General features: G+C 42.9%; 1 protein-coding gene and 2 long non-coding RNA genes across 4 annotated transcripts in view; 1 reads left to right on the top strand and 2 right to left on the bottom strand.

The window, feature by feature from the left end:
• Positions 1–9,756, bottom strand: part of CXCL14 (C-X-C motif chemokine ligand 14) — an 11,515-nt gene extending 1,759 nt beyond the window's left edge. The window contains exons 1-3 of the mRNA XM_074960421.1: positions 9,418–9,756; positions 8,390–8,495; positions 1,907–2,017 (exon numbers count right to left, since the gene is read on the bottom strand). Coding sequence (XP_074816522.1) covers positions 1,907–2,017; positions 8,390–8,495; positions 9,418–9,481 — 281 coding nt within the window. The 5' untranslated portion in view covers positions 9,482–9,756. The remainder of the gene's footprint in view (positions 1–1,906; positions 2,018–8,389; positions 8,496–9,417) is intronic.
• A 28,846-nt stretch (positions 9,757–38,602) lies between these two features.
• On the bottom strand, positions 38,603–104,647 carry LOC141991960 (uncharacterized). 2 transcript variants are annotated; one of them, XR_012640501.1, is made up of 5 exons: positions 104,413–104,647; positions 75,129–75,216; positions 62,083–62,159; positions 58,477–58,534; positions 56,906–57,115 (listed from the first exon to the last, which is right to left on the bottom strand). It is a non-coding gene; the product is annotated as an uncharacterized LOC141991960 (long non-coding RNA). The 2 variants fall into 2 exon arrangements; XR_012640500.1 differs by lacking the exons at positions 56,906–57,115; positions 58,477–58,534 and adding an exon at positions 38,603–39,105.
• Positions 48,205–65,187, top strand: LOC141991961 (uncharacterized). The gene is made up of 3 exons (XR_012640502.1): positions 48,205–48,612; positions 62,103–62,259; positions 65,172–65,187. It is a non-coding gene; the product is annotated as an uncharacterized LOC141991961 (long non-coding RNA).
• Positions 104,648–144,179: the final 39,532 nt, after the last annotated feature.

The following is a 144,179-nucleotide window of genomic DNA, read 5'->3' as shown; positions in this document are numbered from 1 at the left end:
GGGCAGATTGGAAGAGGCCCTGGAGGTTTTTTGCCTTCCTCTGTAGCATGGGACACGGGTCACTTGCTGGAGGATTCTCTGCTCCTTGAAGTCTTTAAACCATGATTTGAGGACTTCAATAGCTCAGACATAGGTGAGAGGTTTTTTGTAGGAGTGGGTGGGTGAGATTCTGTGGCCTGCATTGTGCAGGAGGTCGGACTAGATGATCATAATGGTCCCTTCTGACCTTAATATCTATGAATCTATGAATCCTGCTGCCGCTGGTAGTGGCAGCTTACATTTACCTCATCCTCAGATTATCCCCAGGCAAGCTTTGTAGACCACTAGGGCTGGTGGAAAATTTTACCATCAAAGCTGTTTTTGGATGGAAACGTATGTTTTCATCGCAATGAAATTTTTTTTTTGTAAAAGGTATCTGCTTGCTGTGGAAAATTTCATTTTTTGTCATAATATTTCAGCTAAAATCCATGTTTTCAGCCAAATCTTTTGGTTTTTGGCCAAAATCTTTTGGGTTTTGACTTCTTTGGCTGAAAATGTGGAAAATGTTGGCAAAAAGAAAAATTTTTTCATTTTCTTCAAAAATTTCCTTGGTGGAGGGAGGGCAGGAGGAAGAACCCAGAGCCGCTCTAAACACCGCTACTCTCTGGAGATTCTCCTGGAGTTGATTCTCTAAGTTGTGTTGAGTTTCATTCAGTGCACTCTGTGTCCAACCTAGCAATGCTCCCCTCCATAGGCCAGTGCTGCCCACTTCCAGGGCTGTGCAACCAACAACCATCCACTTGGAGGGCAGAGGAGTGGCAGGAACCTTTAGCCATCACAGCATCCTTCCTGATGGATCTGCAGCCACGGGGCACATGTGCCCTGACAGTGTATTCCAGGGCTAAATCTAGCCCCTTCTTCCCTGCTTCTGACATCATCATGATTTCAACTAATTCTTAATTATTTACACAGACAACATAATCCATTTTAAATCTGGTGTTCATTTATGTCTGTGTTTCTTTTCTGTTTATCACTGATGGCTCAGCTTGTGTAAAGGCCAGGTTGGCAGGGGAAAGGTAGCATTGCATCCTGCAATCAAGCCATAGAGAGTTATATCATGAAATTACAGCTTGGTGAAAATGTGCTAAAATCTGGGTAATCAAATATAGGGTGGTAGTGTTTCCTAGTGCTTAGAGCATGGGACCTGAACTCAGGAGACCTGGTTTCTGTTCCCATCTCTGCCACCGACTTTGTGTTTGACCCTAGGCAAGTAACTTAGCCTTTATTTGCTTTGGCTTCCTCATCTCTGATTTGGAGGCGATAAGGTCTAACAAACGTTGAAAACATCAGATAAAAAGTATGGTTCAAGTGCAAAGTATTACTGTTTATTCTCAGAGCAGCCTATCCCTAGGAATACACTGCATTCACAGGAATAAACTAGGAATAAACTGCAGTCCGAGCTGGTTATATTATTTTTCTATTTACAGATGTAATTTGTAGGTTTTATCAAATAAATCGATTGCATTGAATTGATTGTTTAGGGTATGAGAATTTTACTGTAGGCATTTAGACAGTAATCTCAAGATCTTAATAGTATCTAACCTTGCACCGCATTTCTCACCTTCAAGCTGTGATGTGTAAAAAAAAAAATAGATCCAGAAGCAGCTAAACTAATGGGCTATCTGTAGCATTTTATTGAGGAGAGTCGTAGCCATTTCAGTCTAATTAGTATTTGTGCCATATTCCAGAGAGGGAGAGAGCCATTTGGACTATTACACCTAATTGTTCTGTGCTGCCATGTCTCAAGCACTCAAGCAAGAAAGGTACGTTATTTCCCAAAAGGAACAAATTTGGTTACCTATAAGGACATCACTTTTTATCCCAGAGAAAACAGGAGCATCTTTTGCTGAGTGAAATTAATACTCACCTGCGTTTCTCCTTCCATATTGTGTACCACTTAACTAATCTCTTTGTGCTTTGGAGTTTGGGATGTAAGCAGTGCTGCTGTCCTCCTCTGAACCGTGACTGCATAGTTACACTGAAATGGAAGAGGAATGATCACTACAGAAAGACCTTGAATAACTCACAATGGTCACTGTGAACATTTCATAAAAACCCAACTGGCTCTCTCTTGCGCTAGGTATTTCATTCACGTTAATGAGAGTTGCACATGTGCACTGAGAGGATAACAAGCCACTATGTTCCATGGTAAAATTTGAATTTGCAATAATAAAATTGCTGGTGTAGCTCCATGGTCCCCAATGGAGTTAGGCCAATTTACACCAGCTGAGCTGCCCATAATTTTTAATCAACAGTTGTACTCTACCCTCTATCGAACATTTATATTGGGGTTTAATAACTCATTTAAATAACATGGTCAATTAGGGCCCAGTCCTGCAAACCTTTACTCAGACAAGTAATTCTAGCACGTGCAAATGCTACTTGGAAGAATAAGGATTAGACCTGGATCACTGACTTTGTATGCAGTAATGCTTTCATTAGCAGTACTTGTGTGCTTTGCAAGCTTCTGGAGACCCAAAAGGGTCTAGCCTGGGGCGCAAGGAAGACAGAAGTAACCTGGGACCATCTCTAGCTTTATCAGCGTGCTGTCCGATCCACTCAAACTTGCCCATAGCTGCACTGGAGAGGAACCACACAAGGACTGGAAAAAAGACACTGAAAGGCACCTCATCCTGGAAATAATACTGGGCAAGGAGGCAACACATGGCCGATTTACTTCCTTGCCCTTCTGGTTTCCTCCTACTCTGTCCTTTGTTTGAGTGTCAACCATTTAATGCTGGTTAATTAATGGTCTATCATGATCCAGGTGATGTCATGCTTTCACTGACAAACCAGCGGAACTGGTCTAGAAATGGGAAAATAACTTCATAAAAACATTTTAAATTTCAAAGTTGCTTTTAGTTCTAAGGATTCAAAATGGTTCCATTTTCCACTTCTGGCAACTTTTTCTGTTATGTTTTTACCACATTTTTTATCCAAAATGTTCATTTTCTAGAAACCTGGTTTTTAGTATGGAACCACAGTTTTGGTTAAACTAAAACATTTCAAAAAACAATTTAGAATATTAAGTTGGTAAAAATTTCTGTTAAAAAAATTCCAGGAAAATAGAAAATTCTGAGATTGTTGAGAACTTTTCACAAAAATTTCATTTTTGAAAAAGGGGCCCATTTTTGGATGAAAATACCTTTTTGTACCTTTTTTTTTTACCCAGTCTACAAATCAGCAAGGGATACCACAATGCAAAATTCAGACAAAGGACAGAGAGAGCGGGTTGAAACGTGGCCTTTTCTTCAGCTCTGGCTACTGGACTGAATTCTTGGTTGGAGCTCCACAGGGCTGGCCCAGGGTCTGAGTATGTCTTTCACTGACTAGTCAAAGAATGGGGGCTGAATTCTGGCTTTGCTTAGTTCTGCTCTCAGTAAAAGGCAAACTAATGCTGCAAAAGCACAAGACATCAAATCACTTGTATCAGAAGCATGAACAATAGGGGCGGGAAAAGGTGTTAAGGGTCTGTGTGCATGCTGGGGGAGGGGAATCAATGCTACAACATACAGACACTCTCCTCATACAGTAACTCCTCGCTTAACGTTGTAGTTATGTTCCTGAAAAATGCAACTTTAAGCAAAACGATGTTAAGCAAATCCAATTTCCCCATAAGAGTTAATGTAAATAGTGGGGGTTAGGTTCCAGGGAAATTTTTTTCACCAGACAAAAGACTATATTATATATACGTATACAGAGTACACGTTTTAAAAAAACAATTTAATACTGGAAAAAGCAATGATGATTGTGAAGCTTGGTTGAGGGGTGGAGTCAGAGGGTGGGATATTTCCCAGGGAATGCCTTACTGCTAAATGATGAACTAGAACTCGGCTGAGCCCTCGAGGGTTAACACATTGTTGTTAATGTAGCCTCACACTTTACAAGGCAGCAGGAATGGAGGGAGGGGAGACAGCATGGCAGACAGAGACAGAGACACACCCCCTGTGTGTGCGTGTGTGTGTGTGAGAGAGAGAGAGAGATGTGCATTGCCTCTTTAAGTACGCTGAACCACTCTGAGTAGATTGCCTTTTTAAGTAGGCCAGGAAGTTGAGACAGCTGCTGAGAGCTTGGTTAATCTCAGCTGGCGGTCATTCTGCATATTTTATAGCATCCGCTTCAAAGACAGTTTTGCAACAAGTCTGATGCTGAGTGGCTTCCTGCATATTTGTGTCACTCTGGGATTAGGGGTGTACCCCAAGGGACCAAAGGTAGCTGTATAGTATCTTTGCCGGCCCCTAGGATTATGAGGTTGGATGGGGATTGGTCCACTTCCCTAATTTATGATCATCTGATTATGGCTTCAAGGGGCCATTTGACAGCTAAAAATAGTTAAAGCTACATTCCTTTGCCCTGTCCATTCTCTCTATGTTGGGGAAAGTAACCAAATGGCATAGTGCTGTTATGATGGCTCAACTCCTTAGTCAAGGGGAAATCTCAGCTGGCTGGATCTATCAGGTTCCTGGCTGCTTTGCCCAACTACAAATTGGGGACAAGAGAAGAAGGTCCAAGCCACCACATAGCCATGTGGCTGAGCTGGGTAACACATTTTAGAATCAGGGCTAGCATGTCCAGCTTTGCATAAAATCATCTGCATATTGTACCAAGCAGCTTTGGTATATCTCTTCTCCTATATACAGCCATAAAGCTTCTTGTACACAAAGATAAGATGTGTTCTATGAAGTTGCACTGTTTCCATCTGCTTTTTAAATAGAATAAAGAAACTCTTATCTTTGTTGGCAGTTTCCATTATCACCAATAAGAGTTCTTAAGTCTTTGAGCAATATATAGCATATAGTGTGTGTGTGTGTGTGTGTTTGTGTGTGTATATGTGTATCCAAATGTTTGTGAGTGATAGGAACTGGATGGAATATAAATCAGCGCAGAATTTTGTTCATTATGTTTTTAATAATAGGGTGATCTGGCTGCCATGAAATTAAAGGAGAGTTTTGCCATTCTGTCAATGAATTAAACATTCTTCTCACAAATATTTAGCTGAATTCACTTTCAGGCTGTCTACACTTCCACTACTGCAACTCAGCTGGTGGTAGCAATGGTAAAAGCGGCAGTGTAGACCAGCTGCTTGGGTACTGGCCACCATGCTGGCTAACCCTGCTCAGAGCAGGTCTAGATAACACAAAGGGGTCAGGGATTTGCTGTCTTTCACAAACTTTTCCAGTTGTACTTACATATTTTATGTCATTAGGTGAATCTCTTCCAAACAGTATATTCCAGTATTCTCCCGTCTGCCAGTCACCCTACAGTTTACACACTTCTTCCATGTAAATAGACCGGAGAATGGTCAGGTTTATAGGGAGGGTTGGAGGAGAATCATTAACTGATTTTATTTCCTCAACAACAGCCACAAAAATCCATTACAGGAATCGGACTTTTCTGTGTCTTGTACTGAAACTACAGTATCAATCGCTTCTGGTCACAGCTCCCTCCAATTGTTCCAATGTCCCCCACTTCTCTCTAGTACTGATTTCAAGTTACACTGAAGTAGATAAGAGTCACTCCCTACAAAAGCACTAATGACAGCATCTCTGCCTTCTCCTCCTCTTATACTGGTGTAAATCAGGAGTAATTCCACTGAAGTCTTAAATTCTCTCTCCACAGAATAGGAATGGCCAGCTTGTTACAGTATTTGGGTGCAAAACCAGAGTAAGGCAAGGTAATAGAAAAAATAAGGAGTCCTTGTGGCACCTTGTAGACTTAGAAATTTATTTAGGCATAAGCTTTCGTGGGTTAGAACCCTCTTCATCAGATGCATGGAGTGAAAATATTGGAGCAGGTATAAATACATGAAAGGATGGGGGTTGCTTTACCAAGTGTTAGGTCAGTCTAACGAGATAAATCAATTAACAGCAGGATACCAAGGGAGGAAAAATAACTTTTGAAGTGGTAAGAGAGTGGCCTATTACAGACAGTTGACAAGAAGGTGTGAGTAACAGTAGGGAGAAATTAGTATTGGGGAAATTAAGTTTAGGTTTTGTAATGACCCAACCACTCCCAGTCTCTATTCAGGCCTAATCTGATGGTATCCAGTTTGCAAATTAATTCCAGTTCTGCAGCTTCACGTTGGAGTCTGTTTTTGAAGTTTTTTTGTTGAAGAATTGCCACTTTTAGGTCTGTTATTGAGACCAGAGAGACTGAAGTGTTCTCCTACTGGTTTAAGGTAATAGAGGTTCTCCAAATTTGCACAGCTATACTCAAGATCAGAGCTTAGGTTGAAAGCTAATTCTTTTGCCAAGGCATTTTAGCAAAACCTAAAGTATTTTATGTGTTTTCCTGACATTCTTATTGAAAATGAGAAGTTGCACTAATGAGGTTCTTTTCATGCTCAGAATTTCCCCTTCTCCCCTTGGCTGCCAAGTCTGGCCCTACTTCCAGTGCTCAGGAGCAGTTGTCTCTCACAGACTTATCCCGGCAAAGCTTGTTATTGTTTTCTTGACAGCACTTCACCATCCGGCTTCTGCTGGCATCTTGCTTGGGGAGAGCAGATTGCTGCTTGCCTTTCCAGCAGCCAATCATACTCCAAGGCACAGACTGAAGTCTCTCACTGCACAGAGTGGTGTAGCAAATTCTCCAACTCCTTCTATGCTGCTGCATGTTTCAGCTCCTTTTGTTAGCCCCAGGTGATTGACATAAAATAGAAATGACTGTTTGTACCCGCTGGCTGGGAAAGAGGGCCCCGCTCCTGACTGGAGGACATCTGGATTCTAAATATTATTACCCCTTTGCCAAAGATGCCTTTCTCTCTGACAATTCAAAGTGTTGTTTATTTAAGCCCCTGTGAGAGTTCAAAGGGTCGTTGATTCAAAACGTTTGCTCGTCACGTTTATTTCAAATGACTAGTTTGGAACCTGAGAATTGACTTTGCCTTGGGCAGCATGCCTCTCTTTTACAATTTAAATATTTTTAAAAAATTACTCAAGCATTGATCATCTAAATATAAATATGTTCTGGGCTGCGTTAGCGAAATCCTGCAACTTCCAAATCCTGCTTTCGGTTACACTGCTTGTAAATCTGGGGTAGCTGCTTTGAAGTCAGTGGGTTCAATTCTGCCCTTATTGAATGGGGAGTTTGGCCATTCACTTCAAAGCAGGCAAGATGGGGCCCAATCAGAGTAACTAAAAAAAGGATTTGACCCAGAGTTTCCATTGGTGTAACTGAGAGCAGTCTGTGTTTTGAAACGATACACATCTATTGCACTGTGATATATTACGTCATCTTTCTAAGTGTAAATAAATTTGGTAACATTAACTGGTAAGGAACAAATGCTACAAGATATTCAATGCCTAGCCTTTTTGGTGACGATCTGACAAGCAGCTAATAAGAACAGATTTAAAAATATTATTAAAGCTAATGTTAAAAAAATGATATAATACATAGGTTGAGAAACGAGTGTCTGTACATCTTCTGTCCTTGCAGAGCAACGAAGTCAGTAGCAAAATAAGTCTTTTCAGCTATTCTGACCCTATGGTTCTTTTGCAGGCGCACAGCCTGGTTTGTGTTTTGGGCAAAGCCTTTCAAACACTTTTACAATATACAAGACAAGATACATTAACACCCTTCCCCCCAATGCCAGCGTTTTAATTGTTGCATCCGATGAAGTGAGCTGTAGCTCACGAAAGCTCATGCTCAGATAAATTGGTTAGTCTCTAAGGTGCCACAAGTACTCCTTTTCTTTTTGCGAATACAGACTAACACGGCTGCTGCTCTGAAACCCATTGTTTTAAACTGTAATACACCCCACTGATCTAATCTTCAGAGCTCCCTTTGACTTTAGCTTATCAATTGTTTCCGTTGAGGTTTCATTGCAGGATCAATCAATGCATGGCTATTTGCTTACACAGAGAGTAGAATTTTGCAAGAAAAATGTCACTTTCAGTTATAACCCACGCAACCCCACGGAAATCAAGGGAATTGTATGAGTATAACTGAGGCAAAAATTTGCCCCAATGAATTTGGATGATTCTTCGTTACTCGCAACTTTTGTGGACCAAATTCTGTTCTCCTTTGTTACTCCCCATGTAAATCCACAGTAGCCTGAGTTTAGCATTCTGGATTTACATCTGGGCAGCTGAAAGTAGAATTTGACCATCATCGTTTGTTAAACTAATAATTACTATCATAAGCAATATTCTGTAGATATTTATAGTATTAAGCAGATTCTCCTTTACTGACATACTACAGATAGGATTTGTTCATGTAGCTACATATTTTCTTATGGCTAACATGTTGGAAATTTGTATATCAGGAAATTCTAAAAAACAAAGAAGGAGGTTGCAATACAGGGAGATGCAATTCACTTGGTACACAGTAGAAAGCATACATGAACACTTACATGATCATTTTTTCCTTACAATGTGGATACTTTGGTTTGATTTCCAGCTTCTGAACAGCAGAGAATCTTATCTTAGGACCCTTTCTTGAGCATTTGCACTTTGATCCTACAAGAGAAAGTATTTATCATTTGTGTACAGAGTGACAGTGTACCAATTGCAGTTGAATTTCCCCCTTCCTCATTAGCTTATGTAAATATACAGATTAGTCATGTTTTAAAAACCTATAAAAATTTACACTTTGGGGGGTTGTTGAGCTGAAAAGGGCAATATTTTCCTCCTGATTTACCACAGAAAGGTTTAGTAACTCCCTGAGAAATATATATTAAAGTACTGGAAATGTTGTGGTAAATATACACAGTACAGCAATGTGGTTAGTGTTGATTTTTTAAAGTGCACCTGCTGTGATTAAACTAAGCTTTAACAAATGCAAAAGGAAAGAGCTAAAGTCTGTCGTAAAGTTGAATAAGCTTATACAGCTCTCGGTTTTTGTCTTCACCCTACTTTCGCAATTAGAACTTGGGGGGACTCTAAATTGTGCTTCTGAATTTCTTACTTGCACAAATTCTGAAGGTCTATCCCAAGCCTGACCAAATCCGAGTTTTGTAAGCGTCATTTTCATGGAAAACAAGAAAACATCTCTGTCAGAATTTCACCCTCAGTTCGATCCATTATGCTGCATCAAGCTAAATTCTGCACACTTTCAACCGCACAAATCTGGGGTAACGCCATTGATTTCAGAGCATTTACCCCAGATACACCGTATACCAGAATAAATGGGCTGTAGAACTGTAACTGGGGGCACAATGTTGTCCCTTGTGTTTTACCACTATTTACACCTTAAAAAACAACAGCCTTGGAACTTCCTTCCGCTACTATCAGATTCATCATATCAATTCTTCCCCATGCAGACTGAGGACAACAATAAATCTCATTATAGTATTTCGAGGAGCAAACACAGAATACTGAGGGGGAAAAAAATCACTGGAAAGAAGTTTAAATGGGGGATAGGTACAAGAAACTAACTTACCTTCTGCAGTGGCTAAGCACATTACAATGAACAGCAGAAGTAAAGCTGCTGTCAGGGGCTTCATGGTAAGACCTCAGGTATCGAAATAGCTCACTTATATAATCGGATTTCGCTTCTGGGCTTTGAGCAGATGCACTGATTCACCGGCTTGATGTTGCCAGGGCAGGAACTTTGAGAACGTCTGGATTCCTTTCTCTTGCTGCTGCTGCTGCTGCCTTGTCTGAGCTGCCTCTGCCTCTTTCCTCCTCTTGTCCTCCTTTAAAACAGCTCCTGCTGCCCTTCCTGCGAACTCATTAATATGCAGAGTGACTTAACTCCCTGCAATTTCTCCATACAAGGGAGGGTGGGGATGGAAATGATCCTAGCCAGGAGATCGGATGGGTTTATTCCTGGGAAGAGAAAAGGAAAGGGGGACAAAACATTCATTAAATCAACGGGCAGGGGGAGGAAGATGTGGAAATCAGGTTCTTTATACATTTGCCAGGTATTTTTGAGTCGTTGTGCAGGTGGCGTGAGCCAACTTGTGCGGGGTTCGCAAAGAGTTGTGATGTTGGCTCCATTCTGTCTGTGAAAAGAAAAGGAGGACTTGTGGCACCTTAGAGACTAACCAATTTATTTGAGCATGAGTTTTCCTGAGCGACAGCTCACTTCATCGGATGCATGCAGTGGAAAGTGAATTCAGTGAATTCTGTCTGTGGTGGGTGCATTTGTCCGACGGGAATTGCGTTGGTCTGAGCTACATTTTGAGATTGTTTATAAGCAATGAAGGAGCTAGAGAAATGACAGCTTTCCTGGGAAACTCCCATTGGCAATGAAAATAAAGTGCAGAAAGGGAAATTTCACCTGGTGAGAACTCTTGCTGGGTTTTTTTTATTTAACGTTCTTCAACTTTACAGGCTTCCAAATTTAAGAGAGCTTCTGTGAATTAAATGGACAAAATTGTCCCTGTGAGGGTTAGCACAGAGAGTGTTTCTGGGAGCAAGGTTTATTTGAGGAGCAATTTATTGCTTTTAAGGTGTATTTGAGCAATTTGCTCTCTCTCTCTTTCTCCATATTTCTGTTCCAGGATCAGTTTCTGATCTCAGTTCCACCTCTCTATATATGGGATAACTCTTTTAAAATGAACAGGATAACTCCAGATTTATGCCCATGTAAATGAGATGCAGTAAGATCAGAGTCAGGCCCACAGTTTCTTTGTTAGTACTATATTTTAAATAACTAGTACTAGGAGTTGTAATGAATGCTTCTCCTATTCCTCTGTTAATCTTGGTCTTTCACACCAGACTTCCTTTGACTACACACAAACCACACACACACCTTTCCCTCCTTGTTTTATATATGTTTATTTACTTGTTTATAGGACACCTATCATCAGGTTACTGAGTGCTGTACAACAAAAGCCAAAACATTAATATTAATTATAGCCTTTAACCATAACCATTATTACTAACACCAACCCAAACCAGCTGAAATCCCTATCCACCCAGTCACTTGTGAATAACAACCCCGATTTCAAACCCACATATTCCTAAATCTGATGTGTTCCCATTCCATGTTAAGTTTTCTACAGCATTGTTATTCTTGTGTCCCTTTTTCTGAGCCTCCATCCTGCCCTATGTTTCATGCTCGGGCATTGGCAGGTTGAGGAGTACGTGCATAACACACATACACAGCACGCTGAGCACAAGCTCATGATGCAGTTGTTTTGTTCTGCATGTTGCCTTTCATGTGAGATGTGCTGACATGCCTGGAACATTCTGAGTCTCCTGCAGGCTCGCTAATGCAAATATGTGTTAATATTTCCTTTCTGAGAGACGTGCTGCTCGTGTACAATGGACAACGGGGGTGTGTGTATGTGTGTGTTAGAGAGAGAGAGAGCACAGGCTGAGGAGCGTGGCAATGAACTTGCCAGATGAAGCACAAAGCTTTGGTGGGCTTGTTTGCTACAGCTCAAACAACTAGTAAATGCTTTGCTGCAGCTTTAATAAACAGGGCTTTGAAAAGCCCCAAACAAGGAAGCTTCTGCAGGACAATGATAAAATTTGAGGGAAATTCTTGAGCTCCCCCAAATTAGGGGATCTCCTGATCTTGTATGACTTCCGGTGGGGTTGTTGTCGAGACAGCTGTCAGTTCCCATCAAGGTGAGCACCTCCCTGCTCTGGTCCTGCTTCCTGGGGAGAAATTGGGCTTCTTATTGTTGAGGGGATTGCCACAAGCCAAGCAGTGCCTTATCAATGTGCGTAAGGCCAGCTTTGCTAATATCTGTCTATCTGAGGTAGTTCTAAGGAGCCTTTTGCCTTGTGTAACAGAGTGTGCTGGCCTTTTTCAGCTGGTGAGGGAAGGCATGAGACCAGAACCTCTCTGTTCTGGAAGTTCATGATAAAGGCAGCCACTGAGGAGGAAGATGTCTTGACAAGGAAGTTTGGGAAGCAAACCCTGAACTGTTGCCTTTCTTCAGAGCCTAAAATCAGAACTTCAAAGTACAAGGTGGACTAAAGATCCCCTTTCTTCTCAATGCTGAAGAGGAAATGCTTGTCATCTGGGAAGTGTAGGCCACCACAGCTTCCTCTTCTTATAACAGGAAGACATTGGGAGGAAAAGAGTTTCTCCAGGGGAAATGGAGAACTGGGATTCCTCAGAGACTTGTCACAGATCTCTGGGGAGAATGAATGATCGCAGAGACCCTTGGGAATTAGCACCCTGAGAATGGGAGAACCTTTTTATTCCTCTTTTATTGGACTTCGACAGTGATCATATGGGGGAAGTCTGTGACCTCAGAGAGCCTGAGGACAAGTACTGTGGGAAGGGCAACTCATTCTTTATTGAGCTTTGCCAAAGGGGGGGAAAAAGGAATAAATCACCCCTTAGGGTTTATTTTTGAAAAGACTCAATGTGTGTGGTGTTGTGTGGATGGTAACCTGCCATTCTCTGCATCCTAATAAAGTGGGGTAGAGAGCTCCAGAAATATTCCTTTAGATTTGGTTGCTTTGTGCAAGCAAATACCAAACTGATTATGAAAACGTGTTGATCGAGTTTTAATATATCTGCAGTGTGCGTCTCTGAAAGAGCTGGTGAGACTCAGTGAATATACACATTTTAATGCACAGATGGTGACAAACACTTTGTTATATAGGCTTTTATGGTGCCTTTTAGAGAACCAGGGAAGAAGTCTACCACCACTCCATACGGAAAGGGTTCTATCCTGTGGGAGCCAGAATCAGTCACTTGTTGATACAGTGGTTCCTCAACCATTTAACAAGATATGTTTTCTAGAATTTTTTGGTAGCCCCCATATGGAGAAGCAGGGAAAGTGGCTGTCCACCCAAGTGAAGTCGGAGTTCAGAGCACAAACAGCTAGTGTGCTTCCCATCACTAAAAACCGCAGAGAATTCTCCTGCCATCTTGAGTACCTTCTTCCCTGATTTCTGCTCCCCTGAAGCATTCCTTTCAACACCCCAGACCATCGCAAAACAGCTGATCAAGTATAAGTGTTGTTTTGGCACCCTAAGCGGAGAATATCACATCATAATTAGAAGGGCTATCCAGTGCCCTCAATTCCACGCATGTGGCTTCCATTAACATCTGTGCAACATGTTTAGACAGCAGTTCATGTCCCCAAGAGAGCATAGCAATATCTTTACTGGTAGCATATTACAGTCTCCGACTTGCTAATTAGAGGGACATTGTCACTGATGACAGGTCCGACATTTAATCTAATTAAATATTCTTTTCAATTATTCTTTCCAGTGCCCTAGCCCAGCATAAAGCTCCCTGGCAAACTGCAGAGAGGGCCTGACTTAGTGCCTGCTGGTGAAAATAGAGCCACTGAACAGGCCAACCACAGCTTGCCAGCAGAGGCTTGGTGAATTGCATCAGGGGGCTCACAGCAGCAATTGCCCAGTCGGCTGGATCCTCAGACTGGCGGGCGGGCTGCTTTGCCCACACTCCCGAAGCAGGCCCTGACGAGGAATGCACAGAAGCTGCTTTGGAAGCGGCTAGCAGGCTAATGGGGTTTTCAGAGAAGAGAGCACCCAACAATTAACTATTGGGTCACTGAGGGTATGTCTACACTGCAATCGAAAACCCATGGCTGGCCCATGCCAGGCCAGCTGACTTGGGTTTGCAGGGCTTGGGCTGCCGGGCTACTTCATTGGTGGGTAGACTTCCAGGCTGGGGCTGGTGCCCAGGCTGTAGGATCCTGCGGGGTGGGAAGGTCTCAGAGCTCGGGCTCCTCCGGAAGCCTAACACTGCAATTAAACATCCCCGCAGCCCAAGGCTCGGGAGCCCAGTCACCTGGCACAGGTCAGCTGCTGGTGTCTAACTGCAGTGTAGACATCCCCTCAGGATACAGAGTGAGGCAGTGACCTGGAGCAGGGGAGCTGAGTCACTCTGGATGCAGAGGTGTGGCAGTGACTTTGGGGTAGGGTTTGGGTTTAGGGTTAGGAAGAGGGTTAGTGGAGCCCTCACCCCACTTTGACCAGGCTTCTCTCTCCCTCCTAGCTGGGTTCCTTGCCTGCCCAGGTCCCCTCAGATGGGCAGACTGGAGGGGGAGGGGCCCAGCTGTGTGTACAGTTTGTCCTACATAAGCAATGAAGTGTGCAACCCTCTAGTTGATCTAGGGCTTATATCAGCATAACTGAGAGCAGAATCTATCCCAGTGGCTGAGAGTATTTCCCTTCTCCATAAATCTGCAAATTACTCTGTTTATGACATTGGTTTAAAGATACTAACATTAATACTGCGTGCGACACTTTGCACCTGCTAGTCTGGCTTCACAGTCACACACACATGCCTATGTATTTAAGGATACAAGAGGGAAATGGACGGATCTAACTGGACAAAGCCCACCCCGTTCCCCATCTCCACCTGCAACGTGCCCCTTTCCCTAACTACCCACTTTGTAGAAACTTGGTGAGGGGATAGCATGAGGTCTGGATATGTGCTCTGGAACGGGCTGGGTAGCACCAGCAGAACTGCATGTGAATAGACCACTTAAGGGCTTGGTGGGGTACTTATCGCTTTGCTGAGTGTCTCGGGTTAGATGTAACTCTGTGCAGGATTTGGCCTCAAGTGCCCTGTGAAAATTTAGCCTATTTTTAACTAAGAGGCCTGTTCTGCAAAGCTTATTCATGTGAGTGGCCCTTACTTACATGATGAGTCTCATAGACTGCAGTGGGAGTACTGAACATAGTCTACTCCCGTGAGTTGTTTCAGGATCATTCCCTAAGTGCTTAGGGCTCAGTTCTTTCTCTGCAGAGGGGGATCCGTGCTGGAAAGGAGGGGAAGAGGGTCACACCTGGAGGCATTAGGACTTTGTAAGAGACTGGGACTTGACATAAATTAAAACAAATCTTCAAGAAGATCAGTCCAGAGTTTCTTTTGCTTTTGGCATGGCCCTTTAGAAGCTGCTGCAGAACTGGAGGAGAAATGTGGTTCTCTTAGGTGCTGAACTTCTAAAGGACATTGGTGACATCATGTAAATTACAGCATTTATTATTATTATTAAATATTTATTTTACAGTAGTGCCTAGAGGCCCCAATTGAAATCCGGGCTCCTAGTGCTAGGCACTCCAGACACACACACACACACACACTGAGAGTCCTGGCTCTGAGAACTTACAGCTAAAACAGGCAAAGGGGTGGAAGGGAAAACGGAGAGGAAATGACATAACTAAGGTCACAAAGCAGGTCAGGGCTGGGAATAGAACCCAAGTCTCCTGATTCTGAATCCGGAACACTGTTCACCAGAAACTAAACAAAAAGCATGAATATGTGGGCCTTTGGCATGGTATGGACTCAGAGCAGGTAGTGCTTCACCATTTTCTTGTATCCCAATGGTCAGAAAATATATTATTGAAGTCACCCAGGCTTCATACATTTGGTTTATTTTGCTGATAGACTAAGATGCTATTTGGGTTAAGGCTAACCACCCTTTTAGATTTAATATGCAGTTAGCTGGAAGAAAGGTACCATGCATGGAATGCATATCAGGTGCTAGTCAATATGGGAGTAATGTTTATAAAAATGGTCCAAAACAGGAGCTTATTTGCTGCCATGGGAGCAAAATATTGGGAACAGCTAATCCTTGTTTAATGCTTAAGTATGTCCAGATCACTGTACTAAGGAGTAAATTAGTCATTGGAAGTCACATGATTCAATTCCTGCATATTGTGTCAGAAATTTCAGAGAGGAGTCAGACTTAAAGAAACACTAGGAAATGCAGAAGCACTGTAAATTTTTTTTTCCTGAATATTGCACTTTAAATTCCTCCAAGTTTGCTGTCTGCTGGAGGCAGTGGCCATTTTGTATTCGGCTGCAGATGCAACCTGTGGCAAAGGAGACATGTAATGTGCTCTCTCACAGAGACTTTACTTTTATTCTTTCGTGTTTTGTTGTTTTCCTGTATAAAAGCCATCGGACTGAAAGTACAGGCTGTGTGTGTCTGAGAAACTGAACTGTATGCAACTCCATCCTGTACGCTGCGTGTTTAGGGAATTGCATTAGATCAGTAGAGGAAGATGCAAACAGTGTGATGTGTGTGTCGTGTGTGATGGTCGGGTGTGTCAAGACAGTGTCAAGTCCACCTTTTCAGCTTTAACTTGGAACGGCTTCGTTTTTACAGTTCTGAATGGTTGTTTTTGGTATTTGACTATAGTTGGTTGGAGGTCTGAGCTTTGGATCTCAACTCTCTGACTCTGGAAACAAGAAACATTTGAGTGAAAACGTCTGCGTCCCCTCAGTAAATGTTAAACAATGGATGAATTTTGCAATACATAGTTTTATTGTTTTTGCAGCCACTGCTTTCTCCTGATTTTTATTTTTTTCCATTATGAGTTTACATTCTAGACATTGTTCTCTTCCCTTGGGTCAGTTTAAGACAACTCTCCTTACAGCCCTAAATTATTCAGCAGCCAGGATTTTCTGTTACACTCCGAATGAGTAGCTCCCAAATCAGAGCATGGCAAGGTATCTATTTCTTCTCTTTGAAACTGTTCCACATGAATGATTAAATAAGACTGGTAATAACATGGCAGAGCAGTGTGTTGACACTCTACAATTGATCTGAGAACCATCTCAGGATATACATATCAGGGTTACAAGTAAATTCTGCCAACAGCTGATGAACTGGAAAAAATATATGTTTTCAGTTGTGCCTAACTTCCTGCTGACTAACTTCTTTGCATTCTCTAATTTTGTCTTGCATTTGCACCCAGTTGTGTAGTCTGTAGCTCACAAGATGTACCTAGAAATAAATATTTTGTTTTGGAAATTGCCATAAAGTTTTATTTCATATTCCATACTGAAACAAGTTGGATTGTATTGAAAAGTTAATCTAGGATGCTAAACCTTCTCTCTATATTTCAAGTTCCCTATAAAATACATTCCCATTATTTACTCCATACATTTATTCCCAAATAGCAAAATCAAAACTTGAAACAACTCTGAAGAGGATCTTGTAGGCTTCCTTATAATCCATATTTGCCATTTCCTGCTATTGATCAGCTCCAGGAAGCAGTTAAAATTATTCAAGCCAGGAGCACATATTTGCTGGCTGAATTAGGGCCTAGAAAACATTTGTTGATGAATGTTCTCAGCTGGAGAGTTAGTTGGTTGTTTGCACACGCAGTTTTCACAACTATCCATGCACTCACAGTACTTTCAAGTGAATCTACCTGAAAATCTGACTCCTTACTTGAACCTTCTATATTATTCCTAGGTCCAGTTCTACCACCCTGACCCACATGGTGTAGTACCTTACTTTGGAAGTAATCCCATTGATTCCAAGAAGAGAAAGGCACTATTCAATGTGAGGAAGAGTGGCAGAATTGGTCCCAGTGCATATGTTTTATATACACACTCTCACCAGTTGGTTCTGCTGGCTCTTTTAGATCTACAGTCTCACATTACAAAAATACGATTTTTTTTGTGTGCAAATGCAGTCCCTCCTTTATAGCCTTTGAGAGTTTTTTTAAGCATACTCTGTTTGAGAGATAATTGATAACTGTTTACACATGACTAGTAACCATGGCAATGAAACACCCACAGAAGAAAGTATTAAAGCAATTAGGTACAATTACTATAATTTAGAGTGGTTAAGTACAGAGATAAATCACTTCACTTCATCTCATGTGATGTTAGGCAGCTGAAAGGAGCAAAAGCATTCATGATAAATTTTTAGATCAAGTGTGCTCAACATATGAGTGTGTACACACACTGGATGCAATTCATTGCTATGCAGACAGCCAGTGCAAGGGCCATTTAAGCCAAGCTTGTGTGCTAGCCCTCTGTACAGGCGTGAATTCCACAGTTTGTGAACAACATTGGTACAGCTTTAAAAGGATACAGATGGGATTTTCCATTGTTTATAAAACATTATTTCCCTGCCCCCCTTTGGTTATTTGTAACAAACCTTTGGAAGTTTGTTAACTAAATTCTCTTTCCCCTTGCCTTCATCGGTGCTCCACATACCTGCTGTTCTGTTGTTGCAGATTAGTTATTAATGAATGCTGAGTTTCATGCACTCATTTTTTTCCCTTAGAAAAAAAAGCATATTTAAGCCTTTTAAAAAAAATAAAGCATTCTAACCAATGACACAGACGGTGAATATGGATGAAAGAGAAGTAGGCTGTAATTTGAAGCCAGCAACTGTAAAATGTGGTCATACCCTGAATAATGACTTTGGTAAAAAAATGGCATTATGGAGGTTCCATATTCATTGTGCCTCCCTCATTTCCATATCAAATTGGCTCAGTATGCAAGTAAAACACAACAGCCAGCCCTGCAAATGCACTCTGGGCTTTGACAGTCTGAACGGGCTATTTCATTCTTTCATATCTCTGACACCTCCACAGGGGTACACCTCACCACCATCTGTCCTTAAGCATGAAGCAGTCTTGTTTCTGCCTGCTATGGATCAGCTCCCTGAAACCAACAGCATCTGGCAGCACAAGCAGTCTCTTCTAGGCCTCCACAGACCTTGCTATCTCCATACAGGTAACAATAGGCACGCACCAATCCCCAAGTTTTCAGACCATTCCCCGCAGTGTCCAGCCCCTTCTCCACGGAACTCTCACCGAATTACCAGGTCTGCTTTTCCCAAAGGAACAGTGCCCACCAGCCTGTAAGATTCAACTCAGATCCAGCACTTTGCTTAACACCACAGCACTTAGACAGATCTATAGTAAAAACTAGAGTAAGTTTATTATTGAAGATTAGAGACTCAGGTGATAGTGAGTAAGATGATTGGAAATAAATGGTTACATATAAAACAAAATCGGAACACACTTTCTAGAGACTAACTTCATTAAGAAGTTACTCTCTTGTCTAAAGAAGTTTATCTCACCCAAAGTTCTCTTCAGCACTTTCAACCCAGCCTGGTTGAGATCCCATTTTCATGAAGCAAAAGTGCAGGCCTTTTATTCCCTCAGCAAAGGGTGCTGGAGCATCCCCTTTGTATCCCAAATATAGTGGAACAAACCTTTGATGTATATCTCCACATAGATCGATGAAGACACATAACTCGTCCGACAGAAAACCTGTTTGTCTTTGCTGGTGACCAGCTACCATACCCAGACTTTAAGAACATGTTTTCAGTATATACCTAACTCCTTACATAATATCTGTACATACGTTTCACGGTAATATTGAGGACCAGAGCAATGTTCCCTCTAATTTTTGACAGGCCATGTGCTCAAAAAATTTCTTCTGTGCAAATTTTTGTGCTTCTCTTCAAATTGTTGTGCGTGCGGTGTTTCGCCGTGTGCACGGGGTTTAGGATCTGTGCGCACGCGCGCACACGCGCACAGCTTAGAGGGAACAGTGGACCAGAGTGACACCAGCTTTCATTTGAGACCTCCCATGATTTTCTTTGGTGAACCATAATGTACAAACCAGAATCCGGAGATTCCTGTAACTCCCCTGCACCGCCGTTGCCTCTTGGCCTTAAGACATTCTTGGCTCACAATATCATCACCAGTAATAATAATTCTGCAGACCTTTATATGCCCTTGGTTAAACCTGAGAGCACATTTGCTTTCAGTGGGTTTGCACAAGTGTTACTGAGGGCATAATCTGAATGCAATTAGGTTGCGGAGGAGAAACGGAGTGGTTTTTTAAAAATCATCTAATAAATGCACAAAATCGGACTGTAAATGTGTAGGAGATGGGCAGATCCCACTAACCAGGGGGTAGGGAAACAGAAAATAGCTACAGAAAAAGGCTGCGCAAATAAATATATTGCAAATAGGCTATAGTATCCTTTGCTGAGCATCTGTCACCATATCCAGGAACACTTCTGTTCTCAGTAGCCTCTAGGTTTATTGGGGTTGGGAGAGTGCCAATTTCAATAAAGTTTAGTTTTACAAAAGTTTTATGTACACTCACTAAGATTGGTGTTCCCGGGGAGCAAGTGAGGATTTCTAAGAGGGAGGTGTTCAGAATTTAAAAGGGCAGAGGGAAAACAGATTAGTTCCTTTTTTTACTTTGTCCCACAGCATATCAGATGAACACTTAGAATTAACATTAAAAAGTTAGTAACGAATAAAAGGAAATACTTCTTTCTGCAGTGTACGGATATAGTTAGTCTGAAATTGGTTCCTGCATTGTTAAAAGGACTGGATAATTTCATGATAACTAGGAATATTTGTATCAAAACAAGCTAAGATAAAACTCATGCTGGAAGGGCCAACACTGACACCTGAAAGTATTCAAAAGGAATCTGCCCTTCTCCAGTTCCCCACAAATACACTGTAGGTAAGTGCATTACATTATTAGTTTTGCTTACTCTTTTTCAAGCATTAGTAGTTGGACACTATTACAGACAGGATGCTCCAACTCCAAGTAACTCTTTGTTTCTATATTTGTTCTTTCTTTCTGCTTAAAAAATGACTGTTCTCACATAATTGTGTTTTCCTGCGAGAGATTTGGCAAGCTTTGAACAATTTAGAATGCTGATCTGCCTTAGCCTGTACCCAGGCAAGGACAACCTTGCAGGTAAATTGGCAAAGCCAGTCCTAAACAGCTTCATGTTATAATCCACTAAGGTCATCTGATGTTGTCAAAGAGACACTGCAATCATTGGCTAGTTCTTCAAAATTCCTGATGTGCAGTCACTGTAGCAGGTCAACAAAAAGAAAATCACCAAAGAAGTATAGAACAGATGTCAAAATTGACTTCTGAAATATTTAATTTCAAGATACAATTCCAAACAGAGTAAAATAACACAGTCCACAGAGCCCTGAGACATACACTTGCCCACAAAACAATTTCCCTTTTACGTAAGTGGTGGGAAATGCAAACTATCTGGAACACTGGATGCTGTAGGAAAAATAAGATACTACATCTCCCTTTGTCAGGACCTTCACATTCTCTACTGTCTAGTCTAAAGAGCCTTATGAGACAAGGTCACAGTTACTGATTTGGCTCATCTTATGGGTAAGAGAAAATGATCCTTGTGCACCAATACAGATGCCCAATCAGACAATTTTCTGAGGAAGCTCTTAAAATAGGCAGACTTAATCCAAGTAACAGTTTTTCTATGACTATTCTTAATTATACTGTCAATTGTGTTTAATTTCTCAGCCACGTTGTTTCTTTTCTCCTTGTTTCTTTTCGGAACTCTTGACACTATGGAAGCAGATTGCTATTGATCTGATGCATTAGCATTGCTCCTAAGAACTCTTTTATTAATTACTTCATATACCACCGAGACTACGGTCCAGCTGGCACAAAGGAGCAACCTCATTCTGACCCATTTGCTTCTTTATTTGCTTAATTAGCATTTTCCAAAAATCATTTTTGGCAGATCATGAAGAACCATCCAACTTTTTTCCATTGTTTGTGTACGAGGACTGAGTATGTTAAAGAATTACATACATTACTGATGCTTAGTGGCTTGGAGTGGGTCTTCCATGTCAGCGTCAGAGGGAGGTCACTCCGCCTCGCTGTGCCACCTAGTGGCTGACAGCTGATCAACATGGGATTAGCCTGGTAAATCAATAAAGAGTCTAGGGCCTAGGCAACCTTTAGCTCAGCCCCGTGACTGGGGCCTACAACCCACACAGTCAGGCTCAAGTACTCTGGGCCGAGCAGAGCAATAATAGTTTGTAGCCAGCCGGCAGCAAGCAAGGTCAGGCTCAGCCCTCTGGGCAGGGCAGAGCAATAGCAGACTGTGGCCCAGCTGTCTTGCTGGGGCAGATAGCAAACACAGGCTGTTGGGCCTAAGGTGGGTTACCCCCGAGGTGGGGTTGGCAGCAGCAGGGTAGGGGAACTGAGGTCCTCCCTACTCCACCGGATCCCAGCACAAGACCTCTTCCACTCAGTTCCCTTAGAACTCAGTTTGATTCCAGTTTCGTCACTCAGGTTCCTTTATCTGGCATATAGCAAAGCTACGCTGAGTTGGTCAGACTCAAGTGTCGGGTCAGCCTAGGATATAGCTCACATCCAGAGTTACACAGCAAAACTTTTCCTTATATACATTTTGACCAACACTAATAACTCACGTATTCTGAACTACACATTGCATTATACACCTCCAGACTGGCATGGTTAATTTGTAGGAACCAGTCCCTGTACAGCATATTCTGTCCACACACTGTGCATGCATGACTTACTCTTTACCTCCCCTTCCATTCCAGGCTTATCCTGTCCATTGTAAATGGTACTGAGGTCTTCTCCCTTATCTTAGCTAGTGCAGGCATCCTGTCTCTAGCTGATCCATTTATCTTCCCAATCATGCCTACTAAAAAATAAGGCAAGTTCCTTATGTCCAGGCCTACTGTCTTCAGCATTTGCTATTGGTTAGCCCAGATGGCTCCCTGCCTAGCATGCTGGCTTCTGTCTATTGCATTTTTAGGCTCCTATTTCTCCCTATGCATTGTACAGGCAGCCTGGGTGCCTAACAAGGGTTTGTGGATTCTAGTGATTTTGAAGGCATTTAAAAATTAGGTGCAGCAACACTCAGCATTGCAATGCCTAAGAGTCCCTATGTGTATTTGGGCTGAAGGCCCTAATTCCAAGCCCACTAAAGTCAAGGGGAGCCTTTCCATTGACTTAAATGGGCTTTGGATCATGCCCAAAAGAAGAAGAAATAAAAGGTAAACAATTTCACTAAGTCACAGGCATCTTGGTATCAACAAGCCTCCTGACAGCTTCTCAAGAATACAGATTAGCATGCTTAATATCGTCTAACACTGATCAAACAAACCATAAACAGCTATTTATGACAGACTTAGGATTGTTCATTATGTCTACTGACTTTTGTTTTTACTACACATTTAGATACCTAGGGTGAAATACTGGCCCCACGGAAGACAATGGAAGTTTTGTCATTGACTTCAAAAGGATCAGAGTTTCATTCCAGAATTCTGTCCTGAATTTTTTCAGCAGACCAAATGATATTACTCTGGGAGTGGCACACAGGAATGTGGGTAAGTCATTGTCTTTGATTCCTGCCCCTAACAGCATGACATGGGCCAGGGTTTCATAGCCATCATCTGACTGGGGTCAGGAGCCATTGACTCCAACGGCTATAGGGACTGACGAATTGCTGAGAATTGGGCTCATGGTATGAGCATACTTGGTGTGCTCTACACTTTACTAGATGAAGTTTGAATAACCGCGATACAGACTGGAAAAATACTATGGACTGGCGGAGACCTCTAGAGGCAAAGCCTGTTACCGCATGAAGGATCCAGCTTCAGGTCCTGATTTCAACCGGAATTCCACAGTCAGGTGGGAGCTGGGACTACCACAGAGAATGTGCCTTCAGCCCCAGTAAGTAGTAGACCACCTCTCCTGACCCAGATTTCAATGGGAACTGCCTCCAGTATTCCACAATGAAGGCTGCCATCAGTCAAGGCAGTAATACGGGGCATAATTGAGGAATCTTCCTTCTGCCTTCCCTCCACAGCTCATGAAAAAGGACTCTGTGAAAACTCTTAGATACAGGTGAATGCAGTCTCCTATGTTGGTGCTTATGTGCCACTTAAGCATTAACACAGGTGTCCCAGAGATAGGAATCTGGCCCCTACTGAGCAGATGGGAAAAGAGATGCCTTAATCTGTTTTCTCAAATGTCATTACTTTCAGGTATAATTTATGCCCCTGTCTGCACAAACCCATCAGGAACTGATGCAAGTTAAGACAAGTAGATCTTTCACATTCTTTATGTTCCATTTTCTGCTGCTAGGAGACAATTTCCAGGGTGAAGCAGCAATAATTTGCACGTAGTGCTCCCTTCCCTAATGCAATCAGTGTAGGTTTCAGGGGTCAAATTCTAAGGGCTGCGTTTATGAGATTCACCACTGCTGGCTGTTTTAGTGAGAAAACAGAAGAAAAGATTTGTAAGGGTTTGCACCAGTCTTCTGCTAACCTGTCCTTAGTGGTACTTACTGCAGTGTCCCTTCAGTCTCGTAAGAGGGGGAACAGCAGATGTTTTAGGAATATGTTTGTGTTTACTACAACAATGCAAATCTGTATCCATTAAATATGCTACATTATTTGTAACATTACTCAGCGGTAAATAATTTGTAGCCATTCTTCAATACATTCTCAACATATGTTGAGAGAGGTCCCACTTCAATGGAAGGAGAACCAGAATGACAACTGGGACCCAGATGGTAACAATAAATATCTACTCACAGAAGGGTAACAGTTCTCTTTAAATTGCATGTAGGTGTAGGTGGACAATTCATACTGTATCATTTATGTGAGGACTCTAACCTCCACTTCTCTTTTGCGAGAAGTTTAAGATATTCTCAATTGTATTTGTTGTTCAGAATTATTTGCCAAATATTTTGAATCATCAATTCTTGATCTGTGGCTTGTTCATGACCGCTTCACTATCCAGAACTCAATACCCAAAATTCCTGCTGGGCTGGATAGTTGTAATTGGCTATCTAGATCACATGGTATTGTTTCTTTTCCTGGACTGGATAAGAATCAGTTTAACAGTGTATATGCGAGTGGTCGTTAATTCAAACTTTACTTATGACTATTGTTGCTATACCATGAACATTCCTGTTAGTGAAACTGTTTGCTATAATGTTGGTGGAAATGAGGTGGGAACAGAGCCGTAGCAAAATCCATTTTTAATTCAACCATTTGATCTTTTATACTATGGGATTTACTTGAGATCATGCAACATGTGCCTTATTATTGAGATAATCGTGCATATATTCTAGATTCCTGAGATACCCTTTAGACAGAGTGCCAGATCCAGAGCTGGTATAAATCAGCTTAGCTTCATCAACTGAGGATCTGACCCATATTTGTCTGGGTCTTTTAAGTGTGTGACTGTATTGAGTTCTGCAGGCCAAATTTCATGCTGACTTCCACCATATGCAACTCCATTCAGTTCATTAGGGCTGCACAGAGTGTAAGGCAGTGCAGAATGGAAACTAACTTGATAAAGTAATTATGTTTCTTTTGCTATTCACCCTTATAAAAACATTACTTATGACAACGGATAAATTGCTAATAGTTCCGGCTATCATCTTGCCCAGACCTCTAGGGCTTAATACTGTATGTGTTCAGTTTGAGTTCTCAGGGATGCCTGTTCTGAACTGTTTAGTTACTCACGTTAAGGCTTGTGTCTTAGGGTGGAGTTATTTGATTTATTAAAAATGTGTTATAAAATAGTAAGACAGATCTTCCATAAATTATGTATCTCTCGAGCAGATCAAACATTCAATTATTTGTGGTATTTTGAAGGCATCATGCGTCAAGGAAATGTTACAGTAATCTCATAATACAAATGGGTTTACTTATGTTTGTATGCTGTGCTTTTCATAGTCGTTGGATTACTCTATAGGAAATCTGCCAGTCCTATGCTGTCTCTTTAGCTTTCTCACTTGTGTTGTTCTGTTCATTAGGAGAATAGATCAGTTGCCTTGATGTTGAGGAGGAGAATCCTTGACCATGATGCAATCAACTGACTGGCCAGTTTCTGGGTAATTTTGTAGCTGTAGCCTTTCTTTTCTGCTGGAACTCCAGCAAATGTTACACCTACCAGACTTCTGAAGAGAGTTGAAGAGCCAAACAGTATACCATGGTGGTGTAAATATAGAAAAACGGGAAGCATACCTTAATATCCATCCTTGGTAATTCACTCAGCTTGTTCTCTGTTCTTTGCGCACCTTGTACAAATTGGTATTTACTTGACCTGTAGTTTGGAATTCAAGAATGTGACCAGTAGCTACAGCTGGAATTATATGACTTGTAGTTAGTTGGGAGTATGTGCAGCTTAACTGGTTACAAGTTATGTGGTTCAGTTTCTGACCACAGAGCAGTTTTTATTCCTTGTTTTCATGTCCACACCAAGTACTCTCCCTCGCTGAGTTGTTAGGAGAACATTCTGGACAGCTCTCTCACATTCCCTCTGCAGCAATTGTCTGTGGAAAGGACTGTGGGTATGTTTTCAGACCCTTTTCTCCTCTTTTCATGAACAACTTCCTGTTCCTCCACAGAAATCAGTATTGTATTGCTCTTGTGCTCTGTCATAACCTATGTGGAGTCCATAATCATTTTCTCCTTACTTTTCTTCCTATTCAATCATAGATTATAAAAGATTCTGACATTTTTGTGCATAGAAGGTTCATCTTCGAAGTTGCTAAACAATGTTCCATCAGTTAGAGGAACAGGAAAAAGACACTGTGGCTGGAGCTTCAGTAGAATGTGGGAATGAGAACAAGCATCGTTAGTTGTATTTAAGTCTAGACGCGATAAATCGACCGCTGAGTGCTCTCCCATCGACTCCGGTACTCCACCGGAGGGAGAGGCACAGGCTATTGGGGGAGTGTCAGCTATTGACTCACTGCAGTGAAGACACCGCGGTGAGTAGATCTAAGTACGTCGACTTCAGCTACGTTATTCATGTAGCCGAAGTTGTGTAACTCAGATCGATCCCCCCCACCAGTGTAGACCAGGCCTGAGTCTTAATCCTGACTCCTACTGTAACTCAGAGGGGAAGTCATTTAATCTCCTTTTGACTCATGTTCCCCATCTGTAAAACGAGTAGGAATATTTACCTGTCCCAAAAGCAGTGGGTGAAGGTTAATCAATTAATGAGTATACCAAGTGGTAAAGCTATATAAGTGCTATGTATTACTATTAGATGTCTGAAGTTAAATTTCTTATACTAATTTCTCACTTGTTCTGTGAAGGAAAATGATTCACAACAACCTCTAATTTTAAATATATAGGGCCACCAGCTGATGTAATTCAACACTGCAGCATCAAAAGTGTAGCTCCATTGATTTCAGTGGAACTATGGTAGTTTGCACCCGCTGAGGATCTGGCTTGTATGCAATACACTTTTGTGGCAATCATAGATCTGATCCAAAGCCAAAGTTAATAGAAGCCTTTCCATGGACTTAAATTGACTTTGGATCAGGCTCTAAAGGAATAAGCACTTCATCCTATTTAAATTAGCTATTCTTTTAGTCTCTTGCATGCAGAGTTAAAATGCTGCTTTCACTATTATGCACCTCATTCACTATACATCACCACAAGTGGTCCTGTGAAACTCCAGTAATGTAGCGTCCCCCTACCCATTTGTTTAATGTTGCATTGTGGAGCTATTTTTCTTGCACGTCTGACACTGTGTTCTAATGTTTTGCTCAATGACTAGAGTTGACTGGTAGAAGCACATATTTTCAGCACGTATCACTGAAAGTAAAATACGTTTCAGTATGTTTCTTGAGGTTTTGTCTCTAAGGAGTAAGGAGAGGGAGGGAACCCTTTCAGTCAGCTGTGGGTGGATAATGAGATTGTAACTGACCTTTTCAAGCTCATCAGTCTCCTTCCATGAATAAGAGAACTTCCATAGAGTTGGTCACTACGGGCATGATTTTCAGAGTATCTAATTCAGTGATTTAGTAGCACAAGTTGCAGTGACTCTCAATGGGACTTTGCTTTTGAAAATCCCACTTTACATGATTAAGGGTAAAATTTCATTTGAGTATGGGGAAATCTGCATAGATAACACCCTGACCCTAGTAAGATATAGGGTATGTCAACACTTTGAGCTGGGGGCATGATCCCCAGCTCGAGGAGACATACTTGCGCGAGCTCTGATTGAGCTAGCGCACTAGAAATAGAATGTATCCAGGACAGCGCAAATGGCATGAGGGCTAGCTGCCCCAAGTATGTGCCTGGCCCTCCTAGCTGCTCCTGCTGCCCTGGCTACATTCTATTTTTAGTATACTAGCTCAATCAGACCTAGCCTGGGTATGTCTCCTCCAACTGGGAATCACGCCCCACTCCAAGTGTAGGCATACCAGTAATGCACATCCCCACTATTCCTGCAAAGATGAGTCTATGTTCCTAAGCAAGGCAGTATAGATTCTTTAGATAGTGCTAAAATTAAATTCATTCCAGAGTCCATGGTGGTAGAGGGTGCCAGTGGTGCAAAGTCTGCTGTGATGGAGTATCCAGCCAGACAAAGATGCTGCAACCTCTCATCTACCAGGATCCCACAGAAGTGGCTAGAAAAGTGGGTGGTGCTAGCCAGTAAGGGGGTATGACCAAGGTAATCATGAGATACTCTGATCCAGGGGCCTGCCTGGCACAGATGGGAATAATTTACACCAGGGTGAGTTACTCTGGCCCTGTGTCTCTGTTCTCATGTTTATAGCACAAGCTCAACCTGTATTTGCATTTCGTCTTCCTGCCAAACACTATGCAAATAGTTTTAGTGTATAACCCCCATTAATCATGGAAGTCTTTTCCTGGTCTGCATTGTGCTTCTTTATAGGCTAAAATATAATGATTACTGTCTTATCAGCCAATAAATCTTAACATATTCAAATTAGGTGCTGTTCACTGCTACGCTTTTCTGAAAGCAAACTGTCTAAATACCAACCCTTGCAGTCTCCATTATTATAACTTCCTACTTCATCTTTTCTCTTTCAGTAGTTCCCTGTACAACAATGGACCAATTTTCTTTGCATAAGACATTCCAGCTTGTGCAGTATTAAATATTGTACTATTTGATAGGTAACATATAATGATATCATGACAAATCTTGAAGGCCTAACATAGGTAAAAGTCCAATTGACTTCAGCAGGAGTTTTGCTTGAGAAAGAATTTGAAGATTCAGCCCACAGAGAGAACAAATACCTAAAGATTTTACCTAAAAGGTATATATATCCAGGAAGACAACTAGGACTGAGAACATTCAGTCTTAACTTTGTTGCATTTCCTGAATTTTGAGAGTCTTGATTTCTTGTTTTTAATATTTTGGATTTGCCATTGGAAAATATATACTGCAGTGAGAGATTAATGAAGGAAAAGCTAGATTTCAAAGGCCAAATTTTGGCAGCCTTCCTATACAGTGCCCTGAACTGAGGTTACCCGGAGTCTTTTCTAACCAGGAGAGCAACACTACAGCTCTTTACAGGTATCGCAAGATCATGCTGCTTAGCACACTTCCCAAACACTCCTGGAGGTATTGGCTGGTATCCCAGTGCTATTGGAATCAATGACAAAACTCCCATTAGCTTCTAAAGAGCCAGGATTCGGTCCTATTTCCTTTATTGGGGCACCCTTTGGGCACCAATGCTGCGTCTCACCTCCCTTCTCCCTGCCTTCCTTCTACAATCTGCTGCATACTGCCCTTTTCATTATAAAGTTATGGCTTTCCGATAGAATGTCAGGCTGTATCACAAAATAATGTGACTAGGCAGGTCTAATGGGGAGGCTGTCCAGAGATGTCAAGGGCTAAATTACAGAGACAAAGGGAGATCTCTCACAGTTGTAAATGAATTTGTCATCCGCCCGCTGTACTGTTTATTCACTATGCTTATCCTTCTGCACTCAGATGAAGAGAGATTTGAGTACACTCAGAAAATACTGGGAGCTAAATAAATTGTCCCTAATCTTTTTTCAGGCTCCAAACCATGCAGATGTTTGCTATTTCGGGGCTTCTTTGGATTAGTTTTCAAGAGGTTGAAGGGGACCAGTTTAAAGCAGATTATTAGTTTGTTTAAGCATAACATCTCCAGCAGTTAAGTTTCCCATGGTTTCCCATTTGTTCCATGTATACTCTGAGATCTGGATTTCGCATAAGAAGGGTGCACTCGGAATAGTTCAGGCGTGATCACTTCTGTAGCAATGTCAGTTTAAACCTTTCCACTTTAGGGATATGAATAACAAAGGATAGCGTGCAAGTACTTGAAGTACATGCATATGTGATCCACCACAGACATAAGAGGCAGAAGGGTTTGTTTCTGAATTACAGATGTAGGGCAGGAGTCTCTGGTTTGCTGAGGCCATATGGTGCAAAGTGGCTTGAAACCAGCCAGAGATTTCCAGCGAAGAATTCACCCCGTACGGGGGGAATCTCCATTTTCACAGAGCTGGCAGAGGCAGCGTAGCCACCCAGCTGCCCCCACCTGGACGTAAGGGGGAGGAAGGGTGGGACAGGGCATGCCAAAGCTGAGCTCCTCAAAACTAGCTGTGAAGGTGCAGCGGCATGGGTTTCAGCGTGGGCTGCATGAACGAGTAGGTACTCGGGGAGCCCGGGCAGCCCAAGTCTGTGTCACTGAACCCTCATTGCTATTTTTAGCAAGCTGGCGAGATTAAGAGGTAACCTATGCCTGTTCCTCTACCGGTGTGAGGAACTGGCATAGGGCAGTCCCACCTGGAGCACCCTCTGGTGGCAGGCTGCACCATGGCATCCCTTTCAGAGTCCCCCGTGACAAAACAGGTTTCAAAACAATCAGTCAGACACGTAATCCGTTTCTCACCCCCAGTGCAAACAGTCATTAAAATCACCCAACATCTTGCCCCCGAGGGTGCCTCACGTATCACACACTGGTGCCTTCAACCACTCCCGGTTTCTGTCAGTTCTCTTCTGAGTTCTCTTCTGAGTGTTCTCCAACTGGAAAGCAACCCCGGTCTTCCTGGGGGAATCGTCACTGCCTCTCTGCTGGGGAGCCTCCCTGCCAGATGAGCATCCCTTACTTCCCTGGTCCTCTCATGGTTCCTCAGAGTCCAACTCTCCAGCGCTGGAGATGTCGGTGGTTAGGCTCCTCTGGTGCCCCCTACCTTTGGCCCTCTCCAGCAGTTGGTTCTGGTTGCCTGGCTTAGAACAAGCAGGCAACTCCCTCTACTGCTGCTCCTCCTGCCTTCAGCCCTCTGTCCCTGACTCTCTGGTTTGGAGATCCCAGCCAGCAAACCCCTATTGCTGTTCCTAGGCCTTCAGCCTTCTCCCAGGTCACAAATGTACAGCCTCTGGAAGCTCTCACCTGGCCTTTTCTAACTGGTTCTGATTCACTGGGTCTATCTCTCTGACTGGGTCTCCCTCTGATCCTTTATAACCCACGCATGCTGCCCCATCCTCTTAATTTCCCAAATGGGAGCACCTGCTCCGGCACAGGGGAGCTGGACCTACTTCATTTACTGGCCCCAGCCAGCCTGTGACAGGGACTTAGGCCAGCAGTGCTAGTTAGAACAGGAGCCCTCTTGCTGCAGCTTATACTGGGGCTAGACTGTGCTGAACCGGGTGCCACAACCAGCTCCTAGTGACTACAGTCCACGACATCTGAATGCAGCTAGGACATAGTGGAAAATCAAGGCCATGGATGTCCATGGAGTGACTCCAAATTTACATTGGCAGAAGTGAATGGAGACTCAGGCCGCTGGGAGCAGGGACATTAGGGGATTCAAGATGGAAGATCTTACAGAGTCAGAAACACACTCTACCTTGTTTCTCATTAAGATGTGATGTTCATCCTTTTGAAACCATCCAGTCTGAGAAATATGGTGTCAAGGTTCCTTCCCCACTCTGAACTCTAGGGTACAGATGTGGGGACCTGCATGAAAAACCCCCTAAGCTTATTTTTACCAGCTTAGGTTAAAACTTCCCCAAGGTACAAACTATTTTACCTTTTGCCCCTGGACTTTATTGCTGCCACCACCAAGCGTCTAACAAATATATAACAGGGAGAGAGCCCGCTTGGAAACATCTTTTCCCCCAAAATCCTCCCAAACCCTACACCCCCTTTCCTGGGGAAGGCTTGATAAAAATCCTCACCAATTTGCATAGGTGAACACAGACCCAAACCCTTGGATTTTAAGAACAATGAAAAAGCAATCAGGTTCTTAAAAGAAGAATTTTAATTGAAGAAAAAGTAAAAGCATCACCTCTGTAAAATCAGGATAGTAAATACCTTACAGGGTAATCAGATTCAAAACATAGAGTATCCCTCTAGGCAAAACCTTAAGTTACAAAAAGACACAAAAACAGGAATATCCATTCCATTCAGCACAACTTATTTTATCAGCCATTTAAACAAAACAGAATCTAACGCATATCTAACTCGATTGCTTATTAACCCTTTACAGGAGTTCTGACCTGCATTCCTGCTCTGATCCCGGCAAAAGCAACACACAGACAGAGAGAACCTTTGTTTCTCCCCCCCCCTCCAGTTTTGAAAGTATCTTGTCTCCTCATTGGTCATTTTGGTCAGGTGCCAGCGAGGTTATCCTAGCTTCTTAACCCTTTACAGGTGAAAAGGTTTTTCCTCTGACCAGGAGGGATTTAAAGGTGTTTACCTTTCCCTTTATATTTATGACATATGGTTTGCTCTTGGTTTATGGGAAACTACACAGGGTATAGGTGTTGGTCCTACTTTGAGCAGGGGGTTGGACTAGATGACCTCCTGAGGTCTCCTCCAACCCTAATCTTCTGTGATTTTATGATTCTATAGTTATGGATGTAGAGTTTGAGTCATCACTGCAACACCTGAGCTCTGTTGACATCAACAAAGTTGCACCAGTATTCAACTAGAATAATGCAATGGCAGACAAGACCTATTATTATTTTGTGCATGCCAGAGATTCCATATGTCCCATGCAGCAGAGTGGAGGAAAGGAAGGAATCATTCAGGGACATCAAGCAACCCACACTGTTGACGGCTACATTTTACAATGACACATATTTTCTGTTTCTGAGCTGTACTTTTTTAAAAGATGTCCTCACAGTTGTGGAATTTGGAATTAATAATCAAGTATTTAATAAGCAAGGGAAGAATACAACTGAAGGGCTTGGCTCCTAGAGAGCTGTCTTCTCCTGACAAACCTATAAATAAGAGCTAAATGGCTAGAAAGCCTCCTGCTTTCTGTGAACAATGGACTGCGGGCCGAATTCTAATCTCGGCTTCATTGATAAAAATCCAGAAGAACTTCATTGCCTGTAATGGAGTAACTCCAGTTTCACACCAGTCACTGAGAGCACAGTTTGGCTGGATATGCCTTACACCTTAGGAAAACCAGTATATGAACTGTGGTGAGTCCTTTTTCTCCCAACAGCAAGTGATTGCAGCATCTGGTTGTAAGTGTGAAATTAATTCCTTGTGGGCTTTGTGCTGATGGTAGGGAAAATATTGTATTTTCTGAGGGGTCTGTAGCTGACACCTGCACTTCGGCAGCTAAAATACCCTTGGACAATTTGCTTCTCATTATTTGTTTTTTTAACCCTTTCCATGATGACTGTTGTAGCAACCCTTGCATGATAGCCACCTCTGAGGTGTTCACTGAACTGTACCAAGTAGCAGAGGCAGCATGATGCGTGCATTTTGTACCCTGTATCTGGCACGGCATACAACCGGAAATAGGTAAGAGGATACTGTGAACAATTGCTTTAAAAAATATTGTATGCTCCGTTGTTTGGAAGCTTAAATATAACCCCAATTTACTTATTAGTTTTTCTATTTGCCAAACATCGATTTGTCCTCTATAAAACACAGTCCAGTTGGGCTTTTCCTTGTTTTGCCTCTTTATTGGCGAACTTGTGTTACCCATGAAGTCTGCTTAACAATATGATTGGTTAGTTGTGTTCCCTGTGTTGGTGGGGTCTGAAGCAGCAAAATAAAACAAATATTGTGGGCTCAATGCAAAGAGAAGACTTTCTCACCTGATGCCAGGCCATAATGTGAATGACTATCCAAGGTGCAAGGCAGTGGAGAATCAAGCCCAGTCTTATGTTAAAACTCTTTCTGCTTCTAGCCTACCATTTTATTTAACCTTCTTAGTGTTCACCCATGTATTGAAACACTTATACCCTTGTATTAAGGGTCTGATCTTGCATCCCTTGCAAATCTAAAACTCCCTAACAAGTCACTCAGAGGGTGCAGCCGATGAAGTGAGCTGTAGCTCACGAAAGCTTATGCTCAAATAAATTTGTTAGTCTCTAAGGTGCCACAAGTACTCCTTTTCTTCTTTCAGAGGGTAAGGTACTTATCAGCATGAGTAAGGGCTGGACTTAGTAGTAATTTTCTGGTCGGAAAAACATACCAGATTCACAGACAAAAACATTTTCACAATCGCTATGAATCCGCCAAACTAAATACATTTTGCTGACCGTAAGCCATCAGGAAGGAAATAAAACAAATCTTTCTTGCTGAGATCACAACAGTGTCATAAAACATACAAAGCAAAGGCATGCAATCACATAGCAATTTGTCTTTTGAGGTGACTAAATCCAAAATCAACAACAAGTCTCTGCTAAATTACACATTAAATTCGAATTGGTTTTATTTACATTTTCTTCTGCTTCCTGAGTTTGTAATTCAAAATGTGCCTCTGGATTTTACATTTAGCTTTGTCTTTATCAGTATTCCTCACACTGCTTCCCATTTAGCTGGATATATGTCCAGGATTTATCTTGCTTATTTAAATGAGTGGAATCCTATGGATACCACAGTCCTTCATCTTTTATTCTCCTCCTCTCCTGCTTCCAAACTTTTTGGAAAAATAGAAGTTTATTAATACTATTCTTTATTTCTATTGTGATAACACCCAAAGACTCCAGTCAGGATCAGGAAGACCCCAGTGTGCTAGGCACTGTATAAAAACATCGGCAGCCAGGGCTCTGTTATGGAAGGAAAATTGCAATCTGATTTTAGAAAACATATAACATTAACAGAGGAGGAAAAGGGGAGGGAGAATCAAAGGAACAATAATAAGTAGAGCTGGTCGGGCATTTTTGAACAATTTTTTGTTGTTGTTGCAAATTCTGATTCACGAAAAGTAGGTCCAGGATTCGGGGGGTGGCAGGGGGGAGGGGGGCGAGAGAGAGAGAGAGAGAACCAGAGTCTAGAGGCTTCGCATGAGATGTTAGAGTATCAAGTTCAAATTGGTGCACCACCTAATTTAGAGAAGGGACTTGAATTTAGGCCCAGAGAGAGAGAATGGTGGAACATGCATTTTATTTCCTAATATGTTGTACTCAAGGACTTTAATGGAGAAATAATTGATGCAAGAGATAAGGCTATGCTAAATAAGTCCCTAGGCTGTGATCCTATTTCTGCTATCTTAGTCAAACAAATTCAACAAGAGGCTGCCAGGGCTGGTGGTAGTTCTGGTGTCTCTGCTTCGGGGCTAATTTTCAATCATCTTGGGGTGCTGTGAGGATGCTAGGTGATGTTTCACTGTGGCAACTGATGTCAGCATTCTCAATGCTATAATAGTGTAGCATTTCAGGGATAGCAATTCTGGCAGGAATACAATGAATACAACAAAGACTGGTTGTTGCCCACCTCTGGACATTTAGGAGTTTTAAAAAATTTATGTATACACTGACCTTCAGGGAAAGGCATATAGATTGCTGAAGGTACTGTTACGATTCATGACTCATTTATATTTTGCAGTTAAAAATGGTTTGATCCCTTTAAGTCTCTTTAAAATTAATTGGCATGTTTCACTGGTTCCAATAATAAATATTATTACATCTGTTCCATTGTTTCTTGCAGAATGTTGTTTTGATTTTAATTTGTTTCTGATGGGTCTATCCAACCTCCATTTGGGGAAATCATTCAGTTTCCATTCATTTCTTTTGGAGTCCCATTCTGCCAACAGTGCTTCCTCTAGCTTTCTGGCTGCAGATGTCTTGGCAACGACTGGTGTTCGGTGACCAGAATTTCTTGCAGACATTGTGTGTGTGTGTGTGTGTGTGTGTAAAATTGGCAAATTGAATTGCATACAATAGTTTGGACTCCATAGACCTGACATTACCTAGCCATTTCTCATGTAAAGTCACAACTGAAAAAAATCCCAATACATAGTCCAACACAACCACGTAAGATTTAGGGCTTGTCTACAAGGTGCTTTAGTCCACTCTACAGGGGTGTATATTTTAGTCCACCTCAGTTGCACACTAACTGGCCCGGGTGGACCCTGCTGGAGTGCGCAGAAAGTTCCCTAGTGCACCTCAGTGTAGTGCTGTGTGAAACCGAACTATGTTAACGTGCACTGGGGAACTTTTTGTGCGCTACAGGATCCACACAGGCTTGTTAGTACATGACATGCTAGTGTGGATGAAATTTACACCCCTCTGGTGTGGACTAAAGCACCATTAGACAAGCCATTAGACTGTAAATTCACTGTTTGTTTTGTGTTTGTACCACACCTAGCATAAGGGGGCCGTGGTTCATGACTGGGTCTCTTAAGTGCTACTGCAATACAAATAATAAAAACAATATTAATGTAAGGTAATTTTATGAACTGGGACTTTTGTGTATCTCTTCTATTCTAGAGAGGTTCTCATACCGCCCCCTCATCACCATAATAGCTGAGCACTTTCCACTGGCACATTAAGTGATGTGACGAACATTGTGCTGGCTGCTTGAAAAATTGCTACATCTGTTGCACAATATTTAATGGTTTTCTGTGGTGGATTACTGCAATATATTACTTAATGTTTTCAGTGTTGAAATATGACAAGGCTCACACGTAAGTGTCTGATTCTCCGCTGCTTTTGTTTATGGGTGTCACAGATCATCGCAAAGCCTCTTAAAAGAGAAAAGCAAACTGCAGGTAGAACTTGTCTCTTCTGTGCCATTGTGACAGTGGGTAGGAATTTCACGGTCTTAACCACATCAGAAAGATATAGGGCCACTTTATGCCACCTTTCCGAGGTTCAGTACGTCAGCCTGATCCTCAAAGATATTTAGGCACCTAGTTCCAATTGATTTCAATTGGAATTAGGTTCTGTGCCTTCCTTACTACACACATAGTAAATAGTAGTGTAAATGTAGAAATTCAGTTACTTTACCATTTTAATTAAATTGACTCAGAGTTAGGAGTGGAGTCTCATCTCAGGGTTTATTCATATAAATCTGCACATATGGGTTTCCGTTTAACCTGGGGTGGGTCCTCTGTAGATGGAAAACACTGTTGATCGAAACCTCCGAAAATGAGGCCATTTATGTCAGTGCCTAAGGGTATGTCTACACTACGAAATTAGGTCGAATTTATAGAAGTCGGTTTTTTAGAAATCGTTTTTATATATTCGAGTGTGTGTGTCCCCACAGAAAATGCTCTAAGTGCATTAAGTGCATTAACTCGGCGGAGTGCTTCCACAGTACCGAGGCAAGCGTCGACTTCCGGAGTGTTGCACTGTGGGTAGCTATCCCACAGTTCCCGCAGTCTCCGCTGCCCATTGGAATTCTGGGTTGAGATCCCAATGCCTGATGGGGCTAAAACATTGTCGCGGGTGGTTCTGGGTACATATCGTCAGGCCCCCGTTCCCTCCCTCCCTCCGTGAAAGCAGCAGCAGACAATCGTTCCGCGCCTTTTTTCTGTGCGGACGCCATACCAAGGCAAGCATGGAGGCCGCTCAGCTCACTTTGGCAATTAGGAGCACATTAAACACCACACGCATTATCCAGCAGTATATGCAGCACCAGAACCTGGCAAAGCGCTACCGGGCGAGGAGGCGACGTCAGCGCGGTCACGTGAGTGATCAGGACATGGACACAGATTTCTCTGGAAGCATGGGCCCTGCCAATGCATGCATCATGGTGCTAATGGGGCAGGTTCATGCGGTGGAACGCCGATTCTGGGCTCGGGAAACAAGCACAGACTGGTGGGACCGCATAGTGTTGCAGGTCTGGGACAATTCCCAGTGGCTGCGAAACTTTCGCATGCGAAAGGGCACTTTCATGGAACTTTGTGACTTGCTTTCCCCTGCCCTGAAGCGCATGAATACCAAGATGAGAGCAGCCCTCACAGTTGAGAAGCGAGTGGCAATAGCCCTGTGGAAGCTTGCAACGCCAGACAGCTACCAGTCAGTTGGGAATCAATTTGGAGTGGACAAATCTACTGTGGGGGCTGCTGTGATGCAAGTAGCCCATGCAATCAAAGATCTGCTGATATCAAGGGCAGTGACCCTGGGAAATGTGCAGGTCATAGTGGATGGCTTTGCTGCAATGGGATTCCCTAACTGTGGTGGGGCCATAGACGGAACCCATATCCCTATCTTGGCACCGGAGCACCAAGCTGGCGGGTACATAAACTGCAAGGGGTACTTTTCAGTAGTGCTGCAAGCTCTGGTGGATCTCAAGGGATGTTTTACGAACATCAACATGGGATGGCTGGGAAAGGTACATGACGCTCGCATCTTCAGGAACTCTGGTCTGTTTCAAAAGCTGCAGGAAGGGACTTTATTCCCAGACCAGAAAATAACTGTTGGGGATGTTGAAATGCCTATAGTTATCCTTGGGGACCCAGCCTACCCCTTAATGCCATGGCTCATGAAGCCGTACACAGGCAGCCTGGACAGTAGTCAGGAGCTGTTCAACTACAGGCTGAGCAAGTGCAGAATGGTGGTAGAATGTGCATTTGGATGTTTAAAGGCACGCTGGCGCAGTTTACTGACTCGCTTAGACCTCAGCGAAACCAATATTCCCACTGTTATTACTGCTTGCTGTGCGCTCCACAATATCTGTGAGAGTAAGGGGGAGACGTTTATGGCGGGGTGGGAGGTTGAGGCAAATCGTCTGGCTGCTGGTTACGCGCAGCCAGACACCAGGGTGGTTAGAAGAGCACAGGAGGGCGCGGTACGCATCAGAGAAGCTTTGAAAACCAGTTTCATGACTGGACAGGCGACGGTGTGAAAGTTCTCTTTGTTTCTCCTTGATGAAACCCCCCGCCCCTTGGTTCACTCTATTTCCCTGTACGCTAACCATCCTCCCCTCCTCCCTTCGATCACCGCTTGCAGAGGCAATAAAGTCATTGTTGCTTCACATTCATGCATTCTTTATTCATTCATCACACAAATAGGGGGATGACTACCAAGGTAGCCCAGGACGAGTGGTGGAGGAGGGAAGGAAAATGCCACACAGCACTTTAAAAGTTTACAACTTTAAAATTTATTGAATGCCAGCCTTCTGTTTTTTGGGCAATCCTCTGTGGTGGAGTGGCTGGATGGCCGGAGGCCCCCCCCACCACATTCTTGGGCGTCTGGGTGAGGAGGCTATGGAACTTGGTGAGGAGGGTGGTTGGTTACACAGGGGCTGTAGCGGCAGTCTGTGCTCCAGCTGCCTTTGCTGCAGCTCAACCATACACTGGAGCATATTGGTTTGATCCTCCAGCAGCCTCAGCATTGAATCCTGCCTCCTCTCATCATGCTGCCGCCACATTTGAGCTTCAGCCCTGTTTTCAGCCCACCACTTACTCTCTTCAGCCCACCACTTACTCTCTTCAGCCCGCCACCTCTCCTCCCGGTCATTTTGTGCTTTCCTGCACTCTGACATTATTTGCCTCCACGCATTCGTCTGTGCTCTGTCAGTGTGGGAGGACAGCATGAGATCAGAGAACATTTCATCACGAGTGCGTTTTTCTTTCTTTCTAATCTTCACTAGCCTCTGGGAAGGAGAAGATCCTGTGATCATTGAAACACATGCAGCTGGTGGAGGAAAAAAAAAGGGACAGCGGTATTTAAAAAGACACATTTTATAAAACAATGTCTACACTCTTTCAGGATAAACCTTGCTGTTAACATTACATACATAGCACATGTGCTTTCGTTATAAGGTCGCATTTTGCCTCCCCCCACTGCGTGGCTACCCCTCAACCCTCCCCTTCCCCATGGCTAACAGCGGGGAACATTTCTGTTCAGCCACAGGCAAACAGCCCAGCAGGAACGGGCACCTCTGAGTGTCCCCTGAAGAAAAGGACCCTATTTCAACCAGGTGACCATGAATGATATCTCACTCTCCTGAGGATAACACAGAGAGATAAAGAACGGATGTTGTTTGAACGCCAGCAAACATACAGTGCTTTGTTGTACAATGATTCCCGAGTACGTGCTACTGGCCTGGAGTGGTAAAGTGTCCTACCATGGAGGACACAATAAGGCTACCCTCCCCAGAAACCTTTTGCAAAGGCTTTGGGAGTACATCCAGGAGAGCCGTGAATGCCAGGGCAAAGTAATCCTTTCACATGCTTGCTTTTAAACCATGTATAGTATTTTAAAAGGTACACTCACTGGAGGTCCCTTCTCCACCTGCCGGGTCCAGGAGGCAGCCTTGGGTGGGTTCGGGGGGGGGTACTGACTCCAGGTCCAGGGTGAGAAACCGTTCCTGGCTGTCGGGAAAACTGCTTTCTCCGCTTGCTTGCTGTGAGCTATCTACAACCTCATCATCATCATCATCTTCTTCGTCCCCAAAACCTGCTTCCATGTTGCCTCCATCTCCATTGAAGGAGTCAAACAACACGGCTGGGGTAGTGGTGGCTGAACCCCCTAAAATGGCATGCAGCTCATCATAGAAGCGGCATGTTTGGGGCTCTGACCCGGAGCGGCCGTTTGCCTCTCTGGTTTTCTGGTAGGCTTGCCTCAGTTCCTTAAGTTTCACGCGGCACTGCTTCGGGTCCCTGTTATGGCCTCTGTCCTTCATGCCCTGGGAGATTTTGACAAAGGTTTTGGCATTTCAAAAACTGGAACGGAGTTCTGATAGCACGGATTCCTCTCCCCATACAGCGATCAGATCCCGTACCTCCTGTTCAGTCCATGCTGGAGCTCTTTTGCGATTCTGAGACTCCATCATGGTCACCTCTGCTGATGAGCTCTGCATGGTCGCCTGCAGCTTGCCACGCTGGCCAAACAGGAAATGAGATTCAAAAGTTCGCGGTTCTTTTCCTGTCTGCCTGGCCAGTGCATCTGAGTTGAGAGTGCTGTCCAGAGCGGTCACAATGGAGCACTCTGGGATAGCTCCTGGAGGCCAATACCGTCGAATTGTGTCCACAGTACCCCAAATTTGACTTGGCAAGGCCGATTTAAGCGCTAATCCACTTGTCAGAGGTGGATTAAGGAAATCGATTTTAAGAGCCCTTTAAGTCGAAAAAAAGGGCTTCATCGTGTGGACTGGTGCAGGTTTACATCAATGTAACGCTGCTAAATTCGACCTAAAGTCCAGCGTAGACCAGGGCTAACTTTAGGCAGCGAAGTTTGGAAATATTTTGGCCTTTATTCAAGGTCACACAGGGAGTCCATAGCCAAACAAGGAGATGCTCAACATGAGCAGGAGTGGTTGAATCTGGTTCATAATTGTATTTGTATTACAACAGTGCTTTGAAGCCCAAACCAAACTTGGGCTCCCACTGGGCTAGGCACGGCACAAACACACAGCAAGTGGAGATGGGGAAGGGGGGGGACAGAGAACAGTATTCCTGTCCTTCTACATTTTTCAGGATTTCAAAAGATTTTCCCATTCTGCATCAGGATGAAATGGAGAATTTTTCTATTTTTTTTTTTGCAAAAAATGAAAGAAGGAACAAGATCCCCCTAGACTAGCCAAGTGCTTAGGGCACTCACCTGGGATGTAGGAGACCTGTGTTCAAGTTTCTGATTTGCCTGATTTAGCAAAGGAACTCAAACCCAGGTCTCCCACGTCCCCAGTGAGTGCCCGAAGCACTTGGTTATTCCAGGGTCACTCTTCCGCTCCCTCTCTGTTTTTGACCAGAAAGTTCATCCTGGACCTAAGAAACCTTCTCAATCGAAACTTTGTTGAACCTGACTCTTTCCGGTGAAAGAGTTTTGGTTTCACAAATCAGCATGTTCTGTCAAAAAATTCCTTGCCAGCTCTAATAGTGAGAGAGAGTCCCTGCCCTGAGGTGCTTACAATGTAAATAGACAATACAGGATGGGAGCCGAAAAAGTAGCATGGAGAGGTGAAGTGACTTGCTCAAATTCACATAGCCGAAGACAGGGCAGAGCTGGGAGTCAAATTCAGGTCTCCTGAGCCTCAGTCCAGTGCCCTGTTCATTAAACCACTGCGCACACCCTCTCCTATTTATGGAGTAATATAAGGCTATAAGAGAAGAGTGATCATTAGATTCTTGCAGTTTCAAAAGAGAATTTGAGATCTCACCAGTGCGCCAAAGTTCAAGCTCATGATTTAGCTACTTTTCTGTGGAAATTATAAATATTGGATGGTACCTGAACCAGGCACGAAGCCCCTTTTCAAGGGGCCGTCTGGGATCTGATTTCCATGGGCATGCAAATTCTTTTTTATCTTGCTTGCTATGAGTGTGTGGTTGAGTGCTGGGCTCAAAGTCTAACCTAGTATAAATAAGTGTTCTTTCTCTTAAATTCAGCAGCATTGTGCCTTTTTACCTGATCTGAATTCATGAATCATGACTCCTGATCCTTTGTAGCGGCTTTTGATTAATTACTTTACTTTTATTCCTTTCAGTAGATGGCAGTTGACTCTGAGTGACTTGTAAGCTTAATGTAATAAACAGGATCATAAAGGGAAGGTTATTTCATTTGTATTGATCTGTTGCTGTTTACTTTTGTGCCTTGTGACATAGTACTGGCACATAGATTTGAGTGTGACTTAAATGGATTCTGTTTGTAGTTTGGTTCTGTCGGAGAAAAACACAGTTCTCACCTTCAGGTTGGGTGCAGCAAATCAGATACACTTTATTATCTCAAGCAATTGCACAGAGGGAGAGAGTGCACTAGGACACAGGGTTTCCCCCACCTAGGCAGGTGTCTCTCAGATAAACAATTAGAGAAAGTATTTATACCTTTATTACAGACAATAATAAGCAACAACTGCATATTGTTTATACATATTCCTTCATGGTATCTTATTTTTCTTACCATTTCTCTTATAGTCGGCATTCTAGTCTTATCTAATACAAGGTCACAACAGCCTCTTTCACAGTTCTTTTCCACTCGCTTCGCACTATCCCCGCTTCTACAAATCTCGCATTATTAAAGCTAGAGTTAGCCTGACATCCTGCTCATTTCAGGCCTGCATCCAAATTCCCTTTATCTACTTCCACAGTTCTTAGAATCTGGTCTTATTTTTGCCCCTACAGTCTGTACCATAGCTCAAAATATAGGTACTGCAAAAAGGGCATTTAATGAGACTCTTCATCATTTTCTTCTGTAGTCAGAATAATAGTGGGATTGCTTAAATGTGTGGCTACAGACTGGAATAAATTGGAACATGAGATATTTTATATGAAATAATCATGCACTCCGCATGCTTATATATGTATGAATGAACATTCAGTAAAAAGAGCACAACTCAAATCTAGCTAGAAATATACAGAAGACACTTGATTTTCATACAGCACTGGGATAATAAGCAATAGAAAGAACTGTAAACAGAAGCGGGTTCTGTCTACTAGTATACTACCCTTTAAAAACAGGCTTTTCAATACTCCTAGAAGCCCGGAGGCCTTCTAATCAAGCAGGTGTCCTCCTGAAAACATGCTGATATATGCTTCACACCTAAAAATGTTAGTGGTTACATACACAGGCACACCCACCTAAACGATTTTAAGCTGTTCCCACACTCTTAGGAGAAATCCTATGATCCATGTACTCTTTTATTGCAATCTATTGAGTTTTTCTACAGTCTTCCTTTTTTCCTTGCAGGAATATGTAAGTTGATGAGGACTTCCTGTTTTGGCATTCTCAACTCCCATTGAATCTAATGGAGTGGGTCCTAAATGTCTAAGAATAATCTCCCGTGAGTTTTGACTCACAAAGTAATATTTGGTTCCGATTGAGTGTTGTGATTATTATTATTTTTATTTGTATTGTGTTAGCTCCAGTCCTGGACAAGGACTCAGTTGTGCTAGGCACTGTACAAACACAGAACATGTTTCGAGCACTGTAATATTGTAACATCCCTTTGAGTTTACAGAGCTAAAAATGTGAAGTGACTGAGAGGATGCCTTGAACAATCTAAGCTACTTAGCCTCTAACTGCTACATCTGAGCAGTTAGAGGCTAAGTTGCTTTGCATGACCATTGGCAGGTCAGAAAGTTTTCCCCGCCCACAGCTTTAATTTTGACGGCATTTACAACATTTTAACCAAACGACCAAGGAGTTGCAGGGGGATGAAGCGGGACTTCTGCCAGAAGCCCAAATCCGCAAAGGCAGTTAGGCGCCTAACTCCCTTAAGATCTACATATCTTTAAGAATCTGGGCCAGCGTTGGAAAAACAAAGACCAAAACTGTTAACAGGAGCCCATGATTTTGGGTGCCCAACCGGGAAAGTCTCGGCCTCACTCTCAGAATTGCTGGCCCAGGTAGTTGGTTAAATACGTATCCAGAAGTGTTGAGCAGCAGCTGTTCGTTCTGCCATCAGATGCCCCGCGCCAGGGTAAAAAGAGCCCAAAGTGTGGGGGTTTGTGCCAGTCAGCTCTGAGCTGGGACTGTCCCACCAACTCTGCACTGTCCTGACTCCACTACATTAAACTGTTACATGCACGCGGTTAGTTATACTGTTGCCTTTAACAACATCCCAGTAAAAGTCGAGTAATTTTTTTCCATTCTAAATCGGTATTTCTTGGAATTCCCTTCAGCTTCAAATTTGAAAGACCAGGTCTCTGCTCAACAGGCATTTATTTTTATAGTATGTAAAGGGGGGGGGGGAAAGAAGGCTACTTGGCTGTTTTCAAATTAGAGGTAAATGAAATATTTATGGAATTCTAGTTTCAGACCAATATCTGGTCACATCGGACCAAACGTAGTTGATATTTTAAAACCATCATTTTGCAGGGACTTACCACGTGGGCTAGAACAGTGCATCTGCCTCTTGGTATCTTAAAAATAAAGACAGAAAGTACCCAAAATATTATTGCATCTGTGAGTGATATTATTTAGTCTACGAAAAGTTAATACACTTCCTCTCTTGGAGTCCACTTCTGCTCTTAGTATGGGGAAAATATGGCAAAACTTCAGTTCATTCCAGTGGGAGTAAGATTTGAGTCCTTAATTCAGGATTCCTTTCAGCAATGATCTGCCCAATCTTTAGTTTAATTTATGATTGAAGTACACAGAGGGCACAGACATTTTGTCTAAACTGAAAGGGATTAAAAAAAAATCTAAGCTACAAAACTGAAGGAAAGAGGTAGATAAAAATGATCAGGAGACAACACTACAAATATTACCTGCATGCTTACTTTACTTAAATTTCAATATTTCCTCTCTCGCAGAGGCAACACTGAAAGTTATGTTCACTTCTGTGACTTTGTGATCTCTACACATAAAGATAAACTTGGAACAGAAAAGATTAATGCTTGAACAGTTCTCCCGGATTGTGTTTTAAATACCCGGAATATCTTTCTAAGAATATGTGTATTCAAATAATGAAATAAATATTTAATAAAATAAAAGCCATTTAGATTGATACTGACTAAGAACTCTTTTGTGATATTGTCTCGGGTGTGTTTAATAGTATGTGGGAGTCTTTCACTTCTGCCTGATTTCTCCCTCAGTGCCGGGGGACAATTTATGACATCACTTTTGCTTGAGTAGGTCTCTTACAGTTTACAGAGATCTCCAGAGTTACAGCAACTTGACCTGGCAGCAACACGGTTGACGCTGGACTTCTGTCCATTCCAGGAAGCAAACTGAAGAAATATAGTAGAAAGAAGGGGGTTTTCTGGCTCTTCTTTAAAAAGTGAAGCAATCCATTATTTCATGAAACACATCTTCTCTGAGTTAAATTATTCACCTTCAGAGCTACTTAAGTGGATACTTATGAGTCAAAACCATTTAAACTGTGATTCTGTTTAAGGTCCATCAGTTGCTTTGGTTAGGGGCCTGATCCAAAGCCCGCTGACAACACTGAAAGTCTTTAATTTGACTTCAGAGGGAGTGGATCAGGCTGTATGGGAACATCTACATAGTGGCTGGAAATGCGTTAGTTTTGCTCAAGCTAGGCCTCAAAAATAGCAGTGTGGCCACAGTGACACCAGTGGCAGCTTGGGCCACCTCAGTATGTAACTAGGGGATTGGGCGGGAACGTACCTGGTGTGTGTATGCTACCCAGACTGGGAAGTACAGCTCCCAGCCGCTGTGCAAATGTACCCTTAGTGAGAAGAACAAACACTAAGCCAAGCCAATGAAACTTATGGGTAGGTAATGTCTGTGACAATGATGGATTTAACTGAAAGCCATGGTGAATTCCCATTTAATCCGGGATTGAACTACACTGCCTCCGGTAGATGCTTTTTACTATCTTCACGGTTCAGGTTCGAACCTCCAGTATTGTGCAGCAGTAGGGCACCTTTCATCTTTCCACTGAACATCTGTGCCCTGTTTGCTATTACCAACCCCCTGAGCCAAGTCTTTGCTAACATTCTGAAATATTTAAAAGCATTCGCTATTGTGCAGAAAGGATTCGGTGCCTTTTATTTTAGCAGATCAATAAATAAAAATACTCTCTGATAGAGTGGTGGAATTGCACCTATGTACGGAGTGTATCTCAGTGAAAATAAGTCATTTAAAATTAACGGCAATCGGAAAACAGATACTTTAAATGAGTGTCGATGTACATCTGCCTATTTACAAAAGAACCAAAGGTATCCTATTAATATGAACAAGCAAAGCCAGGTTTTTGGAATGATTGCTGCACTTTTGTGAGCAGAGAAGAAATATGTAGCAGAATATTAAATGCAGATGAAGAGAAAATGACAAACATCTGTTAAGACGTGTGAAAGAACCATTTGTGTACACAGAGTTTTGAAGTATTTCTAGAATAGCTACCAAGTGTGTTTGCCAGGCTAGCTTTCCTCTCACTACACATGCTCTGCTGGATAGGTAATCATTTGTGATGATTTACAACCTCGTTACAAGTATGCAGCAACACCGTAAACGGATGCTTAACTCCTGACATGCATTTTTGTTGCTCTGATGCAACGAGTCTTTGGCGTCCAAACGGATGCTTTCACTTCACCTTTGTTCAGAGTCATGTACAACAGAGTTATACATTTCCTGAGCTCTGTAAGAGTTTAGATCCCTGGGCTGTCACTCTCCATTCATTCTGGACTGCTCTATTTTCCTTTATGTTCCTCTTTCAGAAACGTCAGTCTCTCTGTTTCAGTGTCCGAGACTGGCCGGAAGACCAGCTTATAGTATGATGACACCATGAGTTGTGTTGACTTGATAAAACTGCCCTGTGCAGAGGGGCCAGCCTGAGACTAATGCATCCATTAAGTCTCACTTAAGCCCTGTTTTGAGAGAGAGAAGCCATGTCTACATCACAGAGCCTTAGCCAGCATAGCTATAGCGGAACAACTATGTGGCAGAGCTCCCGAGCATAGATGCAGCATGAGCTGACAGAAGAACTCCTTCCCACCTCCCCAGACAACATTAGCTATGCTGACAGAAGCACTCATCTGTCAGTACAGTTGTGTTTCAATGGGCGTTCTACCAGCCTAGCTGTACCCCTTGGGGCGTGAGTGTGATTTTTCAGACTCCTAGCTGACATAGCTATGCTGGCAAAACTGGTGTAGACCAGGCCTCTGCACACACAGCTTGTATCCACTGTAACTACACTGGTAACCCCCTCATGGGGATGCAGTTTGAGGTACACATATGCTTATGCTGGTTTCACATATTTCTGCATGGGAAGGGGAATGAGCTATACTAGTGTAACCTATGCCAGTTTAGTGTGGCACTCTGTCCTCTCTGGGGGTGGCTAAGCCACATAGTGACTGAGTGGTGGAAGTGAGCTGGGTAAGCCTCTGGAGCTCAGGATGAGCTTCTCTGTTTTGGGGGAGTATTTAACTCACACCAAGTGGGCATGGGCTACACCAGCATACGGCACATTTAGACCAGTGTAACTCCAGCTACACAAGGGGTTGTACCGGTATAACTAATTTGGTAAAAGAATCATGCCCCTAACCCAAATAGTTATACAGGTACAAATATTATGTGTAGACCTAAGTGAATCTTCAGGGCTGCTTCTGCTGACCCCTGCACAGGGTTAGTCTCATCTTATGTTAGTTGTGTTGCAGCTTTGTGATGCTCTCAGGTTGTTCCCAGTATTAGGGGTGAATATTAGGGCCCCATTGAACTCGATGACAAAACTCCCTTTGAGTTCTGTGGGACCAGGCTTTCTGCGTGGGTCTTTCTGGGGCTGCTGAGTATTTCTCTGCATGCCAATATGCCAGAGCTATTTTGACTCTGTGAGTAGGACATTTTCTGCAATTTGTAATTCAATTGAAAATTTGCCGGTCAGCTATATTATATGGTCCAAGAAGATTCCACTGTTGATAATCAACACACACTTGAGCGAGCTGGAATTAAGGAAGCACACAAAAGCATGAACAATGCTGAAAGGGAGAATGAAGAGTGCTAAACATATAAGTGGAATTACAGCTTCACAGCTGCACTAATTGCCCCAAATACAAAGAATCAAATCAAAACAAAACCCAGCCTCTTTAGATCAAAGAAAGTTAACCTTCATATTTCAGGTTACTCTCCCTCCAAATGATAACATAATCTTGAGAAACCTAGTTAGCTTGTTATACTGTAATTATTATGTTCTGTGAATTGATTACAGTTTATCACTCCAAGCATAATAAATATAAACCCAGAACAGTAATAGATATGTTATATTTAGAACAAAATTTGGCTCTCGTATATTGTTTTCATACTGGAGTGATGCCAAGGTTAATCTACCATAATTGTGTCTATCACCAGGTTTTAGTATAAATAAAGCAGACAGCCCTGGAATTGTTGATATAATTCTTTCATTAACATCTTGATGCCACCATAGAGCCTGGCTCCTGCTGTACTATACCAGGTCTCATTTTTCATGGATTAGGCCAGGAGTTACTGAATTACTCAGTAATGTAATTGTGTTTTGAGGAAGTCAGTGAACATTTTCCCTTCACTCAAATTCTGTTACTCCTAATAAAGTTTTGGGGATAGAGATAGAATTGATACAAGTTCAGTTTATTTCTTCTCTTACCCACAAGAGCCACTAGATCTGTAAACCACAATGCGGAGCGTTGTAAAGAAAAAGAGAAGGCTGAACAGAGGAAGAAAGCTTTTGCAAACTGAGACTCATTACTAAAGGCCTGAATTTCAGCACTGCTGAGCACCCCAATTGATGTCAATGGGAGCTACCAGTCCTCAGCACCTCTGAAAATCCAGGTATGAGCTAACAAAAAGTAATGTTGGACTGTCCTGGATTTGGGTTTGTGTTGTGGCTCGGCTGCTTAAATCACAATGTAAAATAGTGCCTTTCCAATGGCCTGATGAGTTGCTGGTGGCCAGTACTTGCTTCATTCCCAAACTGTTTACTGTTGCATGAAGACTCGGAACACCTGTGCATTTTGCGACTTGATGCCTGGCCAGAGCAAACAGGACAGGTGATGAGTAGGATGAGGATTGTTTGACCGAACAGAGCTTCAGGTGTTTCTATTTTAGGGAAATGTGGTGATGGAGTTTTGAAAGAGGCCACAGGTGTTTGCTCTTGGCTGTGAAGCTCCATTTTGGGTCATCTGGAGAGGGATGATTGGTCAGAACCTATTAGGGATTGGGTTAAGGACTACAAAGCTGGTCTCTAGGTGTGGGGCATTCACTTTAGCTAGGGAGTTTAGGTTAGTAATAAACCTCTTTCAGACCTGAGCAGTTCATTTTTGTGTGGAAGTTTAATGTACCTCAGGAGCTCACTTTGGTTGGGGAGTGTGGCATAGTTTAGATGCTCACTCTGCCTTAGAATGAGGATTTATCTCTGAAGCTTAACTCCAGGCTGGGAGTTTAGTTATCATTATTAATCATATTTATGATTGCAGTGCTTGAGGGAAAGCCAAGAATGGGAGCCTCATTGGGCTAGGCACTGTACACACAGAGCCTGGTGCTCACTCTAGCTGTAGGAGCATACTCCAGTCCTAAGCACTTCTTTTAGGGGACTCTTTACCCTTAATAGGGGAATTTTTAAAAGAGTCTATTTCTTATGAAGCTAGGATTTTGTAATTTAAATTAAATGTTTCCTATGAGATAGCGTATTTTAAAAAAAAAACCTTTAAAATTTTATTCCTGACTTTGTTCTTCCCCCTTCGCTGCCCTTTGGCAATGATGACCCAGAGATGATATGTTGATGAACAAACTGTTCAGAATACCGTTCATTGGAGCCCTATCAAGTTTTCTCATGATATTAAATCAGAAAAATGTTAAACCACAAGCTCTCTAGCCATTACATTAACATTATAAGAAATGGATAAGTGGGTTCTGTAGCTAATAAAAGTTATCATTTATATGACACCTTTAACTCAAAGACCTTTACAAAATATTTACTATTGGAGGCTGGCCACACCTCAGTAAGGAAATGATCCCTGTTTTGCAGATAAACAAATTGCCCCAAGATGTCAAAGGACTTCAGTGATAAGATAGGAGCAGACATCAGGGCTTGGATTCTCAGCTAAACCACACTCAGGTTCCGTCTTCTCTGGCTTGCTACCTGACTTAGTTGGAACCTTATCACTGGAAGTGTATTTGACAGTGGTTCCAGCTAGGAAATGATAAATAGCATGCTTTTGCCAGCCAGCATAGCAAGAGACAGACCCCTGTCTTACACTGGGATGTGCTAGCACAGACTTCAGTGCAGCTCTGCAATGCAGGAATTAAAACAGCATTTCTAAACAGTGTGACAATGCCATCACAGCTTGGCTCTGGCTGGCCAAAGTGTATTGGAAACCATGTTAGCTTACATACAGCTGAAAGATAGTTCCAGCTAAAACTGCTAAAAGCCCGGTGTAGACATCCCATGGGCAATGCATGCAACGCTTTAAGTAATAGAATTATTTAATAAGAGAACACAGATTTATGACAATTGTTGTGCATCAATATAGTAATGAATAGCACATGGGGGGGGGGGGAACAATGAAACTAAGGTCAAGCCTGAAGCACCCGTGAGGCCCCTTGACTCTTTCAATAGGATTAACTTACTTCTCATGGGCTTGGATTTAGGCATAAAGGACAAATTCATATTTTCAGTCCTTAGTCCCCTTCTGAAAAACATCTGCATGCCTGGAGTGGTTGAATCAGGCAAATTACTATGTAGGAAGTTTTAAAACAAGCCCTAACCAAAAGAATTTTTGGTGTGGTCGTACTGGTGTATCAGACAATCGCAAACGATTAGATTGAAGAACACATTTTTAAAAAATATTCAGGAACAGCCATCCTGATTTTTAACTCTTTGCTTCCCTGCCTCATAGTAGGGTCTCCACATAGTGTTTATATATTGAACAGCAGTAGTGAAATTGTGGCTTACCACTGTATGCACCCTTTAGTAAATTCATGTTTTGCTAGCCAGGGATACAGTACCTGGTGAAAAACAAGGTCTCTGTCATCAGGAACAAGAGTTTAAAATGTCAATCACCACCACACAAGAACTGTGGAAACTGATCCTGGTATCATTGTTACAAACTACTGAGTTAGTCCTTAGAGATTTTATTTTAACAAAGCAATGAATGCCAACTCTTATTAAGTTAATGTGACTAAAAAGATTTGAGAGGTGTTTTCTCTCTACAGAATTACACGTGCCACTGAAATAATAAAAATAAAAAAGAATCAACTAGTAACTCAAATTCCTCAGGTTATTAGGCAGTGCATGGAAAAATTCCTTTCATGTGTTTTATGTTTTATCTGTGTGACCATAACTACTTATCTGAAATGAAGATAGTGAAGATGATGAAATCCTAATGACATATGTAAGTGGACTGTTGCGTCCTTACTAACAGTCAGTGGGGGTGTTTTGGCTGGCTAGCTCCCAGTACTAAAAGGGGAAGGGTCTATGGGAAATCAGGACCCTGAGACTGACAGTCCCCAGGAACAATGGGGAGAGGCCAATGCTCCAGGTCAGCCTGAATGACAGGGTGGGCAGGCTAATCAGGGAGTCAGGAGGCCAGGGAGGTCCCGTCCTGTGTGCGAGCAGGATTTGCCTGGGTCAGACAGAGTGGGGCCGAGCTAAGGAGAAAGGAGGGGCTCAAGCTGAGCTGGGGAGCAGAGCAGAGCTGTGCCAGATCCAGAGGGACCAGAAAAGCAGCCCAGAGAGAGCAGACCCTGTCCTGGGAGCAGAGCTGCAGCCCCAAAGCCAGAGGCACAGCCCAGAGAGAGCAGACTTGCCCTGGGAGCAGAGCTGCAGCAACCAGAGCCAGAGGGGCCAGAAAAGCAGCCCAGGGAGCTGGAGGCAGAGCAGCAGCAGCTGTGCTGAGACAGAGCCGTGGAGCTGGGGCTGGAGCAGTCCGGAGCTGGGTGCGGTGAGCAGCTGGGGAGTTCGAGGGGGACCCTGGGCAGCGGGCCCAGCACAGGGAGATGCCTCAGCCAAGAGGCTCTGCAGGCCAGGCTTGGATCGTAACCCCGACAGGGCGGGGGCGACACTGGGAAGAAGGGTCCTACCACTTAGAGCCTGATAGCATGTGGCCACCACCAGAGCAAGTGTCCAACCCACAGCATCCCTGCAGCACAGCCAGGGCCTGAGCAGGAGGCCTGGGACTTACAAGGAACAGACTGTGAACTGCCCTGACGTACCAGAGACAGTGTTTGCGATGTTCCCTGCCACAGAGCGGGTTGATGTGTTTCCTTTAACCTTTCCCATTATTCCTTATTCTTTTTAAAATTAATTGTTGATTAAATAACTTGCATTTGCTTTAACTTGTATGTAATGGTCAGTGGGTCAGAGAAGTGCCCAGTGCAGAGAGAGTACCCTGGAGCGGGGACACCCTAGCCCCTGTCCTAGGTGACCACAGCAGGGTTGGGGGTCAAGCCCCCCAGGAATCCTGGGCCCAGCCTTGTTGGGGTTACGAGGACTCTGGAAGGGGAGTCCTCAAGGGCAGGGAGGTCACTGGGTAAAGGAAGTGGGAGCATGGACTCAGATCTTTTCGCTAGCCCACTTCACCGGGGTAGTGCAGAAGCCAGGAAAGTTCCCCACAAGAGCGGGACTATTCCCCCGCTTACACATATATAAAAAATGAGGTGATAGGAGAAGGGTACTGAGAAAAGGTTAAATTCTTTATCAAATTAAGTCTACTAAAACTGTACTTGAAACATTTCAGGTTTGGTCTTTACCTTCTTAATTTGAGACACTAGTGTTTAAAATACGCACCATAAATATAGTCTGTTACTTGGTGCTGTTTGAAACCGGTTTGATTCCTCTTGCCTCTGCCTGCAAGAATTGAAACTGTTGTGCATTTTCACATCAGGTTACAAAACTGTCATTATTGGATGGTGGCTCAAGGGCTCCTGTGAAATAAGTTGGAGGTCTCAATTCGTGTCATATTGGAGAGGAGTCTACAACACAAAACCAATTGCCACAGATGGCCATGACTGGTCTTTCCTCCTACCTGTAACATTGGGAGTCCCATCAAAGAGACCACGGATTGAGTGCCCACAGTGTCTGAACTTCCCCCTCACCCTTAGATGTGGTTACTCGAAGTCAGAACTAAAGCCGATTAGTGGTGACAGAGCGAATGGAGCTGTCACTGCTGCTGTTGTCTGTGTTCAATGGTTTCTGGGGCAAGGATGAGTGACTGGCTCTATAGAGAAAATCTGGGGGGAAATGGGAGAGTGATTTAGAAATGCTGCCTTGCTATTTTTTTCCAGGGAAATTCTATTGCTTTGCCTTTTGAAAGAAAGAAAGAGAAAGAAAGAAAGAGTTGTTGTTGTGGGTTGTTGGGGTTTTTTTTGGAGTTTTTTACTTGTAAAAACTGTCTCATTGCACAGAACAGCAAACTGTTACAGGTAAAAATCCCAAATCTTGTTCCTTCTGCAAACTTGATGAAAATAGCTTATAGTATGAATAGTTTTTTTAGGACTCTTCTCCACATTAGGAATGTCTCCTATCAAGTTATCATCAAGAAGACACTGTCACTACATACTGTTATCCAAATCCACTCACTTTGCCATGTACCCATATATACCTGATGGGAAAGTACATCTGGGAAAGCACAATACCATCTCTCTGTAGAAAAGATCATAAATATAAAAGGGAAAATATATGTGATGCTGGAAGTAATTAAACAGCAGCAGAATTGATCTCTAAACCTCATTCTGTCTAGATGCTTACTTGGTTGACTGATAATAAGCTGTTCATTTCTGCCTCCAAGCCTTATCTCTCCTTGTGTACTTCTGAATTTTGTACATCCTGTCAACTTCTAGATAAGAAGGGAGAGCAAATAACAAAGCCCATGCACATCAGTATGCATCTATTCTAGGAACTACAAATCTGACAACATACCTGTTTACACTATTACAAAGAATTTGATGTTAAGATCATTTACTGAATTGGAATCACAGGGTGTGGAGGTGGAAACCATTTGGTCTGATTATACAGTGGAGGGGACCATCTGTATGAGAGATCCTCCATCCCACAGAGAGACGGGTCAAGAGCCTGAGCGGCACTTTTCACCTGGAGTGCCCTCTGCAGGTCTGGAGCTCCTTGCATGAGAGGGAGAGTAGGCAAAAGAGGCCTATTGCCCCCCCCATGGGAGGACAGCCAAAAGGACTGATATATCCTTAGGGCTTGATCCAAAGTCCACTGAACTCCTCCCTTCAGCCCTAGGTCAATCTGACATCTGTTGGGTATCCTGTAGCCAGTCGGTGCAACCCCAAGAGAGGACAGTGCAGACCAGCAAAGGGAAGCAGCCAGGGTAACCTGCGGATTCTATGTATTCCCTTGGCATCCTCAGCAGGTATTTTCTATCAGTATTTAATAACAGCTATTATTTATTGTAGGAATACTTTTACAGCCCCCAAAGTTGTGCTAAGTGCCCCACAGAGGCCTGTTAAAAGGATAAGGTTCATGTCATGAAGATCTTCATCTCATTTTAGACACAGTGCCATAAGAATGTGACAAACCGTTAAGGCAAAGGATGGAGATGGACAAGGGTTACAGTAACAAGATCCTGTGGTGACCTAGTATTTGGCACATGTTACAGCTTGATGACACTTTAATTTCCTCTGGAAATAACTTTGTGGGTCTCAGTTATACATGTGGCAGACTTGAGCAGAGGCGTGGGCTTGGGTGGATCACGGCCCCATCCAATAGCACCCAGGCCCATCTAAATCTGAGCCTGTGTGAATGCCAAGCTTAAGTACATTTATTAACTGCCTTTTTTTGAACCATGCACTTTAGGGTGGGATCTCAGGTAGTGGACATTGCCTGTCCATCATAAGTTGGGGCCCATGCAAATTTCCATTCGTAGCTACACCACTGGATTACGGTGACTGCAGAGACGTGAGTCGAGCTGATTAATAGCTGTGTAACTAATCATGTAACATGCCCCTCAAATTCCAAAAATAGAACTTAATAAACATCACATAAACATGCATCAGATTAAAGTACTCTTTTTAATTCTGAGTGTTCTAGTTTACAATAAACAAGGGTTCTGTGTCTATCTTCATACATAAATATTTATAGCAGGGTTGGTGGCTACTGGTTAAATGTCAAAGTTTGTTATTCTCAGCATTTCTAGACCTAATCAACCATAGATCTGCATGTGTTTTTAATACATGATGGCTTTCTACTGCTGGAAGATTTTGGACTAAGGTCAACTGTCTGAAATGCTTCTAGAAAAAAAGAAAACTTTGAACAGCTTCATGTTTAGCTAGTTCCAAAATGGATGATAACAAGAGGTAATTCTGACAAAGATTCCTGAGAGCGGATACAGTGCATGCAAAAATAATGCTGGGAATAATTTCAGATAATCTTGTGGCTAGTCCCTCTGATGGAGACACAGAGAAATAGATATACACATGCCTTCCTGCTGATTTTAAAAGTTTGATTCAGATGCTACCAAAAGAGAGTGTGCAGAAATGTATTGCATTTTATCCGTCATAAAAACAATCAAGAGTGAAAAATACAAAATACACTGTTACCCTCTGCCTGACTCTATAGGGGTCTCACTCTGCAAAGACTAAAGGGGAAGTTTTCAAAGGCACAAAGAGCACTGTCAGTAGGAATTAGATACCTAACTTCCATTTGTGCCTTTGGAAATCTCCTCCTTTAATATGTGGGACTACTCATGTGCATACAGTTACTCGTGTAAATCTTTGCAGGATTTGGCCATTTAAATTATAAACTGTTTTGATCAAGGAATGTGTCCATGTGTTTCTTTTGTAACACTGTCCTACGAAGAACTAGTAATTATCCTTGTAAAAAACCTTATAAGACAACCTTATGTCACAAGGTTTTCTGCCCGTTATCTAGACCACAGAGCTTCATATAAACTTTGATATTTATATGAACTGAGTCACCCGGATTTTGATGCTATTATAGTGTCTCTTCCCTTCCGCACCCCATGAAAAGCCCACCTATATAGACGGCACTCAGACATGTACACACATACAAAGCTCTCATCAGCTGGAGAATAGCTTGTTCCTATGGGTTTGATCCTAGGCATTCTGTGCATGACCCTACAGAATGGGATGAAATGTACTATCGTATGTCTGTGCTCTTGGAGTTATTAAGAGAATCAGTTCAGAGGCTTTGGAGTCAGACACAATCAATGGCACTGAGCAGTGTGAGGGTGGGCCTCCATGTTGAAATCCTGGCCTCATCAAAGTCCTTGGGAGTTTTGCCATTGGTTTCAGTGAAGTCGGATTTTACCTATATTTTTGTGTAATGACAAAGTCAAGCAGCCATCATCACACTTTCTAAGTTATGTTCAGTTAGAAAGATGCTGCAAGAGCAGAAAGATCAGAAAATTCTATGTTTCCCATGAAAGAAAATTGTAATTGAATTTTGAACAATTTTAATTTGATAATCCATGATTATGAAATATATTCATTAGCAAAGATATGAAGTCGTCTGATTTTCTAAGTAGTAGATTTTTGGAATTTTAATCTGAAGCAGATTTTCAAACTTTGAAAACAGGAAAATATACCCATTCTGGGCAAGAACCACTGGGAGGGATTGGGGAGGGCAAACCGCAAGCAGTTTCCTTCTCATCCAGGCCTTTTATTTACAATTGGATTCAGATGCCCTGTGTTCAAACTGCAAGTGGTTCTGTATTTGGGTTCTCTTGTTATGCTCAATGTCATTACTGCCAGTTAGAATCCCTCTAGGACCAAGAGATAAAGCTGAGCAGAAGTGCAGACAGCAAACAAAACATTCAATTTTTTTCTAAGTAGAAAAATTACAGCTTTAGTATTGTTAACCCTCTTTTGGCACTTGAGAGCATAATAATCACAATTAATAGAATTAATGACTAGCTTTTTAAACTAGGGATTTGAATCCAAGAACTTCTCAGGTAAACATTCTGCTTTTAGCTTTTAACCTTTCATTTCTGAAAAATGCCTTGCCCAGAATGACAGAAATATTAATACTGTAGGTCAAATAACATGATTTGATATCACAATCAGAAGATGACATAAAATGGCTGCTTATGTTATAATGCATAACGTGAGCCTGCTCCCATTAATGTCAAAAGCAAAACCTGCACCGAGTTCCAGAGGAACAGGGTTGGGCCTATGATTTTTACTCCCACCCAATATGTCCAATTTCAGACCAAAATTACAAGAATTTTATCTCGCAGGCTATTCACATTGCTTTTATCTTCAGAACACTCTCCTCTGTACAGTGATACTTGAGTTACTTGCACAGTTTGGCACATCCTTGTTCCTTCTTTTAGCTTGAGAGCACACAGACACAGTCCTGTCATGAGCAGAATGCAACAGGTAATAAATTATGCTGAGCATGGAAACAAATTTCCACAGCTTTCCATAACTTGTTTGGACTTGTTCATATTGCCCTTGGCTTCTTTAGTACATTGTCACAAGAGCCAAATTCCTATGGAGTCTTACAAGCAACTGCTACAGAAATGAGAGTTTCATGACAGAAGAAATTAACAGCAACTGAGAGTAGGAGTAACTCATGATGTATGAAGAAAAGGAGTACTTGTGGCACCTTAGAGACTAACCAATTTATTTGAGCATAAGCTTTCGTGAGCTACAGCTCACTTCATGCCATTTTGATTTGTTTGTTTTGCTGTTTGCTCATTGACCAAAGAGGTATCCTTGACAACAGATGGAAAACCAGTCACAGTATTATCATCCTAGGACTTCAGTGAGGATCAGGGTCACATTGTACTAGGTGCTGCATAAACACATAGACACATTCTCTTCCCAGAAGATCTTTCAATCTTGTTTAAGGCAAGAAACTGATGGAGGGTAGGGAAAAGGGATACAGCATCCAAGCAAAGTGGTTGGGGCAACACATGGCTTCTTAACTTCAGATCTTTTAAAAACCTCTTTATATAGGCAGTGATGAGCTGCCAAAATCTGAAGAACCGGTTCCTTCAGTTGCTCCGGGTTTTTGGCAGCAGGTCCTTCACTAGCTCCGGGTCTTTGGTGGCACTGAAATACCTGCTGCTGAAGTGCCGCCGAAGAGCCGGGGCGTGTGAAGGGCCCGCCACCGAAGACCCGAAGCGCCGCTGGGTGAGTGAAAATTAAAAAGGGATTCTCAGCCAGGGGAGCCTCCCCAGCCAGGAATTCAGGAGGGCCGGACAGGATGGTTCTGCTGGCCGGATGTGGCCTGCGGGCCAGAGTTTGCCTACCCCTTTAACAACTGGTTCTAAACCGGCTTCAAAATTTAACAACCGGTTTGCGTGAACCGGCTCCAGCTCACCACTGTATATAGGGTTTATATATATATATATATATTACAAAAGGTAGTTCCAGGGTTGCTTTTTGGGACTGAGATTTCAGGGTTGAATGAGGAGAGAAAGGAAGGATGGTGGGTAAAGGAAATCTGAAGAGGAAGGAAATATAAAGGAGGCAGGGGACAGAGAAAAAAAGGAAAGAGAAAAATTATGGAGTGAGATTGGGCAGCTGAAAAGTTGCAGTGACAGGAGAGGGTTGGAATGAAGAGGGACCAACCATCAGTGGTAAATTTCTTTTGTATCTGATGTATTCAGCTGTATAACAGTCACAGGAAGGAAGTGGTTGCAGCCCCAGCTTTTGGAATGCTTAAAACCAGACTGGACAAAACGCTCGAAAATAACTGTGAAGGCCTACCCTCGAAGTGACGGGTCAGGGAGAGGTGATTCAGCTCTGTCAGTGTGCAGACTCTTGACTGTAAAGTAGGAGGAAGATGATCAGATCAGTTATTAGAGCTGGTTGGAACACGTGTGTGTGTGTGTGTGTGTGTGTGTAGCGGGGAGGAGCAGGGTTCTGCAGAAAATTTGGACATTTTGATGAAAAATTAAAAAACCCAAAATGTGTAATTTCAGAGATACTGCTGCAGTGCCTCCTAGAAGTTGTAGTTTGGATTCCTCATGCGTCCATTCTCATCTCCATCTCCCACGATGCACTAGTGTCTCCCCTCTTGGTGCATCATGGGAATTCCATAGCTGCAATACATCAAAGGAGATGAAGTGTGGCTGGGGAACTTAGCCCAAAGGGGAAAATGGGGACACTAGGCAACTGAACTACAATTCCCATGAAGCACCACGGCAGTATATCTGAATTGAAATATTTCAGGTTTTGGCTGCAATATTTTGTTTTTTGGGTGTTCGGTTAAAAATTTTCTGTGGAAAGTAGACACTTGTTCAATGTTGAACCACCAATTTTCCATCAAAAACAATTTTGATGAAAAATTTTCAACCTAGCAGTTACCCCATAAATATAGTAATAATAAAAGAAAGACCCCTAAGTCTATGTAGCCTAGTGCAAACTTGCTAATTAGCAAAGGGGAATATAAACCTTCAGGATCAAAGCAGCTGTTGTTGTGAGTGGAATCAGGAGCAAAATACGGTGTTAGGAGAAAGGGGGTATGCAAGAATGAGAATAAAAATGGAAAGAAAACCATGCACGATATTTTGTTCTGTTTTATTTTAAAAAATCCTCTCAGTGCCATCACGTTAACTTTAAGAGGTATTAATTTTCTTTATATGGTCCCAACAATATAAATATTTAATGGTGTTAGATTACAGAGCAGTAACAGTAGATTAGCTCCAACCAATAGGATTTGAATTGGCCAGGTTCTTTGCATTTAGATAATTGCTACTGTGAAATGAATATCTTTTCACATGGCATACATTTAAAAAAATCTGTCTGTATTTCTTTCTAGGTCTTTCTCAGTGCACGGAAAGCGTAACTGCCTTTCTTACTCCCAGGGTTTCTGTCAGTATTTTAAAGAGATATGTTATGACAAACAGGATAATAGCTCCAGGTTATGTGGGTCGACAGCATTTAGACTTCTGATTATCACTACTGTTTAGTAGCTAAGGCAAACAATTGCATTGATTTGAAAAAGTGCAGATCTTTTTGGATATGAATTATCTTTGTAAACATGTTAAGGGATGATTGTTTTATTATACAATATATAGACCTTTCCTTTCTCCATTACATCCACTCTCAAGTAAGACGAGAGAGGAAAATATGGGATGTAGCATAGCAGTGAAACCTGAGGCCAAAATTTTCCAATTTGGATGTATAAAGTTAAAACCAATGGGAGTTGTGGGTGCTAAGTGCCTCTGAAAATTTAGATACCTAACTATGGATTTAGTCACCCAACCTCAACCCCCCCAGTTGGAAAATCTTGGCCTTAAGTTTATATTTACAACAAGTGAAGTATCATGTGGTAAAGTTTTTGGAACAGACCCCTGTGGAGGTCAAAGAGATCTGAGCTTTATGTGGGGATGAGGGGTATTCCGAAGCATGGACGCTGCAGAAAAGGTAATATAGCCCAGGTTGAATTCTCCACCGGTAACCGAGGTTCCTCTGCACATCGCGTCTGTGTCTCCCACTCCCTTCCAACACTGACATATACATAGGGCCTTCCATAGGTAAATGAATGAGAATGGTAGTGCTACCAAGAAAAGGGGATAGAGGGCCAGCCACCTTGATTGAGGCATCTTTTGCCACTTCTACCTGGGCCTGATTTTCCTTGGCCGTGCACCTCATACAGTCGTTTACACCTGTGCAGAGCCGCTGAAGAAATTCCTTTTCCTAATTGAGGAGAAGTCTACAAAATTCGTTGTATACAGTTCCATGCCCACCCATCTGTGATATATAACAAGCATATCAACACTACAGGGATCCAGGAGGAATATTCCACACTTATGTAACAGCATTACACAGTTGGGTAGATCTTTTCCCCACTTCTTCTGCACGATAAGCTTATTGACTGCTGCTGAAGCCAGGATATCAAGTATGACAAACCCTATTTTCCTATGTATTTTAAATTCAGCTTTCATTCCTCTTGGAATAGCAAATAGAATAATGGGAAAAAAAACAGACTGTGGTACCCACAGGAGCCATTTAATCCAACAGAACCAAAGAATGCCTCATCTGCTGCTTTTGGAAAGAACAATTTGACTCAGTTAATCAAATATAGTGGCAGAAGACCTTGCTCTAATGGGAAGCTAACAAGCACCTAGGGTGATAATTAATTAGCAGATAAAGAAATAAAACATGAAAAGCCTTGCAAGCAGAACAGGAAGCAAGAAATGACCTGAATTAGTAACTTGAATTAACTCCAAAGTTAATAGAACCAACCCACAAAGGGTAACTATTTGCACTAATTTTAAGTTGATTTAATCAAATTGTTTTGCTAAGTATGACAGCTCAAATGATGTCAGAAATCTTCAGTGTCCTAGACCTGTCTTTTAAATTCCTCTCCACTTTAGGAGCAAGCACTGCAAATGTCAGAGAAGCTTAAAATATTCGTTATGAAAATTCATCATTCCACTACAGAAATATTCATGGTGATTTTCTTGGTCAGTTTCACCAGGGCTTTGGGTAATCGCCAGCTGCATTATGCCACAAACTGCAATGAGTCAGTACATATAGATGAGTCAAAGTGAAATGTACAGGACTGTATATTTTCCTCCACCTTCAATTGAAAGCATGATTTGAAAATTTTATGTTGTTGGGTTCAAAACCTTTGTTGTCCCATGTGACATTTGATGCTGAATATTACATACGTGACTCAACAGCACTAGTGAGTCTCACGCACACATTGAGGTTTCACCTATGCTTTCTTATTCTGTATTGAGCCAAAATGGGCCAGAACCTCCGCTTCTGTAAATCAGTGCAGGTCCATTGGCTTCAGTGGTGCTACTCCAGTTTTCAGCAGTTGAGGATATGACCCAAAATGTTGAATCCTCTACTCTAAATTTTACTATTTTCTTTATCCTCTTTTCTAACTGATTAAATCAAAATACGTTTTCTAAGTTGTCAGGTCTTTCTTTGCAGATGCATTTAAAAGATCATATTGTATTCATCATTACAATGTCTTTAGCTGAAAAACTTGAATGAAGGCTGAATTGGATCTTTTAGTCAAACATCATATTTAGAAAAACCAATTTACTGGTCATTTCAGATTGCTTCAGGTTGATGTCTGGTATAAATTTTTAGCTTGGATGGACTTTTAATTTTTTTTTAATTAAAAAGTAGCTAGTACTATGTTTGAGATGTAATCTAAATACTCTGCAGAAAAGTGTAGTCTAAGCCTGTCTCAACTGACAAATGTAGCTACACATTTGATTAATTAAAATAAAAGGTGTACAGGGACTAACTATGCTCTCAGTCGGTTTCATTCATTACGATCTGCTTGCAGGCCCCAGACCAGTTGTTTGCATCAGAATGAAAAGATAGATACCAAACATTCCAACTCACTCTTCTTTTCTGTCCTTCAGACCATGAATACCCATGGAGGCATTGCTGCTGACCCTTCCTTTGCCCAGATGGCCTTCCTAAAAAGAGAGAGACAGTTGGTGACATTGCATGAATATAACTCCGCTGCGTGGGGATGCTGCATCTAATGAGAGAATTCAGAAAACAGCTAGAGCATGAGTAGGTCAAATAGGTCACAAAAGCTATCCCGTGTTAACAGCTCCCAAGCTTTTGTGCTTGCTCCATGCATGCCTATTTCACATTACATGACCTTGCTTCTAGTCTTCACATAGTAAAGCATCAAGATGAGATATTAACATGATGATACCTGGCCCTCATATAGCTCTTTTCATCAGCAGCTGCATTCACAGTTGCACTGAAGTCAATGGCACTACTCCGATTTAGTCCAGCTGAGGATGTGGTCCATTTCCCAGTAAAACATTAAAATGCATTGCAGCATTCATTTCTCTAATTCTACTGAATGAGTACCTGTTATACCAAAATACACTTAACCAAATGGCTTGCATGGATGTAAACACTAATAAATCCCCTCGGAGAAATTCATACAAGGGATGAATTCTGTTGGACGGATTCAGTTACATCCGTATTCTCTGCAGATTGAGATACATTTGATGGTTTTGGTTGTTTTTAAAGGACAATTCAAAATAATTTTATTGGAAAGGACATCTTAAGTTAAAAAGATGTTTCTCTCTTTGGGGAGTATGATCATTATTGCACTCTGTAGTAATTTGACATGGGAAGGTTAATAAATAATAGATACTTAGAAGGGGATTTTTTGGAGAAGTATTCTGATGTATTCATCCTTCAGAATGTTCCTAGTTTTGGACACATGCAGAACACAGGTATTAGTTTTCCCCTTTCTGCCTCATATCTGCATTTGGCCTTTCTCTAGGTTCCCCTTGTTATTGAAGTTGGCAGTAACTTTTTTTTTTTAAGATTGCCCTAAAGCCAATTGCAAAACTCTCATTGAAAGCAAGACATATTCAACAAAAATGCCAAAATATAGTTTAATGAAAATAACTTTGAGAAAGAAGAGCCAGCCTAAAAGAGAGACGGAGAAGAGGAAGAGATGAACTTGGGGAAAATGTGGGAGACAAATAGATGTAAAGATTAACAATTTTCAGTAATTTAAGAATAAAAATGTTAAAAACCCTTCATCTGAAGTCAGGTTGCTTTAGAACCTTAGCTGTTCTGTTTAATTTTTTTTTCTCCTAACAGGCTGGGAAAGTTCAGAGTACAGCTGCATACCCAGCCGGCTGTAGTATCAAAAGCAAATCAGAATCCAAATATAAAGCTTTGATTGCAAGTTCAAAAATACAAATCCTTAAGAGGTTTGACCAGCTTTAAAATTGGGACCCTTTTCCGTTTACTCCAGTAAGTACAAAGTTATTGCACAGCTGTTGAAGTGTAACTTTTCTTGCAGATACAGTGAATGGAAGCTTTTAAAAAAAATAAAATTATACTTAATTTTATTTTGGGAAGAGACAGAAACCTCCAAAAATCCCATATCCCTGGAGGCTGGCATGGTAGTCAAATAGCCAACACATTGTGTTCCGTGTGAATGATCCATGAATAGGTTTTAAGTTCTCAAGGTTGTGCAATTCTCTCTGTCCGTGGGTGAAAGGAACATCTTGTGTTACTTGAATGGCCTTACTCAGTCAGGCTCAGTAGTGGTATTAACAAGCTTTGAAGGCAGTGGTGTCCGGTGCCCACTTGATGGATTTGTGCATGCAAATACAGGGGCACTTGCAAATTTGCACTCAGCTTCTTTCTTTTCCTCATCTGTGTACTTATATTGCCTCCATCACCATAATGTCTGACACCTCCCAGGTATTTATCCTCACAGTACCCCTGTGAGGGAGGGAATTATCATCATCCCCAATTTACCTACAGGGAACAAAGGTGCAGAGAAACTAAATGATTTGCCCAAGGTCCCACAGGCAGTCTGTGACAGGAAGGGAGCTGATGCCATTGAACTCCGGGGTTCCCAGTCCACTGCCTCAACTGCAAGATTATCCTTCCTCACCTCTGAATGTAATCTGTGCTTGGTGAGACGAGCCATAGACAATTTTTATTCTGGTCATTTGCTCCTTCACACAGCATGAGGGTGTGTATTACAGATGTTAAAACACAGCTGTTTACTCCTCTTCCTAGTAAGTCATCTGAGTATTCCCCTGGTAGTTTATTGAAATTCTAATGTCTGCTGGCAAAATTTTATAACTTTTATTAACATAATTAGTCATGGTGCCTGAGAAAATAAATGAAACACTCAAGCAAAAGGCAGACATCTCAGTTGTGGGTTCATTCTTGTCACCTTCACAGCTAGCATGTTGTTTTAGCCTTCATATTTAAAAATTAGACTTTTCTAATGGGATGTGGCAGTGAAACCAACAAGTTCTCATTTAGCACCAAACCTTCATTTTTAGATCAAGATTCATCCCAGTATTAAAAGGAAGTTGATATAAAACTTTTACGGGCTGATGCAACTTGCACTGAAGTCAACAGGAGCTAAATATTAAAATGTACTGTCATTTTCACAAAGACTTTAAGACAATGAGTGAAACGTTAGTGCAGAGAGGAGTCAATGCTAATTCGATAGCAGTTCTTCACTATATCAGCACCTTCCAGCTTCTAGGCTGCGAGAGGATGGGGGAGGACTGTAAAAATAAGGAGATCAAGAAGCTCAGAGCTGTGCGGAGAATTTAGTGTGAGGGAAAAGGGTGAAGTAACATTTCTTCAGTGATGTTTTGCAGTTGATATTCCAATTCACTGTAAAAGAGTTAACTGTAAAAAATTATGTCCGGTAGCATGGACCTAACTCAGACATCCGGGATGCAGACTTGTCTCTCTTGCTTTCTGTGATAGGATGAAAAGGCTTTAGATTTTGATCCCATTTCTTTATTTCTTGTTCATGTATTGTGAAAGGGACAAGGACTTATTAGCAGGGATGGGGCTGAACCAAAATGTCACAACTTGAACATGCCTCAGTTTGGGGGACATTTATGCCTAGATTTGACACTTGTGGATCTGTGGCCATTTCTATCGCTGACTCTGCAACTTTTCTTTTTTAGGTGACACGATGGCCCAAATATTTTTGTAAATCTGCTGAAGTTCCCTAGAAGATTGACTTTTTCCCTCTGAAAACTCTCCTGGTAAAAAGCAATAAGGTCGACTATTTCTTTATAATTTCAATTAATTTGGAGGAGTTGGGGCTTGTAATTATCTTGTGTGTCCTTAATTTTATTTAAACAAAGCCAACAGTACATCAGCAATGGTAGAAGCTAGGGTCTATTTACAGCTTTTACATTTGGCTGTTGGGTCAGTGAAAATGGAACCTGAAATAGAGCTGGTAAGAAAATTTTTTAACAAAATGTTTTTTCACCAGAACCATATTTCAATTGGGAAGGTCTCTCAGATCCAGAATGGAATTTCTGGTCAAAATCAGATGAAGACAGAGCCCTGCCAAAGAAGCCAATAACACAGGGTTAGGGAACTCACCTATGATGTAGGAGAGCCAGGTTTAAGCCCCTGCTCTGTCTGATTTGGATCAGTGACTTGAACCTAGGTCCTGAAATCCTCCGTGAGTGCCCTAACAAATGCCAAAGCCTTGGGGAAAAAAATTTGTAAACCAGAGTTCTTGCTTTCCAAAGAGCCCTGGTCCAAAGTTTTATTCCTTCTATTGTTACCACATATTCAACATTTGCACAACTGCTAAAATAAACCACTCCCAAATATATGTGGGTATGTTGTTTCCTGTCTTGGCATATCCGTGGTTTGCGCTTTGATCTATTACATAACACAGTATAGTGGTTCAGCAATAATTCCACTTCTTTGCCTTCTGTGCATCGTCAGAAGGGACAAGAGTATGAAGCCGGCAGAGGGCCAGACATTGGTAATTGGTCAAGGAAATTAGCATTGGTTCCACTGCTGGGGGAAGAAGGCTGAAGCCTGTTGAGATAGACATTGGATGTCCCAAGATTCTTGGGCTGCAGTCCTGGCCCCACTCAAATCAATGAGAGAGTGCCATGGACTTCAGTAAGCCAGGATTTCACCCATGGTATTCTGCTGTTTTCTTGCAGACCCTCAGACTCTGCCCATTTTCCATGACAGGATTTCTAGCTCTGATGGTCCACCATGGTCCTATGGAGCAAGGTACATATGGCACAAGAGCAGCTCATCAAAGTGCGAAGGGTTGGCGGCGCAAGGTTCCCCTTGAAGAATTTTTATGTGGCAGGGGCCTGAGGCTGGGAATTTCAAAATCACCTGTAGGAGTTAGGATTCCAGTACTCATTAACTTTAAGTCTGAGTTGGGCACCTCTCAGCCTAGATCATTAAGGCCAATGGTCTCCTACTTGCCTGCTATTAGAGATTTAATTTTTTTAAGACGCAGAACTAAACTGAGGAGCAAATCAATTCATTGGCTCTATGAACCCTTGCTGGCACAGGTGTATGCAAGTGTATCAAGGGGCTGATGAACCCAGCCCGCAGGGGAGGGTCGGCAGTAATTACACCCCTGCCTTTCCACAGAGGTTCCAATAGGGGGCAGTGGCCCAGCGGCAGAAGCTGCTCAAAGGCATCTGTGCTCAGTCAGTACAACTCTCTGTAGCCATGTCCAATCTTCTGCCCCGGCCAGCACCACCCACTTTTGTGGTGTCTTTGGCTGGCTGTGAGCCCCTTTGTTATGGTGGGCATCTTGCTCTATCACTATATCCCTCTGGCTGGACTTTCCATGGCTAGAGATTTTGTGTCAAATCAGTGGAGATCATAGAGTGAATTAGACCCAATGGACCAGAACCGTGGTTGAGTGTAAAGTGGTATAGTAGCTCCATTGGCTGCAGAAGTGCTAACATCACTTTATAGCAGCTTATGTTACTATGTTTCTAGATTAGTTCTCCAATCGTACCGTTCTCCAGCTCTTGAAATTTTATTGTCAGGCTCATGATGCTTGGTGTTTTTCTTAAAGCCCCAGCTTCTGGAGTCAGGTGATCATATAAGAAGCTCAGCTTTCTTTCTTTTCTTTTTTTTAAAGTAAATTTCTAGCTTCATGGTGATGGAGAAAAGCTTGAAAACATGACCCCCTATAGCTTCAAATACTGCTTCATTTATTATTTTTAATAAATATTAAATCTCATAATTTTAAGTCAAATTAATGATTTTGAGAGTCTGATTAACGATTTTTGAATGCTCAGGGCTTGCAATATTGGTTTAATGACACTTTTTATGCACCTTTCAGAACTTCCCTAACACTTTATTGTAAGTCTGTGTTAGTTTAGTGCCTTTGGCAAATCAATAGAAAAAATATATGCCAAAGGGGTTTGTTAGGAAAATTTCAAATAGCTCCACTGTGACCTGCAGGATGTTTGCCTTCTTAATAAGAACAACGACTAATTTAACTCATGCTAGTGATTTAAACTTTAGCAGCTCAACTAGGAATGTAATTACATTATTTCCTTTTTAAAGGTTGCTATCCACTTAGAAACAGGACATGTTTGTGTTTATAGTTTTCTTTCCAATGACATTTCATAGAATAGACAACCAGGAACAACTCCTTTTCACAGAAATACTGGAATTCATTCGGCGCAACTCCCAAAAGAGTCAGTGGTATTACTCTGGATTTGCATCAGAGTGTCTGAGCACAGAATTTGGCTGATAATCTGTAAAAGATACATTTCAATCTAAAATTTCTGTGTGGGCTAAGAGAATATTATTCTACAGGCTGGGAAATAATGACAAATATGCTAAAGCTGAGATGAGCAATAAATCGGCACCACATTGAACTTAATAGGTGACTGATACACCACTAGCAGCATTTTGAAAGTTGTTGTTGTTTTGGGAGGCGGGGGGTGTCACGGAGAGTTGTGCTCAGCAGAACTAGGAGGGTGGTGAAGCACTGGAATGGGTCACCTAGGGAGGTGGTGGAATCTCCATCCTTAGAGCTTTTTAAGGCCCGGCTTGAGAAAGCCCTGGCTGGGATGATTTAGTTGGGGTTGGTCCTGCTTTGAGCAGGGAGTTGGACTGGATGACCTCCTGAGGTCTCTTCCAACCTTAATCTTCTATGATTCTATGAAGTACCTCTTCTCTTCTATCGGTTAGGTGAGCGGTCAGCAAATCTGGCTGTCAAACCAAACAAATCGCAAACTCACTTTGGAAATTCTCTCTCCTGACGAGGGAAGGGCCTGAACTGCAAAGATCATCTCCAGATCTGAGCTTCTCTAAAGTTTCATGGGTGTTCGACTAAACCCCACAGTCCAATCAGTGGTGGAGATACACCGGCCTGCTGCAGAGCTTGGATCTAAATCTGGATCCAAGCTTCACTAACATTTATAGGATTGTTCAAATACAATATTTTAGTTCAGGTTTGGAGCTGAAAATAGCAAGACATTGACAATGCTAAAGTATTAATGGTAAGACCCAACTATAGCTAGACAAATTCAGACTGGAGGTAAGGTGTAAATTTTGAACAGTGAGGGTTATTAACAACGGGAACCACTTACAAAGGGTTAGGGTGGATTCTCCAGCACTGGCAAATTTTAAATCAAGGCTGGATATATTTTTCTAAAATCTGCTCTAGTTCAAACAGTAATTATTTTGGGGAAGTTCTATGTCTTGTGTTATGCAGGAGGTCAGACTAGATGATTACAGTGGTCCCTTCTCGCTTTAGAATCTATGAATAACTGTATTCAGTTGTCAACATCTAAACTGTGACAATTGTAGACCACTGCATCTAAAGTAGATTATCAGAAGAACCCAGATGTTCAACATCTGCTGCTCTACATAGTACGCTGAAAGTTCCTCTTCTAGAGACGGGAATATAATTAAGTGATGAACTGATGGGACAAACAAGTCATCATGTCTAATTTGTATGCTGACTGGTGACCACCACAGATTTACAATGGTTATTACAGAATAGATGAGAAACTTTCACTCAGATGATCTTGGGGCTAAAGTGCTGGCTTAGGATTCAGGAGATTTTGGTTCAGTTCCTGGTTCTGCCATTGACTTCCTGTGTGATCTTGATCTTTAATCTCACTCAGCTTCAGTTCTCCATGTACAAAATATGGGTAACAACACATGGATAATATGAGGGTTAATCCATAAACACTTGGGAGGTGCTCACAAACTATGGTAAAGAATGCCATAGTACATAGGTAAAATATATTTATTTTGGTTTCTATTAGTTCTGTTATCTGTAAGGTATTTTCCTCCCTCTGTCTTGCATTTCCCTTCTGAGTTTAAACAGCTTTATTTTCCAGTGCACATTTTATCTATCTCTTGCAGGGATTTAGTCACTTCACAGTAGTCTGCCGGGGTGGTTAAATAGTGTAGCCGCTCGCTATATTTATATGGTAGGTAGATTGGTTTCTTTCCAGTGTCTCAGTGTGATTTTTTTTCAAAGCTAAGTTTAGCTCCAAAGAAATGCACATTGTGTATTTTGTGCAATTTGTGAAAGTTCAGAACTATCATTAAGGAGGCATAATGAGGTGTTCTCAGCATGGTGCATCGCACAGTATCTTAAAGGATGTTAAGACTGGATCCCTGAACTTTGAAATTTCTGGACATCTCTGTAGTATGCTCAGAATTTCCTGTTTCCTGTGGATATTGACCACCTACAGCTCCTTTATTTGTACCTTTTTAGGTTATTAACATCCTGTCTCCAACTGACTTATAAGTCTGATCCATAACTGTGCCTATTAAGTAATGTACTCTGTGCTAACATGTTTACCACAGTATGTGTGACACAGACAATAAACAGGAGACGATTGTGTAGGGACCACTGGGTTATCACCAACAAAGAATAAAAATGATTTCAGAGCTAGAAACATCCATAAACCAATAGAATTCTCTATATAGTGTTGGGGCAGGTAGGGACAGCATGACAAGATTTTGATTGAAAAAAAAACAAACCACACTGAGGATCTCATAGACTAAACAGACAATATCTCAGGAACATGCGTGCTATGGAATAAGTGAGCATATGATATAGTATGAAATATAGGCATATATGAGGCTTCTTGATTGGGATCCATCTATTAACAGAAATTACAAGAGGGGAGAAAAGGCCGTGCCTCTAAATAATAAGCACTTGGTGGTACATTGGCAAGGCAGCATGATCCAGAGGATAGGGCATTGGACTGGGACTCAGGAGACCTGAGTTCTATTTGCGTCCCTGCTACTGACCTCGTCTGTGACCTTGAGAAATTTACTTCACCTCTCTGGGCCTCTGTTCTCCACCCCACCCCCAAATCTCTTGTCTACTAAGATTTTAAGCTGTTTAGGACAGAAACTATCTCGCAATGTGTTTGTACAGCGCCTAGCACAATGGCCCTTCAATCTCAGTTGGGGCATCTGGGCACTTTTGGAATAATAATCATACAAATATTTAGTTCTTAGTCCAACGCTTTGAATTCCAGTTTTGTTCCAACTCCTCGTTTTCAGTTTTTTGAGTAGCCACCCCCAGGTGGTCTACTCCAAGGCTGACCCCTACCAGTGGGGACTGTTAAAGAGAATGTCTATTTATGTAAATGAATAAAGGGGGAGACAACAGCATAAGTATTAAAGAGTGTAAAGAATTGCAAGGCTAAAGTGCTGGGGGGGACGGGACATTAAGGAAGAACAAAATGCTGGAAAACATCCTGGCAATGAGCAAATCTTATGGTACAGATTAAAAAGTAATAATGTTCTCCAGAGTGGGCTTTTCCAGTTGTGAAATAAATATCCAGAGATGATTTGTATACGCACATATATTTTCAAACATAGTTTTATTACATTTTCTTTTTCCAAGGGCTTTTCTTTCCAGAGTAGTTTGGCTGTAACCTTCCAGTTTAAAAAAAAATAAAAAATTCCTGCATCAAAATATGAAACCTAGGGATTGCTTCATTCTGTGCTCACAAAGGCAGGGGTATTTGGCACCACATCTTACTTATGTTTTAAACGGGGCTGTAATACGCTGAGTATATAACACGTATGCAGCTTATGTTTTATGTTTGAGTTTTGAGGCTCTGTTTGTGTGTATGTATAAATGGAGAAACTGTACTTTAAGAGCTACATTTTGATTAAGTTTAACACATCTATCCAGTGGAGTAGGGAGAAGTAAGCTTCCTACTCCAGCCCTCTGTAGCCACATGAAGGTATCAGGGCTTCAGATCATCTCTGGATCCAGGGGAAGCTGAGTCTACTACATGGTGCTTTCCTCCATGAACAAGTCGGTGGTGAGTGGGATTTCTGTCTCCCTGTATGCTGGCAAAAGGAGCTAGCCAGGAGTAGGCCTGCTGGGGAGCAAGCTTCACTAAGAAAACAGGCTGAAGCAATTTACTTCAGCTTCCCTCCCTCCTCACACTGGAGCAAATGGCAGCTTGAGAAGAAATATTCCTCTGCATGATAAATCCTTCCCAGAGCCACTCAGTGAGAATGGCAGTGTTTTTGAACAGGGGTAGATATCTGCACAAGGTCCAAGGAGGCAGAAATTCAGGTTCATAGGGGCAAATCATGTTCTCAGTGCATGCTCATGGGGAACAACACCCGTGGAACAAAACTAGAATTTGACCCAACAATGATTAAATAAGAAATAAGCCCCAACCATGGAGTACATATCCTGACCCAGGTCCAAACTCTGAATGGATTCAGATATGGTATTCCAGTTCTGGCCCATATTTAATTTAAAAATAGGGGATTTCAAATGTAGGACCCAATCCTGTAAAATGCTTACACACATACTTAAGTTTAAGCATGCGAGCAATGTCATTTAAGTCAATTGTTAACTATAGCCCTATTAAACATTGTGCATATATTAAATATTTATGCCTACTTGACAGACTACCATTCTTCTCTAAGGTTTCCAGCCTAAGTTTTTGCAAGTAATTGAGCAGAACAACTGACGTAAGACAAACAGATGCTCTTCAGCTGTATTTTTCCGTAAATGAGTTTGTTTTGTTTGTTGTCCTACCACGCATATCAAGTTTGAAAGAAATATTGGCTCTCGCCGACGAGAGGATTAATAGCATTCACATGTGCAGCAGACATCATCAGTTCCGTTAAAAGTTTGATGACCGTTAGGAGATAAAGTTTGTGTGCCCAAAATAAATAATTCATCTGTTGAAGATTTGCCCTCCCTAGTCATCTGGCTAAATCTGAAGCTTGCTGGTTAGAATATCTGAGCACACTTATTTCATCCAACTGAGATAAAAATCTCCTTTTCTATTGTGTTTCAAAGCACAATTACTCTTTCGGGGGTATTACTGAACCAATGTACAGTTACAAGACCAGTTTCTGCCCTGATTTGCACCTGGATGCCAGGGGGGCAGCACAGTCGCTCTTGGCCAGTATTCTTCAAGATCCCTTCAGAGTTTGGCCTTTACAAAAGAATTTATTTTTTCAAGCAATGCTCATGTTTAGAGTTAAACTTAAAGTCGCTACCATAGCCTCCCTCTAATCTTGCCTTAAAACTCACTCCTGTTGTGATGCCTATAGACAATTGTCATGTGATAATGACTAGCCAGGTGGGAGTTGCAATTTACTGTGATTATTGAAACTACTGCTTTTGACAGGCTTAGTACACCTACGAACCTAGTCTATGCTAGGCCACACCTAGTCTATGCTAAAACACGTCACTCCATTCTCCTCTTACGCCTCTACCTAGCTTGATATTTGTGTCACCCGCCTGTTGCAACTTTTCTTCTAGGCCCTGCTCCTGAAAAGAGTTATGAATAGGCTTAACTTTACACACCATGGAAGTTAATGGGACTACTCTGAGTGTGTAAAGTTGAGCACACACACATGTAGGGCTGGAAAGGACCTCAAGTGGCCATCTAGTCCATACCTTTGCACTGAGGCAGGATGGGCTCAGAGCTTTAGTTTGGGGCAGGGACTGTAATGTGCTACATGTTTGTACAGTGCTTAGCATTATGGGTCTCATGCCTATTTTGAGGCCTCTAGGTGCTACTGCATTATAAAAAGCAAATAATATAACTACAAAAACACAAAGAAGATGGTTGCCAATGGTATATATTGAATTTCCAGGTACCTGAAATGAAGGATTTTCTTTATTTTGTCTTCCTTAGTTTTCTACCTTTTTTCTCATAGCTTGAAAATGTTAAACCATCATTAACATAAGAAATAGTTTTGAAAAACAGAATTCTAGCATAAGTATGCATATGAATAAATAACAGAGCTATCCATGAGAGATCATAATACATACATTCATATCCAAAAGGCACCATATATATTTCATTCAAGGTCTGATCCTGCAATCATGCTACACATGGCATTTGGACAAGATTTACCCACACTAATACTGCATATGAAGATTTACTCATTCATGTAAAAGATAGTGTGTATAAAACTGTGTGCCCAATATTAGAGGACGTGGGGGTTTTTTTGTTTTAAGTTTAGCCTGTGTTCTTAAAAATTCCAACCCGTCATTCTGATGCTGTAAAATGGTGCTGGAAGGAAATGACATGAGTTAATATCTCTTCTTGTACTAAGGTCTTGCTGATACTTGGGATTTGGCCCAATTTCAGCAATCAGTGGCCTGTCATTTGTATTTCTGTACTAATGTAAATGCCTAAAATACTCAGTGGAGATGGTCAGAAAATGTCAATTATTTTTAATGGAAATTTTTTTTTCAAAATTTTCTGTGAGAACATAAACACAAAATAGCTTTTGAAAGTCGTTTTTTGGTGATTTTTTTCAGTTCGGGGTAAAAAAAATTTGATTTTAAAAAATAGTTTTCTGTAATAAATTTTGGTTTTTAAAACCCAACATTTGTACTGAATGCTGAAATCATTTACCAAAAGACTTTCCATGCCCTGTTTTTGTCAAAAAAACAAACAAAAACAAAACGAAAAATTCAACAAAAATGAAAAATTTCCTCCAACTTTTCATTTTGATTGAGAATCCATTTTTCACCAAAATATCATTTAGATGAAAAAATGCCAACCAGCTGTAGTAGATAGACACTCCGCTAGAGTAGTTTCAAGCCAGGGTAAACCACACTGGTGCAAATTTCCACGTTATAACTGTTTATACCATCCACACTGGTGATTGCTAGTGGTTTGCCCTGGTGCTGCTGCATTGATAGGCAGCCACCAATGGCTGAAATCTCCTGGTAGACATGGCCGCAGGTATGTTGTCCTCTAATGTTCTATTGGCCCTATGATATCATGACACTGGTACTGCTGCCTAAGGTCAAGTAAATGAAACTCAAGTCAAACTTAACCTGAAGAATGAGTAATTCATCCCTTCTTTTCTCTTCTTAATGGTACGCAGCAAGGAGTCTGGTCTTCTATCAGTGTATGCATTGAGCATAGATGTTAATGGGAGTTAAAAGGATGACAATGAAGGAAAAAACAGATCCCCTAAAAGCTGCAGCAGCTCAGGGATGCATATTTCTAAAGGATCTTAGCATATCGTTGCTAACCATGAATCTACTTTTAGAACTATGTATGAGCTTTTCTTTTACTGCAGATTGAGAACTAAGCCACGGTCTTCTCATTTTCCTGGGAGGAGGGAAATAGTACAGCTTTCACTAAATTGACTAGGACCGAGTCTTTGAAAGAAATTTTAGATGAACATTACAGCCATTTAGAAAATCTCCCTCTCCCCACCCCGAACAAGTGAAATTAGACTGAATCAGCACCATTGTCACCTTGTTATGACACTAGAGAGAACAAAATTCTCTAAGGGAAGAAGGCTCCAGAAAAATCCAGCTTTCAGCTGGAATGATTTTCAAACAGGACTTAAAAAATTGCTCTCTGGATTTAATGTTGCTTATTATAGATGAAACAATGAGAATGAAAGAGGAAATAATAAAGGATAGCCAGGTTTTTAAAGGTGATTGACAGAGAAAAGGAAATCCCTGAGATTAGGAATTTGTATGAATCCCAAAGACAGTCACATCTGGAAAAATTCCAAGAAGAGATACATAGAGAAAATGAGTGAATTGCAAAAGGGATATTAAAAATGCTAAAGAAAGGTAATTGTTTTTCCTGGAATTAAATGAAAAAGGTATTTGACAATGAAAAATAAAATACCTCAGAACAAGACACCAACCACCTGCTTCTCTGCAGCCATCATCAGAAAGGAATCATCAGTAAATCACCATGTCTAAATAACAGGATGCTGGGAAGGAAACAATTTTCAAGTAATTAGTATATCAGATATCATTCTTACAGGATCTCCAGTCTCACTGTTTAGCAAGGGATTGATTTTTGTTTCAACCAAGTGAGGGTGAATAGCTTGTCAACCCTATTAACATGCACAGATTTGACTGGAATGTATATTGTAAGTATTCATGCTATTTACACCTTGCTCTTGTTTAGTATATACAAATATTTGTAGAGGGGCAAAGGACAAAGTGGATTCAGATTAACTGTTTTGAGAAACTCTTCCTTTTAAAAACAGTCTCAATTTCTTTAAGATACTGTTTCAATGGTACCTCGCATCAGTCAGGCTAAAAATTATGAATAGATTGAATGGGGATAAATGGTGGTGAAAGAGGAGAATTTAGGCATATATGGTAGACATATCGAGTCCTTAGAGAGCATCGGGATGCAATCCATAGCCATTCAGCTCTCTGCTCTGCTTTTGGTAGCCTGTCACTGGAAAAAGAAAAAATAACCCCGCCATTGAGGAACGTTCAAAACAACACGGGAGGTTGTGGTTTTGGAATAATCAACCCACCAGTTACATAGCCAGCAAATAGAAGACAGCCAGATACTTAGATATTTGGTTACCTTGTACTCAGAGTACATTAATCTGCAAAAAACCAGCACCACCTGTTTAATTTTTTTGAATACTGACATTTGATAGACATAGCTGGTCTGTTAAATAGATTAGATTAGATTTCACTCACTTTAATAAAATCAACAGAAACATTGTGTTGTAATGCTGCTCACTCTCCCATATGGTAACAACCTATTTAATAGAATGATCTGATGACTATATTCCTGTATAATGTCTTTTGAAACAAAAGCTATCTGTTGTGATTGTTTTGTTTCTGATATTTACATGGCAGGGATTTATCAACTTGTTAAAACTTCCTAAATAAATAGTTTAAAAAACCTAAGCAAACATATATTCTCATGGGCCTGTCACCTAACATGCCAGCTGCCATCCAGTGCTGCAAATCGTCATGCTGCTAATGAATAAAAGGGAAATGGTGAACAAGAATGAGGCTCTAAAAGAGATGATAAAAAACCCTTTTCCTCCACAGTTATTAAAAATGTCAAAGGCCTGCTTGAAAAACACATTAAAACATGGAGAAGTCATAATCAAATAAAGTGACAAAGGGAGAAGAATTTGGTTACAGAGCTATCATCCATATTTACAGGACAGACACAGTCCTGGTTTAAAATATTTAATGGCTTAGCCTACTGTGCATATTAAATATGAAACCAGCAGCATGCTAATGGAGCCTTGGGATAAGGGACTATATCACTAACTGGAAAGCTGAGTTTCAAACTCTGGAGGATTTCAAAGATTGCAGTTTTCAGTGATCTCCACAGAATTTTCATCTCATGTTTTATATGAGTTTTAATCGGAGCGGCATAGCTGAAATCCCATACATCACTTTGGAAATGTACCCTTAAATGTCAAATATAAACCTCCCATGTGTCTTGTAGGCATGTATTACCAAAGTTTAGATAAAGAGCTTATGCAGTAAATCCCAAACCCAGCAAACGCATGTTGAAGATGTTCCTAGAATTTTCAAGATGGGAAATGATAAAGTTTCCCAAGCTACATAAACAAAGTGAAATGGAGGCGACCACTTAGACATGTTAACAGTGAATATGATGAGTAGTTTGACTTCATGACAACCTCTATGCCAAGATAGAGCCTAAGCAGTAATTAGTCCTTGAAAGGGTTGCCTAGTACCTATACCACCTCAGGCTGTGATGTTGTCTTCTATCATTGCTATTTTTATTAAAGACCTGGAGGTTGTGGAAGGTCTCAATAGGCAAGTTCCTCTATCTTTGCTCTTGGGGTTTATGATGTCACCAGAACCCCTCATGTAATGTGTTTTCATGTAATTCAATTGTCTGTTAAATCTGCATATAAAATGTGGGTCTGACTCGTAATACATGGACAGATTATAACAGAGGAGGGGATGTGGGAAGCAACTAAAGTAGGGCTGGTATGCAAGGAGTATTGATTATGATATATTTTTGTGTGAGAAATACATTGAAATAGTGTTAGGACTGGGCCCTACTAGGCCAAATAGGTTTTTAACTTATCAGAGTAAAGTGTAAAGAAAAGGCAGGTAGGGAATGAAGAGCCTTCAATTAATGACTTACGATTTAAATAGAACTTATTAAAATTAGTGCCAAGAATAAGCTCCTGAAAATGGGGTGGGTCTCTCACACACACACGCACACGTTTGTTGGCAGGATCAGAGCCCAAATCAGCAGTGATTCACCAAAAATAAAGTCCTCAGTGGATTAAAGCGTATATAGTTTTAGAATACATGACATGGGCAAGTTATGACCATTCTATCCTTTATGCAGAAATTGGTTTTGAAATGCTAATGGGCATTGGCACAGAGACACCCCTAAATGGTCAATAACTGTTTACCAGGCTGACCCAATTTGTAAAATGTGTTGAATGTTGTATTGTGAAACTCCAGAATTTCATTACGGAGAAGTGCTAGGACTGCTAAGGGGATGTTTTTCATAATGCAGGTTACAGTTCACCATCATAGAGATATTAATTTTAATTTTTAGCATAACTAGAAATGTATATGAAATAAAGTTCCATGGCTACTAACAGATTCTGATATCAAATTCATCAATGTATATTTTTGTGATTTTTATTAATTTTCATAAAGGAACAAACAAAAATACAAAAATGACTTGCCGGTTTTATGTTGCCAAATACTGCAGATTTCACCGGATATTCTATACAATTATGCAACTTTATAACTCATCAGAGCTGCAAGACCAGACAATACAAAAGCAGACAAATTTACACAGACATAACATGCCTGTGGGTGGAAACAACAATAAAAACGTAATAAAAACAGACAGGTAAAGTAGAATGGAAATCTGGCATAATTTGAGCTATCTCAGCATTCTTTATCCACACATACCAAGAAACAGTGCCCATATTTCTTTGAATTCATATAATGGCTCTCTAGGCTGATAAGCTATTCTTTTATTTGCTGCTCACTCAGAGAGGTCTGAGTACCACTGCTCTATTCTCTGCATAAGCATACTCCTCCATTTTGTAAAATCATGTTTGGTAATCAATGTGGCCCTCAAGAACCAAAGTCTGTGGTGGAGTTAATCCAAGCGTAGGCGGTACATAACCTAGGATATAGTTTTCAGCTAAGGTTTGGTTGCTGAAACCAAGCATTCTTATCTCCACCTCTTTCCACAACCACATCAACATAAATGAAGTAACAACTGATGTGAGTGCATTGCAGATACAGGAATAGAGTAGGTGATATTTTGATATCAATGTGTCTTGTGACTGATACAGTACAGTGAGGGCTAATGGGGTCGAGGGGGGTTGGATCATGCCCTTAGTGTGGAGAAATATAAAGTAGGGTTCTACAACATAGGTTCTAAAGTAGGGTTCAACGTCCACATTAACATCACTTCTGTTTATACCAGATAAAGCTACTTCTTTTTTAATCTCTTGCAAAAAAACCCCAAACAAACAAAAAAACATGCTATCCAGAACACTCTTTAGACAACATTTTCCCTGTGCATCATAATCATCCTTGAGGCTTCTGTCTTGGTTGTAATCTAGCAATTAAAAGAAAATGTTAGTTAATTAAACCTGCCATTCAACCGGAGATGAGTATTGGATTTGATTTTGTCAGTTTGAAACAGAGGTTAGAGACTCTAGCAGAGTACATCTTTAATTAAGAAAGGAGATTTGGATTAGCATGTGAGGCAGAGAGAGAATGAAAGTTCTTTTAAAGCTATTTGAATATGCTTCCCATGAAAAGAGAGAGAGAGAGAGACCTAAATACCGGAGCAGTTAAAGAAAGCTAAACAGAGCTAAAACTTATGGGTAGGAGAGATTCAGTGAGGCGAAGGGGAGAGAATAGAATGCTCCCGTTCAGTCTGCTTTCCCCTGGCTCTCAATATTCAGTAAACGGATATATTCAAAGTCTGTTTTGAAAATATGCACATTGCGGGGGTGTAATTATCAAAACTATCTTGGTCCTTGGATGCTTGAGTCACATGAATTTTAATAGGAACTGGGCATCCAACTCTCTTTGGGTTAATCACTTTTATACTTGTGTCACTTTAATCAGCACATTAGTAAGCAAGTTGTGTAATCCAGTGATTCGAGCAAAGGATTAGACACCTGGAATGTCCATTGTTCAGGTCCTGACAGTCTTGGAGAGTTTACAGATAGTCTGTATGTGCACCGTGGCCTGCTTTTGTGCATGTACTTACCTTAAGTTCATGATCAAATCAGGTGTGTGCACATGCAACTAGTTCACTATCACCCATTTGCAGATGCACTTACCTGATATCCACATGCACTTGCATCTCTTCCATGCTGCCTGAGCACCTTCAGTGGAAGCACTGAGTGTGCAGGTGGAAGAAAATGTTCCTGTTTTCACTTCTTGTGCCAGGTGCCACTGCAGCCCTAGCAGCCCTGGGATGGAGCATGCTCAGTTGCTCTGTGGGGATGGCACATGTGCAGTCCATTGAGCTAGTAGGAGCGAGTGAGGATGGAGCATGCTCAGAGCAGGTGGAATCTTTGGAGAATTTAGCTGCCAGCTTCTAACAAACCTCTACTGAGCATGTGTGAAGCATGATTTTTCAGAGACTTCTGACTTAGCCCAATTTGGGTACATTTTCCAAGGATTGCACAAGGCACATCCATGATCCCAGGATAATCCTGATGCCAAATTTCAAGTCAGTCCTCTAAACTATGGAGGCTCTAGTACAGGGGTCTCAAAATCCCAGCCCGCAGGCCATCTGCGGCCCAAGAACTTCCCCACTGTGGCCTGTGGAGGAGAGACCCATGCAGCCACGCTGCCGGCTCTGTCTGCTGCAGGCCACGCCTCTTGCAGCTCCATTGGCTGGGGGAGAGGGACAGAGATACCATCACTAGTTGCCAGGCAGAGTCAGCCATGGAGGCAGCATCATTAGCTGCCGGGCAGAGTCAGCCATCGAGACAGCGTCACTTTTTTCCACAATGAATATAAACAAGTCAAAATACCAAACACAACTCTCTGAGGCACACCTCGCTGCAATCCTGAAGGTCTCAACTGCTCAGTCACTGAGGCCAAACATCAACAAACTGACAGAACTGAAGTGTTGCCAGTGGTCTGGAAAACACTAAAAACTCTCTGGCAGGCAAAGAATCGTATAAAGTTGTATGACAGTTTTATTATTTCTAAGAAATCCAAAATAAAAAATACAATATAAACGTTTTATTTTCTGAACACCATCTTCAGTGACATTACTGGCCCGCTGGGAGGATTTGAGGACTGGCACTGGCCCTAAGATAAATTGAATTTGAGACTCCTGCTCTAGAACTTCCCAATGAAATGATTATGAGATTTTAATTTTTTAACATGGGTGAAACAAAATATTTTTAACCTGTTTCTCAGAAATATCTTAAAGAAAAAATCACACGGGGGTAGATCCATAGCATGGAAAAATTGGCAAAGTTATAAGCAACTGAAAACAGAGTCTTATAATGGACAGTCTTAGGTAACCTTAACTATAGCACTTATCTGTGCTTGTCTATAATAAATGACAAACAAAACAAACTATTTTACCTTCAAAGATCTGATGCTTCAGTAGATGACTAGTATTTAGTCACTATTGTGGTTATCATTTTTACTATAGTCCATAAATAGTCCATCAATGATAGATAAGAGAAGAACTAGAAGGCATTCCATTTCATTTGTAAATATTTAACATTTTTAAAGATGACAAATCCCAGTTCCCTCTGGGGCACCTGGCATTGGCCACTGTCAGAAGACAGGATATTGGGCTAGATGGACCTTTGATCTGACCTAGTATGGTCATTCTTATGTTCTAAAGACACACAAAACATTTTCGATATGGGGCTAAGAGGAGCTTGTATAGATTGCTTAAATTTCCCTATAAAATTAATTTTACAAAATGGGAGGAGCTACTGCCTGTTTATTATCATAGACATAGTTCCCTTAAGAACATTCTGCAGTGGAAAAATCAATTTGGTGTCAATTTAGTGTGTTTACTGCTTCCTTAAATCCCATGTGAGATGTGATGTGGTAACTGTTTTCATTGAGTAAGGGACTTGTGTAACACCAATGGAGCTCTTCATCTGGGATGTTAAGGGTCCTCTGTAACCACACAATAGTTTACATACTTGAGAACAACCCTACAGAAAGATGTGAGGCTGGAGAATAAGTTGAAGTCAAGTGGTCAAAACTAAAGAGGTGTGAATGCACTTCTAGGAACTTTCACACTGGTTTACACTGGTGTATTTCTGTGGATGTCAATGGAGTTTTCCTAACTTACATGTAAGTGAGAAGAAAGTCATGGGAGTCTTTCAATGGACTTCACTAGGCTTTGGATCAGCCCTTAGAGAATGAGCTTGTGGCTATAGAAGTTAAAGGATTTCTCCAACAGAAGAAAATATAAGTTAAAAGTCTTTGCTTTCAACAGCTACTTTTATAGACTCCCCCTCTCCTGACTACTACCTGGAGCTTAATTTAAGGATTTTCTCCTCATTACTACTCTTATTAAGCAGTGTACAGATTGGGGAGGGAAAAGATTGTTTGGTAGAAAGATCTAGAATTAAAACAGTATTAGGTGTAGAATTTTACTAAATTTGTTTTATTTTCTTTTTTAAAAAGTACAGTTAGTAATTGTTCCCCATCAGAATTTAATGACCACAAATATACAAAATATTCTAAACTGCATATTGGTGAGATAATATAGCTGACTAATAAAAAAGGGAATTGAATGTGATGTATTGAAACAAATTGATGCACCCTTTAAATAATACTGATAAGTAGTTTACGGGGAAGAATACATGAATTTTACTCCTAATTTTAGTCTTTTCTTTTCAACAAGATTATAACTTCTTGGCATTATCAAATATACCAGTGAACAATTTTTGATTTTTTCCATTAATAGTACAACAGAATCTTCTGCTCTTTCTATTAATTCATATAAATGACTTCAACTCAGGAGATGAACAAATTAGACATTTTATGATATGACCTTTTCTGTAGACCACTGATTTTTCTGCTCAAGGGCCTTTGAACTCTTTTACAGAATTACCATTAGTTACCAAGATTGGGTTAAATTAACCTTTGATACTTTCCCCTCTGCTCCAAACCACACCCTTAACTGCTCAAACACCTCAGGGTTCCATTGTGGTCATCATATTTGCCGAGTAAGCAATGAGTTAACAGAAGAAAGGAGAAAGAATGGAAGGCTTTTGCTAGAGGAATGAGTCATTCCGACTAGTCACGAGCCAATTAAACACATACACCCAGATTTCTGTCCAAGACAGTGCCGTTGTCAAGAAGTGATTTAGCTGATAAAGGATGATGTCTGAGAATGTAGTTGGTAAACTGATTTATTGTATTTAAACATTTGTTTCTATCCGATAGATGAATGTAACTGATTGCCCTCCACCCGCTCTGTTCACACAGAAACGGAAGCCATTGTGTTAATAAATCCAATCTAGTCTAAGCCTATAATCATAGCTACCAGCAGTTATAAAGTCCCTGCAACAAGAAACCTCTTGTCTTTAAGGTGCTCCAGTTCCTGCACTAAGTTTGAAATGTGCTGATGGGGTAACGTGTAAGGATTTGGTAATAAAGGGCAGGATTTTCAAAAGCACTCAGCAAGCATTTCTCTAACTCTGCTCCCATTCAAGTCAATGGTGAAATGTCTCGTCACTTCAGTGGGACCAGAGTTAAGCCAATAATGGGAGCTCTTGAAAAACTGTGCCCTTTGTCTACGCTATAGACATTTTGCAAAAATTATCCACCACTGCTAACACAAGTTCAGCGTTACCGGCTTTAACAACCTTGAGAGACATTAGTATGGTCAGGCAGTTGGTTGCCACCAGTATTTTAAAGACCACGGCAGTGGTTCACCACTAGGTTACTCCAGTTTTATGCCCGTGTAATGCGCTGATTTCCAGTAAGTTTCGCTGATGTAAAACCACAGTAAAGCAGTGGTGAATCAGGCCTCCTGTCATCTACATCTTCTCAGAGAAGGTCAAAATGATATGAGGTGTGACTTTTAGCATGGGCAGGCAAGTTAGACCAATTCTGAGTGCTTTTGAAAAGGCCACACCCATGGTTCTGCTTCCACCAGTCACCCTTGTACAGCATGGCTCCCAACATTGCAAGAGTGAGGGCTGAGCTGGTTTTAGGAAGGGTAGGGAGTTTTTGCAAATGCCCCCAGGTATAGACAAGATTTATGAGGCTAAGCTGTACTCTCAGCTACCCCAGTATAAATCCTGAGTAACAAAACTGCCATCAAAGGAGATGAGGATCCGCCTTTAGGGGTTGTTATAACGTGGTGTAACCTAAAGAGATTTCTGCTACTGAATGAGAGAACCAAACAGTGATGCCTCAACATGCCCATACACCGTGCCCAGTGCCACTTTTTAGCAATGACGTAAAGGTTAATTTCGGTTACAATGTGATGTGTAATGAAACTCCCAAAGTGACACAAAGAGAGAGAAAAATACTGCAGGATACGTCTGACAAAACAAATGATACAAGCGTGCGTCCAGGATAACCACCAAGTGACACGGACTTTGCAAAGGTAGTGGTAAATTGCCAAAAGGTAAAGAAAACAAACCATCCGAGAGTATGTTGACAAGGCAGGGACAGTCCAAAAAAAAAGGGTATTTGCTCCTGCCAAGTAGTTTCAGGTACAGTTGAGATGGTCCGATCCAGTTTCTATGTCTTTTTAACTCTTGAACACAATAATTTACTGGGTGCCACAGAAACTTCCAGCTCACTTGCACTTGTAACTGGAAACATGAAAAGAAGTGAATAACAGGAGCTTCTGCAGCCCATTAGCATTGTATTCAGTTTTAATTCTTACATAGACACAAAAGATCTAAGGGCTGGTACCAGCTGAGACAGTGGCCTATTTTCTCTGCTTATTTGCCTTGCTGTACAGGACGGTGCACAACGTGAAATTGATTATATTGCTAGCAGAATGCAGAGGCTCCTGCACTCTGGATGTTACTTACTGCAACTATCATCCATGTGGAAGTTACCCAGAACTGACACATGGGAATAGCAGGTTATGTTTAGAGATGGGCCTGAGGTGCAAAGCTTGGTTATTGAGGCGTTCTAGTACCTGGACTGTAGTTTTTGCCTCTTTCCTTTCTTTTCTTCTCAGGCATTTGGTTTGTGGAGCTCAGAATTCATCTTTCTGTGACCGTTTTAGCTGTTGATTTGCATTACACTAGTGCCTGGAAACCCAAGGGTCAGCACCCCACTGCACAACCAAATGAGAGAGAGTCTCTGGCCCTGTGAGCTCACAGTCCATGTGGCAATCAGGATGCATTCTGTTTTGTCCCTGTTGTTAGTGATGCAGCTGCACCATGGCTAAAGTAGATTTGAAGCAAAGGAGTTCTGATTGCACCAGCCAATCAGGATGGGGTGAGGGGAGCTGTGGGGAGAGTACTACTTACGGGAGCCAGGGAGAACTGGGGCAGAGCTCCCTCTGTTTTTAGAAGAGGAAGGGGAGATACACTCCTCTTCAGTCCTCCTGACTAGCTATCCCAATATCCAGTGCCTATTCCCCTTAGGGTAGACTGTTTCTTATTTTGCAAAGGCTGGAAGCCAGTCTAGTGGAGGCCTCAGCCAGTGAATTATTAGTGTACTGCACACACGTGAAGTTTCCTTTGCTTCTTAAGCAAAATGTTATTTTCCTTCGATAATTGTTTTTGCCACATCTGTATTGACTTTAGGATCCAAACCAGAGGTATGTGGTGTTAAACGGACGCTGGGAACCCCTGACCTGATGCCTGCCATATGTTGTTTTCATTAGCATCCCAGTCTTCTCTGGGAGGAAAAATTCACTGTTGGAAATACTATGCAGCCAGCAGGAGAAGCATACCTATTGTATAACCTATCTGTAGCTTTTCTCTGGACTGAGAATTCCTTATTGCCTTAGAAGTGGAGCACAGAAGCCAATACAGTTGATTTAACTTGTGTTACAGATAAAATAAACTCATCGCACCATGTGACAACCACAAAGTGGCCTCCAAGGGCCACCCATGAAGGTGTCAAATGCTACCACCTGACCTGGCAGTTAGGCAATCCTCCCCTGGGGGTCACACATTGGAATCATAGACTCCACATAGTTACCAGCCCTGCAGGAGCGACAAGACCCCTGAGTGGAGTGTGGGGCTGTAAGTGGGACTTACCTTTGGATATAATCAGCCTGCTAGAAACAGGAACCATGTGGGCCTGATTCTCCCAGCCTTGTTCAGAAAAACTGTCACCGACTTCAAAGGGAGTTTTGCCTGAGTAAGGACTTAGTTACATTGGAATTGCTATCCTGCTGTAATAACCCAGTGAGCTGTCTCTAAGAGTGGCCAGTGCCAAAGTCTTCAGAGGAAGGTGCAAGAAATGCTGTCCCGGGCAGCTATAGAGTAATCTATCTGTAGGGAGAGTTTTCTTCTCTCCCCTGCCACTCCAATAGCTAGAGAGGTTGGTTTATATCCTGAAGTATGATGGGTTGTATCCCCTCCAGAACTTGTTTGGCTTTTAAATGCTCACTATTGTAACTCCAAAGGTTCTCCTCCTCCATATAAACCTCCTAGCTTTTTCTGAACCCCACTAAGTTCTTGGCCTCAACGATACCTTGCATCAGAGTTCCACTGGAGAATTTTGCCTTGTGTGAAAATATTCTTTCCTTTTAAATGTACAGCCTTTTGGTGTCCTTGAATGTCCCCTTGTTCTTGTATGATAAGAGAGGGCGAATAGAAGCAACAGTGAGGTTGGGGTCCTTTATTATGGTTGTCATGATTTAGAGCTACCTGCATCTCTGAAAACACTTCTGGTCACCAGTCTGAGGTGGAATCCCATGATTCCCCCACCCTCAGACCAGGCCCAGGGCTACAGCACCCTGTGTACTAATGGCTATTACTCAACAGGTCCGACTGGCCGTAGTACCTGCGGTTCTTGCCTTTGGGAGCTGTGACCAGTGGTGAATGCAGTGACCCCAAACAGCCTTCTTAAAGCACAGTATAGTTTTATGTTAGCAGTAGGAACACAGAGTAATGAGAGAAAAGGGGTTTTTTTAGACATGCATATAGACCATTGTATTGTTTATCTTACCTAAAGACCTAGGTGAGCCTATCTTATCCCAGACCTCCCCAACCTCTGGAGTTTCCCAACAGTCTCTGCCTCAGTGTCCCATCTGCCTTCCTCACAAGAGCCTAGGACATGGGACTGGAAGGGATCTCCTGGGTCATTGAGATCTGTTCCCTGCTATTGCAGGAAACCTGACATTAAGGTGGCCACTCACACATTCCCAGAACACTAGACATTCTGTGTGGGGAGATGCCATTTTTAAGACCTGGAGGGGGCAGAGCAGCATCCCCCATCTAATACTGGCCAAAACCACATCTGGTTTGGTCCCGGTACCAGATGGGGAACAAACCTCTGAAAAAGAGGACCACCCTGTTTAACACTGGATGAGTGGCCTCCCCACTTGTCATATAATCCTATTAATAAGAGAGTGTCTCTGTCTTTAAACTTTTCTGCCCCTCCAAGGGCTGGGGCAGTCCTGGAGAAACCTGTTTAGCAAGCCCCATCTTTGGGGGAGACAGTCCAAATGAGGCGACAGCTCTGTCTGTGGGGGAGATAGCCCAGCCAGTGCATCACAGCAAATGGCTGCAACATTGTCTATGAAGTTTTTGCTGAAAGAGGTGTGTGAGGATTTACCACCTCCTCTTCCTGGGGTGCATTTCCTGACAATGTTGCTAGTGAATTAACACAATGTCTGCATACAGTTAACAACACAAGAACCTGATCAAGATAGAATATTCAGAAATTATTACAGGCAACTCTGAATCTGTCAGTAGAGGAAAATAAAAATAACCACATTTATATAACGTAGCCAAGTTTTAGTGCATTAATGACCATCAAAATATTTTCCCATAAGGCATCCACTGGCAGCAACAGGAGCCCATTTACAAGTAAACTTCCGCTCTTTCTACTGAGTGGTTACTGCCTGAACTTCTGTTCTGCAGCCAGGTTTTGCATCTATTATCTCAAGAGGCTTGTATCTGCACATGAAAGAGCAGCAAAGATTCATTGGGGCCCAAGATGAATGAGATCAAAGCATAGAATACATGTGTTAGAATGTTCAGTTTCCTTACCATTAGCACACAGCCTTATGCCATTAGGCATCACTTTCTGTCTGTTCGTTAAGATGCAAGCACAAACTCCTACAATAAAATCAAATCTGAAAAACAGTTAACACAATACAAGCACCAAGAAAATAAAACTGGGTTGGGGGAGAGGGGGGAAGGAACTAAACACCAGGTGTTCATTGATTGGATGTATCATATATTTAGAATTACACAATACAAAGAAACTCCTCTTCTGAAGCTCTAGGTACTTAACCATTGATTTTAAAAACACACAATTCATACAGTACTCCATTTAAAATAACAAACCAAGCATAGAACTGTCCCCACATAAGCAATCAACCAAATGGGTAATCTCATGCTGAGATAGGGGATGACTAATAGCATCATAGTGTGAACTAAACTCTGACATGGTTATGAGCTACTTTTAAACAAAACTTTTTAATTAATTAGGCCTTGTAAATCTCATGAATAAAATGCAAAATAACAAATACTATGTTGCTTGTGTATTAAATCATGGAATGTCAGAGATGGATGTAAACCATTAATAACACTCTCCATAACTGAGTGGGCATATTTAAACAGCTAGAGACATAAGCATGACATGGTAGCTCATAAAATGCATAATTCAAGGTTCACAGTGAAATTCATAGATTCATAGATATTAAGGTCAGAAGGGACCATTATGATAATCAAGTCTGACCTCCTGCACAACGCAGGCCACAGAATCTCACCCACCCACTCCTGTAACAAACCCTTAACCTATGTCTGAGCTACTGAAGTCCTCAAATTGTGGTTTAAAGACTTCAAGGTGCAGAGAATCCTCCAGCAAGTGACCCGTGCCCCACGCTGCAGAGGGAGACGAAAAACCCCCAGGGCCTCTGCCAATCTGCCCTGGAGGAAAATTCCTTCCCGACCCCCAATATGGCGATCGGCTAAACCCTGAGCATGTGGGCAAGACTCACCAGCCAGACACCCAGGAAAGAATTCTCTGTAGTAACTCAGATCCCACCCCATCTAACATCCCATCACAGGTCATTGGGCATATCTACCGCTAATAGTTGAAGATCAATTAATTGCCAAAATTAGACTATCCCATCATATCCCTTCCATAAACTTATCAAGCTTAGTCTTGAAGCCAGATATGTCTTTTGCCCCCACTTCTTCTCTTGGTATAAGGAAGAAAGAGGAGCCATGAAATAAAAGGACCAGATCTTCAGCTGGTGCAAATTTGCACCAGTAGATGCCAGTGGAGCTATATCAATTGATAGGAACTGAGGATCTGGCAGATGAATATAGAGGTGTTTATAGAAGTGCATAACATTTAAACAGCCATTGAGTGGTGCATATACAGGATTGCTGATAGAAACATGTGGCAAAAGTATGGTTCGTTTTAAATGTCCAGAACTTGAAAAGAGCTGACTGGCTTTTGCTGAAAAGTCTCACAGGAGACTGTGCCTGGAAAATTCCAGGCTTAAAGAAATTTGATGGTGAAAGTTAGAAACAATTGAAAAGGCGACAGCAGCCTGTAAATGGAAGCTGCATTTCAATGTTACTCATTCACAGAGAGAGCGGTAATGGTTTGCACAAACATTCCAGACTCTTTCCTTCATTTTAGCAGCAGCTGTATAATATGAAAGATTAATTCTTTGCTGCCACGTGTTGGCACCCACTGACATTAATTGTATGTGCGTTAGTGATGGGAGTCTGCATTAGCAGTTAGCTCTGAGAAACGCCAATTCTCCGTGTCATAAGGATAAGTATAATAAGAAACTAATCAGTGCTGGAACAGTTCTAAAAATATATATAATATAACCCGTGTAATTAAAAGCATTACAAATCCCACCCAAGATCTAGAATGCTAAGTGATCCCTCGGCAAAGGACATTACTCAGCTCAGTTTCTCATCAGGAAAGAGCTCGGAAATGATGGTAGGAAATTCCTCCGACAAAACGGCCAATTTTTAAAACATTAGGTACTAGATTGTGGCAGAGGCAGGCATGCTGCTGGACTGGCTTTGACCAGGAATTGTGGCAGCACTAGGGGAAAAGTACACTGCAGAAGTTATTGCTACTCCCTTTGACAGAATATGCTGTGAAATCTTCTTGCACTTGACTTGTGCACACAGATTCAAGAAAGCCCATGGTCCCACTGACTTCAATGGGATTTAAGTACTTTCCTAACTAGGGATGTTTTCCTGAATCAGGGCCTGAGTGGACAGAGTGTGCGTTGGTGCACAGACTGCATAGGGACATATGGAGACGAAGGAGCCTTGTGCCCTCTCCTCTTTGCACCCCTAATGTAGGGTGAGCCTTCAACTTCTGAAAGTTCTGATACACCAGTACAAGAGAGGTGTGAATATACAGAACAGATATTCAATTTCCTGCCTCCCACATATGGATACAGGAGCCCAACTTCAGGCACCCAGGTTTGAAAAATTTGGCTACTGTTTGCGTTGTAATCTTGCTTCTGCTGATCAGAAGACAGTGCCTTGTCTCATTTAACCCCTTGTCTAGCTATCTTAGATACTTTATAAGGCCCCAGTCACCATGATATCTGAGCGTGCCACAATCATTTAATGTATTTATCCCCACAACACCCCCAAGATATAGGGAAATGCTGTAAGCCTCTCTGGACCTCAAATTTTCATCTGTAAAATGGGGATAAGTGACTTGCCTAAGGTCATATGGGAAATCTGTTGGAGAGCAGGGAATTTAGTTGCCTCCCAAGCCCTAGGCTAGTGAGCTAATCACTAGACCATCCTTCTTGCTGTTTTTCCTTGCTTTAAGGTGAAAACACTACTGCATTTTTAATTTATTCCTTCATTGCAGTCTTAAAGATGTATTGAGTACCTTTAATTTATCACTTTTTATAAAAAAGGGTAAGTAAGATGGAGGCGCATATGGGCTTCCAAGCATGTTATGCAAACATGGCAACAACAACAAAAGCAGCAAGATATGGCAGTTTTAAAGAGCACTTAACTTGGCATTATGCAGTTGATCATGTGCTTTCAGAGAGCCAAGAGGACCATGCTATTCCTCTTTGCTTTCCAGTGGTGTCACTGAAAGCAGGATTCAGCCTCAGATTTCATGATAGTCCCAGCTCTTTCATTTATAGTCAAATGTGAACTACGATGTTGCAATAAACAGTCTGAGTCCCTGCGGGCTGGATCCACTCCCTCCTGCCATAAAAAAAACTTCAGAGAGTTTCCAACACATGGCTGCGGTTGGGGGAATGAGGTTTGGACTCAGGGCGATGCTTCACCCCTATGGAAAGACTCATCCCTCCAGAAGGGAACTGCTAGCCAGAAAGAAGCTTAAGCAAGAGCCTAAGATCACCACACTGGATATAGTCCTTTTAAACCCCATCCGTTGCTGACTGAGCATCGGTTAAATCCAGTACACGTCTGTGCTGGGTTTGCATTCTTTATTACTTAGCAGAAACATTCTTGTTTTTTAATGGGGAGAATTAAAATTTTTTTTGCTCCTGAGAAGAGATCTTCTGTGCCAATGTGCAGCCTGAAATAAATTTTTACAGCCCCATTATACACCCCTGGAAATAGGTGGTTGTAATGGAAATGGGGGCCAGTCCCGTCCCTCCCTCCCCTTATTATTGCAGCAGTAATAGCAGCACTGTAGCTAATTGTGCTAGATTAAAGCCACCTGGGAAACTTGAATTAAAACTGAAGGAGGCTGTGAAGCCAAGGTGTGTCCTAATAGCAACAAGTGGTTTTGAATGTTCGCTTATTGGCTTCATTGCAAATGTAGTGGATTTATGAAAAATAGATATGAAATGCTGTCAGGCCACTTTGTGAGTGAATAAAAAGGCCATGGTCTGTATTTGGCATAGGGAGGATAATTTATCAAATTAATATAAACTGGGTGTAGTAGGAGTGCATTAGTTAAGGGTGCAGAACGGTTTCCATTCTAAGCCCCTGTTTTCATTTGCTCCTACCCATTTGAAACATCTGCCTTTTGGACCAAGATTTTCTGGACTTGGCTGCTGTTTGAAGGTGATCTTCTTTTTTTGTTAGAACAAGATTAATTCAACCATATTTGCTCACAAATGGTGAAATTCACTCTTGGATGGAGGGCCATTAAAGGGGCTATGTACCCATTCAGGCCCTTGGCTCAAGTGAGACTTAGATAGTTCCTTGGCCTTGTGCTAGCTCTCTGCACAAAGATGAATTAATTCCACTGACAGAGCAAATATATCCTTTGCCACAAAAGAAAAAATTCATTCCACTTCTTTATGAGCAGCTCTGCCATAGAGTAGCTGGGAAAAGAGAGCTTTAGGCTCCCATTGAGAAGAAAGGTTCCTGGGGGGCTAGGAATGTGTTTTTATCCATGTTCTGTAGATTTACACTTCAATGTAAATGTGTATTATTTTAAAATAATTTTATTGAAGAGGAACATTTGGGGAACATTTTGATGATTCTCTCTCTCTCTCACACACAAGTCAGAGATCATTTCACCAAGTACTCAGCTCAAGTTGAAAAGGTAAAAGAATGAATGTTTTGCAGATGCTTGTTAGAGGAGGCGGATGAAAACAGCATACACAAATTTATTAGCCTATATTTAAATTTCTTTGCAAGGAATGTACTGTAGCCTGTCATTACACCGAGAAAGAAAATAACAGTTGGGAGGGGGAATGATCATAAAACATCTCAGGGATGCTTGAGGACACACTGTTGACATTTGAAATGATATATTTTGAAAAGGCGAATGCGAACGTATTTCTTTGGCCAGGACACTCCTTCAATGGAAGGGGCCTGGTTTATACAACAGGGACACTGAGTCTTTCGGACCAAAGAGGCAGCTAAATTCTGCCCCAGTGTGCACAAACACATCTCCCACTGACAATAACAGGAGCCATATGCAGAAAGAAGTTGGGGCAAACAGATGAAAAAATTCAGTCGAAGAATGTAGTTGAAGATCAGTGCAGGTCCTCTCAGAAGGCCGATCTGCTGTGTGTCGTACCTTAATTTATCATTTATTTATTCATTAACTTCCTGAGTCTAGTAACATCCACTTAAAAATGGGACCCTAGTCATGGTTGGGGCCTCTAGGTATAATAATAATAATAATTAATAATGATAAATTAATAAAGAATGTCACTAATGACTGGACAGACCTAGAATTACTGATTTTTACCCTCCATCTATAACCCTCCTCTCTGATTATTTACTTTAGAAAGTGCTTTGGAATATTAATGATTAAAAATAAATTAAAAAATTCCATTAATAGCTTTCTGAGCTCTCACAGGGCTAGATCATGCAGACTGACCTTGCCCAGAGCAAGGAGCTGTGTGGAGTTTTCACCACTCTCGATGGAGCACTGAGGTATTCTGGCTAGTGGGAGAAGAATGTCTCTTGGAGTTCCCTGGGATAAGGGGTCCAGGCACATAGCTACCCCCTACACAAAGTGGAAAATTCTTCCTGTAGCGCTGGCATGTGATGGTGGTGAGCCAACGCTCTGCCTCCTTCCCACATTTTGGGGGGCACTGTAGGGATAGGACAGTCCTTGACTGGAATTGTACTTGACCCTGACCAAGGGAATTCCGGCTCAAGAAGATGGAATACTGAAAATTAAATGGGAATAAATGCAAAATATCATATTAGTGTTCCTGGAACAAGTGACTGAAGGAAAAGGGTAGAAATGTACAGCAGGTACTGAGGTACTGATAAGCTCTCTGTAAGTGAATAAAAAGAGAGGAGAACTTGAAGGCAAGTGTAAGAACTCTAATGCTGTAAACTAGGATGCTGTAGGCAACAATGTGCAAAGCAAGAACATTTCAAAGTAACCCATCCACCAAAGAATCTATTCCTCCCTGCACATGCAAATGGAAATATTTTATGCTCAACAGACTAGCAATGTCTGGCTTTAATGTCAATGTTTTGTTTCGTAATGTAAGAATAGAACTTCAGAAACAGAAAATGGTTCTTTGAAATCTGTGACATACAGAGCATGTGACATTGGGACAAACAGTTCCAGTTCACATTGATTTCCATAACAAGTTAAGTCAGAGCTTTTACTCTCATTGTCAAACTTTGCTCTCAGCAGTTCTAAGTTTGGGCACATCTTGACCTTTGATGTCTTACACAGAATTGCTTTACTCTGGCATTTTGTTATGTTTTTCAGAGCTTGACGTGAAACAGACTCACGGTGTGATGAATTACCTGAAAGCAACAGATCTCACAGACAAATTGGGTATTTCCTCTGGTTCTAGTGCCCACACGAACTCTGTGCCTAACAGTTGCCATTCATAATGTCAATAGATACCTATGGGACAAATCCTGTCCCTCTGTTCTGTGCCAGGGGAGAGGCCTGAATGCAGTGGAAATGGTGCAGTTCCAGTGTTCCCACTTTGTATCAGCTGGAAAGCCTTTCAGTGCTACATGAGCATGTGTATGTTAAGCATGAAAGTTAACTCTTAAGTATCTGCCAGATGAAGCAGCCAGAAAAGAGACGTGTGTAGGTTTATGGATGCATGCATGCATGCTATGTGTTTGGTCAAGAGATGGGGGTTCAGTTCCTGGCTCTACTACTGAATTCTTGTGGGTCCTTAAGCAAGTCACTTACATCTCCTTCTACCTCAGTTCGCCCTCTGTAAGATGGGAATAGTAATACTTTCTTCCTCCAACTCTTTGTCTATATTGTCTATTTACATTGTAAGATCCCTGGAACAGGAACTTTTTCTCACTGTGTGTTTGGACTATGCCTAGCACAATAAAGATCTCATTCTGGCTGTGTCCTCTAGGCGCTAACATAATGTAAACAATAATAAGTGTATCCAATGTCACTGAGATCACTGGAGGACTAAAGAATTGGAGTGGGAGCTTTTTCTGCCCTGGTCTGAACTAGCTGGGGAGTTCAGTTTTTCAGAGAGAGAGCTTCTCCCCAATTTGTTTCAGTATTTGAGTGAAGTGGGCATTACCAAAAACAAACCAACCAAAGTGTTTTAACCAGTCAGATTACCCCCCCCCCCCCCGCAATTTCCCCTCTTAACTGCAGAGCTTTCAGTTTCCTGTGACTCGTAATCCCCCTTTTGGTGACCCTCCAAGGAGTTCTCCAGAAAACAACAAGGAAGTCCTGTTATTTCTAATGGTTGGAGGGAAAAAATGGTGGATGAGAAACAACATTTTTCAGGATCCCTTCATACATCCTGAAGAAGTACAAAATAATACAAACCCACATGTGTTTTCTTTTCAGGTCACTGTGAATTAAAACAAAATGAAACAAAAAAGTAACAAGTCCGTTTTTCCTCTTTTTTGGAGTGCAATCCTCCTTCCATTGAAGTCATGAGTAAAACTTCCATTGAGTTTGATGGGAGCAGGATCAGACTTCTGTAGAGGCAGAAGTCAGGATTACACTTTAAAACTGGCATCCCTGAGAGAAGAACTAGGTATAAACCTTTTCAGAAACAGTAGTTTACATTGCAAGAGTTCTTGGAGTCAGGGCTCGAGTCTGACCAGAGATGTGCATTGTACATTGTTGTGGGGCTGTTTCCCATTCAGAAACAAAGGCATTAATGGGTTCCTCAAGATAGATCTCTCTAGGTCAGTATTCTTTATTCAGCTTTGGAAGCTGCTATTGTTTATAATATATAACATTTTATTGAACCCAAATGTCACCTCAGCTGTATTCCTACCTTGGAGCTTAAATCATTCTGATTATGTAATTGTACTTTTATGCTTAATGCCCCTATTCTGAGTTAGTTAAGTTAGCTTTCCCTCCATGTGCAAGTGACCTTCACTTGCAATATTTTTATCTTTCTGTTGCAAAGTATGCAGGAGTCCAAAAGGCAGCACAGTCAGCCAATGTCTAAAGCACCCATTAGGCATATTTTATAGAAAAAGAAAAAAAATGTTAGAAAGATGGGACTTATAAATTAATATAGACCCCGGGCCAAAATGAATACATTCATTTGGTTGGCATATACACATTTAAAAGGCTAGTTACCATAGTAACTCCTACATTGCATGGTCCATATGTTGTTTCTGGGAGAGAGATCTTTTTTCATGAAAAATTGCACCCATGAACACAGATGACATTTGTAAGTCTCTTAAAAAAGCAGCGTTTTTCCTTTTCTTCCTAAATGTCATCAGCTGTGCAAGTGATTCCTTTGAAGTTAGATTTCCCCCTTTGTCAAATTATCAAACAAAGGAGGCGAGTTAAGTCAAAATCCTTCTTTTTTTTATGCATTCAGTAATTCTGATGAAACTCTGATTTTGACTTTATGCTCCAGGATCCATTCATACACCACACCTGCATCGCACACCTGACACCTGTGTAAACATTTTGTAATATTTACACTTCACCCTTTCCCATCATATTTGAGAGCATTCAAGTCAAGTGATGGCAGTGCATACAGGGACAAATCCTGGTCCAACTGAAGCCTGGTTTTAGTGGGACTAGGATTCTGCCTGTAATACAATTCCTGTTAAAGATACCTGCATTTTTTGCCAAGCCAAGATTGGAGGTTAAGCGTTAATGGGAGAAAAGGACCCGGGCCACAAAATCTGGATCCAAATCCAAACCTCCCCCAACCTCAGGAGTGTTTGGATCTAGGGTTTAGCATGGAACCGTCTCTAGATGACAATGTTCTGAAATCAATCCATATGACTAAGCTCAAGTTTCCTGTTACTGGAAAAACATGTCACATACCTGCAGGGGACAGAATACCTTCATCTGTATGGATGCCAATTCTGATAGGACATTACTAGAACTGGTTTGTTGAAACATACTGGGTTTGATGAAATTTTGGTCACTTTTTTCTGGGGTGGAGGGGTCTCCGGTCATGTATAATGGAAGGGGAAGGAAGGGAGCAGGTGAGAGAGAAAAAGAAAGCAACTCTCTCACTTTATAGGCTGGTGCTTAGGGCACTAGCCTGAGACATGTAAGCCACAGGTTCAAGTCCCTGCTCTACTTAATTCAGAGTGATGAATTGGAATGAAAACCTCTGTTCTGAATAGAGAACAAGAGAAAAATTTCAAAACCTCAGAAGTTTCTATGAGATAGAATTGTCCTCCTCTGAACAGCTATATGTATTATCATTATACAGAAATTAATGAAAAGCAATCCATATATTTATACAGTATGGGCCAGAGTCTCCGATGTGTCTGAGCTGCTTTCAGCCCAGCAGTGAGGGAGGGACACAGGTGGCTTTCTGAGCATTTCCACCCCCATTGGTGGTTGATTCAGCAACTTTAGAGCAGCCTCCAGGCAACCTTAATTCTGCTGTTTCCTGAATTTTTTGTGTTTGGCTTTGAACCTTAGCCCAACTCTTTTAACATCATCATTATCTTTGGAGGGGACAGAGAGACAGGACATTGAAAAACAAAGGAATTATATCAAATGCAACTGTAACGAGTTGACCCCCTGCCTGAACTACCATAGTTTAACTACCTTAAACTACCAGAGTTTAAAACCAGGGCTTTCAAATACACAGCACAGACCTCTATTGCTTGAGTTAAATGGTTAAAGGAGTAACTCCATTAGCTGACAATACTCCTGGGCTGTCATCGTTCATTATGCTCAAGCATGCAACACAAGCTTTGTTAGCAGATAATTACAGATATTTGCTGTACAGCAGTAGAATGCTGGGAAGACATATACACATACATATTATAGATCAGTTTCATTCCAGTTGACTTCAGTGGAGTTATACCTCGGATTAATTTGATTCTGCGTGTCTAATATTCACCAAAAATGCAGAATAAATTTCATTTCTAGCCTTATTTTTCCAGTGTTTCTCCTTTGACTGCACTCCCGTTGCAACTGCTCATGCATTTGACAGAGGCTGCGGATGCTAGCTTCTCAGAAAACTTTCTTTCCTCCTTCTACAGCTATACTTCTGTCTCAGATTGGAAAGGTTTGACACCCTACCAATAAAAAGAAAAGTTTATAGTTTTAATCCTGCAAACTTCCTAAATGCAGTTTCCATTATTAACACAATCATGAGAACTAGTTTGCTTATATTGCTTCACCTGGGGCACATAAACTTAAAGGGAAGAAAATACCCTCTTGCAATAAAAGAGTTTTATGTAATTGCTACCTCTTGCTGTAAGGGACAGCTAGTGTTTGAAAGTTTGAAGCTCATTTACGTCATTGAAGTAAAATGTAAGCCTGGGCTTGAAATTACTGTAATTTATATTTTTGAAGCTCAGAACAAAAATATGACTATCCAAAGGGCAAATACCTTCCAAATCACACATTAATACTTGTGATTTAATATGAACAAAATTAAAGGCTACAGTTCTCTGCTGTGATTCCATTTATGCAACTGAGAAGCTGCTGCTATTATTTTGTTATGCAATTTGTAAGTTTGTTATTTTGAAATTTCTTTATGTGGTTGCTTTCCTCCAGTCCTTATTAGATGGCTGTGACTGTGCCTTCAATAGTTACCTGTGCCCCTTACTGATGAGAAGTGCTAACAGACTTGCATTACTATCAGGTAGGTAGATGAAAATCTCAATCTTTTTCATTGTTATAAGTTGGCACAAGGATGAGAATAGCCTGAAACTACCCAGGTTCTTATCTGGAATATATTCATGGCATTATATACATGGACATTTTTCGGAGCTCCATGTACACACTTCCAGCTTTGGGACCCAGAGCCAAACATTTCCTGGTTTTGTATTTATGACACTGAAAACTGACTGATCAGTCTTTATGACATGGGCTAATGCTGGAAATATTTACCTTCTCCCTTGAACTAGAAAGAGCCTTCTGTGATCCATATTTATATTTGGTATTTCAAAACCAAACCCCTTCCCTTTCACTCCCCCAAATCCCCCCACAAACAAACAAAACAAAACAAAACTCAACTCTAAATGTTCGTAAACCTAAAACTACCCCTGATTTGCTCACCTCTATCTGGCACATGCCCTTTTAAAATCATGCCCTTTAAAGTGATTGTGTAGCCAACACAACTTTATCTGCAAACAGAACATGATTTTGTCAAATGTTTTCATTTATTTATTGAAACTTATTCAATGCATTTTCTTTGTTTATTTCATTTACTTACTATTCAAAAACTCTATGGTGATCTGTGCTACTGAGTTCTGTTTAGTCTCATAAGTCACATGGCATTTTTTCTGTAGCCTGACTGGGAGGGTGTAACCATTATGATCAGATTTCTAGTGCAAAAGTCCATAGAAATTAATTTAAAAATGGCTTTCCATGGGTATTTGTGTGGGGGAGCTTAAAGTTCTGTTTCTTGGATCATTCCACCACATGAAAGCAAACACAAAGGCAGGGCAAAAACAGAGGAAGCAATTAAGATGTGGCTGAATATTCATGGTGCATTTTTGTGCTTTATTTGCCCTATCTCCGGCTGTAACCATGTACCTTCAAAAAGAGTCTATCATATAAACTGAGATGGCATAACAAATATCAATGCTGACTCTGCTACAGTGACGCGGATGTAAATCAGCAGTGTCTCCATTTAAGTGAATGAAATGGTGGTGATGTAAAAACAGTGTAAGAGCTGGCCTGGGAGATGGTTGACCAGAACCTAAGATGCCTTCCCAGTCCAAATGCAGTAGTCTGTAGAGCTCTGTGCCTTAGTGAAGTGCAGTGCCTTTCCGAACTCTTTATCAGAGAGGTGGAGCATGCCTACTGCATGATCACTTATGGTGATATGATGTGCTTGCCTCTTGTCCAACCTGCTCTGTTGGGTAAAGACCTCAGCTGTCCCTTTGGAGTGGCTTGCACTCAGAAGATGAAGATGGTAGTATAAGCTGTCTTTTTACCTGATTTTCAAAAAGGGTGAACTTCCAGGAGCCCCCATTGATGTAAATGCAAGTTACTGTGTGCTCAGCATTTTTGAAAATCTGGGCATTTAGGCAGGAATCAAAATATGGACTAAAATCATAATTTTAGGCACTCACTTTTGAAAATCTTAGCCTGTGATTCTTTAACATGCAGCAGATCTAATTGTAGGTCAATTATCCAATTAAACCAGGAAAATGTTTTCAGAGGCATAATTTTCAAAGCTTTAAGCTAATGCAAAACAAGGACGCTGGTGCATGACCTAGACATGTTATTTATTGATGCTAAAATCCAGCCCACAATCAGCCCAGATTGTGTCAGATGAGCAGAGATCCATGATCGAGATGCGGTATCAGTTTGTGATGGTGATGTCCCAGTAGAAGATCCTGGAGGTACCATCGCTCCTGAATCTCCTGGGTATGCAAGAGAAATCTGTATGCTTTAAGGAAGGATGGAGGAGGTGGATGGCTTAGTGAAGACTGTCTGGACTGGGGTTCAAGAGACCTCAGTTTAATTCCCAGGTTAGCCTCAGACTTCCTATGTGAACTGGGGCAAGTCACTTAATCTATCCTGTACTGCAGTTCCCCACCTTTCAAATTGAGATATTTTCCCGTAATGAGAACAAAAGCCATTTCTGACAGAAAAACATTAAGATGTTATTGGGGACGAGGGCCACGTAAGCAGATAGAGGGAAGAAGGTGAAAATAGCTGGTGATGCTCTCCTACCTTTCCTACCCTATAGCTGTGTTTCTCAACCTTCTTTGTTTGACGACCTCTTCTTCAAAGTAAAAAAAAAAAAAACTCTCTTACATTAAGAATAAAAATGTATCAGTGCTAATGTGAGGTCTATAGTGTGTGTGTGTGTGTGTGTAGAGGTTGATAGAGAATACTTGCCCATAAAGGGTAAGGAAGTGTGGGGAGTGGGTGAATGAGGTTTTCTTTGCCTCAGATTGTACTAAGATTTTCAACCCCTCATGACATGCATCCCCAGTTGTCTTTTGTGACCCTGCTGAGGGTCATGACCCACAGGCTGAGAAACACTGCCCTATAGATAGGTACGATATACACATGCACAATCACTCCATGAGCATGCTTGCAAACCGAAGTGATGATAATGGGCCTCCTTTTGAGCCTGCTAGCCATGAGCACGTCCCTTTCAAAGTGTGGTGATCCTCCTTATTATTGAAACTAATTGAGCCAGTTCAGATCTATTTATTCTTATCTTAGCAGATTTCCACCATTTATCTTTTTTAGTCCCTCATCACACCGCACAGGTGTGCAAATTACATAATCCCCCTTCTTCCATGAAAGAGAAAATGATCTCCCAGTAGACAAGTATGCTGATCATTTTGTTTTATTCAGAAAGCATACATCAGGTCAGGCCCTGCTTCCCTCGAGTCCTAATTTTACTGCTCACAGAATGATAAAATACCTTCGTAGGGGCTATTTGCTTAGGTCTATTCAAGGTTTTCGTAATATTTCTTAAAGGTAACCTGTTTCGTGCACACATACAGTTAGTCTCTCTTCTGCCAGTCAGTGTGAAACCAGAATTAGACTTTTGATTTAAACAGGGCTTATGACACCAACTGCCAATGTGTTTTTTCACATTTCATGTTCGTTCTGTTTTCTAGTGTCCATGTTAGTCTCATTGTGATGCTTATGTTCCATTAGATCAGGGGTTCTCAAACTGGGGGTTGGGACCCTTCAGGGGGTTGTGAGGTTATTACATGGGGGGGTCGCGAGTTGTCAGTCTCCACCCCAAACACTGCTTTGCCTCCAGTGTTTATAATGGTGTTAAATATATAAAAAAGTGTTTTTAATTTATAAGGGGGGGTCGCACTCAGAGGCTTCCTATGTGGAAGGGGTCACCAGTACAAAAGTTTGAGAACTACTGCATTCGGTCTTGTTCTTGATACAATATATCATGCTCTGACCTGTAAAAAAACCAAGCTGGCTGGAGGACAACAATTCCATTTCATGACAGTTTTTGAGGTTTCAAATTTTGTTTTCATTCCACATTACAATGAAAACAAATCCTTTTGAACCTTTGTGCAAAATGGAGCTGTTCTCTGTAGTTGTCTGTCTGTCTCTGTTCCCGCATCTCTCTCTCTCACAGCAGAAGTGACCAGTGAGCCCTGGACTTCAGAAACCCTCCCAATGAAAACTTTGTGGACAAATACATCTCCATGAAACATTTTGGCTTCAACAAAACAGCATATTTGGACAAAATTACATTTCCCCGAAAATGTTCCGACCAGCTCTAGAAATAACTTAGAAACAGGAAAGATACAGAATGTGCAATGGGTAAAAGAACAAAAATCATAATAAGAATACATTATTGCTATTGGTTTGGTTGCTCTGAAATTAAAATAATTCCGGGGCGATCCCCAATACCTTTTTATGGCATGTAGCTTGAAATGCCCTGTGCTTCACAAGTCAGCCCACCAGGCATTCATTTACCTGATAAAGGCTTTTTTACAGCACACCCTTGATGTCAGGATTTAGGTTCCGCATAGTCATATGCAGTGGCAAATTAGCGACTGGGCCAACAGGGCCCGTGCCCGGCCTGCCTGCCTGCCCGGCACTCAGGCCCAGGCAGGCGGAGTGGGGCAAGCCCCCATGCCCCAACCACACTCCCTGGCAAGAGCACTGGTGTGTGTGTGTGTGTGTGTGGCGGGGGACTGCAGGCAGAAGGGGTGGGGAGAGGCCCCCATTTTCTTTGCCCTAGGGCCCCACAAAAGCATAATCTGCCTCTGGTCATGTGATAACCTTGCTCACAGTGCTAAGTCCAGAAGACTGACAGAGCTGTACTAAAGGTCTCCCTCACGTACAATGCCTGGAGAAGAGCGCTGTGTGGCTTGAAAGCTTGTCTCTCTCACCAACAAAAGTTGGACCAACAAAAAATATTACCTTACCCACTTGTCTCTCTCATATCCTGGGACCGATATGGCTAAAACTATACTGCATACATACAATGCCTGTGACATTTCTGAAGCATGGAGGGCTTTTGGGTGATGCTCTTCTCTCAGGGTGTTTTCTGACTTTTGTTTTAAAACTGCTGACTTAGATTCCCCAAAAGGCAGGGAAAAGACACGGAGCCAGAATGTGCCCCTGAGCTCCATGTGTGAGGCGGTCTCTCTCCTCTCCCATCTACATCCACAGCCTCTTGAGCCCTGCAGAGGGTGCTCAGCAGGTCTGGGATCTGCGTGGGGGAAGGTAGTGGGACTTGGCTGAGCATGGGATGGAGGCAACTCTAAACTGGGTGAGGAAAAGGCTGCAGGACGCACACATTACCACCCCCCCCCCCCGGCCACTCTGATCCCTGGAAAGGCCTGGGGCCAACAATTGCATATCGATTCCTATAGCAAGAAATAACCCACCCAGAGCATTCACCAAAGAAATGCCCTGTCATGGCACACACCAGTCCTTGCCATTCTCCCTGCTCCCTAGGACCTGGGGATGTAGGGCTTTGCAGATTGGACCAAATTGTGTGGGAACGGTGGGGTGAGGCTCAAAGTCAAGAGTCACTCACTGACAGTGCCCTGCTAGCAGCTCTGAGCATGTCCCACCTTGAGCACCTGCCAGGATGGCAACTATGGTGCCAGTATCTAGGGGAGAGAGGTAGTCTCTCAGGGAGGCAGATCCTAAGCCATTCAGGGCTCTGTCAGGCAAACGAGCAAAAGAATACAGGACGTGGGGGGAGGTGGGGTGTTTGTGATTGTGGCCGCGCTTTTTCTTCAGGGAAGAGGGAGCCAGGCAGCAGTTGCTGACAAAGCTTAAAGAAGACGGAGCAGCTGACGAATGCTGCGAGCTCTGTTTTTTTGTGAGCTAAATGTAGCCTCCTGCCTCCCCTTTCTCTGTCCTTATTAGAAAACCAGCCTGTCTGGAGCCCAGGAAGATGAAAGGTTAGAATCCAGCACAGGATCAATCCTGACCCCTGGTTGGTCATTAGCCACAGGCACAAACTCCACTAACAGAGAGGGGGATTAGAAATGTTGCTGCCTTACTGTGTCCTACGGCCATTCCCTTGCCTAATTCTTGCTCTTGGTTTTTAAGAGGAAATATGATCCTCTGCCAGTCTCTGTTGCCAGTGGTTTTCAAAGCCCGTGCTCTGGCCCTCTCCAGCTCCACCCTGTTGCTAGCATGAGCACTGCTTTGATCACTAAACTATGATTCAGCCCGCCAAGTATACAGACTCTCTGCTCCCGCTCCTGCTGCCGTGAACCGTGGGCCAGTTTCGCAAAGCAGACATGGTGCCTGTCCCTCCTGATAAAAGCAAATACAACTGGCCCAGTAAAAAGCCACATTTTGGCCCGTTCTGCTTTACCCAGCAAGCTCAGCCCTTCATCCTCCCACACTGAGTGCCATGTAGCTGTTGGCATGAGGCTAGTTTAGGCCAGTCCAAGGCGTGTTTGAAAGCTGGTCCCCAGTGTCTCCTGCAAGCCACATGCAGGGTGGGAAGCAACAATTATCTGCCCTAGCTGATGGGAAAATTTTCTCATGAAAGGTTTTTGTGGTAAAAAAAGTTTCCTTTTTTCAACAGCAAATGTTTTTTTGGGGGAAAAATGGTCAATCCTATCAATATTTCCTCTTTTTGCAATTTTTTCTGCACCATTTTTAAACCAATAGGTTTACCTTGGTTTGTATCAAAATTATTGTTGGTATTATTATCAGCATTTTGTTTTTGTTCTTTTCTTACAATTTAAACCAAACCAAACCAAACCAAAAAAAAAAAAAGGATTTTGGTAAATGTAAACATTTGGGATGAAAATCAGCTGATGTATCTCTTTCACCCATGCCAGTGCCCAGTTGTGCCCAGCCCCCACTGCCTCAGAGCACATTCCCTGTCCACACTGGCTCCCAGTCCCATTCTCCCTTCCTGTGCTCCGCGTTCAATCTCCGTGTCCCTTCCATCCCTCCGCCAGCTCCTTGTCTGTCTCTTTGCCCAGCCAGACCCAGTTCTGCCCCTGCACCCTAGCACCTCATGAAATCTGTCTCCTTTCCCCCTCCTCCTCCTCCCTCCCACTTCATTGGTTTTCAGTCCCAGGCTCCTTGCCCAGACAGTCAGTTTCTCTCCACCCCAGTTTCTCATCTGATTTCAGTCTCCCCCAGCCTGTTGGCCTACCCTTGCTCCCAGGCCCAGTCTCCTTACCCAGCCAGTTTCAGCCTCTCCTACCCCAGCTCCTAATGCCAGATTTCCTCTCCCCTCTACTTACTTCCAGTCCTTGTTCCTTGTCCCAGTCTACTCCCAATGCCCCCTCCCAGGTCCTGTTCTTTTCTTCTCTGTATTTCAATCAAACAGCTTCCTCCTACAGACAGCCTGGGGCCAACAATGGTTTCGCTGAGAACACATAAAGGACAGGCTCCCTGCCCTCAGATCAGATGCCCAGACCTGGACTTCGCCCAGTCCGCAGCCCAGAGCTGCGATTGCAGAGAAAGTCCTGCTGGAGCATGCTGAGTGTGGATGGAATCTGTGGGGAATTTAGCTGCTAAAAATCTAACAAGTCTCTACTGAGCATATGCGAACTGGAAGTTTTCAATGGCTTATTACTTGGCCAGATTTGGGCTCATTTCCACAGGTACAGCAAACATCACATGCTTAACACAACTCCCTGCCCAGGGTTAATTCCCCACTCCAAAGTGTGGAAGCGCTAGATCTTTTTTTTTTTTTTTTAAGGCAACCAGAATTTTGTAACCTGGACCATACAATGTAGTTTGCCCTCGTCTTGTTCTTGGAAATGGCTGAACCGTTTCGGCTGAAATTTTCCAAAATAATTTAGTGTGAAGCAGACACTCAGCATGGAAAATTTCAACTGAAATGATTAAAGTTTGGCAAAGCTGTAAGCAACTTAAAACAGGATCTTATAATGGGAAATGTCAGGCAACCTTAATAATAGGTAGTGCTACCCATCCTGCCTATAATAGTATGAATTACTGCCTATATTATAATGGCAGGAGTCACCAGATGACATGGTTACCCAAAGTCTTACAAGTTCTCTTTATTAGTATGCAAGCAGTTAAATGCTGTATTGTTTGCTTTTTACGATACCATTCCTCTTTGAGGGAAGCTGTATCAGATAGCTGGACGGTTTTCTCTCTGCCTTCATCTCACTAACTAGATTCAATGCTCAGGGCAGAGTTACTCCCTGGGTGTTGGGTACTGGTGTTTGGACTGCAGTCCCTGAAAGCAGGGGTTGTCTGGGTGCTGTTTGTGACCACTGCTGCTCAAGAACATCTGTTTATAGTGTAAATAAACAAATGACACTAACAGCACGTCTACTCTTAAAACGCTGCATCGGTGCGGCTGCACCGCTGTAGCACTTTAATGAAGATGCTCTAGCCGATGGAAGAGAGCTCTTCCACCCGGTTAGTTAATCCACCTCCCCGAGAGATGGGAGCTATGTCGGCGGGAGAAGCTCTCCTGCCGACATAGCGCTGTCCATACAGGGTTACGTTGTTATAACAATCTCGCTCAGCAGAGTGGATTTTTCACACCCTTGAGCGACGTAGTTATACCAATATAGGTCTGTAGTGTAGACCAGACCTAAGAAAATACCCAGACTCTGGAAAACTGATCTATAACACCCTGAACTCTGCTTGACCAGGGGTGGCCAACCTGAGCCTGAGAAGGAGCCAAAATTTACCAATATACATTGCCAAAGAGCCACAGTAATACGTCAGCAGTCCCCCATCAGCTCCGCCCCCCTCCCGCCCTGCTCCCAGTTCCTTCCGTCCACCGGCAGCCCCAATGATCAGCGCCTCTCCCTCCCTCCCTGCACCTCCCGATCAGCTGTTTCGTGGCGCGCAGGAGGCCCTGGGGGGGCGGGGGAGGAGCGAGGGCACGGCAGGCTCAGGGTAGGGGGCGGGAAGGGGTGAAGTGGGGGCAGGGCCTGTGGCAGAACCAGGGCTTGAGCAGTGAGCACCCCCCGGCACCTTGGAAAGTTGGTGCCTGTAGCTCCAGCCCCAGAGTCGGTGCCTATACAAGGAGCCGCATATTAATGTCTGAAGAGCCTCATGGGGCTCCGGAGCCACTGGTTGGCCACCCCTGGGCTAGACCCTAGCTGAGGGGCTACAATATTATTGCAAGCCAAAGAGCCGTTTGAATAATTTAAGTTCTACTGAACTGCAACCCCTCCCTGCCACTGCTAATGTTTCTCTGTAGTTCATCCAGTCGGCTCCTTGACGCGGTGATTTAAATGGCCACGTTGTCCATGAGCGTACATTGAGATTCTCAGATGGAAGGTGCTGGGGACCTTCGAAGGGTTTGGATTGTCATTTTGGTTAGGATGTAAGAGAGGAATAAGTCTAAATAACATTAGAGAGGAAGAGGGAGATTTTGGCTCCTCCTCCCCCAGCTCCTTTGGGTGCATTGCATTGGTGAACCAGAGCAGCCGAAAAAGTGGCAGTACTACCAAGAAGAAAGGGGAAAGCCTGGAAAAGTGCTGAGCCAGCACATAGTCTTAGCAGCCCTTTTCCAGCTGCAAACTAAAACGATAGCTCCTAGCAGAAAACCCAGAAGGGGCAGCTGCAGTAACATTAGTTCATAGGGCTCAGGAGGCCAGGCTGGCATTGGGAAGTACAATACACATTTCTCTGCACCAGCTTCGGTGAGTCTGGCCCCTTATATTCATGCTCCAGACAATTCTTATGTCACCCCTCTGTCTCACCCCAAGGTAGGGGGTGTTTAGAGGAAGAAGGATGTGACATTCTGGCTGTGCTCAGCTGGTAGACATTTCCTTCAGAGCCATTACCAGCTGATAAGTTTAGAGCAGCCCCTAGGTTATTCTAAGCTTTTTCTGGCTCTATCCAAATTCTCAGGGAACCACAACTGGCACCCAGACAGCCCCCTCCTTTCTCAGATATACTGAGCAGAAACTGGGTGCAACCAAGAATATTTACCAACTTCTTTGCACAGTAAGGGTCTCTGTGCATGAAAACCCCTACAGACTTTTTAATTAATCAGTGCTATAATCAATCATTAGAACACTGAGCTTATCACTGCATTTTAATCTGCAAGGTCTCCTTAAATCCACTGCACTGTCCTCTTACAACTTGTGTATGCTACAGCTGAATATATATTTGATGAATTAAAGAACCAGCATAATATGACATGCCCCAGAATGTTTAGTCAAGTGTCCCCAAATTTGTTTTGCATGTTTACCCCTGCATTTGTGTTAAGCATTAATGTTCTTTGATGTTGCTTTGTGCTTTTCAGCAGTATTTTATGGAAACGCCAGTTTCTGTGCATAAGAAACCTGATGATAATGAGACGCTTTAAGCTTTTCAAACAAAAAAAGCACTTCAAGTAGATTCTGCATTGTGTTCTTCATCAACACTAGTTGTCTGCATTTGCATCAACACAGCCATCAGTGAGTTCAGTGCACAATGCTCCACATGGGTCTGACTGCTGGCAATCAGCGTGTTGCAGAAGCACCCAAAGGAGGCCCCCAGCTTTTAAAGATTTAAGGATGATTTCAGAAGCCTGGTCAAAGTGTGATGAAAGGTCAATAGAAAAATGATGTAGATTCACAACGCCAAATTCTGAAGTTCTGAACTGCTTGAGGAGCCAATCACAGAGTTCATCTCCATTTGTTTCTTCAGGAGGACGGGGTTTCCCCTTCCCCGCCCTTGAAGAATAAGCCACATGGCTGATTCCAAATGTTGTGAGTCCTCTATTTCTAGATGCAGTTGTCCATCTGCTGTGCAGGGTCTAGGGCTCAGACTATTGTCTCAAGGGCTGCGGCCAACTAGGAAAACACAGTGCACTGGGTATGGGCACCCATACTTGGGTTCGCTAGTGTGGGTATTCTGCTTGGGTCCCTGTGCTGGACCACAAGAGTGGGAGAAGAGGCTAGCTGTGTGTTTCCTCCAGATACATGCACACAGGGGAAGCCAGGATTTGGCACTCATTACATTTGGGGCGGGGTGCAGAATCTCACAGGTCCTCAGTTAAGCATTTCACTTCATGGAAACATCTGCTTAGGCTCCTTGTCAAAGATACTCATGAGCAGATCTGAGTTGCTAAATCCAAAAGCAATTAAAAATATATATAATCCACCCTCTTCCTCAGCCCCTTGCCACCACCAGATTTGATGCTTTTCAAATTGTGTATGTTAATGAAAATTTATGGGGCTAAAACAAGCTCTAATCAGGCCACTTGACCTTTGTGCTCCCCTGATTCCTTGGGGCAGCTGGGGTTTGGTCCCCAGCATAGCTTACAGCAGCCTCAGGGCTGATCCAGTTTCTGTTGAGTTGTAAAGGCCCATTACACTGGTCAGGGATTGCTGGATGACAATACTGTCAGCTAAACTGCCTTCCACCTCTGACACACTCCCTTGGGCAGCTTTAAAGACCTTGGCATGGCCAGCATGGTGCTTTTTAGAGGCTTTTTGTTTGCACTTCCAAAGAGTTTTATGGTTCCAAGTGTACTTTTACAGCCCTGTCCCTCGAGTGGAAGTTCTGTTGGTTATTTCTTACAAAGCTAATAAAATGATTGGGTAATTACAACTTGCACTACCATTCGTGGAGCTGTAGGGCTGATTCTCCATTGGGAAAAACACCACCATTACAATGTGGTAGCATGTGACACCCACTCAGGACCACACGGTTAAAACATTTGACTATTTGCCCGCAATGTTATTGGAATGGCCTGTAGTTTCTTGCCATCTGCTTGTAACAGAGGTTGATTTTACTATAACATGTGATTACACTTGATCTGGACACAGCCGCAAAATGAGGATCAACACATGCATGGAGTTAAGCAGCAGATCACAGCTGTTATCAAACTTTAACCCACAGGAGGGGCGCTACTCACCCATCACCCATATTCTCCAATGCCAGGCATTTCATTGGTTCCAGTGTGGGGGTTACACGGCCCTTTACCATAGACCTTATAACTTGGGGTAGTCTCTCCTCAGCCTACCTCCCATGACTCAGCTGTCTCTGAGTCCTAGCGCCTTCCCACCCGCGAGGACGATGGGGGGTGCAGCAGGGTGGGGACCTCGGCCTGCAAGGGCCACAAGGTCTGATCTCAGCCCATGAAGGCCAGAAGCTCTCACCCTATCACATAAGCCCAAGTAGGCGACACGTGGGAGGGACACAAAGGGGGGCACCAGCTAAAGGGGGGCACGTGACCCCCCACGTGACCCCCCCCCGAGTGACTTTACCCCGCCCCCATCCCGGGACCTCCGCTCTTCCTGTCCCCTCCCCATCCCACATTACCCTGCCTCGTCCCTTCTGGCTCTGGCCCCGCCCCTTCTACCCCCCTGCCCAGGCCAGCTGGGGCACTTCACCCTGGGGAGGGGTACTTCACCCTTTGGGCCCCTCCCACCAGTCACCTCAAGGCTGCAAGTTGCAACAAATAAACACCTCCACTCCAGTACCTCAGTTGGGTAGCGTGTTCCTACTTAACACCCTGTGGCTTGAAGGTGCTGTGAGGAAAGCAAAAATCTCCTTGGTCCTCTGCCATCACTCCTTTCCCCTACCTGTCCAGTGGGTGCCAGAGACTCCCAGAGGGAGGAGCCATCTATTGTCCCTTGGTGAATGTCTCCCTCCCTTGCTAGTGGGACTGTACCCCTTTCACCGCTGGCCCCATCAAGTTCCCCCACCCTTTGATGCAGGTCGGTGGCATCTGTAACAGAGGACTAGTCTTCATCTTTCATGCAGAATAATCTTTTATTGGTTGTACCCAAAATGAAATGGAAGTCCCTGTGGTTTGATGTTCTCCGTCATACAATTTGCCAGGGATGCTGGAGAATAACTCAGGAAGGCACAGATATCTGCCATTAAAAAAGAAAAAGTTTATACTGAGCTGATATTAACATTGCAAAATCAGTACAATGGGTTGTATGTTACCAGCCTACACAGGGACATTAGGAAATAATTAGATGAAAGCTCTAAATGGCCCTTCAAAAGACATTTTCAGGCATTGTGTATTATACAAACATTATATAACATTAAGCCCTCAGGGGCTTCCACTGAGGACAGGATTCACTTTTAAGACCTTCATACAGTCAACTGCTGCTGATCCATAGCAAATATAAATGAAAACTGGTTACAAATTATTGTATGGCTCATCTGCCTGGAGAGGTATTTGCAATTCTCATAGTTTAATACATTTATTGACAATTTGTCAACCTTACTGTTATGCATTTGGGCCTCAACCTGCAAAGCCTCACTCATGGTGATAATCCCTCAGACCCCAGTTAGATTTCACACAGGAGTAGTACTCACGTGAGTGAGGTTTGAGGATGGGGTCCCTGTGTTAAATCATGTCAATAACACCAGGAAGAGCTTCAATATGTATGTTTGGAACATTCATTCTATAGGGCAGAACAGCTAGGGCATGCACTGACCTTGAGTTACACATGCATCTCCATAGGTATTGCCCTAAATGGAAGTAGAATTTCTATTCAGGAAGTATTTATTTCCCTTCATTTTTGCTGTGTGTCTGTGAGGAGCTTCACAACCTTCCTTCCTCTGAGCAATGGGTATCTCACCAGCAATTAAGAATCATTACCTCCTATTAAAATGTGTCCGGGACCATTACCAATAAAAAGGCAAAGTTATGACATGACCTATGCTTAAAAATGTGTATGTGGCAAGTACAACATACCAGAACATCCAGATTTTTCAGTAAGATAATAAAAGTTGTCCTGGTTTAAATAAAGGGACTAAGTCATGGAGATCTGTAGTATCTGGCTGGAGGAATATTATTATACCCATCCATCCTTTCTAGAGAATGAAGAAATACTGAATGATAATGACAGCGAATAATAACACTTTACACTCATGGCCTCCCACTAGGTGCTCATCACCTCAGTGTCTCCTGAGGGATGACTACACGAGAAACACTACAACGGCACAGCATAGACCAGCCCTGAGATTCTCCATGTGCTTGTAGTGAATCAATGTTACAACAGCAGTGTCTTTTCCATGATCTACCATTTAAAATATGTAGCTGTATTTTCATTAGCTTAAGCGGATTAGGTCACTGATTAATGACAAACGTACATATGCAGCAGTCCTCCTTCATTTCTTTTTCAAGGTCAAAGTCCACTTTAAAGGCCAGGCCCTGCTCCCACTGAACAGAATAGCAAAACTTAACTTAACTTCATTGGAAGTAGGACCAGATGCTAAGCACTAGAATCCCAAAGGGGCTTAGGTGTTGTAACACTCAGCGTTGCAATATGTAATATTTAGGTGCCTAGTCACCCAGTGCAATCCACAAACCCTGAGTTAGGCCTCAAAGCTCCTCATACCATGCAAGGGGAGAGACTGGAGCCTAAGAAATGGATCCAGAAAAGCCAGCACGCTGAGCCGGGAGCTGCCTAAGTTAGCCAAGAGGAGATGCCAAGGAGGGGGTGGGCCCTAAACCCACCTCTTAAAGGGAGTTGGGTGCCTAAGACTGGGACGAAGGGAGGCTCCTATCTCTCCTTGGGGTACGATCAGGACCCCTCTCCTAGAGTCAGGCACAGAAGCCATTTCTTGCTCAGAGCATGCAGGCAAGATAGGCGGGGCAATGCTTAATTTGAGGCTCCTGTTGGGGCATTGGCATGATAGCGGTGCCAAGCTGCTGGGCAGGTCAGGACTGAGGCATCTGTGGTCATGTGCAGATGCTTATGGTGAAAATGCAGGTGTTGAGGGAGTTTTTAGGTGCCTGCAGGATCAGGCGGCAGCTGAGCTGGGGTTTTGTGAATGCCTGTGGCACCTAAATGTTGGACTCAGGAGCATAAAGTGGCAGTAAGCTCCTATGGTATGTGTACACTGCAATTAGAAACCCCAGTTCAAGGTGACTTGGGCTGGTGGGGCTTGGCCTGCAGGGCTGTTTAACTGCAGTAGAGATGTTCAGGCTTGGGCTGCAGCCCGAGATCTGGGTCCCTCCCACCTCATAGGGTCTAGATCCTGGGCTCCAACCCGAGCCCAAACCCAAATATCTACACTGCAAGTCAACACCCCCTTAGTCCGAGCCCTGGGAGCCTGAGTCAGCTGGCATGGGGCCAACTGTGGGTTTTGAATTGCAAGGTAGACATACCCTAAGTGAGCAGAGACAAACAATGGCTGGTATTCTGTCTGTCCAGACAGGTATTGTAGATTGGTCACTTATTCCACGCTCAGCCCGTAGTGTCTTAATCATACTCTGCACCTCACATGAAGTGCTGTAAATTAACTTGCTGACAGCATCCTCTATCATATAGTAATAATTAGGTCTTTATTAGTGATTTCACCTCTTGAACCTCAGGCAAAATTTCAATAGATTTTACAACCCACTTGCAATAATCAGGATGATGCCTTCAGATCAAACACAAAGTGCACTGGCAAGTAGGACCTAAAGCAACCCAGATAGATTGGCTTTTAAAACACCCAGACAGAACATTCAGAGTGAAGTAGGGATGAGTGAACCTCATGTAATTAGAATTTTGGGGGAATCCCTTCTGGGTTCACAACTTGAGCTTGCAAACTCCACTGCCTCCCTCCTGCAAATTGAATTATGGCTTTTCGATGCTAATTTACTTTTAAAACAAATATAGTAGTTTCTTCTAGCTAAAGGCAAGCTCAGGCCCGTGTGCAGGTATAGAAAAAAACACCCATATCCCAAAAGCTAGCACAAAAGGGTCCCCAGTGCATGGTGCAGTGTATATGTATTTAGGGTTAGACTGTGCCTTGCCCTTATGTGGCTATGCAGGGATGTAGGAGGATTCAGGATTCCCTCTTCCCCCTTGTCAGGTCTGCAAAAGGGAATGATGCAATGCCAACCTTTGTGCTGGGGGAGCTCATGGAATATACCTCAGATGCTTCCCCATGGGAGCAACTGGGCAGAGAGTTTAATTAGACTCACAGCCCCTAAGGCATAAAGAGTCTCTTTAGATTTCAATACCTTTCTATTCATCGTTCAGCTATTTCTTATTTTCCTGTACAATTCCCTGTCACATTTCTATTTTAAAACATTATCTGCCAGAAACCTCAAACCACGCCTTGCAATCCACATAAGTCAATTTCAATGGAGAAAACCTTGGTAAATTTAGGCATTTATTAGAGTTCACAAACCACTTCTACAAAGGAGTGCACCTTCCAGAGATACAGGACACAAGTAAGAGCTGAAAATGCTTACTGAATTGCAGTGATAACAGCTGAACGAGGTTTTTTTCCTTTTATGATTTTTCTAGTTTGCTTGCCACTTCTATTAGCTCTGTCATTTTGTGAAATTAAACTAAGACATATGCATAAGCAGCCTTGACAGCAAAATCTTCATGGCAGTGAATTTCAATGAAGCAGTTTTTTTCCAGCCCTGAACACTTCATTAGCAGTCTAAATATCTTACTGATGCAGCTGAGAAATCCCATTATAATAAAATACATTCTACTTCAAGGCTGCATCCAGTATGATAAACAGGAGGAATAATATCACATTCTACTCAAAATCATGTTTGTATATTAATGCTCTGGAATTTCAGTAAAGAGATCAAATATTATTTGAGAGCTTCTAATGTGTTCTGTTTCTCTGTTGCTCAGGCATTTGAGTATTTCTTTTTAACTAATTCTTCAAGGAGCTGTTCCATCAAATTACATCTGACAATTAAATATTTAAATATGAACAAGTTTATTTTAATATGGAAAATAAGCTGTGACTTAGGAAGGGAAATAGATTATTTGTTAATGAGAAATCATGGGGAATCCTAGTCACTTTCTATAATCTGCATGATTTACATGGAATAATCTATTGTTTTTTAAAGAATCACAATATATGGCTTTGAAAAATCTCCTTATAAGGCACAACTGAGTTCTTTTTTGTTAAGCTCCCACACTTCCTTCCTTGTTTTTATATTTCTTGGTTTATGAACCAAAGAGAGTGTTGTTAGCTGACGTACAGTAACGAAATGTTTTCACAGTGATTCTTATAAATCAAAGTTTCCAAAAAGTTAGTTTTCTGATATTTCTTCTGCACTTTATCCTTTCTTTTAAAGGTGTTGCTATGACTCACTTGATCACACCCTCTTCCCTTCGTAGCCAAGAGCCTGTGGATTTGTTCCTCAGATATAAGGAGTTTCGCTCATTCCCTGTTTTAGGAGTTACTGCCCTCCTAAGAGATGACATCCTTAGAAGAAATCTTACATTGAGGTTCCTTTTGTTCTTCACTGATTGCTGCAACATTTGGAAGTTAAAGATCCCATGGCAGCTCTTGGAAGGACTCATAAATAACCCTGGCATCCTAGCCAACTTCCCACTTCCAGTATACTGGAGTCTAATGTCCTCCAGGCTGGTTGTGAGCTGCTGTTCAGATCACAGGGCTGCTCTGCTTGCCTGCAAACTCAAGACCTGCCTGAGTTGAGCTTGGCACAGAATCTTGGGGGAAAGCCAGAGGCTGGACACTCTCCCACTCATCAGGACTGTAGGAGACTGATTGGGTCCCCAGTGTAAGTCAAAACAGCCTCAGGACTACTTGAAATTACATTGGGTCTCAGGGGGCTGTTACACCACCAGAGATCCCACAGCAGTGCTCTGGCCACAGCCTAACATGCCTGGTTTTAACATTGAAACACAATGTTCTTTTCCTTGCAGGACCTCCTCATCGGCTGAGATCCCCTGCATGGCTGAGGAACTTTGAGAGGCATTCTGCCTATCTGAATGGGTCCTGGGCACCTGCTGGATCACTGCAGCTCTGCACTGCACCTTGCTATGAGCTGCGGCTAAACTGCCCTCTATGAGGAAAGGACTCACTGTGGATCAAAATGGCTTTGTTCCATCTTCTTATTGCTTTGCTGAAAGGTTTCAAAGAAAAATAACCGACCGCAGCATCTGGATAACTCAGTATGCTCCTTCCATTAGCAGGATCAAGTGTATTGTACTCACCTTTTATTGCTGGAAACTGGTCAGAGAGGAAAGCCCCCTGTGATGAGGGCCGTATTCTCTGAATTGACTGTGGATCTTCAGGATCTGCTACAGCCACAGGCCACCCAAACAGCTCTTCGCTAAGATGAATGCCATGAGTTCAAATTCAGGGTTCTGAATTCCTGTGGGTTTATGTCTGGGTGTAATAGAGCCGGACTCACCCGGCGGCACCTCCTGCTGGTTGTCCTTGGGAACTAGCTCATCAGCCTCTGGAGCACCCTCTGCCATCTGGTGATCTGCATTACCACTGGGCCCGGTCCCTCCCAGGATCCGGTGCCTCCTCCCACTGGGTGCTGATTGCGCCGTGGCCCAGCTGCGGCCATTTCACCAATCAGCCTAGCTTTTCTTGCTCTCAGCCCTGGCTCTCTCCCAGAGCTAGCTTTTATGCCCCACAGGACAGGAGCGGGTAACCACCCCGCTACACACACCCCTCCCACCAAGATCCCCCCGCCTGGGGGAAGGGGGGGGCTCATGTCTTCAGGCCCCCAGAGCCGCCCTTCAAGGGCTGCCCCTCCAGGGTCACCCACCTTGTCTCCAAGGCCTCCCAGACATGGGCCATCTCCCGGGTCTGGGCCTCAGCCTGTCTGTGTGCTAGCTCCGTGGTCTCTAGCCAGGCCCACAGGTCTGGGTCCCCCAGGCCCTCTACCCTTAGGGTCTGGATTCCCACAGCCACCTTCTCCGCCCCCACCTGGGTCCCGGCCTCCTGCGGGGCCCATGTGGTCTAGGTCTCCTGGTGGACGACCAACCCGGTGATGGTCTGGGTCCCGACTCCTTGAGGAATTTCCCCAGCCCCAGGTGCCACCACCACTTTTAGCCCACCCGGGCTCTCAGGCATCTCCCTTTGTGTTTGCCCATTGCCAAGGGGGCAGTCCTTCTTTAGGTGGCTCCTCTCCCAGCAGCCAATGCAGGCTCCCCGACTCCTTGCTGCCCAGGTTGTCTTGTGATCCACATGGGGTCCCGTCCCCTTACTGGGGCTGTTCTGGACCCTCCACATCAGACCTGGGCACGTCCACCTCCTGTGGCCCTTCTGCCCACAGGCCCAACAAGTGGGCAGCTGCCTGGACTTCCCCACCCAGCGAACGATCCTCGGGAGTTTGCCCCTGTCTCTCCCCTGGGTGAGGCGCCCTGCCCCCATCCCAGTAAGGACGGTCCTGCTTTAAATGTCCCTGCCTCCAGCAGGTATAACACTTCCGGCGTTCCGCCCTAGGCCTCCTGGCTCATGGCAGTTCCTTCCAAACTCCCGCCGAAGTAATTGCACTAGGGCCCACTGCTCCCTCGCTAGCTGGGCCATCTGTTGATGGAGGGCCTCCTGCACCTCCCGGATGCCCTGCAGGACATAAGTCCCCTCCCTCTGGGGCACTGACCCCAGGGCCCAGCCTGGGATGACACCCAGAGTCTCAGCAAAGCAGACCCCGGTGTAACTGGGATCCATCATCCTCTGCTTCTCCACATTCTCTGTTCCTGGGCCACAGTCCTACTGTCCTTGCCCCGGCCCCTAGTATAAGGCAGACCAAACGTGCCCGCATTCTCCACCACATGTAATAGAGCCAGACTCGCCCGGCAGCACCTCCTGCTGGTTGTCCTTGGGAATTAGCTCGTCAGCCTCTGGAGCACCCTTTGCCATCTGGTGATCCACCTTACCACTGGGCCTGGTCCCTCCCAGGATCCGGTGCCTCCTCCCACTGAGGTGCTGCCCCCTAGCAGTAAACCCCAACAATCCCTGAGGGTCTCCCCTCCCCAGGGAACCCCCACCCACTACCCCCACCTCGCCTCAGTCTTGGCTACTGCCAGTCATCGCTTAGCCCCGCTCCCCAGGCAGACTGCAGTGTATCAGCCACTCATCACAGGCGAGGGGGTTTGGACCTGCTGCATCTGTCTACCCGTGGGCTGCCCCCTTGCAACCCTAGTACCTAATAGGCCCTACTCTAGGCCTCACAGCCTGGGGGTTTCCAGGCCAGAGCTCCCCTGCTCCACTCTAGGTACTCCCTCCAGTCCCTGCAGCTGGGCCCTTCTCTCTCTAAATGCAGAGAGAGACTGGCTAAGCTTCAGCCTAGCAGCCCCTTTATAGGCCCAGCTGCGGCCTGATTGGGGCGTGGCCCAGCTGCGGCCATTTCCCCAGTCAGTCTAGCTTTTCTTGATCTCAGCCCTGGCTCTCTCCCAGGGCTGGCTTTTAAGCCCCACAGGGCAGGAGAGGGTAACCACCCGGCTACAGTGGGGAAGTAGCTATCATTCAGCCCCATCTCTTGGAGTCTGTGTTCATCTTCACCCTTTTTCTGTCTCAGAAGCTCAACAATTGATTTGCAAAAATTTGCAATTACCCTATTTTTTCTCTATATAATCCTCAGCTACAGCCACCGCCAGTCATGTTGTCTGTCCAGTTTTTCTGGCCCTAGCTATTTCTTAGGCCTGGTCTACACTATGGGGTTAGGTAGAATTTAGCTGCATTAGGTCGATTTTTAAAATGAACGCATCCACACAACCAACCCCGTTCCGTCGACTTGAAGGGCTCTTAAAATTGACTTCTGTACTCCTCCCCCGCGAGGGGAGTAGCGCTAAAATTGACCTTCCAGGGTTGAATTTGGGGTAAGTGTGGACGCAAACAGACGGTATTGGCCTCCGGGAGCTATGCCAGAATGCTCCATTGTGACCGCTCTGGACAGCACTTTGAATTCTGATGCACTAGCCAGGTACACAGGAAAAGCCCTGGAAACTTTTGAATTTCATTTCCTCTTTGGTCAGCATGGCGAACTCAGCAGCACAGGTAACCATGCAGTCCCCCCAGAATCGCAAACGAGCTCTAGCATGGACCGAAAGGGAGACACTGGATCCGATTGCTGTATGGAGAGAAGCATCTGTGCAGGCAGAACTCCGATCAAAAAGAAAAAATGCAAATATATTTGCCAAAATCTCACAGGGCATGAAAGTTAAGGAGCTGAGGCAAGCCTACCAAAAGACAAAGGAGGCAAACAGTTGCTCTGGGTCAGAGCCCCATACATGGAGCTTCTATAATCAGCTGCATGCCATTCTAGGAGGGGCCCTACCACCACCCCACCACTGTCCATGAACACCCGCAAGGGGGGAGTCTCACGCAACCGGGAGGAGGATTTTGTGGATGAGGAAGAAAAGGATGAGGAGCAATATGTGCAGCAGGCAAGCAGTGAATCCGTTCTCCCTGGCAGCCAGGACTTTTTCATCACCCTGGAGCCAATACCCTCCAAAGGCGGGATCCCCGATCCTGAAGCTGGAGAAGGCACCTCTGGTGAGTGCACATTTGTAACTTCAGTACAGGGTTTAAAAGCAATAGTGTTTAATGTTTGATTTGCCCTGAAGAATTGGGATGCATTCGCGGCCAGTACAGATACTGGAAAAGTCTGTTCACATGTCTGGGGATGGAATGGAAATCCTCCAGGGACATCTCCATTAAGCTCTCCTGGAGGTACTCTTAAAGTATTCTGGAATCATTGCAGCACAAAGTATGGCAGCGAATGGTCCTGGGTTTTGGTTGCATTCAAGCAACATTCGATCTATATCTTTCTATGTTAGCCTCAGGAGAGTGATATCATTCATGGTCAGCTGGTTGAAATAGGGGAATTTTGGTAAGGGAACAGTAAAAGGACCCCGTTATGCTGGGCTGTTTGTGCTTGGCTAAAAGGGATCATCCCGGAGAATAGCACGCGGTAGTGTGGAGGGAGGTGTGTGCTGCACATCCACCCGAAAACCGCAGCCCCTCCTTTTAAATGTGAAACCCAACCCATTGCTTGCTATGGGAAAGGATGGTGCTGCAGTTTGAAACCATTCCCACATGTTATGCATAAGAAGCCAACCCCGCGTACCCTTTGCCTTACCATGGCTGCATGGAAACCAACTTCTGTTGCCCAGCCGTGTGTGATGTGTCACCATACCAGCAGTCACTCAATATAAAAGGCAAAATGCGACCTTGTACCTAAAGCACACATGCTGTCTGCTGTGAATTGCTTGATTCACTGTGAAAGAGTCTCCCTTTTGTTCTCAAAAATGTATCATCTTAAATTTTACTCTCCCTTTTTATCTCCCCCCAGGTGCAAATGTTTCTAGGCTCCCCCTATCATCTCCGTCCCTGAGGTTATCGCAGATTAGAAGGCGAAAAAAACGCACTCGCAATGACATGTTTTCCGAGCTCATGCAGTCCTCCCACACTGATAGGGCACAGCTGAATACATAGAGGCATTCAGTGGCAGATGCCAGGAAAGCATTAAGTGAGTGCGAAGAGCAGAGGCAGGAGGCGATGCTAAGGCTAGTGGTGGAGCAAATGGACATGATGAAGTGTCTGTTGCAGCTGCAGGAAAGCCAACAAGAGCACAGACCCCCACTGCATCCATTGACAACCGCCTGACCTCCTCCCCAAGTTCCATATCCTCCTCACCCAGACGCCAAAGAATGCGGGAGGGAGGCTCCGGGCACCCAGCCACTCCACTACAGAGGATGGCCCAAGCAACAGAAGGCTGTCATTCAAACAGTTTGATTTGTAGTGTGGCTACAATAAGCAATGTGGCCTTGTCCTTCCCTCTTCTTCCACCCCACCCCAGCCGGGTTACCTTGTCAGTTATCTCCCTTTTTAAAAAAATTAATAAAGAAAGAATGCATGGTTTCAGAACAATAGTTACTTTATTTCAAAGGGGGGAGGGTGGTTGGCGTACAGGGAATTAAAATCAACAAAGGGGGCGGGTTTGCATCAAGGAGAAACACACACAACTGTCACACCGAAGCTTGGCCAGTCATGAAACTGGTTTTCAAAGCCACTCTGATGCACAGCATGCCTTGCTGTGCTTTTCTAATTGCCCTGGTGTCTGGCTGCTCAAAATTGGATGCCAGGCGATTTGCCTCAACCTCCCATCCCTCCATAAATGTCTCCCCCTTACTCTCACAGATATTGTGGAGCACACAGCAAGTAGCAATAACAATAGGAATGTGGTTGCACTGAGGTCTGACCTAGTCAGCAAACAGCACCAGCGAGCTTTTAAACGTCCAAAGGCACATTCTACCACCATTCTGCACTTGCTCAGCCTATAGTTGAACTGCTCCTTACTACGGTCCAGGCTGCCTGTGTATGGCTTCATGAGCCATGGGAGCAAGGCTGGGTACCCAAGGCTAACTATTGGCATTTCAACACCCCCAAAGGTAATTTTCTGGTCTGGGAAGTAAGTCCCTTCTTGCAGCTGCTCGAACAGCCCGGAGTTCCTAAAGATGCGAGCGTCATGCGCCTTTCCCAGCCATCCCACGTTGATGTCAGTGAAACGTCCCTTGTGATCCACCAGTGCTTGACGCACCATTGAGAAGCACCCCTTGCAGTTTACGTACTGGTTGGCAAGGTGGTTCGGTGCCAAGATAGGGATATGCGTTCCGTCTATCGCCCCACTACAGTTAGGGAAACCCATTGCAGCAAAGCCATCCACTATGACCTGCACATTTCCCAGAGTCACTACCCTTGATAACAGATCGTCAGTGATTACATTGGCTACTTGGATCTTGGTATTCCTGCGCTTCAGGGTGGGGGAAAGCAACTCAGAGTTGCAGGAAAGTGGCCTTACACATGCGAAAGTTTCGCAGCCACTGTGAATCATCCCATACCTGCAACACTATGTGGTCCCACCAGTCTGTGCTTGTTTGCCGGGCCCAGAATTGGCATTCCACTGTATCAACCAGCTCCACTGCCACCATGATGTCCAAATTGCCACAGCCTGTGCTTTCAGGAACATCTGTGTCCATGTCCTCATCAGAATTGTCCTTGTGCTGGCGTCTCTTAGCCCGGTTCCGCATATACTCCAGGATAATGTGTGAGGTGTTTACAATGCTCACAACAGCAGCGGTGAGCTGAGCGGGCTCCATGCTTGCCATGGTATGTCGTCTGCAGGAGAGAATAGATATTTATACAGAACTATGAGAGGACCTGCAAGGTGGATTCATGGCACTAGGAGAGCAGAGTTGCAGTGGAAGCAACATGGAGAAATTTGCTATTGAGATTGAGCTCATTTACAAGAGCAGGAGAGCAGAGCTGCCGCAGAAGCGGTGGATGATGACGGTTAGCAGTCGTATTGCACCATCTGCTGACAGCAGTACCCAGGACACAACAGCAGCGGTGACGGTGAGCTGAGTGGGCTCCATGCTTGCTGTGGTATGGCATCTGCACGAAAAAAGGTGTGAAATGATTGTCTGCCATTGCTTTCATGGAGGGAGCGGCGACAGACGACATGTACCCAAAACCACCCACAACAATATTTTTGCCCCATCAGGCATTGGGAGCTTAACCCAGAATTCCAAAGGGCGGCGGAGACTGTGGGAACTGTGGGATAGCTACCCACAGTGCACTGCTCCATAAGTCGATGCTAACCATGGTAGTGACGACGCACTCTGCCGACAATGCGCTTAGTGGGGACAGACGCAATCGACTGTATAAAATTGATTTCTAAAAATCGACTTCTATAAAATCAACCTAATTTCATAGTGTAGACATACACTTAGGCTTGGACTCCACGTGCTGCATGGTGCTAGGGAAGCTTGTTGCTATTCAAGAGCAGTTGGTTTGGTTCCTATCTCTTTCACCCACTTCTTATCCCCTAATGTTACACTTGAATTTAGCCCACGATGTAAGTGACTAACCTGGAAGCCCACGCTCAGTTTCTATTTGATTCTTATTAAGCAATAACTCTTGTTGAGTTCAATGGAAGCTTTGTCTGAGTAAGGACTGCAGGGTATAGCCTACAATGAAACTGATATTTCTGGCATGCTTCCAGCTTTGCATTAATGTTTAAATAAGACCAACCTTTGCCTCCACTGGAAGATGCCTTAATAACTCTGAATTTTGTAATTACCATTCATTGTTATGGGCCAAGTTCTTCTATTGAGCATGTGAAGTTAAAAGGAGCACATGTCTGAAGGCAGATTTTGGTCTTAGACTAAAGAGATTTGCCTAATGTTATAGTGGAAAGTCCACAGCATATTATCATTGTAGGTTTCATTTCCTGGATTCTTAATACATTTTAGGAGGATTCTGTGGCAATCCTCCTAAAATGCATTTTTAAAATAGCTGCTCCCTCAAAGTTACCCACTTTAACATCAAAGTTTTATGCAAATGTATTGCTCTGTTGCCATATTCCCTCTGGCCCAAAGCCTGAAGTCTGTAATAATTGAAAAGATGGAGGACAATTCACTCACACAGGGAAAATTTAAAGGGACAGAATGCAGTTGTTCTCAACCTTTAGTCGAGGGTAAATGGAGTTTTGCCTGGATAAGGACTGCATGATTTTATCTGTAAGCCAATAGATTGCAGGTTGCTAATAATAAAATAAAACTTCCTAACTGTAAGAGTAGTAGGACAATGGAACAGACTGCCTAGGGAGGTCGGGGAAGCTCCTTTGCTGGAGGTTTCAAAAGGAGGCCAGAGAGCCAACTCTCTTGGATGGTTTAGACCAGTGGTGGGCGGCCTGCGGGCTTCTCACAGCTCCCATTGGATGGGAACGGCGAACCGTGGCCACTGGGAGCTGTGGGCGGCTGTGCCTGCGGATGGTCAATGTAAACAAACTGTCTCACGGCCTGCCAGCGGATTACCCTGACCGGCCACAGGTTGCCCACCACTAGTTTAGACACAACAAAATCCTGCATCTTGGCAGGGGGTTAGACTAGATGACACTTGCGGTCCCTTCTAACACTATAGTTCTACGATGGTATAAGAGTGAAATGTCAGTGACTCTGTACACCCCCTAGTGGATCACTGGAAACCCTCTGTGCATTTCTATTTTAAGTGACTGTGAGTACCTAGCTCAGCAAAACACACTGTTTGTTTCTCTAGGATTTAAAAGAAATAGGGATTCCCCAGCCACCCCACAGATTTGTAATAAAATGGATGAAGTAAAACTAATGTGGCTTTTTTTACTTTATTGTATTTATTATTCTCTGCTCCCCGAAGGGAAAGATTCTACCACCCTTACTCATATGATGTGTAATGCCTTAGAAATATACTGGGATACCTCGGTTTCCCCATCTGCAAATTGGGGGGTCTTCTTTTCCAAGCACCGTGAATCTAGGGAGGAGATACACCAACATGGAAAAAGTATTATTATTATTGTTTTTAATTATTCATTACAGTGGTCTTCACTGGCACCAGATTGGTCAGGAGAATTGTTTGGGAGTTGTTATGGAAACACCCTTAACTTTACGTCTTCATAATTGTAAATAAGAAAGACCAACAAGTTTTTTAGCAGCATATATAGTGAGCTAAAATGTAAATCAAATGACTTAGGGGCTAACTTGTATAGTTGGGGTTATTTTTAAAAAAGAAAGGGTAGGTTAAGATTCCATAATATCGAAGTTCTTTCTGTTTAGATATTAGGGAATTTCTTCAGGCCAATTAAAATGTTCAGACTTCCTTAAATACAGACATTGGATTATTCCTGTTTTGTATCATGTGCTTTAAGTCTTCCTTGTCTTATCTCTGTCTGTAGCATTCATTCTTCTGGTATGATTGATGGAAATAATTTACAAAAAGAAAAGGAGTACTTGTGGCACCTTAGAGACTAACCAATTTATTTGAGCATGAGCTTTCGTGAGGTCATGCTCAAATAAATTGGTTAGTCTCTAAGGTGCCACAAGTACTCCTTTTCTTTTTGCGAATACAGACTAACACGGCTGTTACTCTGAAACCTGGAAATAATTTAGTGATAGGGTGGCACAAGGCAGCCCCATGTTTCTTCCATGTTGTGTGCCCACCACTGGTAAACAGTGTCTATGAAGTTCTGTGTGTGCTTTATTTTACTTGGAATTTAAGGTGAAATTTTCAAAAGGACCCAACTCCCTTAGATGCTTTTGAAAATCATACCCTTAAAATATATATTAAAAATACTATAGGTAAATAGATGTAGATATGGCTAATCTTTACTTTGGACATTTTGGATTTTGTGGGCGGAAAAATGTTAGGGAAAGAAAATATTTAACTACTGTTTGTGTCGGAGCCTGTGGGCAGGTAGGGTGAACATTTCTTGGCCTTAAGGAAGCAGAACTTTTAGAACCATTGCCTGGTTTCAAGAGATAGGCAGTGGTGCTGGAACAATTTGTACAGTGGGGGGTACTGAGAGCCATTCAACCAAACTGTAAGCTACTGCACCCCCACCACCATTAGTGCCAGCACCTATGGAGATACGTAACCAGTGCAGAACTATAAGAGCAGTATGCCTTAGTGGAGGGATTTCGTTTCAATAGCTTCCTCTAATCTGTAGACTTGATTATCCTTTCAAGCCGTGCAGCTCTATTGACTGGAATGTTTGACATCCTGATTGACATCAGCGTACGCGTCAGTTCAGTCAGGCCTTATACTCCTAAATGAGGCTTTGCAATAATAATGTGTTAGGCTAAAATATTATCTAACTATTCAGTTATTCATACTGATGCATGGTATGAGAATCCACAGAGGGCCACCTTCTGATTATTCAGGTTTGGTAACCTGATATGCCCATACAAATCCTCCCAGACTCTTTATTATGTGTTCATCATGGAGAGAGAGAACACTGTCTCTGTGATGTCATCTCAGAATTGCCACACAATTCCCAAGGTGGTGTGTTTGCTAGAGCATAAACTCAGCCAGGGAAAGCTGAACATGTGGACCTGAAGATCTCTTGACTGATTTTCCCTTTATGGATATAGATTGGAGACGGGGTTTATAAACATAATAATTAGTGATTGTTTAAAGAAATAAAAACAGGCACTTTGATCCTCAGAGATTTCTTGTGAGATAGCCCCTTTTTTCAGTCCTGGGACTCACCGGAGCACACAGGGCTTAGTTGGGTGCAATAAGTCATGGGGTTTGTGCCACGCTGTGTGAACTATTTGTAGGATATCCTGAAGATGCTTACAGAAGCCCTTGGAGAATAATCTTTTGCTAGCAAATGAGAGATGAAAAAAGCCAATTAAGAGTTGGTGTGGATGAAGAATTCTAAGAAAACGACAGTCTACCAAACATAGCTAAGAAGAAAAAAGTTACCAGCCACTTCTATGAAGACCGTAGGTGTATTAATATTCTTTGCAATGTTTTTAGTGATGAAATATTCCTGCATGTCTTTATGTATAATAGTAATAGGATACCTGGAACTTAGGTAGCTCCAAAGAGTAGTGATGAACCTAATTAGTCTGTTTTTCAAATGAAAGCAGAGGTGCAAACTAGAGTTGGGCCCAAACTAAAGCCTTAAATCCAAATCACTTAATGTGCCTGCATCCATGGTTTTAGTTCCAGATAAGATTCAAAACCAGAATGGCCTTTTTTCCCCCCTAGGGTTTTTTTTTCTCAGATTCAACCCAAATATCAAAACACCAAATTTTGCATAACTCTTGCAAGAATTACTGATTTGGCACGATTTCCGAGATGTTAGAAATCTCACTCATTCTGGTCCTGTGTGAGAGTTTCCATCATTTTGGGCTGGAATCTCACAAGGGCAGCTCATGATATAAGGGGTTGTATCTGAACTCAAACCCGTATCCTAACCTAAAACGTAAACATTTTTAACCAGAACAGAAATAAATACCATCTCTTCAGCCCATCCCTCTTGTACAAAGCAGTCCAGAGGTCTGTCAACATTGGCAGTGAAGCTGGGGATAAGACGGTTTCTTTCTGAAGCTCGGTTGCTGGTTTGGGAAACATTACATTTCTTATCTTGTGCCACTAAGCAGTGCCTGAGAAGATGAGCTGATTTGGAATTTAAACTTAATTAAAAAGCTGAATGGGACACTGTTTGAGGACTCCAAATTCAGTTCCTTAAGTAGGTGGAAAAGTTTAAAGTAACCTTGGGAGAAGCTGCAAATTTTAGCTGTCCTTGCATTTAAAGTCTTCAGTATTTTTTAATTTAAAAAACCCTGTCAGTTTAAAATAGGTAAGTTTTTACTCTTGTTCCTTTATCAGTTTTTCCTTCACCTACTCTATATAAAGGGCATGTGGACTTCATTTTTTCCCTGTGGTGATAAAATCGTAGTTCATGTACTTTTGAAAGCTGAGTCAGATCTGAGATGGCTCCAGAATGGCCAGATTAGCCAAACAAAATATGGTTTTGGACAAATCAGGGCCAGACTTTCAAAATGCAGAAAAGTGTGTCCAGTTGCATGCTGAATTCACAAATGAAATGATTGCATTTGCACATGCAGTTCATATATGTACACACATGCTCAATTACACATCAAAGTGGTCATTATCAAGCACAGATATCAGAGCTGTGCATGCAGCCAGGGTAATAGTGTATATAAGTAAAGCATACAGTGGTTTGCACATCTCAGTGTGCAAGTGTACATGTACCATTCTGAAAATCAGGCCCTCAGTGCCCAGATCCATAGTCTAACATGGAATGATTTGTACTCTGTGCACTTCACTGATCTTCTTGTTTCCACTCTACAGCTACGGGAAATAGAAGAGGAGGAGGAATTGAAAGAACTAAGTCAGGGTGTGAACAAAGCCAGACAGGCAAATCAAACAGCACTGAAAAAACATTCTTTTTATGATGGTGGGCAAGAAAAAAACGGGATCCTACCATGGAACACTGGAAAGGAGACAGGGGAATGGTCAAGAAAAAACGAGGTACTATTTACTATGCTTCTTCCAGTCCATCCAGCCTACAGTAGTTAAAACACTGTTCTTCACCCAACTATCAGACCACATCACTCCTCTGACCCCCTGTAGCAGACTGCTGCTCACCGGCACGGCACCTCCTGCTGGTTGCCTCAGGAATTAGCTCAATTCCAGCTCTTGGAGTGCCCCCTGCTGGCCAATGTCTCACCTGCCTCAGGCCCCCATGTCCCTCCTGCACCCCGGTGCCCCTTACCTCCGGGTTCTGTTCCCTGCAGTCCCCACACTCTGGGTCTCCCCTCCCAGGGGAACTCCCTCTCCCTATGCCCACCTTGCCTCAGTGGCTACTGCCAGTCATCATCTAGCCCCCACTCACTGGAGCAAACTGCAGTCTGTAATGGCCACCCGTCACTGGCAAGGGGATAGGACCAGCTGCCTCTGCCTATCCCCAGGCTGCACCTCTTCAGCCCTGGTACCTCTTTAGGCCTTAAACAAGGCCTCAGCCTGGGGAGTTGCCAGGCTGGAGATCCTCAGCTCCTCTTGTCTTTCCCCAGCACTGCTCTGCATCAGGTCCCCTCTGTTCCCAGGCAGCTAGACCCTTCTCCCTCCAAGACTGGGGAGAGACTCTGACCCAGCGCCTCACTTAGCCCTTTTATCAGGGCCTGCTGTGGCCTGATTAGGTGTGGCCACAGCTGTGGCTGCTTCCCCAATCAGCTTACACTTTCTCCCAGGAGTGGGGTGACTGCCCCACTACACCCCCCCCTCCAAATCCCACACCCCAGGGTAGGGGAACCTCCTAGGCTGTGTGACCTGGAGATGTCCTGCTAGTCGCACCCGCTTCTCTTCACTTTCCTTCATCTGCAGCCCCATATCTTCCTTGTCCTTGTTGGCCTTCTCCAGCTCCGCCTCCACTGTCCGGAGGGCCTGTTCTGTGGCCACCAGCTGCATTATGTAGGCTAGCCTGCCCCGGACCCTCTAACCTGAGGGTCTGGGTCCATACTGTGGCCTGCTCCGTGACAGTCTGGGTCCTGGCCTCTTGCTGGGCCCACTCTGTCCCAGAACCTTTCTCGGATACTTTCTGTTGGGCCTGGCTCCCTGGTAGGTCCACTGCCCTCACTGCAGCATCAACCCTGCTGGCCTTCGACCCCCTGGGGTCCTTAGGTATCTCTTCTTGCATCCTCGTCCCTTGAAGGGGCAGTGTCTCCTAATATGGCCCCCCTCCTGGCACAAGAACCAAGCTCCTTGCCTCCTCCCGGCCTCGGGCCTTTTCCACTCCTTCCTTGGCCTAGCCCTCCCTGGACCATGTTCCCTGGGTTCGGGCCATCCCTCCATATGTGCCTTCACTGCCCATAGGCCCAACATGTCCGTCCCCTCTTGGGTTTCTTCACCCAATGGGCCTTCCCAGGGTCTTGTCCCTTCCCCTGTTCTGGATGAGGCTCCTTGCTCCCAACCCAGTAGGGACAGTCCCCTCTCAAATGTCCCTGCCTCCCACAGGTGTAACAAGCCCCATGTTCCACACCCAGCATCCAGGCCCTGGTGCTGAGCTTCTCCTCAGGCTCTCGGCGGTTCCTCCTGAACTCTCGCCTCAGCAGTCTTAGCAGGGCTCGCTGCCCTTCCGCCAGCTGCCCCAACTGTTCCTGGAGGGCCCACTGCACCTCCCAGAGTCCCTCTTGGGTCTCCCGGATCCCTTGCAGCAGGGATCCTCTTTGCCCCGGTGGTTCATCAGCCCCCTTCTGCCGGGGCACTGACCCTTAACCCCAACCAGGGATAGCACGAGTCGCCTCTGCAAAGAAAGCCCTGGTGTAACCGGGATCCATCACCCCCTTCTCTAGTTTCTCACGTTCTTGGCAATAGTCCCAGTCCTGTCCCTGCCCCTTGTATCAGAATGTGACCGCCCACATTCTCTACCACGTGTAGCAGACCACTGCTTACCGGCACAGCGCCTCCTGCTGCTTGCCTCAGGAATTAGCACAATTCCAGCTCTTGGAGCACCCCCTGCTGGCTGGTGTCTCACCTGCCTCAGGTCCCCATGTCCCTCCTGCTCCCAGTAGACTCTGACCCAACTCCTCCCTTAGCCCTTTTATCAGGTCTGCTGTGGCCTGATTAGGTGTGGCCGCTTCCCCAGTCAGCCTACCCTTTCTCCCAGGAGCAGGGTGACTGCCCCGCTACACTCCCTTTCTATCAAGTTTATCATTCCAGGTCCTGCACAATTTCACCCTTTTTGGTTTTCAGCCGTGTCCTCCTTACCTTTCTTCTCTGCCTTAGTTGCCAGCTTCAGCATTCAATGTTGTTTCCTTCTCCTATTCCCCGTTAGTTCACTGAGACTGGGGAGTCATTCCATGCATTTGGAAAGCATGGAAGAAAATAACTCCAACCCTATCTTCATTCAGATCTCTTCAAAAGACTTATTTCTTGCATGAGGCCCATAAAAACTAGCCACATGAGTCATGCCCCTTTAAAAAAACACTTGTCCTTGTTGAACCTCATCAGATTTCTTTTGGCCCAATCCTCCAATTTGTCTAGGTCACTCTGGACCCTATCCCTACCCTCCAGCATATCTACCTCTCCCCCCAGCTTAGTGTCCTCTGCGAACTTGCTGAGGGTGCAATCCATGCCTTCATCCAGATCATTAATGAAGATGCTAAACAAAACTGGCCCCAGGACCAACGCCTGGGGCACTCCTCTTGATACCGGCTGCCAGCTAGATATTGAGCCATTGATCACTACCTGTTGAGCCCAATGATCTAGCCAGTCTACAGATTTGGTCTATATCTCTGTAGATGACCGATGATGAATTAGGCCATACATAGATAATTATAGATGATAGCTGTAGATGGTAGATTATGCCAGTTGTAATTAATAAGGTCTCACCTGTGCTTACAAACCTGTCAGTTTATTGATCATGCACATATTTCTTTCAGTCGGTGCAACAAAGTTTGGAGCGAAACCTTGAAACCATATTGCCATTTTACCGTTCAGAAGCCTCCAAGTTCTTTCTGTTGTTATTTGAAGACAGTGCTGAGGACTTTGATACTGAGCTCTCGCTTTTCAATGAACTGTCAATCTCAAGTGACTTGGTTTCCTCTCCTCAATATTTACCGTATTACAGAACACATGAGGAATTTTTTATCAACCCAGTGTCACTGGACACATTACTTATCAGAGCAGAAGTGGAAGAAGGTGACATAGGAAGAGAAAAAAGAGAAGGAAGTGGTGGCTGCAAAGTTAACACTATAAGAGAAGATGAGACCCGGAGCAACTTAGTTATTTCCACTGGATATTTTCCATATTATAGGTCATATGAAGAGTACTTTGGCAGTCCAGTTTTACATGATGGCTTAAGCATTACTGCAGAGGGAAAAGAGGCTAACACAGAGAGCAATGAACAAAGAGGAGATGTCTGTGAGGTTGCTGTTGGTTGCAGGGATAAAGTAAGTTGCAAGTGAAATTGTGCTCCCATTGACTTCAATAGGATAGGATCAGTCCCTTAAGTCATGGTTGCAGTAGGGAGAGGTGCAGAGTGTGTATTCTCATGAGGCAGGTGCAATGTCTCCAGGAGTGCCAGGATAGTCTAGCTACTGTGCCACCACTTGGCAGGGGTGCAGGGCATGTCTCCCCCACAAAGGGCCACCTCTTTGGTTTGTGTCATGTCATTTTATTATTAATCATGTTTATTCTGGTAGTTCCGAAAGGCCAACAAAGAATGGGGTCCCTTTGTGCTAAGTGCTGTACAAACAAAGCAATAGACAGTCCCAGAAGAACGTACAATCTAAATAGATAAGATAGAGCCAGGGTGGGATAACACACAAGCACAGTGAACAATGTGATGGTGGCAAATGTCATGTTGGTTCCACAACTTTTCTGGGTGGGTTTACTCAGGTGGGGATAAGCTGAATGGAAAGAAAAGAGAAGGGCAGGGACATGAGGGGGACAGAGCAGGGGAGAATATGGTAAGAGGGCAGGTGTGGAGTAAAGCTGAGGTGAATCCAGCTAGTCAGAGCAGAAGCAGACAAAGCAGAGACTGCTACACTGGGGAGAAAGGAGTAAAATGGGGCGCAACAAGGGTCACCTGGGCCCAGAACTATGCAGAGGAGAACCCCTCCCCCCCACCACACATACGAACTCACTATGAGGGCACTAGGACTCAGGGGGTGCCAGGGTGAGGCCATGGTCTTGCACTGCCTCTGGTGAATCTTGCATTGCAACGGTGCTAGACTCAGAGTGTTTGTGTCCCTGAAGTCCAAGTACTGTTATTGTACCTGGTCCCTGCACAATGGCATGCAATTGCAGAGAAATGGCAATTCCACAATGGCGTCTGGAAGGCTCCTTGTGCCCTCTCCCCTCCTTGCAGCCTTCATCTGGGCTGAGCACAATCAAACCCAGGATGTTTCAGGCTAATGCTTCCCTCCAACCTCCAGACACACAGAGATATTTCTAGAGGAAAATGCCTTCAGTGCCAGCACAGTAATGAATGGGGCTCTGAAAGTGTGTGTGGGGTGAAGTAGCAATCCATTAGGGGAAGAGCTGGGGACAACAGCTCTTGTGTGGCATGTCCCCCAGCCAACGCCTGCAACATCCAGCAGGAAATCCCATCTACTCCTGCTCTGCCCCTCCAGCACTCTGTGAGTTGTAAATTGCCCAATCATGGGATAGGAACTAGGCAGGACAATGTCCTGTGGAGTCCCCCCCAGTGGCTGTCTTTAGGTATGCAGGACTTTCTCACAGATCTCATGATATACATGCAGTTGGGTGTCTCCACCCCTTAACTCCTGAGAACTCCATTGTAAGCCACTCTCTTCCCCCCGTCTGAATGTCCTTGGAGATTCTAATTTGCCAACCATAGATAATGGACCAAATTCACCCCTAATGTAAGCAGGCACAACGCCAAGAGTGAAATCACCCCAAAACTCCCATTCCCGTTTCATAGTTACAGACCTTAGATCTTGATCATCCATATGCTTCTTTCAGAGCATCCCACAAAGTTATGAGACAGAGAAGGAAACAATCTCTTCCATGCCTAGTGTTGAGCCCTCTGACTCCCTTCTATTAAACAACAGCATTGCTGAAAACTGTGGTTCTGAGATGTCGCTCCTCAATGGACTATCAAGGCTGAATCAACCTTTTTCTCCCACTGGATATTTTCCATATTACAGAACATATGGAGAGCTCCTTATGAGCCCAGCTCCACATGATGGGTTCTCTACCAGCACTGAAGCTCAGGACGATGTTGGCTCTGAAACAGCAGGAAAAGGAAAAAGCAGGTGGGATTTCAGTGGTAGCTGTGCAGTGTGCTGAAAACAAAAGATAAATGTCTGCCCTCATCATCATCAGCAAGTGATCCAATTCAGGGCAGAAGTTCCAGGGGAAACTCTCAAAAGCTCTGTCAATGACGCCAGAGAAAATCAACATTAATTAAAAAAAACAAACCCTGAACTATAGATGAGAAACTATTTTTTTTAAAGATCTGTAGAGGAAGCAGAGAGAGAAAGTGTAACTAACCATGCCTGCATTTTGAGAAATCAGAGGAATGTAAACAAGAACAAGGAAATATGGAGAAGGAGGAGGAGGAGGAGGAAGATTAAAGCTGTGCTCTCTCTGTTGCTAATCCCAAAATAACTGAAGATCAACTCAGAACCTCAGACTGCTGAGAAGAAAGTCTTGGGCCAGATTCTGGGCAAGATTTGAATCTAAGAACTGCCAACCCACCAATTAGAACAAACCTACATTGCTACCAATAGTTGAGACAGAGTCAAGCACTCAGTCCCTGGAAAGCAGAGTGGATAGATCTGTACAAAGGAAAAGTGACAACTCAGCACCAAGGGAGATGAATGACACAGTGGGTACAGAACAAGCCTCCTGAGACTCTCTAATTACAAAAGAGGAAATAGAGTGAATCCACCAATAGCACTTTGGATTGCTCAAGTCAGTCAACAGCTCACTTGGAAGATACTGTTTCATCTCCCATCAATGTACTGACCTACTACTTTCATTGTGATCTGAGCTTTGTGTTTAGTATCCCTGTTCAAGGAGAGACTTTCATTCTCCTGAGCTTTCCCCTTTCCAGACCTAGTGGCGATCTGGCATGTTATGGATGTGACGTATTTGATCATTGGTCAAGGTACTTGACACCCAACCATGAGTGATGTTAGCAGCAGCAAAAGAGACTAAGATAATAGTCAATGCCAGGAGAAGAGTGGTAAGATATGGGCCCACTGGAGATAGTGAAAGGGAAAGAATAAGCTTTTCACCCAAGATATGTGGAGGATTTCACTTGCACTAAGAGAAGAAACATAATTGCCAGTAATGACAGTTATATAGACTTTCCCTGTCCACCACGAGGAGCTTCTCCTTGTATAAACAGCATCTGTTATGTTTTGTTCTTTTTCACTGAAGCCACATACAGAAGAAAGCATTTCATATTCAAATGAAGTTTTATTTACAAAGATTTTAGTATGTCAGTCAATTTTGTAGCCTTGTTCAGCTGCTTAATCTGTCACAAAATAATTTTTGATTACCCTCATACATGTAAGCCCAGACATCTATAATAAATTGTGAATCTGGAAGATATAGATGTGGTTCAGGTGAAATAACTCAAACAAGGCAATAGAAACTCAGGGCAACCGATTTCAGTGAAGCTTCATTGATTTACATCAGATGACGATCTGGCCACATGGGTCATTTCCATATTTCTCTGCAATCATGGGTGTTGCAATATATATTCCTCACTGCCAGATATATCACCTCTTCTAGACTCCTCACACAGCTGGTCAACTATGTCTTTTTCCATTGTTGCTATGCCAGTGACTCCTTTGTTTTCAACATAGGTTTGTGTTTGTTCCAGCAACTGAATACATCTTTTAAGCGTTTACCCTCTCAAAGATCACATCATTAATACTGAGATACACAAATAACTCTCTTGAAATGTCTGGAGTTAAATGAACCAAACTATTATTATTATTTATATTACTGTAGAGCCTAGGAGCCCCCATCATAGACCAGCAACCCATTGTGCTAGAGTAGGCACTGGAGTTTATTTCCTCCTGATGATCAAAGAAGAAAGACACATCTTCCCTTTTAGGTTTTATGTCTCCATATGTAGAGTAATCATGAGGTTTCCTACTGTCCTGGTGAGCATGAAACAGAGTGCTGGGAAGCTGGAAGCTTCTAAGTTACCTGATGGTTTGGTAATATTTCCTCTTTGCTCCAGGAGTATTTTTAGTAAGAAATGAGTAGCTTTAGGTTAGACTTGGGTATTGTTCCTTTTTCTCGATATTATGAGGAGAAGGGCACAAGGGTTAAATTAAAGTTCTGTGCAAGCTGGCTGGCCAGCCGGCAGGATCTTTGGCTCCTGACCTGGTTACTTTGAATTGCTCTGATGGCACAAAGTGACTAAGCAGTTGCCCTAAAGGGGAAGATGAGGTAGGTGAATTGAGTTCAGATGCCTAATGTTCTATATGAGGAACACCTACAGCACATGGTCACCAGCCCTTCAGTAGAATAGTTCATCGACAACCATATATGGTTGTCAATCTGTTTTTTGTTCTTTTCCATTTTAACCGCGTACAGTGGAGGCATTTGTTTATGGATACTGTTCAGACATCTCATCCAATTTTTGTCTCTTTCACAATAATAAATCAGGAGATTGAAACTCTTTTGCTCTATGGTTGAACTGAGCCAGGCCCTATCAGGTAACCTCCATTGCTTTAAACAGTGAGGTCTGTGAATTGGCTGCTAGGAAGAGAGTTCTGTAGAAAATATCATGAGATTGTCTAAAGCAGGGCCGGCTCCAGGCACCAGCTTTCCAAGCAGGTGCCTGGGGCGGCATTCAGAATGGGGCGGCCGTCCGGGTCCCGCGGCTGCAATTCGGTGGCAGCAGTTCGGCGGCAACTGCTTGGGGCGGCAAAATTGGTAGAGCCGCCCCTGGTCTAAAGACCAGCAAAAGTGCCACACCATGGAGAGAAATAGGGCTTGCAGATAGGCATACCACTTAAAATTTGTTCCAAAAATATTAAGGTTAATTTTTGCATTTCAATAAATCCAGCAGATTAAATAAAATTAGACAACATAATATCAGCTCAACAAATCCTTCTTGGGCCTTCTAGTAGGTGTGTCCAAAAATAGCTACTCCACATTCCGCTGCACAGCATGATTTATTTGAACAATGAACATTAGAAATCAAGGATTTGGGAGATTAGTATATTACAGGCTTTTCCTTTATGGATCAGAAAAATCTAATTTAAAGAAAATCACCAAATAAATAGTGTATCACATATTCCCATATGTACAATGGAGCCTACCAAAACTCATGACTTTAATATATTTTCCATACAGCTTTGCACAGAGGTAAAAAGGGAAGGATGGATGCCAGGGCTGGAAGTTTTCATTTGTTTTACAGTCTCTAAGGCATATATTATTATATTACTTTTCCACATAGTTATCCTGTACACAGCCAGCAAAATTACTTTCTTCAAATTGTTCCATATATCGGATTGCTACATTGGAGAGGGCATCATGCAGCTTCTTATTGTAGGAAATGCCCTATTCAGTTGGGAACGATAAACATTTCAATTCAGCCTAGAGTAGTGGTAGTACTTTCTTTCATCTTTTTACTGGAAAAATCCATAATTATTGCTCTAAGCCCTCAGTATTTCACAAATAACTGGTCCTTTAGAGTTTGCAAACCAAGCAGCAATTACTTTGATACACATCATGTCATTTTCATTGGTTTCATTTAAGCCTTTAATCTCATGAATCCACAAAGTTAATTCTTAAAACAAGCCAAACAAGCCTGAACAAAATATGCCGTTTAATAAAAAAAATGGTGATGAACATTACTGTCTCTTCAGGGATTTATTGTGAGTGCGCTTCTTCTCTTTCAATAACTCATGTTAGGCTTCATTCAGAAGGGAAGAAAGGACACTGTCACAATTTTTGTTAATCTACATACTTCCCAGAGGAAAAGTTGGCCCTGATACAATGCACATTGAAGTCAATGGAAAGGCTCCCCTTGACTTCAATGAGCGCTGTTTAAGAACAAGATTCAGAGAACAGCATTCCAGTCCTTCAAGGCCTGATTGAAAGTATACTGAAGTCAGTAGAAAGTCTCCCATTGACTTCAATGAGCTTTGGCTCAGGCCCCATATTTCCACATCAGGTGAAAATGAGAACACTTACGTACATTCCATCTAAAACTGAACGCCATCAAACTTTGTCTGTTCAAGGAAGTAGGTTAGCTAACTAAATAGATCTATTTAACTGCGGTGGTGGTGAGCACTGCCCTGGGACCACAATTAATAAAGCTCTCTCCCATCCCTGAAATCCTGATTACGCTGATGTCTATGACTTAACTTTACTTTGAACTCTGTTGGAAACTAAGCTTTTGGCAAATAGCACTTATCACAGAGGAACAGAACTCAGCATTAAATAAAGAGGCTTAAACAGGTTTCTTTTTTGCACAGTAACATAGGGAAATAGAAATGATTCATTAAATATGAAGTGACTTGGCTTTCATTCAGAATTTTACTTATGGTGGATGATAATTTAAAAAAAAAGCCTTGAAATGGTACAGTAAATGTTCAGATTGAAGTACGAGCATCGAGTCCATTTCAACAGTTTTAGTTTTTTAAATGGATTATGCAATTTGAATATGTTGTTCGTATTTATGTATATTGGAATGTACACCTGGGCTGAGTGAACCTACTAATATGAGGATTTAAATAAAATAACCTTCCTGCAGAGCGAGCTGTTCTCATTCAATATTTTTTGCTCTTCGGTTTCCTTAGATTTGCCAGTTTAGGCCCCGATTCAGCATGTGCTTCAGGGCTTTGCTGAATGGAGATGGATTTGAGGATGTGTTTGAGTACTGTGCAGAATCTGGGACTTTACTGAGAATCGGAGGGAAAAAATAAACATGAAAAATAAGGAAGCAAGACACCCAAGCATCTAAACCTGCTTGGCCTTCTAAAACTTGTTTGCTAGCTAGTGTAGTTACTGATAGCGTGTGGGCCAAGTTCTGCTCTCATTGATATTGGTATAAATCCAGAGTAACGCCACTGCAGTTAAGGGAGTCACACCAGTGCAAATAAATTTGGCCCAAGATCTTTAACCAAGGGATCCTTCCCCCCATTCTATTACGTTCTCCTACATAATCTTGTAATAAAGCCTAGGGACTTGATACACATTCACGTTATGCATCCCCTGGCATGGACACAAGGATTCTGAGTGTGGAAAGCCTGTCTGGAAAGTGTTCCCACAGATCATTTTGATGGCTACAGGCTGATACCATAAATATAGGACTATGACTTGACTACAGGATCAAGCGGAAGGAAAGGGAAGCTCTGCTGTGCCGGAGAAAGTTCCTGTTAAATAGTCATACTTATCTTCCTAGCAGAGGGATCTGGAAAGTACTCACCTCAGTGGCTTTGGATCAGTCCCCAAGTAAATCTCAATTTGCGTGAATGTGCATAGCCCTCCCTTTGAAGACCTTGTTTTCTTACAACAGCCTCATTAATTGTGTTATAGGTCAAGGTGACAATGTCTCATTCCAACCAGCGGCCCAGCTAGCACCTGATGTTGTATAATAATAATGACTAATGAATCTTAATCTACCTTTCACAATTCACTTTTATTAATATTTATATCTGGCAGATGTACCCCCATGGGACTCTTTCAATTGCTAAGTATTAGTACGCTCTGTTCAGCTGATATTTTATGCAGCATCTTTCAGGACACTCTGCTAAACAGCCTGCATATTATGTGCCGTTGTATTTTCAAGTGATTGTTAATGTTGCCATGTGGTGTGCTATAGAAGAATGTCTATTTCAGACATAATCATCTGGCAGCATAAAAAAACCGGAACAAAATATAGTTTTAGAAATAAAGACTCTGATGGAGACGTAAGATTAAATGCTTAAGCAAAAGACAACTATGAGAGGTCAAGGTCAGCTATGGATACATTATTGAGCCCAGGTAGAATTTAAGAGATTGTCTGAGGCTATGGATTTTAAATGTGTGCCATTTTCCAGTTAGATGTATGTTTTTCACTTGATTAAAAAAACAAAAAAAAAATTTCCACTGAGCTGTTAGGAGAATAAACATTCATTTAAATGATCTAATTGAGCCCTTATAATTGGGCTGAAGTCTGTTTATGACTAATTCATAATACTGCCTCTTTAGACAAATGATTAATTGGTAATTACTCTAAGAAAACAAATTAATCATTGTGTTTTGAAAACCATGATCCTCTGTCTACACAGTGAAGCAAGCCAATTGGCTCTGGTCTCTGATTTTCTTAATTTATTTCCATTTAAGACTCTGAGTTCCATTTATTTATTTGCGGGAGATCACCTCCTATATCAGGGTAACATTTTATGAGCTTCTGCAATAGGAAAAGTGACAAGCATATTCTCCTTATTTGACAAAAAATGTAAAAAGCACCCTAGAAGCATGGCTCTCATTTGTTCCTTTGGCTATGCTGCCATTTAGAATTGTGCTCTCAAAGCCACACACATGAATTAGACTGTGACAGTTACACCAGTGTTATCCTGTATGTGCAGTGACCGTAATGAAGTCAGTAGGTGATCAAGGAATATACAGTCTATTATTTGCCTGTGACCTGCTAATTTGTAAACACTGGAGCTGTATGCTCAGATTTTCAAAACGAGCTCACTAAATTGCACCTCCAAGATTTGTGCATGTGTGGGTGCCTCTGCAAAGGATAACTAGCTGTGTAAATGTGTATTCCCCTGCGATTAAATATTTCTGTGTGTGAAGTGGTGGAGCTATTTCTGAAAATTTGGCAAATAATGTCCAGCTCAGGTGAGAATGATCTCATATGGGAATATGTGATAAGCATTTTATCTGCAAATACAGCCTGATTCAAAGATTGTTGTAGTGAACAGAAAGACTGCATTGACTACAGTAGGCACTGGATCAGACTCAAGCTGCTTACTAAAAAAAAATTAATATTAAATCCAAACTAGTATTGTTTCCTTCCTTTCTGATTGTTCTAGGAACTATAGAAGTGTAGGGCTGGAAGGAACCTTGAGAAGTCATCTGGTCTAGCCCCCGGTGCTGAGGCAGGACCAAATATACCTAGACCATCCCTGACAGGTGTTTGTCCAACCTATCCTTAAAAATCTCTAATGACAGAGATTCCATAACCTCCCTCGGAAGCTTATTCCAATGCATAACTATCCTTATAGTTAGATAGTTTTTTCTTATATCTAACCTACATCTCCCTTGCTGCTGATTAAGTCTATTCTTGTCCTACCTTCAGTGGACATGCAGGATGATTGATCCCTGTCCTCTTTATAACAGCGCTTAACATATTTGAAGACTCTTATCAGGTTCCCCTCAGTCGTCTTTTCTCAATATTACACATGCCCAGTTTTGTAAACCTGGGAAAAGGGAGGAAAAATGGAATCCAGTGAGGGAGGGGAGAAAGGAAGTGGAGTACAAGGGGAACTGCGTAGGAAGAGCTGTTGGAGGACAGGCAAGGAGACCCCAGAGGGGAGTTGCTGGCTGGCGGACATGCTGTCAGCAACTGTGCTGGCAATCCAGATAGCATACAGACAGTAATCCACTAGTGGCAGGGAGCAGAAGAAAACCTTAACTGTTAACAGTGGGGAGGAAGGAGAAATAAGGAGAGCAAAGGGCAACCTGTGGGAAGAGAAGTGCAGTAGTCTTTTCTTAATACTAAACATGCCTCATTTTTAAAAAAAACTTTTCCTTATAAGTTAGGTTTTCTCAACCTTTTATCATGTTTGTTACTCTCCTCTGAAATCTGTCCAATTTGTCCACATCTTTCTTAAAGTGTGGCACCCAAAACTGGACTCAGTACTCTAGCTGAGGCCTCACCAGTGCCGAATAGAGTGGGACAATTATCTCCCGTATCTTACATACAACACTTCTGTTAATACACCCCAAAATGATATCAGCCTTTTTCACAGCTGCATCACATTGTTGGCTCATATTCCATTTCCACTATAACCCTCAGATCCTTTTCATCAATACTGGCAGTTATTGTCCATTTTGTATTTGTGCATTTGATTTTCCTCCCTAAGGGTAGTACTTTGCACTTGTCTTTATTGAATATCATCTTGATTCCAGACCAACCCTCCAATTTGTCAGTCATTTTGAACTCTAATCCTGACCTCCAAAGTGCTTGCAACCCCTCCTGGCTTGTGTCATCTGCAAATTTTATAAGCACATTCTCCACTCCATTATCTAAGTCATTAATGAAAACGTAGACGAATATCAGACCCAGAAGAGACTGCTGCAGGACCCCACTGGATATGTCTTCCTAGTTTGACAGTGAACCTCTGATAATTACTCTGAGTATGATTTTTCAACTAATTGTGTACCCACCATATGCTAGTTTCATCTTGACCATATTCCACTAGTTTCCTTGTGAAAAATGTGAGTGGGACTGTCAAAAGCCTTACCAAATTCAAGATATATCATGTCTACTGCGTCCTCCTATTCACTAAGCCAGTAACCCTGTCAAAGGAGGAAATTAGATTGGTCTGGCATGATTTGGTCTTGATAACTCCATGCCGGCTATTAATTATCACCCTATTATCCTCTACGTGCTTACAAATTGATTGTTAATAATTTGGTCCAGTATCTTTCTGGGTATCTAGGTTAGGCTGACTGGTTTATAATTCCCTGGGTCCTCTTTGTTCTCCTTTTTAAAGACAGGTACTATGTTTGCCTTCTCCAGACCTGTGGGGCTTCATCCATCATTACGAGTTATTGAAGATAATTGCTAATGGTTCTGAGATAATTTCTGCCAGTTTCTTAAGTACCCTAGCATGAATTTTCTCAGCCTGTGCTAACTTGAATGCATCTAATTTATCTAAATATTCGCTAAGCTATTATTTCCCTGTTCTGGCATCTGTTCCTTTCCCCTTGTTAATATTAATTGGGTTAAGTTTCTGGGGTGGGATCCACAAAGATTCTTAGGTACCAAACTCTGGAGTTTAGAGTAGACATCTAGGTCCCAGTTTTGGCTCCATTGCAATCCACAAAACTCCCATCAAACCCTGTAGGCACCTAAACTCACTTTGTCCCTGAGTTTTCAGAGTGAAAAGTTCCCTTGGCACCCATGTTTCAGCCTGTGGGGCTGCACACTGCTATCTCCCTCTAGGCTCCTTCTGCCTCCCTCTCTTTGGGCCAGAGAGAATGACTCTGTAGTCCAGGACTTCAGCCTGGGAGGTAGGAGATCCCAGGACCAGTCTCTCTCCTCCAATCACTCATTCATTGTTTGTCCAGAGTGGAACAGCTTCAACAGGACAGACTGATGTATTATCCACTATCAGAATATCACATAGCTAAATGGTTAGAGCACTGATTCTGAGCAGTAGAAGACCCCGCCCCATTCAAATCCTTTCTCCCCACCTCTGCCTGAGAGGGGGGAATTGAACCTGGGTCTCCCACATCGTAGGGGAGTGCGCTAACCACTGGGCTATAGGTTATAAGATGAGCACTGCATCCACCTTTGCCTATATTGTGTGGAGAAAGACAGGCACCTAACCCATTCCCACAAGACACTCCTGAATAACCTAAGCCATCTGACTCCAGGCATCAGGTTCCTGTTTGTGGATTGCTAAACAGAGCAAGGAGCCTCCCTGAAATCTGGATTTAGGCACCTATCTCCAAGAGAGGGGTGGGGCTTAGCACCCCCTCCGCAGCAACATCTCCTACTGGCTAGCATAGGCAGTTCCCCGCCTACCCTGCTGGCTTTTGTGAATCGCTATTTAAGATTTCAGTGTCTCCCTATTCATTGTATGGGGAGCCTCGATGCCCAATTCAGACTTTGTGGATTGTAGTGTATTCCTGTGATTTTCTAGGCATCTAAAAGTTAAGCATCAGCATCACAGAGCTTGAATCCCTTTGTGGATCACCACCCCAGTCACAATTAACCTTTTTTAGTGAAGACAGATGCAAAATAGTCATTGAATACCTCAGTGTTCTCAGCTCCATCCGTTATTAGCTCTCCATCCCTACTCAGTAGTGGATCTACACTTGCCTTTGTCGGTCTCTTTCTCCTAACATATTTATAGACCTTCTTATTGTCTTTTATGTCCCTTGCTGAATGTAACTGATTTTATACTGTAGCTTTTCTCATGTTGTCTCTATGTGCTTGTGATATTCTCTTGTGCTCATCCTTATCAATTTATCCAATGAGCTCCCCTGGAAAGGGCCCGACTGGGAAAGGAGTGGCTAATTACTAGAACAGCCTGGGCTGGGAAAAGCTAAGGAGCTAATTAGCCCATTCACTGCAAGAGTAGAAAAGCACAGGAGGGACAGAAGGAGAGAGACTCTGGGGGAGGCTAGCAGGGCCATAGAAAAAAGGAGCTCTCTGTATGGAGTGGTCTCTTCTGTCTAGCAAAAGGGGATGATTGTATGTCACTGTAAATATAATTACTGCTTGGGACTGTAGAGGGTGGTGGCTGATATAATAAATGACAGGTGTTAGAGCCCTTTGTGGGGGAAGACAGGAGCAGTGAGCCTCACACTGACCCAGCTGTCTCCTGATCTAGAACAATGAAAATCCTCGATCTGGGTGGTAAAGCAATGATATAATAGTATCTGATGTTACAAAGGAAACTACCAGATTAGGTGAGATAGACTTGCTGGCTTCCATCATCTTGTAGTGATGATTCAAAACAGCTTTGTTTTTTTGAAACAGAACAAACAGGGTCACTGATGTGTTAGAAATGAAGACTCAAGCCTGTTTTTAAGCTCTGAAACTCCAGGGAGCCCAGATGGTTGGCAGGTCACTTCCTGGAGGACATGAGGCTCTGCCATCAAGCATTTTTGTACTCCTTGTGTTCAGTTTTACATACCCTGTGATAATCCTGATGGGGTACAGCTGTTTTTGAAATTCTGTTATGAAGAATAAACAGGAAAGGAAAATGCTGGACATTCCAAAAGAGTTAAAAAAAAAAAAAAAAAAAAAAAAAAAAAGGCAACAAACCCCACAACAATGAGCTGGCGTCAAAAGGAACTGAGGTAGGAAGAAAATAACAAAACAGAAAATCTAAACAGCTCTTCTGAACCATCACTGTAGTAATGTAGTGGGATAAGAAGGGATAGAAAACAGGATCATATTCCTTAAGGAGATTCAATAGACTCGAAAGGCACAGAAAACATTATTTAGGTGTACCACAAACAATAACAAAATCTAAAGCATAGAGTCTGGCTGTATGTTATATTAACTGGCTGCAGCCCTGGGATGGGCAACAAAAGAATGGGTTGCAGCTCCTTGATTCCGGGGTTGGTTCTATGCCAGCCCTGGCCCTGCTGTAGATTAGAGCAGCCTAGCTGGCTATGACCCCAAACAACTTTTATGCCAGCGGCAAATAGCCATAGCACGGTATCACTGCAGCCATTTCCCCTCCTGATCCAATACACAACCCTTTCCCAACAATGCAACACGGTGCCTACACAGAAGCTGGGGAGATCTAGTGGTTTTTCCAGTCCGTTTGTGCCACTAAGGGGCCAGATCAAAGTATAGAATCTTTATTGCCTGGAAAAGTGACTTGCAGTTACCACCCATCCAGTCTTCAGACAAACAATTTTAAATGTGCTGTCCAGGGTCTGCCCAAAGTAGGAAACATATTGTCTGCTTAAATAGACTGAATATTAGCAAACAGCTCATGTGTATCCCTAATAAAACAAGAAGTTAGCATTTCTATTTGTCATTACATGTAATACACCAGTATGACTTAATTCCTTGATGTGAATTTTGTATGTTGTGTTCCAACGTTTTCATTGACCAGGAAGCAGTGACCAGCAATGTACGGAGTTTATTGAACTATTCCTGGGGAGGATTTGGGCATTGATTTGTTCTAAAAGCACAAATGGTTTCATGTGGAGGATATGTAGCTCAAAAGAAAGACAAGGACCATAGCATCAACACTAAGATTTTGGAAGGTTCTCAAATGAACACTAACCAAGAACCACCATATTAGATGGTCTAGAAAGAGGGGAGCTTTGGCTTTTTCCCCAATCGCTTTATTCTAGGATGATATTTCATGACCTTATTCCCTCTGTTCGGTGACAGCTGTCGCAGTGCATTTCCTCTGTCTTCTCTGAGACCTTTTCCAGTGTAACTCTCACAGATCACCTCTCTCAGATTGCCCCGTTAGAGAAACCAGCTATCAACAATCTTCCCTCAGCCCCACTCCACCTCAGAGCCAATGTAAAGTGTCATCTCCATCACACCTCTGAGCACTAGCAGCCCAGAGCGTGATCATTCAAAAGGGTGTGATGCTAGGGTAGTTCGCACAGACCAGTCAGGGATAGTGTCACCGCCTGCCCTATAACCCTGGGTGCTTCTGGGCTGGGCAGCTTTGGCTCAGAACCCTAACACCAGCAGTATGTTCACAGCACTGTAGCCTCACCCTGGCTTTCACCAGCCTGGCTTCTCCTTGCCGGAAGACACTAAGAGCCCTTCCTGTCCCAAATCTCCCCCAAACCATCTCCCGGCTATGTTCAGTCCCTCTCACTGGAC

The sequence above is a fragment of the Natator depressus genome, chromosome 8, assembly GCF_965152275.1.
Source record: "Natator depressus isolate rNatDep1 chromosome 8, rNatDep2.hap1, whole genome shotgun sequence".
NCBI classification, from domain to species: domain Eukaryota; kingdom Metazoa; phylum Chordata; order Testudines; family Cheloniidae; genus Natator; species Natator depressus.
Note: the sequence above shows the minus strand (reverse complement) of the source record. Positions and strands in the feature narration are given on the sequence as shown.